We start from the raw sequence: 142,097 nt of genomic DNA on the forward strand, positions 1-142,097 counted from the left end.
TAATACAAAACCTTGTGAATATAAATTGGAAGTGCTACATGTAAAGGTAGACATGTTCATAGGTACAATATATAAGTAAACACGCAGTGCGGCATTTAGAAGTACCTTGCAAGTTACAGGTGACAAGATATAGATAAATATTTTGCATTTTCAGGAAAGTAAAATGTGTTGGTGTTTATGGCAGAATTATGGGGTGGTTTGGCTTCACCTGGCAGTGGTGAGGATAGGAGCTCATGTAATAATATATCCCCTTGCTGGCGGTGCAGTAGAGAGGTACAAGCAGCTTGGAGAGTGTTGTGCCTGGAATATGCCAAACGCATAGCAATGCATATTGATGGTGTCTTGGAGATAAGGAAAGAAGAGTTAGGCCTGGATTGGAAAGTAAATATGGGAGAGGACAAGGCTTTAAGATAGTTTCATTCCAATAATCGTAATGCCTTAAAAACATGATCTGTGCAGTACTTTTTTGATATGGAACAAGTATGTACCTGCAGAAACAGCCTCATATCGTACATTTTAATTCTGGTAGGGTGGAAATGCTGAGATGTAATAATGAAAGAAAAATTCTTAAAAAATTGGCCATTACCGCCATTTAAGACTACTTTCCGTTCCAACAGCATGTCAAAATACTGAGACAAAAGAACAGCCCCTTGAGTAGCTTGGTGCCTGGGCGCATGTCTGAATCACCATGTGTCTGCCAGCCTAGGCGTTGGTTTCTGTCAGTCTGGCCTGTTATCAGAACATTCTCATTAATAAAAATTAATATCCCTTAGATATTATGATTCTATAACTTGATTTTTAGGCTGGTGATGTAATGTTTGTTTTATCTAGGCTGGTTTTACGCCATCTGATTAATGGTTAATGAGGGCTGTTCCCTCTTTGAAATTGCACCTTAGAGGAAAACATTTGTTCCCACACATCCATCCCCCACCCCAAGGGGCTGTATGGAGTGTATGGGATTACAACTGATAAGATCTTAAATGTTATCTGTTTGTTCCTTCTCATATCTTTTAATAAAGATGGGAATTGACAGTTGACCATAAATCCATATAATTTTTTTCTTCATTAAGATTATAACATGGAATTTGTATTCATCTTCCTTTGGACAAGTGACTAATGCTGAGCAGGAATGGTTAATCCATTTTTTAGTTTCATGAAGTATATCTGCAGAAGAAGGTGGTAATTAATGGCATTCAATGTAAACAAAGATTTTAAAAAATAATTGTCTAACAACCTTTTTTGGACAGGTAAGTACCTGGCATAGCATTTGAAACTTCTTAGTAGCTGCTACTATAGTAGACTTAATACTCATTATTACGAAGCTCAAATGTTGTTTAGGTACCTTAACTGTGAATTTCAGAGCTTAATTTAAGCTTAGATTTTTTTTTCTAGGATTAAGGTTGCTGTCTAGAATCTTTCCACCATAGAATTTAACCCCTTAAACACGCAGAGTGGAAAATTTGGTTTATACTGTGGACTCTATCACAAAAGTACAGTATTGGGCTAATGAAAAGTTAAATAATGTACCACTATCCTATGAGTTAATAAGAGGAAAAAAAGCTGCTTATCAGTATGTTCTGTCTTAGCTTAACAAATGAAGAGACAGACTGAGTGACAGTTCACTTAACTAATTTTCTGTTAACTAAATTTTTAGCTGTCATCATCGGGAAGTCCCCATTCTCTCATATTCTGGCTGCTTGTGGTTTAGCCTAACAAACTGGAAGCAACCTTTATAAAGGAAAGTAAATGGTGTATCTAAATCTAGCTTTCATCATTAAAAAAACCAGAAAACACAGGAAATGGAAAAATTTAGTAAACAATTTATATTTTCCTGGATTTGTTTTACATAATGCTGATTAAAGACATTGAGTTGACCATGGTGTCCTCTATTTAAGACAGAGGCAGTACCAGACTTGCTACTGATTTGAAGAATCAGTCAGCAATACGCAGGCGAGCGGAGGTTATCTTTATTCGGCAGCGCTGGGTGCATGGGGGATCGCTCCGCCAAAGTCATGCACCCCGAGGTGACTTTTCAGTCCCCCCTTGATACAAGCTACTCAGACCTATTCATTAGTTTTCCAAGAAATTGTTTACATATTCATTCCAATTCTGGGAATTCATTTACGTATCTCGTGCCTGCAGAGTCTATTCCTCAGGGGCCATGTTTAAAGTCTTTGTCTTCGCCACGTTGCATGTACAACAGGAATCTAAGACAGAATGTCCCTTCTGAAGATAACCAACCCAAGGCCTTAGCAGTCTGTGCATCCGTCATGTGGCAGTAAGGGTCCTCGGACATCTCCCGACTTTTAACTAAACGTAGGTGCGTCATCCTTTAGATAAGTGGTACAGCATTCGCTATTCATTCCCCCCTTTTCTAACAACTTCTGCAAATTCTTTTGCAACTACAAAAATCATTATGCCTTATGATCATTCTTTGACAGCACCAAACAAAACATTGAAGTAATATACATATTATTCCTAAAACTATTACAATAAGTATTATAACAAAAGCATGCTTTAACCATTCCAAATTAGGTAACCACGAAGTCAGTTTGTTCCATATAGTTTCAAAACTCCATGAGAAATTGTCTTTAGTAATTTCATGCAGGATCTGCACCGTGTTCCATATCTTATGGATGTCTGTTTAATCATTCCATCCATCAGATTGGGAACAAGTATTTTGTCCTGGGTTTCCAGGACATGTTCCTCCTGTCTTGTTTTAGCTTTCTAATGACAGTTATTATCACTTTTCATAACTACTGTGGTGGTTAGGTTTAATATTTGTAAATCAAACCTGGGACCCAACTTATAAGTTTTATTATCAAATAGGTAATATCCTCCACCATAGGTTGGTTTTTTCCAAAAGTCTGGCCATGTAGGCCATTTGCCATCTAGATAATTCCAGTTTTGGGAGGCCACCCCATACAGGGGTGTTATCAGGCCTCCCTTAGGAAGAGAGGTACGTATCCAGCATTCCTTAGCTTTCGTGGCATTAACAATTCTTTGGAGTGTTGAAGACGGGTATTGTTTATCCATGTTTCAGTTTCTAACATCTCTACAGCTATTACAATTAAGATCAGAATAACTCTACACAAATATCCCTGATCCTTTTGACAGTCCATTGTGTTTCTAGAAGTTATTAAAATTAAAAAAATTATTACTATTACAATTATGATCTAATAAATCGTAGTTTCATGGGTCCTGCTGAGGTGACAGCCCATGATTTCTCAGAAGCCTTCTTTGTCCAAGAGTAGTGAATCCAGGCTGGTTGTTCTCTTATCCTGACGGCGGTGAAGGTTGTCAGCAGCACCTGATAGGGTCCTTCCCGCTTTTCTTCTAAAGGTTTCCCTGAAGAAGTCTTTATATACATATAGTCACCAGTTTTAAAGGAGTGGATTGGTTGATCTAACCCCCTGGCCCTTGCTCCCAATATCTGTTTATTTATAACCTTTAATTGTCCCTGGAGGGCCTTCACATATTCACACAAATATCCCTCTCCCAGCTGTCTCAGATCTTGTTCAGCAAATTGTAACTGATATGGTCTCCTGTATACTATTTCGAAAGGGCTTAAATTTTCCTTTGTCCTTGGCTTAGTTCGGATTCTTAATAATGCTAAAGGGAGAGATTGTAGCCAAGTTAGATTTGTTTCTTGCCTTATTTTTGCTATTTGTTTTTAATTAAACGGTTCATTTTTTCCACTTGTCCACTTGCTTGAGGCCTATAAGGAGTGTGTAATTGCCAATCTATTCCTAACACTGTACTCACTTGTATTGTTTTGTCACAAAAGTGTGAGCCTCTGTCAGAAGAGATTGTTGCCAGTACCCCAAAACGGGGAATAATCTCATTCAACAATCCCTTCATTACCTCTCTTGCTTTGTTTGACAAGGAAAAGCTTCTGGCCAACCTGAAAATGTATCAGTCATAACTAATAAATATTGGCACCCCCCTTTTTCTTGGGAGTTCAGAAAAATCAACTTGCCACTGTTATCCTGGATAATTTCGTCTACTAATGTTCACTAGTTTTATTCTATTTGTTACATTGGGATTATTATGTAAACACACTTCGCATTGCTGAGTCACCTGCTTTATTGTACGGTATAAGTTTTGCCCTATCAATTTTTGATTTAGCCTTTTATATAAAGTATCGGCTGCCCAATGAGTCTTATTATATTCTGTTAGGGCTGTGGTCCATATTAAATTGGATGGTACCACTATACGGCCATCTGCCAAATAAGCCCACTTATTTAATTTTATTTTACGATTCATGTCCTGAATTAGCTTTAGGTCTTCTTTAGAATAGTTTGGTTCCTGATCTGCACTTACAGTTTGGATTTTACCGTCTGGCATTAAGGATAATTCCTCTTTTCCTACTTTCTCTGCTGCTCGTCTGGCCTCGTGGTCAGCCAGGCAGTTTCCAATCTCCAAATCAGTGCCTCAATGGGTCATCTTACGTTCTTCCTTCCTGGATGACCCTCTTATAACAGCGGGGGCCATTCCTCACATCAGGGTCTGGCATGGCACGTGTTCCCACCGCTCAACGCCTACTGGGTTGCAGCCAACAGCGGAGCTCAAGATTCTTCTTGGTGGCAAACACAGAGGCCAACCCAGTCTTGCCCTTGACTATGGTAGGAGGCACCTGACCAACCTCATTCCTTGTACTTCGTTGTCAATGCAGTTTCATCTGCACATCCCATAACAAGTCACTGTCATGGCAAAACACACAGATTTACATTAGTAGAACTACTACAGAGTGTATTTTATTTCAGTTTTCATGCCAATATCCCCTACAGCCCCGCTGACCAAGGGATATTGTTTTACCTGAGCTAGACAGGCCTTCCCCTTATCATTTTTACTGTAGCAGGTAAAGCATTTTTTTTGCCTTACCTGGAATTTATTTCCAGATATACCTGGTTATAGATTTCTTTTACTTCAGGGAGGTCTTCTTTTCCACTTTTCTGTTGAATTAAAGATAAGCTCAAGATTTCAATTAATTGATTATTTTTAGCCTTTAGTTTCATTTCTCCTTCTTTAAACGTCCAGATCTTCTAATAAATCTCATCCCAACAAAGATTTTGGTGAATTTAGCATTCTTATTGTTTTCTTAGTTTGTATTTTAAAGGTTTCAGAATGTTTTCCTGGTGGCCAGCAGCTCCCCCACAACTGTAACAAATTCTTTTCACTGAAGTTTAACATCAAATAAGTTGGTTTTGCATTCACTAAAAATTCCACCTCATTTTTCCTAGTCCCTAGTTCACCAGAACCCCTTGCTGGTTCTTTAGCTCAGGGCAATCTCGCTTCCAGTGTCCACTTTCCCTACAATATGCACAGTGATCCGATCCCATAGGAGAGGGATTCACTCTTTCACTTCTGCCCAGCTCTTCTTCTCTTACCTTCTATACGTGTTCCCTGTTCCTTCTACCAACTTTTCTACATCACGATTACCTTAGTAAAAATCAACTCAAACCTCTATCCAGGCCTATTCACAACCAACTTTCCAACATCTAAATTTCCCCATCCATCCGAGATTCACCTTCACTCTCCTCAGACCCGCTGCCTGCCCTAGAGGGGCCGTTACCGGTCCTGTTGTGCTGCAAATGCTGCAGCAATCGGGGTGACATTGTCAGGTCCTTCTGCTCAATTGTCAGCAAGAGCAACCCCCTCCTCCCCACCAGCAGAAGGGTTCGGGGCAGGAGATGCTCTTCCTGCTCTGCAGGTTACACAAGCCTGCCTCTGCAGCAGCACTTCTGTTTTAACTCTTTCTGACCCTGAATGCAAATCTGCTCCTTGTTGCTTTAAGTCTGCGTTCTTACATACCATGCCTTCGCAGGCAAACAGCAAACACCCTGCCATGCGTCCCGCAGGGCTCAGCCGCACCTTCGAGGGGCGACGGGGCTTTGTACAAACTCACCCCGATACTTTAACACTTTCACAGGGTCTAGATAGCGGCGGGAGGGGAGGGAGGGAGGTGGTAAGGGCTGCTGCGGGGGGGGGGGGGGGGGGGGGGCGGTGGAGGTATATACGCAGGGGGAGAGGTAGGGATCTCATCCTCACTTCTATTCTTCTTCTTTTCCCCCCTTTGTTTTCTTTTAACGGGAACAAAAGGGCCCTAGTTTCAGACCCTACCCATAAGGAAGCATACTCACTTTCCTCCGGGCTAGAGGGGTCTTTTGAATTCACATATCTATTCAAAGCCCGGCATATCCAGTCTTCAGGTGCCCCGAAGACTGGTCGGTAGAGGTGGTCGCCCCTGATTTGTTTCCCACCCCAAACTTCCATACAGTAGTGTATCAATCTTACTTTACTCTTACCCTGCCTAGAAGGGTACGCATCCCAAAATTTTACCATGAGTCCTAGCGGACTCTCCGGTGGTATCTGTGGGAGCCTAATCTGGACCCCAGAACCACCCATGGGATCAGAGGGCTTGCTTTTCTCTGTCCCGTCTTCCGAGGCGCCTTCTTTCACTCACGCACTCGCTTCCCCTGGTTCGTGGCGCAGCCCCTCGCGGGGTCTGGAAACCGCACTACTGAGGGTCCGCACTCACTTCGCCCTCCCTGGGCGTCGCACACAAGCACGCTTCAGGATACCCAGCCCCAACCGAACGGTGAACCGGCCTATACTCACGCGTCCTGCGTCTTCATTCGGGCTTTGTGCACAAAGGTTATGGGGTAACCGGTTTTATTTGCTTACTGTCACATTTGAGGTTCGTCGGTAAAGGATTTGGCGTAGAAGCACCCTGACAAGGGCCGCTTATCCAGCGGGGCGCCTCCCCTGCCACGGACCTCAGGCCAGATTGCCCTTATCCGAGTCACGGCACCAAAATTGTTAGAGTTCACCTGTCCAATGAAATGACAGAGACTGGCCAATTAGAAAATGTGATTTATGAAAGCAAGCGACAAGTAAGCAAAACAGCGCTGGGCGGCCGGGGAGTCTCCTGCTCCACCAGCGGCGCGCAAACTCAAGCAAGCTGAGCAGCTCTTTTTGTCTTCCCCGAGGTCGCTTCTGACACCTTCAGTAGCCCCTCTGCTGCTTCTGTTATCCTGGTTTCTCGTCAGACAGGACGTTCCCATGCTTGGTGCAGCAAGATAACATGGTGGAAACGTCTCTTCTTGTTAAACAGGACGTTCTTAAGGCCACCACGATGGGTTCCTTCCTCTTGCTTACCTTGGTCGGTCAGCAAATTCCCTTTAGTTACTTATTACAGTACCAGCCCAGGAGAGAGGGGAGGCTGCTGCAGCCCCCCCCGGCTCCGGCCAAGGAAGTGTGTTCCAGTGGGCACACGCGTGCCGAGCGGGCATGCCCGCCACACACACGTGTGCATGCAGGTAGGGTCAGCGCTGGGTTATGCGGTGTACACACCCGCACAGGCAGGCAGAGGCAGCCCCCAGCCCCTGGTGCCTGTAAGCCCGCCGCAGGGGGCTGCGCTTTTCCAGCGCCGGGTGGGCACCGGGGCCCGGGGGGGCAGCGATCTCGCTCGGGCTCTCGGCAGCGGAGCTCGGCAGCAGCCCGGGCTGCGAGAGGGGGGCGGCTCGGGGGGCGCGGGGCCACCCGGGGCGGGGGGACACCCCTCCCGGCCGGCGGGCGGTCCGGCACCGGTGCCGCGGGCTGGAGCGACCCCGCCCGCCCCTCCGTCGGGGCCAGCCGGCGGCTGGAAGCCGGTGGCCGCCCCCCGCCCCCCCGCGCCGCGGTGCGCTCGCTGCGGGGTGCGCCGGCGGGGCCGCTGTGCCCGGGCCGCAGAGCCCGCACGGCAGCCGGGGAGGGCTCCGCCGTCCCCCCCCGCCCTGCCCGGGGGCGGCTGCGGGAGCGGCGCGGGCGAGCCGGGGGAGCTGCGGGTGACGGGCGCCCCCCGAGCGGCTGCGGAGGACGGGCACGACCGCGGCAGAGGCCGCGAGTGCGGCGTGAAGGTGCCGGTCAGCCGGAGCCGCCTCCCGCGGGGGGCCCGGGCTCGCTGCCGGGTCTCCGCGCGGTCGGGGCTGTCGCTGCCGAGGTTCGAGACGTTTCGCCGCCGCCCCTCGGCCCGACACGCTCCTGCGACGGCGGCGCTGGCCGTGCCCGGCTCGGGGCAGGCGTTGGCCAGCCGGAGAGCGGACCCCTTCTCCGGGAGAGGCCGGAGCGAGGCGGCGAGCGCCGGGGAGCGCGCAGGGAAGGGAGCGGGCAGCCCTGCGCAGGGGGCGAACCCGGGGGCTGCGCCGCGGCTCCGCACTCGCGGCTCCGCCTCAGCCGCCGGCAGCCCCCGCAGAGCCGCCCCCGGCCCCGCACCGCGCCGCGCCGCAGGCAGCCCCCGGCGCCCCGGGAAGCGTTGCGGACCGACGGCTTGCACGTCGGTGGTCAGCAGAAGGCAGCTCTGCGCCTTAAGTGGCAGCGTAGAGGAAAGATGTGTCTGCAGCGAAGCAGCGGAGCGGGTCCGGAGGACAGGCGTGTCGCAGGCGCTTGGCAGCACACGGCCTCGGGAGGGGGAACAGACGCCATGGGGCAAGCTGGGGCACAAGGTAAGCTCAAGGAGAACCAGTTGGTTAATGGGACCAAACAGAAATTACTTGAACTGTGCATGAACACTTGAGTGAAAGTAAAGACCGCTGTGCCTTTAAATGGGGACGAGGCTCGTAAGACCCAGTGAGGATTAAGTGTGACTAAAGGTCATCGTAAACGGTTTTTCCAGGGGTATAAAGTATTTTCCTGTCGCGAAGAGCTGTGCTAGCTTTGTGGGTTTGCCCCCCAGCTCCCGTCCCCGCAGACACGCGTAGCTGGTCCCTCGGCCGTGCGGGTGCTCGATCCGTTGCGCGGCGGGCGATGGGATCCGGCCGTTGGACGGCAGCATCAGGTCCCGAGGAGACGGTCGCTGCCAGCCCCGGCCGGGCTCGGCGCTCGGAGGGGCTGCGCGACGTCCCGGTGCGGCAGCGGCCCTTCCCGGGGCTCGCCCCCCGTCTGGGTGCGAGGGGGGGTGGCGGCCCGGCGGGTGGCGGGCCTGCCGGGGTGGGAGATGCGGCTCCAGGTGCTTTGGCCGCCGGCCCGGACGGTGCTTTCGCCTCTCGTTACGCGTTCGGGGGAGGCAGGAGGGTCGCCGTTACCGTCAGCGAGCCCGTGCTGCCGCCGCTGCCCGGCGCCGGGGCTGTGTGGCATCCCGGGGTGGCGGGGAGCGGAGCGATGCGCCTCGTCCTTGCAGGGTGCTGAGCTGCCCTTCCCCGGGGCCAGGGCTCGCTGCCGCTTCCAGCTGCGCAGGATTTGGTCCCGCAGCCTCAGGGTGAGGGCTGGATTTTCGCGAAACGAGGAGGAGCTGCTGGCACCTTCTGTACTGACGGGCGGCTTGATTTCTTGCTGTGCTTTTCATAGATTTTTAATAGCCCGGTGGAGTACAAATTGTAAAGGAAACTTGATACGCAGAGTTTTAGAGTTTGAAGAGAGATTATTCACCCTCCAGCTGTCGTGAGGTTTCACCTCTCCTTCCTGGCAGGACTGATCTTCCAGTTAGAAGTGAAACAAGGTCAAACGGTTAAGAAAAAAGGTTTCCTTCTGTCAGGGCGAATCTAAATCAATCAAATTCCCGGGCACCAAAGTGTGTTGTGTAACAAATGTGAGTGCAAAGGTAAGCACGTAGCTACCGGTAGCAGAAGAGCATGTGCGAGAGAAGTTGTGGGTCTTCTCTCTAACACCTTGCTCTTTGCGCTGTTCTGCAACTTTGCCTGGATTTTAAGTATGGACAGAAGAGGGAGAGACCGAACATATGCATTTGATTTACTTAATAGAAACTATCTTGGCAGAAACACATGCTTGTGCTGTGTATTCTGTTTGGCTTTTTAAAATACTCATATGTTCTGTCTAATGAAAAGCTGGTAGTATCTCCCATTCACCTAAGAATATATGTTCAAACATAGCTTGAGGTATGCTGCTAATCACGTTAAGAAAAATGTATAGCTTAATATCAAACTAGCTGAAGTGCAGTCACTGGGGAATACCTCGGTGCTTGTAAACTTTAATTTAAAGAGTGCTATGAGGCTGGATTACCCGATAACCAGAACGATTGGAACAGCAGTATAAACCCTCTTTTTTGAAGGAAGACTGTAGGTCACTTTGAACAGCATAGAATCATAGAATCATTTAGGTTGGAAAAGTCCTGTAAGATCATTGAGTCCAGCCATTAACCCAACACTGCCAAGCCCATCACTAAACTGTGTCCCTGAGCACCACATCTACACATCTTTGAAATGCCTCCGGGGATGGTGAGGCCACCCCGAAACTTCCCGGGCAGCTGGTTCCAGTCCTTGACAATCCTTTCAGTGAAGAATTTTTTCCTAATGTCCAATCTAAACCTCCCCTGGGGCAGCCTGAGGCCGTTTCCTCTTGTCCTATCCCTTGTATCCTTGTTGGATCTGGTAGAAATGATCCCCAAATGGCAGTGTGTAAAGGATTAATTTAAATTCCAGATTCTGGTTGCCTGGCATTAGCAAAAATAAAGCTTTTGTGTTATTTCTCTTAACAGTTAAAAATTAGATGCAGGAAAAATAAAGAGAAACACTAAGTACTGCATTTCCACACCCCCCCCCCCCCCCATTTACCTTTTGGTAAGACAGAACTAATTTGCTCTCCTATCTGCTGTGCATCCTGGTGCTGAGCTAATCTTTTCTATGCCCTAGATTGTTATTAGCCTTGCTTGCTTATTACTGAAAGATTTACTTTCTAGGACTCCTTTTAATTCCATTTGGTCCTACACTGCCTTTTGTCTTAAATGTTATTTTTTTGTAGTGTCCTTTGAAAGATTCTTGGCCTTTTCTAACCTGGGACAAATTTATAGTAGCCGCGTCGAGTTTTCTAATCGTTAATGATCTTCCCAGCAGGATACGTTCTTGGTCTTCTTCCTAACTTGATTCAGGACACATTCTGTTTTGAAGTGCCCTTACCCTTGAGCCATTGTGCTGGGATTTAGTGGATTGACCCAAACTCTAGTAGATTTTTCTTGAGGCTTTTCTGTGTCGCTTTGCACAGCACTGGTAAGATACCTGCTGTCAAAGTGCCTGCATTTTAGTAATAACTCCTTGGCGTTGTTAAAGTAAGTATGTTTAAATTTTCCTTTGGCCGACTCATCTGTTTTAATTCCTTAAGTATTCAGATTTGTTCTGAGACAGGTCGAGGAAAGGAGCACTTGTTCTTTACAGAGGATGAAATAGCAGAAATAAATGTGTAAATAGGCATGACCATTAGGCCATCAGGGGTGTTTCTATGGGTGTGTCTGCTATGCCCAGAATGGTGTAAGAACAGTAATGCGCTTTGCAGATTTGGCTGTATGACCATATCACTATGTTTAGAGGTGCAGGCATCAATAGATGCAAGTGTTTTCACAGAATTAAGAAAACCATCTTGTCCATGCAGTCCAGCCATAAATGATGCCGAGAACAACAAATAATAGAAAAAAAAATGTCTTTTCAGAGGCATATGAGTAAATAGAGTATTCTGTGCTGTCCTGTACACGCATGTGTGTACATGCATTCGTAGCCAGTGAGTCGTGGCTCCTAAGCCTGATTTAAAAACTGAATGAGTTCATTATAATCCCCTCCTCCCCCGCCCTCCCCCCCCCCCCAAAAAAAAAATCTCTGAGGAATCAATCTAATCTGCTTTGCTAAATGAACATGTGAAAGTGCTTACCAGGGATAAACCTGGGGACTCTACATACTTCTCTCTTTTTCCTCCAACAGAATGAAAACACCTTTGAGACAATAAAGGAGTTGGAAGAGGAGCCAGTGTGTCCCATTCAGTATTCTCTGTGTATCTGCGTGCACCGCTTCCCCTGTTTGGTTTCTGATCGAGACGGGAAGGACAGGGAGGGTGTAAGGACATTGCAACTCTCAGAGAGAAGATAGGCTTTTGTGCTGGCTTCAGGCAGTTCTGAGCTCTTTGGGGCTTAAATCTCCCCAGGATGGGTGTGATGTTGAGTTCGTCTACTCCAGGGCACATGCAGAGGAGGAGGGGCGCCTGGAGGGAGGACCCAGGGCGCAGGGGACACCCTGAGCATCAGAAGTTGTTGGAACCAGTGATGACTAGAGCTGTGACCAGGGGGGACCTCTCAGATTTCTCTGCATCTGGTACCCCAGTTGCTGGGACATACATGAAGCAGAGGTTGTGCGGTGTGGCGGGAGGGTGACTTGGTTTGCAAAGGGGGAGCTCAGGCCAAGCCCCAGCAAGGCAGGTAGAACTGCAGATCCTCCCTGTGCTTCGTGTTCACCTTGCCTGTGACAACGTGCCGCAGAGAAGCTGAGCACAGCCCTTTGCTGACGCCCAGCAGCTTGTGCTCCCTGCTGTGCCCCTCTGAAATATTTTGGTTGATCGTCATTTCATGGAGAGCTCTATTGTCCCCACAGCCAGGGCTACTGCAGCAGTAGCAAACCAGGGCTTCTAGTTCCTCCCCGACGCCTGCCTTCCTCCCCCTCTGCATCTCCCCGGCTCTCACAGAGGAGGGGTTGCCAGTGGTGCCTTCTCCAGGCAGGGCACATCTGCAGCTTCCATTGAATACCCTCCTTCCCTTTGAAAGCCCTGCCTCTTTCTGGCGGGTGGGGTTTGCTCATTTCCGTGAGCGCTTTTGCAGGTGGTGGTGACACGGGAAGGAAAGGGACATACAGTGCTGGAGGTAAAGAGCCGCTGCGCGTCTGTTTACACCATGTTTGTACAGCTGAGGTGGGTACAAATCGGGGGTGGCTTTGCTGGAGAACTTTGCCAGGGCTATAACTGACCGCCTGTTTGGGAGTCCCAGAGCAGCACGTTCAGTAACAGGAGATCGCTGCGCTGCCTGCCCTTGCCGTTGCTGTTGCGCATGCGGCAGTAAACACCTCCTCTGCACAAAACTGAGTCCGGGTAGAGTCCACGGAGACAGTTTTGGTAAGAATCCCAGGTGCTGCAGAAAAGCAGTCTGAGGTCTCAGCTGAGCTGTACTGCTTCAGAAGGGAGATTAGCCATAGATAGGTACGTGCTTTCTTTCTCAGAGAGGGGGAGGATGGTGTGGGATAGTCCTTTGCTCGGTGGTCCTGTGGGCATGTGCACTGGAGAGGAGCCATCACAGGCCACCTCTTCCTGAGCAAGCCACCACTGTGGGAGGCACCGAGATGCTCAGCAGAGGCAGTTTAGGAGCGACAGGGGTGATCTGTCCCGCTGCTTGGAGGTAATCCCCTCCATACAACCCTGAGATGCAACGTACCCAGCTAGAGGGAATCCCAGTAGAGGTGGACAAAAAGATGAACACGTGCAGGTATTGCTCCCCAGCAACATGCGGAAAAATTAATCAGCCGTACATATCCTGGCATGTAGCCGTTCATATGGAAGGTGAAGATTTATGGTTTTTAGTGTAAGTCACAAGTTGTTGGACAGTCTGTTTTGCCTTGGAACGAAACCATACAATTAAATTTCGTGAAGCAACCCGTGTTTCACATCCGTGGACAAGGTGAAATGCCATGTGCATGAGAGCGTTTCTCATCAGCGCGGATCTTTGCTGTCTCTAAAGCAGTGCAGGCTGGGGCTGTGGGTGCTACTGGAGATATGCAGCCCACCTGCACTGCAGGAAGGCCATTCTGGTCTGACTGTCAGATGGAGCTGTATGTTGTACAATATTGTACGTGTTGTGCCAAGCTTTCTGCAGGTAAAGAAAGCAGCTGTCATGTATTTGACAACAGCAATCATAGGTGATGCTGTGAAGAAATTCAGGGAAAATCTGCGGCGCATGTGATTTTGACTACAACCGAGCTGTAGTTCTGACTTGTCTTGGTCACTTTAATTAGTAATGTGTCATTAATTTAAAAATAACCGGTGCAGTTAAAGAGCATGGGTGTTGGTCAGAAAGGCCTGGTTTCTCATGTGTAAATTCACCAAGTCAGAGGCACTGATGCAAGTGCCTGGATGAATCGGTAAAACAGGGCTGGGCTAGCCAGGGCTGGCACGGGCAGCGTGTGCAGCATGTAGTGGTTTAGGCAATAGCTCTAACTCAGAGTTATGGTGGAGGTGCTGGATGTGCTTGGGTTTGAAAGCACACGGTCTTCGTTAGCTTCAACGGAAACTGCAGGATTCTGCTGTGCAAATCAATGAAACTGTGAGATACAGTCCGCTGTTCAGGAAAGTCAGAACATGTTTTTAAGGAAGTCTCTGTTGGGAGGTAAAACCGCTGCTGAAGCGATAGCAGCGATGGAGCGTGTGTAAAAGAGCCTGGGGAGACCCGCAGCCTTCTGGAGCCAGGCAGAGTATTTCCTGTTCACTTGAGCTATTGGTCACGACGGGAAGATGCTTCCTACAAACTGGGGTTTGTTCTAATGGAAATAGGTGACTGGTGAATAAAGAGGGCAGTGGAGAGTTGTCTTTTTTCCCCATTTTTGGAAAACGGAATGCACTATTGTTCCAGTTTAACAGCAGGTGGCACTTGGTTCCAGTGCAAGTAGTTATCTCTTCATTGCCATAAAAAGAAATCCATACAATTATATCAGTTCTGATTCTCAATCAAAGAATGAAAATAGCTTCTAAACAGGGTCTTGACTACTAATTCATGTGCTGTGATATCTGCATGGTGTGTCTTCATTGCCTTTCACTAAAATTCCTCTTTCCTGTGAAACCAGTTGTGTTTGTGGGTTTGGGATCTTTTTTTCTTTCCTCTCCTTGTTCGCAGATCCACTTGATTTTTTTCTGGTGGTGTTACAACGAACATTGTGCAGTCCTCCTAACGCTTTGTCCATCAGTAATGTTTTCACTTTTTTCTTGTTCCTGTTTTAAGAGACACTATTGTTTTCTTTCTAAGGGCCGTATTTTTGTTATGTCTTGCATGATGAGTGAATTCAAAGTACTTTCAATGGCATAATACACTTTGTAGTGTAATTTTGTGAAAATGCTTCTGTATGAATTAAAAAAAATAATTTTATATTATTTCAGGGGTAAACCCTGAATTAATCAATCTTGGATGTGGTGTTTCTGTCTTCTAGAAATACGTGAAGCTTAACTTTGTTTTTATAGGTTAAGAAGGAAAAAAGCAAACAAAGATGTTCAAAAGTGCAGGCGGTGGCAAAACAGGAATGTGTGGATAAATTAAATAACATCACTGATCGGCAAATGAAACAAAAGATTACTGTAAGGAAGAATGACTGTTTGAAAATGGAGAATGAAAACACAATAGAAGAAAAAGACAAAAAGTTTTTCATCTGGGGAGAGCTCAAAATTGATTAAAGTGCCAATGAAAGGGTAAGTTAAGGAAATAATCTCTAATTCTTATTTGTAGTGCTATGTAAGTGTCTTAGGTTTTCTGATACTGTGGTAGTTGAAGTAGTTTCCTCAGTGGTGAAAGCCATAGTGAGTAGTCCACTGCTTCTCAAAAAATGAAGAAAAATTCTTTTTTGACAAAATGAAGCGCACGATGGAGGTTCAAATTTATTGCCTGCTCTAAAAAAAGAAAAGGGGAAACCAAAAGAAAACCCCCACCTAAATTCCTGTGATTTCCATGTCAACACTGAGGTAAAATGCATCTTCAAAACCAGAACTGAAGACTGGAAAAAGCAGTTATTTTTGTAGGAAAAGGCCACCTAGAAAAGAAAAGTAGGAACTTGGGGTTTGCTACTGCTCCCTTTTCTAGGTGATTTTAGTGATCTCCGTGCAGTTGGTGTTTTCCTTTTCATTAAGTTAATATGCCCTTTGTCAGGAGAGGGGAAAAGATGATATTACCAAACCAATCTCAAAAGTCTAAAGAAGGCACACGTATTTTTATGCAGACCTAAGCAGGAGCTTTTTCTGTCTGTCCTTCAAAGGAATCTCTGCTCTAGGTGCTTTCTGTACCGTGGCTATTGGATATAGTCCAGCTTAACCTGGATCTAGCTCAGATTCCACGTGTCCCCCTCACTCCTAGGGGAAGGGTTTTAAATACTTGGGCATATTCCACGATCTTTACAGTCAAGTCTGTGATTTTATCATAGATATTTTTTGTCTCGGTTGTTTCTGGACATCATCTTAAGTATGTCTGTTTCACAGAAATATTTTTTATAAACCTATTCACTTGGTGATTTTTTTTCTTTCTTTCTGTGTAATGCAGTAAAATTGCCCTGAATGCCAAAGGTGCAAAGAAAAGTAAAAGACAGCCTTCAAAGCAGAAGGCTCATCAGCAGATGAGCTCTTCCAGTGGCAATCATGGTCAAGTACCGGATGAGAGCACTTCCAGTGAAACATCTGAGGATGAAGGAAGGTATGCATATAAGGAATGTTGAAAATAAAACTTACTTAATGATAAAAATTGGCCTGAGAGCTAGAGGCTAGTTTGGGTTTTTGTTGTGTGTTTAGGTTTTTTGTAAACCTGACGCCTATGAAGATTCTTGTTCTTTCATGTGACCACCTGATGTTCTTTCTTGTTCTTTCTTGTTCTTTCCTGTGACTACCTGATGCGCTTTGTGTTGACAAACACTTCACTTTTGTTTAGAGTGCTTTTGAACATGCTGGCCAAGTCAACAACGAGGTCACGTGCACAAATTCTGATTAATTACATGAGTGTGTGCACAGGCATAGAAGTATTTCATGTGTTTAAAACGGGTGAGGTATCTCAGTTTTTTTCACTGCAGGTACTCAGGATTTTTTGCCCTGCTCCCCGCTCCACCTTTTCTCTTGCAGCTGTTCCCTCCTGACTTCTTGCCCACCCTGAACTTACTTGTGTGGGTTGTGGCAAAGTGCGAAAGAGAAGTTGTTGACGCTGTTCAGCCCTAGCTAAAAATCTGGTGTGTTAGCAACACTGTTTTGGTCAGAAATCTAACGCACAGCCCTGTGTGGGCTGCTGTGAAGAAAACAAACTGCATCCCAGCCAGACGCAGGACACCAGAGAATCCAAAATTACAGTTCTTTGACCTGTAGGAGAAGGATTCTCATTACTGAAGGGAGCTGAACCCCTGGTATTAAAGAGGGAATGCACGTAACCGTATAGCTCCATGTCTGTAGCTGTAAGATTTCTGTCACTTTGCGTGAAGTTTAGGGAACAGTTATTTCAACTATTTGCTTAATATCTTGCGGAAAAATTAGCCTTCCAGTAGACATTAATAGCACACAATAATTGTTTCAGTCTTGAACTATATCTAGCAAAGTTACTATGCCAGATTTTAGTTCAATTCAGTTCTGCAATTAAGTTTTCAAAGCTACGGTAGGTATTATTCATAATGCAAAGTAAGCATTTCAGTACTGAAATATATTTCTGTTTTCTAGACCTGCAGCAACAACCAGGAGTGAAAGGAACGAGGTACTGTAAAACTAGTTTCTTGGTAAACAGTCTCTATCAGCTTTTAATCACTTCGATGGGAGCAGTGTTTATGTAGTGATCAACCAGATGTACAAATTGCTGCTGGTACGCAGCTTTATTGTATTTGAGACAAATCTGTGGGCTGTGAAGGAGAGAATGAATCATTCCTGCATTTGTAATGGTCTGTACTACTAGACAGTGGAATTACAGAAAGTACTGTATTTTTTGTAGGTCAGCAGACAAATGGAAGTAACTGATGGCCCTGGTTTAACTCACTCATCTGACCCAACTTCAGAGGATGTCCGGTTAGAAGCTTCAGCCTACAAGGAGACTATGCTGCTGTTGGAAGAGCTTAGCGTGGTTCATACGGGTATGTTTTCAAGTCTCTGTCTTCAGCTGTTACAAGTTCCCCTTAAAACATGATTTCTTTGTAGGCACTCCTAAGTATTTTAATTTCATATTTTGATATAGTATCTCTTTGTGACTAGAGATCCCCCTCAAAAGCTGTGAAACTGACACCTAACCTGAGATGTTGCCTGCATTACCAGCCGATGTGCCTTACGTTATCATTGGTTCTCTGTCTAGTCAGAGCTGGAGAAGCAGTTTCTTGCAAAGTACAGTTCAGCTCCTTCTAATGCGGTCATCAAAAGTCAGCAAGAGCTTTTTCTTCTTTATATCCCCTTGATGTGGTTTAAGCCCAGCCACACCTAAACACGTAAGCACCACACAGCCACTCACTTGTTCCACCCCAGTGGGGTGGGGGAGAGCATCGGAAAGGGAAAAGTGAGAAAACTCATGGGTCGGCATGAAAACAGTTTAATAGCAAAAGCCACGCACGCAAGCAAAGCAAAGCAAGGAATTCATCCAGCACGTCCCATGGGCAGGCGGGTGTTCAGCCATCTCCAGGACAGCAGGGCTCCGTCACGCATAACAAATACCTGGGAAGACAAAGTGCCATCACTCTGGATGTCCCTCCCTTCCTTCGTCCTCCCCCAGCTTTATATGCTGAGCATGATGCCGCGTGGCATGGCACATCCCTTGGGTCAGCTGGGGTCAGCTGTCCCAGCCGTGTCCCGGCCCGGCTCCTTGCGTACCCCCAGCCTGCTCGCTGGTGGGGTGGGGTGAGGAGCAGGAAAGGCCTTGGCTCTGTGTGGGCGCTGCTGGGCCATAAGGAACACATCCCCGTGCTACCAACCCTGTTTGCGGCACAACTGTAAAACATGGCCCCGTACCAGCGACTGCGAAGAAAATTAACACTATCCCAGCCACAACCAGCACCCCCCTCAACAGCTAATGACAAAGAGTACAGCAAAATAATGGCTTTGCTTAAAAATAGTAAGTACATATATATAACAAATTTCAACTGTCATAAGATGCTTGCGTATATGCACAAGGCATTATATAAACATAAGCATCACTTACTAGGGCTCTTAAACTATGCTAAAATTTCATTAGGCAAGTGTTAACCTTGGCCGAAGGCCAAACTCCCCCCCCAGTGCTGCCACTGCCCCTCCTTGACAAAACGGGGCGAAAAAGCTGGTGGGTCAGTGTGAAGGCAGGGCTGTCACTTCCCAGTGACTGTCACTGGCAAAACAGACTCCACCGATTAAAATACATTTGGATAGTGAGAAACAAAGACCCCAAACCTGAGAAGGACACGTCGGCACCCCCCCTGCTCAAGCTCTGCTGCGCTCCTTCCCTGCCACCTCCCCAGGCAGCGCGGGGAGGCTGCGGTCGGCAGTCGGGACGTAGCAGTTTCTCTGCTGCTCCTTCCTCGTCCCTTTTCCCTGCTCCAGTGTGAGTCCTCCCCCAGGCTGCAGTCCTTTGGGGAAAATCTCCTCCAGCCTGGGCCCTCCATGGGTCGCAGGTCCTTCGGGAAGGATCCGCCTGCTCTGGCACGGGGTCCTCCGCAGCACTGCGCTGTGGGTATCTGCTCCAGCATGGTTCTCTCCGGGGCTGCAGGGGAATCTCTGCTCTGGCACCTGGAGCAGCACCTCTCCCTCCTCCTTCGCTGACCTGGGTGTTCGTTTGCGGGGCTGGTTTTCACATGCTTTTCCCCTTCTCTGCCCGTGTGGTGGTTTCGCCCTTTCCTACATTTGTTTTTCCTGAGGAGCTGCCAGCACGGCTGAGAGGCTCAGCTGTGCCCTGCGGTGGGTCCATTGAAACCGTCCATGTCCAGCACGGGGCGACCCCTGGCTTCTTCTCACAGGGACCTTCCCACTAACCTGCCACCTGCACCTAATACAGCAAAGCATTGAACAGCTTATACATTGGGCAGTATTTGTGCAGCTTTGTGTCTTTTCTGTCTCAAAACAGGTTCTGCTACTTTGTTGAAAATGCAAAACATACTTCTTGAATATGAACGGAGAATAGAACGTCAGAAAAATCGGTATAAAGCTCTCTCAAGAGAAGTAAGGAAATTGGAAGATGAAAGGGAGGAGTCACAGTTCAGAGCGGAGAAGACTCAAGATTTGAAATCCGTGTCGGCTCACCAAGAAGCGGAATGGAAAAGGGGTATCCAAAGCCTTAGGTATGTAAATTGTGGTCTGATAATGTATTATCTTGTCAGTGGTTTTGTTCCGAAAGACACTGATGGTGCAGGCAACAGGATGAGAAGTTCCCAGTCTTTTGGGTTTGGGTTTTTTGAATCCCGTGGGCCAGTTATGCTATGAAGTACATAATGTGAGAGGGGAAAAACGTCCGGATACCAGCTCCATGTACAGTCTTCTGGATGTTGTTCTAACTTTGTTTTCTAGCAAGAAAAGAGCAAGAGAGTGTGTACGGGGAAATCAGATTTATAAGAGAGATTTGCGAGGTGGTTGGGTGTGGGTTTTTTTTTCATTTTGTCCTCGCAGCTTCAGTTGGCCTATAATACTAGGATTTCTGGTAACTCCACCCAGTGCAAGTCAAAGCAGAGCTTAGAGCATTTGTTTGCTTACCTGTTTGTTTGTTGGAAAGGTCAAGTTTGGGATTGCCCCTTTCCCCACACTCCTGAGCTAGACCCGGAGGCGTGAGGTTTCTCATCGCTGTTGACATCACGTCCGACAGGGGTGGCCAGCAGGCACCGTAGGCAGTTGAGCAAGGACAACTGCAGAGCCCTGGCCTGGGAGGGGAGATCTCCTCGTGGTGATCCCCGGTGGGATGGCGTGGCTGGGGAGCTGGCCCAGCAGGGCCAGGCGGCCCAGGCAGAGCGCGAGCTCAGCAGGAGCCACCGTGAGCTGGCAGCTGGGGCGGCCCGCAGCGGCCTGGGCTGTCTGGGGGGCAGCAGTGCCAGGGCACTGGGGGCAGGGAGTGCCCACCCCTCCTCAGGGCTTGCTGAGCTGTGTCTCGAGCCCGGGGTCCGGTTTTTGGCCGCCCAGCCCAGGAGATCTTGCCCAGCCCGTGTGAGGTCGGCAGGGAGATGCCGGGCTGGCGCGGGGGCAGGAGCACCAGCCCTGTGAGGGGAGGCTGCGGGAGCTGGGCCTGGGGGAGTTGGGCCTCCCAGCGCGGGGGAGGGGAGTACGAGGAAGACGAGGCCGGTCCCAGCTTGGCCTGGGTTTGACTTCAGCAGGTGTTCAAAATCCTCAAGCATCTGTCAAGTATAAAGAAGTAGTATTTTCATTCTAAGTGAATTCTCCAAGCAGCGTTAAATTTATACTTTAAAAGTTACACTTTTTGCGAAATTACCCTAGAAATTACATGTAAAGCTTTTTCCTTGCAATATACGCCATTCAAATACAAATGTTTCTGTCAGTCTTTCAAGTAATTTTAGTGGTGGTTGATTCTTGTTTTGCAGAATTTCTAAAGCAGGCTTTCAATTGGCAGTTCTTCCCTTACGCTGACACTTGATTTTTTTTTTTTTTTTCTTGTTGACTGTTGCGAGTATATGGGAAAAAATAGTCAAAATAATGATCAAACACAAAGCTGCTTGCTTGTTTGGGTACCGTGGGCACACCATGGACCGTTTTTTACCATGTCAGTGCTTATTGCTGATTGTTTCAGTTGGTAAAGAAGCTGACCTTCCATAAGGCTTTCCTTGTAAGTCAGCTTCAAAATGAAATTGCTGTAGTTTTTCCCAGAGGTAGATCCGACTGGGGTTTAAAACTGTTTTTAATCGTATTCAGCTTAAACCCCATGCATTTCTGAATCTGGTTTTGAACACTGACATCCTTCTGGAGTAAACGGAAGCTGCTTGTCCTGCCTGTGGTCAGCAGTTGTTTTAGACTTACAGAAGGCTTGCTGAATAATTGTTGGGTCTGCCATAGGTAAGTGGCGTGCTGATTCACCAGTATTGCTTCTGGTCACTGAATCCGTAATGTGTAGGCACTGCTCAGTATACTAAGAAAATGTATACTAACCATAGTAAAAGTTTACGATGCTTTGATCTGATGAGACAACAAACTCCTTTTTCAGCAAAATGGCTGTAATATGAAGATGGATTTTTTTAATTTTATTATAGAAGTGTGCACACTGGTGTGTGTTTCCCTATACAAATTTAAAAATAACTGATACATCACTCAACGTTTTTTTTCTGTATCTTGTACAACTGATACCATGCACAATGGAATGAAGTTAGAATTCTTTAAAAAGTTGAAAAGTACAGTAAAAATATGAACTCTGAAAACGTTTAACATTTTTTATGGTTTGAGTTGTCTCTGCAAGTTCATCATGTGGAATATCTACTTTTATATCAGTGCTTTTGTTTCTCAAATACTCCGTTAAATCCCAGATCTTCTTTGAAACAAGAAGAAGAAAAGAGGCTCAGAGTAGAAGTGCTGTGTGAGAAAAGGAGAGAAGACCTCCGAAGGAAAGAAGATCAATGTTGTAAAGAGATGGAGGAGAAACAGAAACTTGAGTTACAGTCTAGGAATTTAGAAATGGAGTTAAGAACACTGAGAAAGCTCTTGAAACAGGTATATTAAATAATAAATTAAACTCTTTGTCTTATTTTCTGCTTCTTTTCAATTGTATTCCAGTATGCCTAGAGAAGGAGGCGCTTTGTTCACGGAAGAGGCGTTGGATAACAGTTGTCAAATTTTGAGGACAGTAGAGTACAGTTGGTTCACAATTGGGCTGTTCTTTTTTTTTTTTTTTTTGCTTTGCAGTTTATTATTCCTTTTTTCCTTTTTCAAAATTTAGGTTTCATTTGTATTTCAGGCAAAGCCTGACCTTTTTTTGAATTACTACAAAACATCCTGTATTTCGCCTTCTTAAATTTTCATAAGAAAATTTAAATTTATTTATTTATAGGTGGATTATCATAACGGTGGGGAATCAAAAATGTTTTCAAGTATGCAAGGGAGAATGGGAAGATGTATTGCTAGCTCTGTTTTTTCTTAAGATGCAAGCAGTTTTATTGTATTACTGTAGGTTGAAGAGGAACGTGATGAAACACAGAGACAGCGCTCTCAGGAAAAGAGGGCCAGAGCCCTTCAAGAAGGAATTTTGAACAACCACCTTGGGAGACAAAAGGAACTAGAAGAAGAGACAAGAAGATCTATCGGAAAAAATTCAGAGGTAAGCAGATTTTTTTTCTAATAAATTACATTTCACCATGTTTGTTTTAAAGTCATAATAAATCTTACATAACTTTTTCTGTTTCCTGATGTTTATTTACTGTTTACCAGTGTAACTTATCTGGGTAAATTCCTTTCTTGTTTTCTCTTATGTCTAAAAGTTCTGGAAAGCAGCATCACTCCTGTATGTACCTGAATTACTTGTGCAAGTCGGAAGCTAATAGAAGACACTATTTACACCGTTTCTTAACCTATCTGTTATTTTCCATTTCATAGACATTTTGTCATCGCTTTTTAGGCTTTCTAGCAGTGAAACACCTAGCTACCTATGGCAAGGTTGACCAGGAAGAAAGTTGTTTGACAGTGTTTGTGTTTCCATTGCTTTTATTTTTTAATTAGTTATTCCCTTATTGAACTTACTTCAAGTATGCCTTTCTTTGCCACCTCCACATAACTAAAATTTTATGATCGACTATCAGCAATGAATTCAACTCTCTGTAAGAGTTAGAGTAACTGGAGGAGAAAAAGCAATCATAAACACTGTATTAAAAAAGATCTTGAAAAGAGTTTACTGAATTTCCTAAAGAATGTGCAGTGCCTTGAAGCCTTTTTGTTCTTGGCTGTGCTGCCCAATAAATGTAGGGTGAATGTGTTTAAGTGGGAAAAAGTTATACATACAATAAAGAGGAAATATACAGGACTATTGCATTCCGGGGGTGATTGAGTCTTATAGCTAACTTTCAGTAATACAAAAGGATAAGTGTTCAGAAGACATTTGAGAAGGAAAATACCCTTTCTGGCCTTGTTTTTACCAGAGCTGTAGCACAACTAATTCAACCTTAAAGGCAGTATTATAAAGGCATGCACATACAAGAAAGCGCTGTCATTTTAAAAGCTTTGGTTGCTGGTTTAAGGGGGGAAAAAACCGTAACTGTATATTTGGGATGTTCATTTAGGTTTTAAGGCTATGTCGCACTTCCGTTGGGTACGTACGTTGTACATGTGCATGGGTTCACAGAGTAGCTTATTGCCTGAAACTTCATCTTCGAAGTCATGCTTCGGTACTAGAAATGTTAAAATGCAGTTTATTGCTGCAGGTTTTTTGTAGATTCATTTCCCAATTGGCTCTTTATTCATTTTCCCTGTCATTCAGGAATCCCGCACTGATAGAGAAGAGGATCTGTTGTACAAGAATCAGTTACTACAAGATGAGATTGCTATGCTAAGGCTAGAACTCACTCAAGTAAGACTTAGGCACCAGGAGGAACAAGGAAAATATTTAAAGGAAAATGAGACCTTGAAAGAAAAAAATGAAGCTCTCAAAAAGGAACTTAAACTGCACAAGGAAGCATTAAGACAAATGTTTTTTCAGTTCAACGCGGAGCTGGACTTAGTAAAGAGAGAATCTGCAGTGCTGACTTCCAAACTTGAGCAGACAAACAAAAGCAAAGACAGACTAGAGACAGAAATTGAGTCATTGCGTTCCTCCCTGAACGCTGCAGTTCAAGAACTTGAACTTCATTTGTCATCAAAAAGCAATGCTGAACGAAGATTTCCCAGAGAACGTGATGAATGCCTTTGCTTGCAAGTCGAGCTCCATCGTGACCTCTCTGACGTGCAAGAAACCAACAAGAGCTTGTCTCTGCAGCTGTGTAAAGCTAAAAGCAAAGCTAATAGGCTGGAAAATGAGCTTCACCAGTTGAAGCAAATGCTCGGAGAAAAAGCTTTGCTTTTAGAAATGACAAAAAAGAATTAAGTCAAGGCCAGTGTTGGGCAAAGGAATGTGATCGTGCTCGACAACTTGAGAAAGATCCAGTAAGCAAACTTGTAATAAAACAGGAGTCCCTGCAGGAGCGATTGGCCCAGCTCCAGAGTGAAAACCTTTTTACTCCATCAGCAATGGGAAGAGATGCAGAACAAGAGGATCATGAAAGAAAAAATAGCGGATTATGGGCAGGAGCGTTTTAAAGACATTTTCAACAAACTTAGAGCTGATACAGAAAAGCAAGTTTATCTAATAGAAGAGCGAAACAAGGATTTAAATGCCAAGCGTACTGATTTAAGGGAACAAGTCTTTAAATACGAGACTGACGTAGTAGAAAGACAGGTAAAGTATATGCGTAGAAAGAACAATTTAAAGTTTGTCCGTTCTTGAAATTAGTTTGTTCCTCCAATGTATCCGGTGTAAGTTACATGCATGGGGCCAAAGAATACTCATTTGTTCTGGTTTGTTATGTTTCCCTCGGAATTGCGGAAAGTTTTGGCAATGGGGATATTAGTCCTCAGATCTAAGCAGAGAACAGAAAAAAGGTACCCAAGTCTAAGCTTTGATCAAGAAAGGTGATTCTTCTCTAGAACTTTTTTCCATCTATTTTCCTTAGTCCATGTTATGCCCTATAGAATAGTCTAAAGTATTTGATGGTTTTGATGTAAGTATTGCACTGATGACATGAATGAGAGTGGTATAAAAGGAGGAACCATCCAATACACGAGGGCTGAGAAATGAAGATGCAGAGAAGTGAAGTGGTTGGGGACAGATTTATATGAAGCTTCTATAGAGGGGAAAAAAGAGGTTCTCTGTAAGCTGCTATCAAGATTGAAGAGTATTAGTAATGTCCAGCTGTTGATTTCTGTATGTGTTTTGAGGGTTCTGAGGGGCCTGCGTGTTCCTCAAAGTTCATGTCAGACGGTGACCTTAAGCTTTCTCTTCTGTGATGTGTAGCCACACTCCAGCAGTACTGTCAATCATTGTGAACTGTGACTTGCTTTGTATTCTTACTACCAAAATAATGGGTTCCTTTTGAAGATCATGTGAGAGAGTGTGTGTGTGTATATGTATATAGCTATATATATATATGAGCTATCCAGATTTTTGTAAACCTAATCTATCAGTATTTCTAAAACGAGCTGAGTAAGAAGACTACAAGAGGATGTGATTCAACATACCCTTAAAGTGTATCTCAAAGGAGCTTTCAGATATTTGTATTCATTTAATTGTATTTGTATAGTGAAGAAACAGAAGAAAGAACAATCTAACACAAAGTCCTGCCTTCAGTCACCAGAGTAATATTTGCAGTCAAACTGTGGCTCTTAGATCACAACAGATTTCTTTGGGTTTTGTTAGAAAAAAATACCCGATTGCAGTGTGTTCCTGTGTATTGTTCAAGGAAGAACAATACCTGAGCCTTTTTTATGTGTTAGGAAACAGGAATCCTCATGAACAGCTGCTGATAGTCAAAGGTGCTCAGCTGAGAAAGATGACGAGAGGTCATCATCTGTGCAGATGCCTGCTGGTGGCAGGCAAAATTTCATACTTTTGGGTTCAGTCTAGACAGGTCTAACCGTATAACAAAATAAGTTAAAGGCGTATTTCGTGTTCTTAGAACTTTCTTCATGCTAATTTAACTGTTTCGTTAGGGCATGTTTGGACAACTGCAGCAGGAGCTTGCTGCTGCACTTAAAAAGCAATCTATGCCAGAAGCTTCACTTGAAGTTACTACGCGCTACCACAGTGACCTGGAGAGAGACAAGCTGCGCTTGCAAAAGGAGTTGGAAAAAACGGTGAAAACTAAGGTAGTTAATGTCTGTAACTATATGAATAAATCTGAGTGTAGCTGTTGAAAGCAGGAGCGAATGTTGTCCTTTTGCACCACCTTATGCAGTGTTCTTACGAAAACTGAAGTATAGAGGGAACCAGAGGAGCTTTGCAGGAAAGCTGTAGGGTGATTCTGTGTGTGTGTGCATGTCATCTTATCCCCCAAAGTTGTAACCTCATCCTGTCGCTTCTAGAGTATTCCTTCTTCCCACCAGCTCCAGCTGCTGTTCTTGGTTATGGTTCCTAAGGTGTGTTTTACACTCCACGCCAACCTTGGCCATAGGTCTTGGATGGGTGGAGGAGAGCTTAGGCCTGTTTCTGTGTAAGTTACTGCATTCTCCTGCGCTCTTGTCTTTTCCGGCCACCTTACTTTTTCTTCTGCCACTGTTGCTTTCACAGACGCAGAAGCAGAACATGCTGGCTCTGACATCCAAGGACTTGCACAGCACGTGGGAGGAGCACTTGAAGTCAAGATCCCACCTTGAAGAGCGCGTTGCTCAGCTGGACGAGGAGAAGGCTGAACTGTTGCAACAGGTGAGCCCAGAAAATTCTCCAGGCACCGAGCCAATACCCAGGAGAACCACATGCACCTTCTGGTCAGGTTCTTACGTATCATTGTTTTCTGTTATCCCTGCCATTCAGGCTGCGAGTACCTTATCGTTTGGGGGTCATGGAGGAAGCAAATAAAAGCTAGATGGGTATCCTTGTGTAAGTTCTGGAGTGGCTCTGTTGGGAAGAGTTCCCGGTGTGGTTTGCTATCAGTTGAGCACATCGAGCAAGGCCACAGTTCCCAATTCTTCCTTGGATTTTGTGTGGTCATCTTCTGACCCCTTGGTTTCTGGGCAGGTTTAAAATGCTTGATGTTTCCAGTGCGTGTGTGGAGGAGCTGCTGTATGTTTTCAGCGTAGCGGGAGCTTAAAAGCCTTGCCGAAAAACATACTGAAGGAATGCTGGGTAAATGAACGAGTGCTTGGGAAACAAGCAGCGCCTGCCAGTTGCCAAGGGACAGCCTTCCCCTTTTCTCCTTTTCTGTAGAGGGAAAATGGAAGTACAAAGTCAAAACAGCTGCCAGCTCTCCTCTGGTGTGGCTGAGAAAACACCAAGAGGAGGAAAACCAGCATGTGGCTAAGTAAATGGCCACACAGAAGAGGTGGAGGTAATGGCTGAGGGGAATAAAATGTTGAAGAACTCCAAAAGATCAGATTCCTCCACAAGCCCCTGCCTGCTGGTTGCTGGAAGATCCCATGAAAGCTTTGGATGGATCCATGTTCTCCCATGAAGTGCATACCTACGTAATCCCTACTATGAGCAGAGGCACTGCCAAAAGTGTTCTCCAGCATCTTTTCCACCTGTTATGTCTAGAAGAGGATGGCCTTTGCTTCAGCGAGGGCATCTGTTTCTGTAGTTACGTATTGGTCTGTTTGATGTGAAACCTGAAGGGATGGAATATCCTCAGGAATTCCGTCCCGTGGCATTCTGTGGAACGTGGCTAACGGATAGAGACGTCCGGCAGCTTCTCTGTGGAGAGCGCTAGATGCACAGACTGTACGTAGGTATTTTTCCTGTGCTCTGTTTGTGTGATACACTTTCAAAAGAGAAAAGAAAGATGTGAGAGTGAAAGAAAGGAAGTGAAGAAGCTGGTAGAGTTGAAACGCCCAGCTGAACTACGTCTGGCCCAAGAAATGAAAAGAAACCTCGATCTGCAGAAAGACTGTAAGAGGGACGGCTTTTTAGCATGGTGAAGAGGTATCCCTGCGTAGAAGTCATGTTTTATTAAACTTTAGTGTAAAAATAGGTGTACCTAACTGTGAGCAGATGCCGGCCTCGTGTTAGTTCTTGCAAGGTACTTCTGTACACCAGCCCCTAGTTTTCACTAGCTGCCAAAACAACTGCAGGTGCAGGTTGCCCTGCAGTTCTCCTGGGAAAAAGGGAGTCTTTCATTCCTCTTTTCAGGTGAAATCTGGACTCTCCAAGTGTATGTGGCGCAGGAATACTGGTTTTTCCTGGTAATTCCTAGTGTGTCAAGCACGTTAAAGATGAAGCAAGCTGTGTCTGTGCTGTTTACATGAGAGTATGTGAAAAAGTCCAGTTTTGTTCCTTTGCTTCATTGTTTTCATGACTAGTTTGCTGTGCAGGTTGAAGAGGCTGCTGAGCAGAGCTACGAAGGAACTAAGGGTGTATGAGGAGAGAGGGGGACTGTCCCAGCTTAATTTGCAGGGAGAAGTGAAGAACAGGTATTCTGAAGTGGTCAATGAAATTGGCAGATTAAGAACAAAGGTGAGCTTTGCTTTGTTTGGGTTATTGTGGTGTTTTTTCTTGTGAAACCTTTGTTCTTTCTTTATACTTCTTTTCATATTGTTGACTTTTTTTCTTGGCTGTATTTCTGAAATTATTTGGCTGTTTTTTGATGTTCCTTCTATGGTCACAGTAGTAGGCGACTGTAATACTGATGTAGCTCTTAGGGGTAAAGACGGAAGTGTTACGTACACAGCAGTATCTGCGAGGGCACATCAGGGGTAGGCTGTCCTGCAGAGGAAGGGCAAAGCAAGAGCCACAGCAAGGCTGGCAGGGTCTGTGACCACACAGGCCAGGGATCAGCCCCACAGGCCCTCACCAAGAAGAGCAGAAGAGTTCTGGGGACAGTTCTGGGGACAGTAAGCAGAGTGCGCCAAGAGTGCAGATCACCAGGCCGGTCCATAGGGATGGGCAGGTCTGCAGTCCTACTGGGCCGTCACGTCCATGGGTGAGGGTCAGGGCTGAGAGCAGTGAAGGCCCAGCACAGGCCTGGCTGCAGCTTGAGGCCGTGGCAGCATCGTCGGGCTCCGACGGATGCATTCCCTCTCGGAAGAGAGGGGAGTAACGCCACCATCACTCGGAACAGCTCTGTGCAGTTGGCCTTGCCCAAGGTCACCCCCTGAAGCCTGTCTCGGGCACGAGTTGAGCAGGAGGCAGGTGGGGGTTTGCTTTTCGGAATGGTGTCTTTGCTTCCCAGGGCACAATGCAGTGTGAGGTGGTGCGGAAAAAAACCTGTAACTTGTTGCTTACTAGTAGCTGACTCAGTCCGTCTTTCCCTTGTCATGGAGGCCCAGAAGTAGAGTTCCCAGAAGTGCTTCTGAGGTTGCTCTGGGTGATAGATTCTAGTTTTTAATTTTGCATCCTTTCTGTCTAATAATAAACAAACAGTTCCTGTTGTGCCCTTAACACTATATCCACAGGACCCATCAGCACTCCCTTATCTTCCAAGCCTGAAACTGAATTTCAGCCCAGGCAGCTACCAAAGTCCCTACCAACTAAAACTGGGTAATCACGGGGGGGTTTAATACCATTCTGAAACATTTGACATTGCACAGGAACTGTAGGGTCTCCTGGTCTTGGCTGGGGAATGACCTGTAAAAAACCCAAGTTTTTGTGGCTGAGCATGCGTGCACTTGAAAAAGGACTAGAGAAGAAATACTTCCTCCTGGAAAGAGCACAGAGATGGATTGTGTTTACTCTGTATTGCCACCTTGTAAATAAATTCCTGCCTTTCTTCTAATGTTTGGAAGAAAACAAATACACCCAATTAAAAAATGCATTTTGCTCTCCATTCCCCCATTAAATGGTCAGACTGATTACAGAGGTGCTCTTGAAATGGCTGCTGCTCATAGCCATTTCCCAAAACTCATAGAATTCGGGTTTTGCAACCTGAATTTACTTGGCTGTGTTTTCAACAAAAGTCTTTTTTCTGTCTTTTTAAAATTATTATTTATTATAGCTTTTCCTTCTAGGGATCACGTCTACAATAACAGAACGCTGCTAATACACTGAGGATCAGCTAAGGAAAGTGACTGTACATCAGCCACTTTGGTCGGCGAGAACACTGCCAGAGCGAACAGGCTTGATAAAGCTGTGAAGGCTCATTCCAGAAAGCAAAATGAAGGTTTTAGGAGCTGTACCATTATTAGCGATGAAGAAAAAGAAGGTATTTCACAGGGCTGAATCTTCTCCCTAAAAAGTGGTACCAGATTCCTGTCCTGTTGTCATCAATATCTTCACTGCTAATCACAGTGAAGTGTGTCCCTCTCTCTGATTGAGGATTTCTTTCCCATCTCTCCGTTTTTCACAAACTCATTGGCAAGAGACAGTTTCTAAGAGGAAGAAGTGTGCTGCCAAGGTGTTCCATGAGTCACACCATCTAGGGTATACTGGACTGTGACATCACCCCAAAACCTTACGGTACTTATAATAAGGTTTCACCACGCTGAACTACCTAGCGGCATCACCGCAGCAGTAGAATAGGAGGATGGTTCCCAACTTATCTACACCAAAGGCGTGACCTGTCTTTTGATTTCTGGACCACGTTTCCATACCCTCAGTGCGCGTTTGTGTTCTTTTGTGGCAGTGCCAGCTCGGCCACATTTACTGGAAAGTAACTTTCTGACCCTGTCATGGCAAGGCAGGTAACTAGATGGTGCCTACAGCCCCCCCCAGCCCCCCTCCCGCTGTATTAACCCTTGCTGTTTGATCCTTTGGCATCCATTTGCCCAGGGCTAACGATGGCACACAAGCAGGACTGCTCAACAAGCTAGGAGGCAAATTGCTCGCAGAGCTGTTTTGGCCGTAACTCCCTGACGAGATGCCCTTGCCCTGAACGACAAGCGCTTCCAAGTTTGAGCCATTTGCTTTTAAAACCGACTCGCCCGAGCCCCCCAGCGTGCTCGCAGCGCGGGCCCCGCCGGGGCCAGCGGGGAGCTGCTGCTGCCCGGTACGCCGGCACCCCCCGGGCTTCCCGGCAGCGGCCCGAGTGCTCTGCGGGGGGCGCAGCGCCGCCGCCACCCGCCGCGCCTCTCGCTGCCCCCGGCCCCGCTCGGCAGCGCCGCGGCCGGGCACCGCGCAGGAGCCGCCGGGCACCGCGGGGCAGGAAGTGACGTCACTCGCGCGGGACACGCGCCGGAGCAGACCCCGCCCCCGCCAGCAGAGCCCGCCGGCCGTTTAACCGCCGCGCTCGCCGCTGAGGGAGGCGCTGCCCGCCGCTGCCGCGCTGAGGAGCAGCCTGTGCGCTCGGCTTCCCGCCCTCTGGTGGTTCGCTCCGTAGACAGCCGTACCGGGCCGCTGCCCGGGGCCCCGACCCCCCGATCCCCCTGCCCCGGGGGCCCCCCCGATCCCCCGATCCCCCGTCCCTGCCCCGGGGCCCCCCCCCGATCCCCCGTCCCTGCCCCGGGGCCCCCCCCCGATCCCCCGTCCCTGCCCCGGGGGCCCCCCCCGATCCCCCGTCCCTGCCCCGGGGGCCCCCCCCGATCCCCCGTCCCTGCCCCGGGGGCCCCCCCCGATCCCCCGTCCCTGCCCCGGGGGCCCCCCCCCGATCCCCCTGCCCCGGGGGCCCCCCCGATCCCCCGATCCCCCTGCCCCGGGGGCCCCCCCGATCCCCCGATCCCCCTGCCCCGGGGGCCCCCCCGATCCCCCGATCCCCCTGCCCCGGGGGCCCCCCCCGATCCCCCGTCCCTGCCCCGGCCCACCGGCTGCCTCCCGCCGTCCCCTCCCTGAGGCGGGACCGTGCCCGCGCCCCTGCCGCGGGATGAAGAGGTTTTTCGGGTTCTGGAGGAAGAAGAAGGGGCAGCCGGCAGCGTCCGGCAGCGCCGCCAAGCCCTTCCCCACCGGTGCCTACGAGCTCCGGCTGCAGGAGCTGGGCAAGCTGCACCGTGCGGCCGCCCGTGGCGACCTGGGTCAGGTGCGGCAGAGACTGAAGAAATGCGGCATCGACGAGCGGGACACGGCGGAGCGGTAAGCGGCGGGGGGCAGCAGCGCCGGGCGGTGCTGGGGCGGGGTGCGGGGGGGTTGCGGGCAGCGCCGGGACCCGCAGGTGCAGCTGCAGCCGCCGGCAGCTCAAGGGCGCTGGGAGCGAACGGCAGCATCGCTGCGGGGAGCCTCAGCCTGGGCGGGGAGCCAGGCCTGTGCTGCCAGGAGCCCTTGGAGTCGGCCGAGCATCCCCCGTCTTGCCCCGGCCCCCTCCGTGCCCTCGTTCCCGGGGGTGCTGCCTTGCCTGGGGGCGCAGGAGCGGCAGGGGGCCGGCAGCAGCCTGGCCGGGGGGGTTGCAGAAGGAGCCTCAGGGCCATTCTCCAGGCTCGCTTGGAAGGCAGAGTGCATGCACCTCGGAGGCCTCGGCATGCGGGGTTAGTAGTTGAGCTGAGCAAGCTGCACTGCCTCAGCTGGAGTAAAAGAGGGTAAGCGCTGCGTTTAGGAAAGGGTAAATGTGCTGTGTATTGGTGCTGTGTGGACGGTTGCCTGATGTGCCTTTTGTGACTGTGATGTTGCAGCCAAAGCAACATCAGTCTGATTTTAGGTGGCAGTTACTTTGCTGTTTGCTCTGTGGCCTTGGTACAGCTAATTAGTGCCTTGGTTTGGAAGATCTGGGCAGTGCCATGCAGAGGGAGCTGCTGCTTCTGGCAGGTGTTATGATGTGTGCTTTTGAGTCAAGCACAGCAAGTACTTGGCAGTTATATCTTAGGGAGAAGCCCTGGGCTGCAGCATAGCTCCTCATGATCCACCGTAAGCATAAGGGAATCAGCTGAAGTTTTTGGGTCTTGGATGTGTCGAGCTGTTAATGCCTTTTCTGAAAAGACTCTGAGTCAAAACATCCATGACATTCAGAGGAGATGCTGGTTTAATCGGAGTACTTCAGCATCCTGGGCTGTCTTTTTCTGAAGACTGGACTTTTGCCAGCCAGCTAGCTTATTGCCCTGAAAACACCTGAAACTGTCTAGATTTGTAGGAAGGCGATGAAGAGTGCAGTCAGCACGTGGGCTGTGTGCCTGAGTGTTGCCAGCCAGTATTTGTTTATGCAGCTGCAGGTGGGGGATGCCATTTAAGGTGGCTTGAGTGCACTTTTGTGCATAATTCAGCTGCCAGAGTCAAGGTGCCCGATGGCATTTATGGAAATAGTTCGGAAAGTTTCTCTCTTTTTCTTCTTACTGCTTCCTGATTCAGTCAGCAGTCAGTCACCAGCTCTTAGCAGACCCTGGTACGAAATTTCGCTAGTTTTTGCGTTTCAAGTTCATCTTGTCTAGAAAGCTTCTTTTCCTCTGAAGGGTTTCCTTCTGTGTGCCAGGCAATTATCAGTGTTATAAGAGGACAAATAAAGTCACAAACTGTAAAAAACCAAGCCGGGGGCGGGGGGGGGAGAGGGAGGGAAGAAAGAAAAGGCAGCATACTATGATGAGCACGGTGGTGGTTTTGCCGTGATAATGCCCAGTGCTGAAAAGCGAGGCTGAGAGCAATTTGGTGGCCAGAGCCTGCCTACTTGCTGCAGCCACTGCCCTCTGTACCAGCCATGAGGGTTGCAAGGCCACCTGTGCCCTCTTAGTGCTTGTGGGTGTGATGTGTGTTGTGAGTGACCACCAGATGCAGGTGCGTTTCAGGGCTTCGTGTTGGAAGACTTGGTATCATTGGAAATAGAGGTGAAGAGTAGGAAATAATGCAAAGTAACGGCAACAATGTGTGCGTTGGTTGTATGAATATCTCAGGTTTGCTGCTCAGGATTTCCAAAAGCAAAATCCTGCACCAGGAACATGGCAAGGATCACACCAACAGGTTCCTTCCATAAAGTGGGTCCTGTAGCCCATAAGACCTCCCAAAAGTACGCTTGATACAGCATCAGTTAGGAGCAGGCAGCTTTCAGAGGTGGTCTAGCAAAACCTTCAGCCTCACTGACAGAGACGGGCAAAAGTCAGCACAGAGTTGGAAGCACTGCGGGCACAATGCCAGCTAGTCATGGATCCTGGGTCAGAGCTCATCGCTAAGGGAGATTGACCCTGTCAGCTGCCTGTCAGACTGAACTCCAGCGCTTTCATTGCTTGGCTTGTAGCTGCTGGGTTGTCGGCTCAAGGGCCATTCAAAGTGCGTACTGCCAGCCTGCTGTTTCCCAGTGGGGTTGTTTCGTGGCTGCTCAGGCATCAGCAGTTCTCTTCTACTCTGTAGGTGATCAGCGTAGCAGCAGCAGGAGCAGGAACAGAATCTGGGCAGTGTCCCCAGGGCTGGGTGGCAGAAGAACTTCGGTGTTACTGGAGGCCTCTTGCAGGGACAGGCAACCCTGAGCCCTGGTGTTCTCTGCCAGCCTGTTCCCTGAAGTGGATCTTCTGTGGAGCACAGCAGGCCTCGCTCCAAGCAGAGCTGTCTCCTGTTGACAAACTGAGAGGCTTGGTTGAGGAGGACAGCAACAAGTCCAAGTTTTCTGAAGGCTTTTCTGTTTGCAGAGCTGATAGTGACTACTTGACGTCTGTCATGCTTCCTAGTGGTTGGTAGTAGCAGCTTTCAGATGATTGTGGACTCCTTCATAACCAGTTCTGGTTAGCTTTCAGATAATCTCAGTCAGTCGTTTCTTCAGAGATGAAGAATCCCGCATGTTTCCATGGGAATTTCTCAAAAAGTGGTGGTAGTTGCTCTTGAGCTACTCCTCTGTCAGTGCTCCAGTCTGTTCCCTGTCTGTAGCAAGACATTACAAATTCTTTGAAGTTTTCTGTATTTCTCTCATCCTCATCTTTGTTGCAGTGGAGGAGGATGTCAGCTGCCCTGTAGCAAGTATCTGTGTTACAGATTACTGTGTTTCTGCATCACCTGCCACTGCATTTGTGTACCTCTCCCTTTCCATTCCCCCTTAGCCAGGGAGCTGTTGTGCTCCTGTCTCAGCAAGGTACCCAAACAATTGCAAGGCTAGTTGAGCTTTCCTAAATACAGAGAAGGACCTGCCTGCAGCGATGTGGTTCAGAACCAGTGCTGGTGTTCCCCTCAGTTCTTGAGGAACTGTGGGATTGTTACTGCATCACCTTCAAGGGAGGAAGGTCCCAGCTGTTTTCTAGCTTGTCTTCTGCTCTGTTGGGACAGGCGTCCTACAGAGCAGGAGGTGCTTTGCTTTTGCACAGAGTGAAGCTTGTGCTGATTTGTGCCTCTGATTTAGGGGGAAACACATGCAAGGACTTTCTGGGCAATTTCTTTCAGTATAAGTAGGCTGGTTAATTGACATCAGACCTAAGATGTTCTGTGGTTTGAAGGAGGGGTTTTTTGTTTGTTTTTTTTTCCTCTGGCAAGGCTTTAACTTGAAGAAAAGAGTTTCATTTTCTTATGCTGGTCATGTATTATGGAAACACAGTATTCCCTCCCCGGAGAGGACTTCCTCTGTAGTAGGCTTATTATGACTATCGTAGTTACACGTATCTGAAGGGTCGGGTATTACTTTCCTGTACTCAGGATTACAGTGTTCTGCTGTCTGGTTTGCTGCATGTAATGGGGGGCACTTTGGTGCAAGTGAGTACTTGGTTTTGTTGCAGTAGTAAGCAAGCTAGAGAAAAAGCAGAAATCCTCGAAGTGCAGGGAAACGCTGATACTCTTTATATAAAGCCCATCTACATCTCTGAGACACTTCTGGCACGTGAATAATCCTAGAACTTAGAGGGTTGCTTGCCATAGTTCTCAGATTCCCAAGCTTTGGTCTTTTTTGCTGTGCCACAGGTGTAGTCCTGCTGGAGGCAGTGACCACCACCTGGGCACAGGAATCTGTGCAGATTAAGTTCTAGAGTGAAGGAAATGGCAGCTTACTAAGCAGATGCTGCGGAGGGGTTTTGCTGGCCAGTCTCGGGTGTTTGGTGCGCAACTGCTGTTACTGGTAACAGAATGAGAAATCGTTTCTTAAGCTTGCTTTGTGCAAAGTGAAACTTGTGGTCATAACAATTTACCACAGCCTGAAATTATTTCTCTAGTTGTCTGTTTGTGCTAATTTAATATGTTTAACTTTTAGGACACCTCTGCATCTCGCTTCTGCGAATGGCCATGTGAATGTTGTTACATATCTCGTAGAAAACAAGTGTAAACTAAATCTTACTGACAGTGACAACAGATCACCACTGATGAAGGTATGTGGAATATGTTATGCTCTTTCAAGTGGGGCTTGTCAACTGTGCATTAAATGAGAGGTGGCTGGAAGGATTCTGTACACAGCTCTGTGTAGAAGCATGCATGTTGTAATCAGCGTGGAATAGGCATATGTTAGCTCAGCTTTGAAGGTGCTCTTATTTTCCAGCATTGGGAAGCTGGGGCAATTGTAACAGAGTGCTGGCAGTTCTTCCTTTTTTGCGTGTTGTTCCCAGGCTGTACAGTGCCAGCAAGAAGAATGTGTAGCTATTCTGCTAGAGCACGGTGCCAACCCCCATCTGGCGGATGCTGACGGCAACACTGCCCTTCACCTTGCTGTCCGATCTCCTAATACAACCGTAGCGGGGCTGTTACTTGAGCATAATGCCAATATTGATGCTCGGAATAAGGTAAATTTTTGTATTTGTTGAAGAAGTTCTTTCAAAAAGTTGTACTAGTATTTCTCTTGTAGGGTTTTTTTTCTTTTATTTTTAAATGTATTTATCTGTCCTTTCAGGAGGGAAACACTCCGCTTATTCTTGCTATCTCTGAACGTCATGAAGATATAGCAGAGTTTCTTCTGCAGAGAGGAGCTGATGTGCATGCTCGAGATCACTGTGAAAGGTGAGTGGTTTGTCAAAACTCTGCATGGGTCTCTTTAGTATTCTTTAGGTTGGATTAATCAGAGGCATGAGAGTGAGCTCTGAAAAAACCCGGGGAGCCACATAGCAGCTATTTCTGTGTGACTTGTGAAAGCACATCTGCGCTTGGCTGTTGTCATACCTCAGTGGGTGCTTTCCTCGTTGAGGGTTACAAGAAGGCATTGTCTGTGGTGGCCCTTCTGGCAGGAAACATGCTGTTAGCTCAGCAGCACTGCCTCGATTTGAAAAAACATCTCCTGCATAGTGGCGTAGTTTGTACGTGAGTGTTGTCTGTGTGGAAGCTTTGTCTGAAGATCGAATGTTTGCTTGTTTTGACTCCCTCTTGCATTTTATGGTTGCTCTTAATATTTAATGAAAACTGCTTTTTCTTTTGCTCATTCAGTAATGACGAAAGTAGTTTTTGAGAGCAAACAGGAATAAAAATAATTACAGTGTCTGTGTCAAATGATCTACTTCATAACATATTTTTGGTGTTTCAGAACCCCACTTATGACTGCAGCATCTGGTGGACAGCTTAATTTAATAAAAGTTCTTCTTCGATATGGTGCTGATCTTTTCCATAAAGACAGTAACGGATGGACAGCTGAGGATTATGCTGTTACTCATGGATATTCTAGGTAAATTTTTGACTTTATTGTTAGAATAGGTTGTCAGTTGTCAGTGTGGCTTTTGAATGTTTTTGGTAATAGCAGCAAGGTTTAATGGTGTGTTGAAAGCTTCAGGACAGACAGTGCTCGGTGACGTCTTCTGATACGTATTGTTCCCTGTGTCTACTATTAATCTGGATGTTGAAGAAAATTTCCGCCCCAAATTGTCTGTTAGATTTCAAGTTTTGATGCTAAACTTGCACCTGCCCAATACAAACTCTAAAACACGTCTGTATCCTACAGTTACCCAGAGGTAGAACGTGGCAAACTGAAATGCATGTCAGTCCTCTCCTCAGACCAGCACCATTGTCCTTACTGACTTCCACTACAATGAGCAGGAACTACCAGCCTTTTCTTTCAGAGATCTAACATATCCCTTTTGTTAAAATCTTAAGCAGTTTCACCCCTCTTATGGATAGCTTTGTACCTGTGCGTATCCCTTCTCTAAGGTGGTTATGTGTGCTTAACAGCTAGGCTGAAAATACTGTGCCGAGCTGGAGCTAATGGCTTCATAGGTGTGGATATGCACCTCTAGAGTGAACATGACTGTAGTGAATATTGAAGTAGGTAGTAGCCGTGCAGTAAGTTCTGTGTGTATTACTCTCAGTGAATGCATACAAGTATATGAATTCCTACGGCTATGAATACGTGTAGGGTGGATAAGTGGCTGTTAACTGTGCTATTAAACTGTATAAGCAAGTGTGTGGTTGTTTTTACCAAATACGTTTCTTCTCTTTCCCTATATAGCCTTTGTACACAACTGGTGGCATACGCATTCCGGGGAGACAGAGACGAAGGTGGTGCACAAGGCGGCACAGTACCTGGCATTCCTCACCGGGCCGGAGCTGCTGGCTTGACGTTGGGTGCACCTGCTGTGGACAGAGGAGGTAGGATCTTGAATCACGCAGGAGCTCACGAGGAAAATCACTGTGGCCTTTTCTTTAGGGGGTTTGTGTTGTCAGCGCCCGCTGTGTTTGCCGTTGACTTTAGGGGAGGCAGCAGGTGGAGTAGCACAAGAAGCTTTGTGAATATGCTGACTTGTTGCTGGTTGGAGGTGCTTCTTGTCAGGGGTGAGGACAGCTGCGGTTTGTGTGCTACGGGCCCACGTACCGGGTTGTTGCCTTCTGCCTGCCAGATTGCCCATCTGTCTAGGTTTTCATACCGAGAGAGAAGGGGGACAGGGAAGGAACTAGGTGAGTGGTTTTGGGTTTGGGGTGTGTACTTGTACCTGTAGATGGCCATTCAGATTGTGAAAACAAATTGCAAAAGGTTCATCCTGAGTAGCTGTTCATCTTCCTGGGGTTGGGAAGCAACAGATGAGTTAGCAGGACTGTACATGTCTTGTTGATTTCCACTGAGTTTGTGCAGTGGTGTTTTAATATTAATAGTTTCACCTGCACTAAGCTGCTTTTAGTGAGTTGTCTTATTTCTCAGCATCAGTTACGGTTGTTTCTGTGTAGGTGCTGTAGAGACATACTTAGGAAAAATCGTCTTGGAAAAGTCACTTGGTTAGAAACAATAATGCAGCTTCTGTGTGTACTGTATCTTCATGGACATAGTTTGATTCCAGTAAAAATAAATAACACTTCTACTTCCAGTAATTTTATGAAATAAACGTTAAAAAGTCCATATTAACTTGTGATCCAGAAAAAAAATTGAATTGCCTTGTTATCAAAAAATTAGCACCTTCAGTGAGTTCATTTTAAATTAAAAAAACCAAACAAACAACTCCTTAATGTTTAAGATCCAGTCTATGCTTATGAGCTCATATAGCCCTAGAGGAATCTTAGAAAACCAATCTTTTAATATAGATCAAACTTCTTGTACTTTACATCTCAGGCCCTACAGTGGGAAGTTCTATCCTTTCTGGTTTTTTTAAGGGTGTTACATCAGAACTTTGTGGCAAATGGGCAGCAGACAGTGTTCAAACACAGTTTATTACTCCTTTTTAAAATATGTCGTGAAATATGAGCAAAACATGGGATATTTTTCCGAGTTCACTTTTCCCAGATAGGGAAATTTAATTTAGAGCCAAACTTTGTTCCTTTGACTTAGGACTAGTTATTTTGATCTAGTCAGCGATGTGTAAAGTTTCTTGATAGACTGAAGGAAGTTGCGGAGGTTTTTATATTTTATTTTATTTTTGGAAAGGGCTTGGTACAGGTAGTTTAGTCAACAAAATGTTGCTTTTACCCAAACAGCACTCTGTGGCTGCCTCCTGTGCACATAGATAATTGCTGTGGTACCACATTGTGATGACTGACAGGCCCGGGTTATTTTAAAATATGTGGCTTGAAGAATAATACTGTTGTGTGATTCCAAAATTGATATGCCCTCAGGGAAATAGGGGTTCTTGAACCAAGTGATTTGCTCGGTTCCTTGAAGACAGTAATACTACTAGCATAAGTCCACAATGTTATGGGAAATCCTCACTTGAAGAGGCCTAGTAAGTGTGAAGAGAATATTTATGTGGGTTAAGGACTTGGGAGGAGAAAGTGTGCTGTGGTCTCAAACTGTTCATAGTAGGGCTTGTTTTTCTTGAGTAGTATGAATCTTTTTCTTCTTATGCTCAGTCTCCTAGAAAATGACCCCGGCCTGTTGAGTGAGAGGGATTAGTAGCATGCAGGGAACACTTGGTGGCATTGATTCTGCGGTCTCTTGCTTGCACCCACAAAGCACAGGTCCTGCATCCTGAGTCCCTTTGACAGGCTGCAGTAAAAGCTTTGAAGCCCCTGTTAGAGGAGAAGCTAGCCTGATCTTGAGACAACGGAGGAATACCCACTTTGAATTCTTTGTTTTAATCTTGCTCTTCATTCCTATTTTTCTGGGATCTTCAATGTAGTCCTTCCTCCTTTTGCTACTTTTGCACTTGTTGAACATTGTTCAAAATACTCGCCTCTAGTGAGCAAGTCGGTATATTTAAGAAGTTGGCTCATGCTTATTTGAGTGTACACTTTTTGTCAGAACACGAACCTTTTTGTTGATTACAGACAGACTTGCAAAAACCTCCAAATGAATGGCTTCCACCTCTAGCATATCGAATGACAGACTTTTCAGATTTGAAGTTGAAATTTCTTTGGCAAAAAGTAATTATGCATTTTTTCTAAAAGCGAGGGTTCAGATTTCTAGTAGGTCTTCAGTGGCAGCTTTTTTTAGCTGCTGCACTGCGTATTGGTGTATTGTTCCTACAGAAACCATTGGTTTTTCGTCATAGAGCTCTTGGAAAAGAAACGAGTGCTTCAGTGTGCTTTATATCTGCTGTATCACCTTTTAAGAAAATTGAGAAATCGAGAAGGAATGAGAAACAATCTTGAGGTCCTTTTTTTCACTCTTACGTGTGTGTTTTTGATAGGAGTCCTCTTGCCACGTCCATTCCATGTATTTGTGGTAACATCAATATAAGCAGGACTCCCTGTTGCTCTGAGGCAAATGTTACGGCCTTGTCACACAGACATTTGGTGTTGGGTAGCTGCAATAACAGAACCACACCATTCTTACTAAGTAGGATGGGTAGAGCAGGCAGATGGTGATTTATATTCTAAAGCTTCTGTTCCACAGCACATAGACACGCGTACACACACAAGCACACATGCATGACACTCACAGCAGTCAGTGCACCCGTTCTGGTCCAGTTGTGGCCTGCCCTATAGCCCTGGGGGAACAGGGTATTCACTCTGACTGCTTGTCATGCCTGCGTTCTGGCTGGTGGCGTAGCTTCTCTCTGTGAACAGTTCAGCATGGTCGAATCAATATATGCAGGGCTTTTACCTCAAACTGAGGTAGGAGGGGGCTGTGTCTGCATCAGGCGCCATCTGACACAACCGGCTAGCATATCTCCAAAGTTTGTTGGCACCTACAGATTTTTGGGATGCTTAGACGGAGGGATTTTAAGTGCGCTGTATGTATAAAACACTCTACAAATACGAAGGAATTGCATTGGCAGTCAGTGCTGGGCAAGGACTAGTCAAGCTGAGAGAAATGCAAAGTTGGCAGGACAGTAAACTGCCACGAATCTGTTTCAGTGTTTCAAAATATTGGAATGTATGTATTCTACAATGGAGCAAGTAAATGAAGTTACACTGTTTGACGCTGTCCCTTAAGAGTAGAGTTCTGTAGGTTGTGATAGGTTTGGCTTCTACTTCTTGTAACTGTAGAGTAGGCTGATGGTCACAGTACATTCTCCCATTGCTACAGCTTTGTTAATGTACTGGTTAGGTTTTCTGAATTTCCGGGAATTCACATTTATTCTGGTGTCCTTGTTTGGTCTGTCCTTGACATGGCTTTCCCTAAATGGATATAGGAATGCCACAATCTCCTAGCCAGACATCAAGAACAGGAAAACCAAAGAAAGGTATTCTATACAGTAGCATTTCAACTGTGAAACATGTTGCGTGATGCACAAATACTAACACACCTGTGATGTTTATTATCTTGGAGGTCTCTATTCTGATGGTTTTGGTTTTATAAATTAGGTTTGAGAGCAGGCTTGGGGTGCTTTTTGTTGGCATGTTTTGCACAGGTCCTTTATTACTGAATTGAGTGATTGCTTTGTGTCATTAGTGATAGTAAATAATATTATTTAAAAAAAAAAAAAAGCTCTTCTGTTACTCCAAAATGAAAATGGACTTCAATTAAAGTAGAAACAAGTGATCCCTAGATACTACTTTTCTAGATCCCACGTCTACGGTAGGGCATCAAGATCTGTCTGAAAACTATCTCATAAACTTTCTCTCTTGCTTTTTAAAGGAGAATGGGAACTGGTTTTGATCCTTGCTTAAAGTTACTATCCATGGAAAGCAAAAGTTCAGATAACTTACTCAACATGATATGCCCTTTGTTTTCTTTTCCTTTTAATGATTTTGTCTAAGACCTCGGTTTGGCTCTCATCATACAACTTTATAGAAGGCTACCAATCTCCTATTTATAAGCAACTTCATTTTGTGATGATAGTTAACGAGAACTAATTGTTGAGGACTTGAGGAGTGCTGAAATAGGTACGATGTGGAGGCTCTATTTGTTTTTTTCCTTTCTGTCCTGGGAATTGAAGAGGCCTTTTATTTCATCTTAGGTGTTGATAATTGAGAGGTTTTCGCACTCTTCAGGCTGGATTCCTAGAGTTCAGGTTTCTTTAGTACATCGGTGGTGTGCTAGAGTGCGCTATGGTTGAGTTTGCAACATGTGCATCTGGGCCACGCTGCCGTTCAGAGGGATCTTGACAAGCTGGGTAAATGGGCTGTCAGGCCTGTCTTAACAGAATTCAGCAAGGGCAGATGCCAAGTCCTGCACATGGAAAGGAACAACCATTTGCTACAGCACGTGCTGGAGCTGCCTGGCTGGAGAGCTGCTTTGCTGGGAATAGCCAGAGGGTCTTGGCAGACAGTGAGCTGAGAATGAGCCAGCAGGGTGCCCTGCCGGCTGAGAGGGTTAACGGTGTCCTGGGCGGTATGAAGAGCAGCGTAGCCAGGAGACTGAGGGAGGGGATTGTACGCTGCTACCTGGCCGTCCCTGGCTTGTGTCCAGCTCCCTGGGTATAATTTTGAGCCCCCAGTGCAAGAGAGAGTGGTCTTTCATCCGTGAGCGAGTTCAGTGGAGGGCCATCAGACTTTGCCAGGAGCAGGACTACTTGCCTTTTGGGGAGAGACTGGGGGAACCGGGCTTGTTCAGTGTAGAGAGGAGATGACTTTGAAGGGGACCCAGCAGCAGCTTGCAGCACGTGTAAGGAGAAGCCGGAGACAGGTGCCTCCCAGTGGTGCGTGACAGGAAGCAAAGGTACAAGAGGCATAAATGGAAACAAGAGAATTTCTAATGGAATGTGGGCAGCTTCACCATGGTGAGAACAGTAAAACAGAGAGGTTGTGCAGTCTCCCTCCTTGAATGGTTCAAGATCAGACTGGAAAATTCCTGTGAGCCTAGTCTGACCTCAGAGCTGAGTCCGCTTTGAGGAGGCGGTTGGCTGAGAGACTTGCCGAGGTCCCTTGTGACCTGATTTATCCTGTGGTCCTGTGTGCCAGTTGCTTTCTTAATTGATGAAAGCTTGGAGCGTAGTATAGAGTGCCCTGGTTACGCCTGTCTTGCCTGTTGACTATCCTTTTTGGTGCAGCATAGAGACCTGCTGGGGATTTTTCTACCTGAGGATAGGCATTAGATCTTGGTTATGCTTTTTGATGTTTTTTACCTTTTCAGGATAACCTGTAAGTGGGTAGAGCACCAGCTAGTAGAGTATATAAACCAGTAAAATCTCTGTCAACAGTGTGTGCTTGTGTGTGCAGTATGAGTACTTCAGCAGTTCATTTATTTACTGTCTTGCTAAAGCACCAGTATTTTGTTAACTGTTTATTAACGTAGCCTATTCATGCTATGCTGGGCTTTTTTTAGTTTAGAGGTAGTTCTTAAACTTTTATACCTAAAAGTTCAAAGGAGATATAACTCTAGTCTTTTTTGTTTTGTCAATTCAGTGTGACTTGAAAAAGCAGTTGTTTGGAAATGCATGCATTCATTCATGCTGTCTTACGTAAAGTTGACTCCCCAAAGTTTCATTCTGCTATGACATGTAGAGTTGTCCAGGTTAAATGTTTGTATGTGCTGGTTGGTTTTTAGCATGCCAAATCTAATTTCAACATGTCAATTAATGTTTGAACAGCAACAGACGACTTGTCGCAAGGAGACTCAATCGGGTAAGACTTTAAACATACCCAGCGCATACCTGAGGAATGATTGGAGAGACACGGTACTCATTTTGCTTTACTTTTTAAGAAGCTTGGAGAAAGAGGGGAGCGATGTCAGTTGGCGTGCTTCTGAGGAAGAGCTCGATTTTTCTCCCAAGGTATGGTGTATTTACAGTAAATGTCCTGTAAAAATAAGTGATCTGAAGGCAAGTTTTCTGGGGGATTGAAAGAAACTACAGTTCTAGCCAATATTGTTTTCTCCTTAGAAGCACTCTCTGACCTGCCAGCCTTTTTTCTGCTGTGAGTTTTTCCTAAAAGACCTGTAGCTGTGGCAGAGCATGCAGCAGATTTGTGGTTTGAGGCAAAAGAGCCATAGGCGACGAGATAAACCCCCACAGTTTTGTTTGTTCTTGGTCATTTGAGTCAGATTTTAAGTTTGTAAGTTACTAATATAACCTGCTCTGTTCTTCCTCAAACACTGTTAATGTTTCCTGTAGATTTCGTGATAGAATCCTAACTGATAAAGGGCACTTTTTAATGAAGATGTACTGAAATCCTTCATCACCTAGTTCTCCTCTCCTCCTCCTCAGGTTACTCAAGAGTGCTCAGCGGATGAGTTACTCAAACGGGTCATCTTTTTTTCTTCTATTGAGATGGCATTCTGTGCTTGCATGTAATCTCACACTGCATGTTTTCCCTCTTTTTTTTTTTTTTTTTTTTTTTTTTTTTTTTGAATATGCTTAGGCAGTATTCTTTTTGTCAGCTACAAGCTCTCAGGCCTATTTTTTTTTTTGCTAGTGTTCTGAAGAATTATTAACTTCTGCAGTGATGTCTGGAGCATCAGTTCTGTTGCTCTGGGATTCTGCAGCGATGAGGAACCGGTGTTCTAATTCAACCTACTCTGCAATACTGGAGATGCAAGCATGTTTAGTTTTAACATGATTTCATTTTCTTGCACTGATTTAAATATAAATTATGCATTTTTTGGGCATGTTTTTGAAATTTCAGGATATTCTGGTGAGTGTACTTGCAGGGACTAATTAACGCAGTAAGTCTAGGGTTCTTAACAGTTACTTCCCTTGTGCACACTTGCAAGTAAGCATCCAGAAGCTGCGATCTTAAATATAACTGAATTTTACTGAAGTACTACAAATATTAAACCCAGATTTTTTAGAACTGCTATGCATGTAACCATAGTTTTGGGCACAATTTTCAGAAGGGTGCCTGCACGGTATTTTGGGGGGTGAAATACGCACTGAATTGCATACGTGAGGAGTGTTTTTGTACTTAGAAGTACAGGATGGAGCCAGCACCTGACCATTATCAAAAGGACAGCCTGATGACATTTAGTGTTCAAGATTTGATGTGAACAAAAGATTTGTTGTTGTCGTTAGTGGTTTTTTTTAAAAAAATAATTGTTTTTTGGCTTCTTTATTTACAGAAGCTGCAGAAGCCAAACTTGACATTCTTAATGAATGTTTCCCAGCAGTTCAGGAAAAACAGTAAGCTATTTGGAAAAGATTGCATAGTATGCTAATATATAAAAGTAGATTTGCTAAGTCGTTTTTTAAACATTTCTTTTCCTATGGTAAATGAGAAAAGTAGCGTTTTGAAAACACAGCACTTAGTCACTTCAGAAAACATAAGTCATGTTGTTAAAATGAAGCTATTAATCCCCTCCTAAGCCTTTGTCCCTGGCCAAGTCCTTCCTCCATCCTGCCCATCCTTGACTTGGTTCCTCTTCCAGACACTCCCAGATTACTCCATTAATCTGGTAACATGCCTGTTGCCATTTCCATAACTCCTTTTGTTGTTTTGACATAACTGCCATGTCTCCAAAGACGGTGAATAATGAAGTATCTTGCAAGTCGGTACCAAAGCAAACTGTCTTTCAAAATCTAAATAATCTGCAAGATAAACAAGAAAGTTGGAACAAGAAAAGCATGATTCGGGTGAAGTTTCACAGAAATGATGACTCTGAGATGACAAACTGGAAAAAAGAGACACCTCAGCTTCTCTCAGATAGTTGTGGTCTTAAGGAGAAAAAGTCAAGCTTCAGTAATGGCTTTGAAAGTGATAATAGTTCTTTGTCAGCAGGAAAAAAACCAATGCTTGAAAGTCAAAGACCAAACTCTGTCTTTCTTGAACATGTGGATGATGAAGATACAGAAGAAGAGCAATGTGAAGTAGATAATAAAGTGTGTGAAGCGCTGAAACAAGGAAGTGAACACTTGTGCTTGAATAGGCATGAAGAAAACGTAAGAGCAGCATTTCACTCGAGCACCAAAGTAAGTTATATAAGGATGATTCAATCACAAAGGTATTTTCTAAGGGTAATAAAGGTAAGAACCAAAAGGTAAACTGGATTTCTGTTAATACTTCACGTATATCCATCTTTTGATCTTCCTTTTTTTATATTAGAAAATGCCTTTACTCCTAGCCAAAGCAGTTTCTTAGGTATAAGAACAGTGTTGGGCAGTATTTTCAATATTTTTTTAATTGGTTGCAGTGGTTTTGCAGGAAAACAAATAGGCAGTATAATTTTTCTGAAATAAATTCAGTTTTTCTCAGCTGTATGTACAGTTTTTTATCTGTCAAGATTTATTGCCATTTAGTAAAATACCTGGTGTGATGGCTGAAAGTGAGGAACCAAAAAGTTTGAGTAAGATTGAGAGCAGGAAGTTAGTGATTTTCCTGGAGCAAAGTAGAGGAAAAGGAGCGTGTTCCAAAACAATGTAACTGAAATGAAAGCTAGAGTTAGGCTGACAGGAAGAATTGCTTCTCAGGAGCTTTGCAGAGCCAGGGCTAATGACTTAGGGCTAATGTCATTGCTGTCTCCTCAGAGATTCCCATGGAAAAACTGAAGGTGTTGTAAAACAAAGCTCGACAAAGTTTCCCTGTTGTCTTACACAGGAAAAGCATTTTTAAAGTTGTCGATGGGTGGCTAAGAAGGTGCTTGTTTCTGCTATTTCCAGCTGTTTGGTCAATCTCTTCTAGGAAAAATCACCTGAACGGGAAGAAGAGGAGAAGGAGCAGGAAAAGGAAAACACTGGTGAAGAGCTACGAACTGCCGTTGTTGAGGGTGTGAAAAATTCTATTTGTAATGATAGCCATCAAGTCCACAGTGCTTCCAAAGACGACACTGGTGAGAGAAGTGAGTTAGTAAATACTGATCCCAGTTCTTCCTCTATAAATATTAATGCACAGTAAATGAACTGAAATGGTGCTTGACTTCTGAAACAGTAAGTTTTTCCCTTGCCTGTGAACCCTAGTGGGCATTGGCAAGGAGGAAAGTAGCTTTTGTTCCTTTTCGTTCGTTCCTGAAGAACAAATTGTGGCCTTGGATTCCAAACGATGCTAAATGGAGCAGGTGTCATTCTTGGTTTTGTTGCTGTGTTCTCCCTGAAGCGATCAGAACAAAACGCACGGTTGAAAAAGAGGAGGATTGAGAGTCTTGGTGTGACAGTAGTATTGCCCTTTCTGGCCCGTGCTGTCAGACTGAAAAGTTGTGATTGCTCTTGGCTGAAGCCTGGGAAAGATTTGAGTCAATCTGAGAGAGAGCTGTTCTGTTCCAGTGCCTCACCTTGTCCAGTTTTAAAACGTAGAAAGTCTCTCCAGTGCCACGCTTGTGTGTGCTCGAAAGCATTGCCCCGTCAGTCAGGGCTGAGCACTCCGGTACTCACCTCGGGTCTTGGAGAGGAGGAGAAGGCACACTTTGCATTGTCTGTCTCCAGAGAGTAGAGTGGTGTGGTAGATGTTACCAGAGCGTGTGTAGCTGCTGATCAAATGCTACAGAGCGGGCCTGGCAGAACCTGCTGTATTCCAGGTGTTGTGCCTATACGTGCTCTTCTGTCGGTGCATTTTACCATAAGCCTGCATTTGGCACAGTGTAAGTAGTCCTAGCTGAGGCTGGAACCAGCAGTTCCCCTCTGCTAGGACGGGTGCCCTCACTGGTCTCTAGCTCCTTTCCCGTTTTTGTGTGTGTGTCTCCACGAGAGCGAATCCTGAATCAGTTTTACCTAACGGACTAGCTTAAAACAGAGAAATGAAGATAGTTTAATCTGGCCAGGAACCTACTGAGACTGAGCCTTGCGTGTGCCTAGTAGAGAAGAGATTGGGATGTTGGCCCCTGAGATAGAGACAAGTTGTGTGTTTGGGGTGAGATTTTGGGCTGTGAGCCTCTCCTCTTTTTAAATGGCAATGCTTAGGTGTCTACCTTCTGGGAAGGTGCAGGGTAAAAACTGCTAGGCAAGGAAGATCTTTTCTGGTAGTGCTACAAAAGGAGCATTGTTTCTTGGTGATCTTAGCGTGAAGATGTGTCGGGTGGTGTTTCTATGGTACTTCTTGTACAGTGGATAGTGGTAGTCAGTGGAAAATTCTGGAGCTGTAGACTGGAGAGCAGGTGACCTAGAACACTATGCCACAGGGCTGCAGCGTGCTGGAGCCTCTTCCTGAGCGTGACACAAACCCGTGTTCAGTGCTGCTTGTAGCTGTGTCAGCTGTTGTGCATAGCCATCTCCTGCTGGAGAGGAGGCAAGAGAGGTGGCGATCCAAAGGAAATACCGTGGTATGTTGTGTGCTGGGTGTGAAGAAACCCTCGAATTCAACACTCGCTCCTTAGTTTGTCCTCGGCAACAGAACCGCTGTGCACCTTTTGGGCGCAGGGGTGATGGGGAAAAGCAGAGTGAAATAAAGGGCTCAGTGTCTCCCCTCTTCCTGCATTTGTAGGTGCCCTGACTGCAGTGGGAGCAGAGGAAGAGGAAGATGCTGAATCTCCCTGGGATTCTGAGGTATTCCCTGTGAAGGACACCGGGGTTCCCAGTGGGGCGGGGGTGGGGAGCGAGATCCAGAAGCACTCGGAGCTTGGGCCCTGCCGCGGCTGAGGCTTATTTCCCCTTCTCCTGGTTCTGCTGTATGTTTGTAACTGGGGGCCCTTGAAATACTTGTGCTGTGTGCTAGCTGCTCAGCGAGGCTTGGGGTGAAGGTAGGTCGAGCTAATGATTTGGGTCTCGTGGCAACTGGCCCTTGCAGTTGGGTTTCTAGTACAGTATTGCGGCAGTGAAGTTTCTTGCTGCTTAAAATAGCCTGAGCTTCTCAGCGGGGCTGGCGGGATTGTTGCTTTTTCACCACACAACTCTGTTCCGCTGACGTGTTCAGTGGTTGCCCTTAGGGTCTGCAGCCTAGACGATGAGCTGCTTTGGGAAAGAGCCTTTCTACCGTTTTGGCCCTTTTTGAGAGTAATGTTCAACAGAGATACCGCACGTGCTGGCTGTGTTGGCCCTTTTAGTTCTTCCTGTCTGTGGTAATGGGTTAGAAGAAAGCGAGCAGAGTCTGTAGCTTACGCCCTCTGACTTTTCTTGTGAGGAAGAAGGAACTCTTCCCCACCCGCTTCTTAAAGATACAAGGCTCAAATGCTGCTGGGTTGTTTTGGGGTTTGTTTTTTTTGTAGAGCCTTGGTTTCTGTAAGCTTTGTCTTGCTTGTCTTTGTTCAGCCCTTGCAACCGGGAGTAGCAATGTGTTCGCTCCCCACTGCAGGACGTGTGCCTGGGGAACATCAGCACAAATTTGAGTATCGGGTACGAGTTCAGTCGAAAGTTGGGCCCCCCCCAGACCTGCGGTTACGGGTTCGCAACCCACAGCTCGAGTTACCGTGTTAATTCTCTCTTGCGGCTGTGCAGTTTGCCAGCGTGACAGACTAGTTTAGATGAGTTGTGAGGTTTTTGCCCAAGATCTGAAAACACACAAGTCTGCTGTGATTTTCCAATAGACTGTGTCTTGACGTGCCCTTTCCAAGGGGCTGATCAAAGGCTTTTGTGATTCCATGCTGTGCAAGTTGGCTTAGCAGGAACATTTTGCGTAGAAATGAGTTGAGAATTTGTACCGCTGCTCACGCCCGTGTGTTATGCTCTACAGACGGATTCTGAAAGTCCGGAAGAAGGATCACCTGGTGTGTTGCTTCCAGCTGCAGACAGACACGGAGCACGCTCGCGGATTGTTTCAGGGGAGCGCCACACCGGTAACTTCGTGGTGGACTAAATGTTTGTCTGTAAACACGTATAGGCTGAAGTGAGCTGTTATCGATGTCTGCCTTAGGAATGCGCTTACGGTGTGGGTGCGCGCTATAGCAGTGAAGTGCTTAGTATTTGTTAATGAACACCAGCTCTCACGGCGCTTGCTGGCAAGTTGTAAGGGAAGTTACCTTGTTTGCGTTGCGTGTGTCCTTTGGATGTGTTTGTATGTCCTTGGGTTCGGGTTCTTGTGGCATAGTGCTGAAAGTGTATGTGGTTTAGGGCTGACCTGTCTGAACACCTGGACGTTCTTGGATGATAACGTAGCAGGAGAAAGCTATGATGTGGCCAAGCACTTTCCCCCCGTCTTAATTTTTGATACCTTGCTGTTATGCTTTGCCTAGGAGCTAAAATGTGACTGAAAGTTCAGGGTTTGTTGTGAAGGGCTTCTGCCTGTAGTTTGTGACGCTGTCTCTTGAGCATCTGGAGTGTAGAATGGCAGGGAAGTTTTGCTGTTGGCGTAGAACTCTCATCTGAAGGATTTCTCCTTTACTAAACGGTCAGTCCTGCTTGTAGTGTAAGTATGATAGAATAGCTGAAGAAGCGTATCCAGTTTTAGTTTAGTAAGCTGGAAGCAAAACTTTAAAAGCTCCTGGGAGCTTGTAAATCCCCTTGCTGAGTAGTTGTCATGCTTTGTATGATTCTACTAAGAGAAGTTTAAAGTCAGCGTAAAAAGGAGGTAAAAGGTGATTACGCTAATCTTTCTAAGGTTTTTCTGTACTGCTAGACCACCAAGTTTACTGAAATCAAATGCTGTTTGCTTTTTAACCGCTTTTGTAAACATGAAAATTTTGCTGTGGAGCCCTTCTTAGTAACATTTCGTGCACTTCTTTCATGAGAGGACTCAAACTGTAAGATGACTAAAGCAGAGGACTTGAGAAATATAGGTGGGCCAGTAGATTGTGTGGGTTTGTAAGTGATTTCCATGTTGGACAAAAAATTTTTAAAAAAATACATATTTGGAACTGTGCTATAAATGCAGATGACAACCAATTGTAAGGTGTTGGTTTTTTTCCTTTCCACACAAGCTAGACCCGAACAACCTGATAAGAACTAGTTTGCTTCTACCTCATTGAATGATGTGTATGAGGTGTCTGTGTCCGCACCCACGTTTCCTCTGTCCCATCAATGGAAAGGAAAATACTCCTCAACTTTAAACACTTGTAGGATAATCGCAGTCGTAGTGCTGCTGGCCTGTTTTATGGTAATTCGTTACAGCAGACCAGCTTTGGCTTTTGAAATAATCTTTGTAGAAGGCAGGATTCAGCTCCTCAAAATAAGTATTTTGATCTTGTTGTTGTGTTAACAAGCATGTCCTTCCTGCTTCCTATGGATTGTCCTAGTTCTGTGAGTAGTATTTCTTAAATCCAAGGCGCACGATGGGAAGCGTGCGTTGTCCATTTCTTGTATACCGATACAAATGCTGGATGTTGAAGTGGATTGAATGTTAAGTATCGCAGTCTCGATGGAATAAAGCTTGCGAGTAATACTTAGTTGTAGAAACTGCTGATGTTGAATGGAGTGAAAGGTACCTTCAATTAAATGAAGTAACACTTCCCAAAACATTTTTTTACCTCCAGGCATTTTGGAGAACCCCGACAATTCCCAGGTAAGTATTTGTTTGTGTCAGACCGACTACTTGTCCTGCTCGTTAAATATTATGTAGTTACTTTAAGTTTGATTTTTTTTTATTTTTTTTATTTTTTTTTTTTGTCGTCATTGGGTTGTCTTTCATAGCTGAAGACCCCTGCATCTGTTTTGGAAATGAATGAAACCTCTCCTAAAAAAATGCAGCAGAAATCAGGTAATGTTCACGGCATGTAGTTCTGGGTTTAGCTTCGTAATCTTTCTAGACGGGAGTATTTAATAAAGCGTCTGATTGATTTGTTTTGCGGATCTGTTGGAGGAATTTGGTTTAGGACACGCAGAAGATGTTGAAGGTGTTCATAACAATCTCTTCGTAGTGTTCTTTTATGAACAGAGCCATTGTACTTGCAATTTTCTTTCTAATACGAAATTAATGGCTCTAGCAAGGCATCCCGGGAGCAGGTGGTGTGCTGAAATATACCTCGGTGTATGCGTTTGCTCCCTCCTCTAGCCTGCTGTTCAGCACTGTCCATACCCTTCCATGATGTACGCTTCCTACACCGTACTTGCTGTCATCTCCCCTTTTCAGGCAGTCCTGAAAGTCTGCTTTTCTTTCAGGGGCTCAACACCCCCACCCCCCCCCCCGTTCCTGATTGTCTTGGTCCTTTGAGCATGTGCTGTGGCTGATTCCAGGCTAGGGGGCTGTAGGCTAGGCTGTCCAGGAGCTGCAGGTGAGCCACAAAGGGGAATTCTTGGGCTCGTGCCGTAGCTGTAGTTTGCAGGAATTATTACTTGCCTGGCTTTATCTCTACCTGCCTGGCAGTCGTTTTGAAACATGTACAAACACGTTCCTCTGAGGCTTCCCTCTCTTGTTTCATGGAAAATGACCAGCAGGCTCAGAGGCAGGGGAGGGAGGTGAGGAAGAGAGGCAAGATGGGAGGAAATGAGTGTCAGCGTGTTGTCAGGAATTCTTTTTTCTTTGGAAACAAGGCTAAAGTTGAGGCGGCTAGCTGGTCGGCTATGTATTGGGGAGAGGGTATGTAACCTTAATGGGGTTTTTTTGTTTCTTTGTTCTGAGGTTTATTGATTTGTATAGTTGATAATTTGTGTTGTATTTTGTATTAATCACGCTTGTTAATCGGATGAGAAACAATTTGCCATTCAGGTTTTAGAGTTTCTACAATTGGCTATTGACAATATAAACCAGAGAGAGGTGAACAGATATGCAGAAAAGTAAGCGGACTTGGAACTATTTGTATTCTCTACTTAGAAGTTACAAGTTCTTTGGCATCTGTGCTTTAGGCGAAGAAAAAAACCAGTATTGTTGTTCTTTTGACAATAATAGAGATGAAACTTCTCTCTAGGAGATGTATCTTCCTCCTTCTCCTCTCGCTCTTCTCCCTCTCCTGTATTTGCAATGGGTAAGCGACAGGTCCTCTCTTGCCCTTTATTTTGCAGTGACGGTGTTCTGGTAAGGCACACAAATACTTGTTAGAGGTTGTTCAGTTAAAACTTGAGTTTTGGTTATGCGTGTATTCCACAGTAATGTGAAGCGTAGCCCCACAACGGACAGGTATGTTACGATATTCCCGACACAGAAAGGTTGCCTTTTCGTGGCTCATTTCATGTCGGCTGTTCTTCCTGCGTGGCTTTATTCAGCTGCGTCATGCTGGTTTTTAGCCATATGTTACCTTGAAGGTCAGGTGCCAAGAAGTAGGTGTAGATGTAAAAATTTCTTTCTTTCAAACATTTTATGTTTGGATTTGGGTTTAAGGAATTTAGGTTGCTTCGGCAAAGCATCGTGATTCCTGCAGCACAAATATTTCTGACTCTAAAAGGGTTGAAATGCCATCCTTGACAACTTGATTTCATAAATCTGGAGAACAGGTACAGTATCTTTCACAATTAAATGTTCAGTGAGGGCTGGAATTTCCCATTCTATTTACTTTGTTACTGTCGCATAGTAATACATTCTTAAAATCTATTTTTGAGGCAAAGTAGTGGTGTTCTCGTGTTTTCTGTATAGAAGAGTAGCTGCTGTCCACTGCAATCTGCAAAAAGTCATTATGTAAGAGAGTTTATGAGGAGGGAAGCCTCAGAATAGAGTGGAGAGGTGAGGACTTATTGGAAAGAACTCAGATGACCAGAAGTCATTTTTCGATGCTAGCTAGAAGAGCAGACAGAGTAAAAGGTGGGGGATTCGCATCTTTTTGTGTGCGCTGCACTGCAGGCATCCGTTAATAAAAATGCATGGTAGCAATAGATGACAGGCAACAATACTGGAATCTGGTTTACCCTGTGAATTTTTTATATACGTTTTTTTGAATGGTGGTCTCTTCAGAAGCCTTGGAGTAGGGTTCTGCCAGTGTTTTGACTAAGAATTTCTCCCTGTGCTAAAAGTGAAGAACTCTTGACAGCGAGGAGTCATCCTCTTTCACAACGTTGACAGAAGCCAATAGAAGCCAGTGTTGGCAGAAAATAGACTCGTGAATTACTGCTCCAAGGAAAGAAGAAATTTTACTTGCAACAGCTAATGGGAGAAGTCCTTATCTTTTTAGTTGATGTTTTTGAGTTATTTTTCCAGTGGTTGGAGAAAATAATTACGGACTGGAGTTACTGACACGATGAGAACTGGAATTTTGCAGGTAGAAGAACACTGTAGCCTTTCACCTTTCCTGCTTCTTCCTTGTTCTGTACCCATCATACAGAAATGTCAAGATTGATTAAACCCTATGGAAAAGGGTTCTTAGGGGCTCCAACGTTGTTAAAATCTTACCTAAAAAGGGAGACTTCAGGCTCAGATAGCTGCTGCTGAAAACTTTCCCGTTGACCGTGATGGGCAAGGCTGAAGAGGAGTTAAGGCTTGCTTTTCATTCTAGCAGCATGGCGCCTGATTTTGAAGTGACTGCACTCTGAAACAGAATCCGAAAGACGAAGACACCTACGTACTCTGAACAGAGAATGTGACTTGCATCCTTAGAAGGCCCGTACGAAAGAAAACCCTGGGTGCTCGCAGGTCTGCTTTTATCCAGCTTTCAGGCAGATACAGTTGACCAGAAAAGCTGGTCATTCAGCCTGTGCTGTGCACAGGGGAGGTGTCACAGCTCTCCTGCATCCACAAAATACCTAAGTCTATCTTCTAAGCAAAATTGTGGTGCCTATGTTACATGATGGGAGTGATGGCGCATATCAAGTTGTATGGTAGGAAGCTGCCTGCATTTTTCTGTTTGTGACCTGAGTGAACACTGGTGAAGTGACAGAAGAAGTCTGGTAAGCGTACCTTCATGGAAGCAGAGTAGGAGCAGCCCCATCTGTCTGACCGACTGACCACCCGCTGCTGTACTTGGGTGGAGAGGCTTCTAGGAGTAGCACGTAGACAATGAAAGTTTGTGAAAGGAGTCACCTACAGGAGAAAATGCCAAAAGCGAGGTTGGCCCTGTGATTCATCAATAGTAGACCCTTTTGTATTTTTATGATCTTCTGGATTTTCTTCCTGTCTTGCTCGCTTTTCTTGTGCGAAGAATGTTGCGTCCCTCTCTAGCAGCAAAGCTTTGTGCATAGCCATCTCCTGCTGGAGAGGAGGCAAGAGAGGTGGCGATCCAAAGGAAATACCGTGGTATGTTGTGTGCTGGGTGTGAAGAAACCCTCGAATTCAACACTCGCTCCTTAGTTTGTCCTCGGCAACAGAACCGCTGTGCACCTTTTGGGCGCAGGGGTGATGGGGAAAAGCAGAGTGAAATAGAAGGGCTCAGTGTCTCCCCTCTTCCTGCATTTGTAGGTGCCCTGACTGCAGTGGGAGCAGAGGAAGAGGAAGATGCTGAATCTCCCTGGGATTCTGAGGTATTCCCTGTGAAGGACACCGGGGTTCCCAGTGGGGCGGGGGTGGGGAGCGAGATCCAGAAGCACTCGGAGCTTGGGCCCTGCCGCGGCTGAGGCTTATTTCCCCTTCTCCTGGTTCTGCTGTATGTTTGTAACTGGGGGCCCTTGAAATACTTGTGCTGTGTGCTAGCTGCTCAGCGAGGCTTGGGGTGAAGGTAGGTCGAGCTAATGATTTGGGTCTCGTGGCAACTGGCCCTTGCAGTTGGGTTTCTAGTACAGTATTGCGGCAGTGAAGTTTCTTGCTGCTTAAAATAGCCTGAGCTTCTCAGCGGGGCTGGCGGGATTGTTGCTTTTTCACCACACAACTCTGTTCCGCTGACGTGTTCAGTGGTTGCCCTTAGGGTCTGCAGCCTAGACGATGAGCTGCTTTGGGAAAGAGCCTTTCTACCTTTTTGGCCCTTTTTGAGAGTAATGTTCAACAGAGATACCGCACGTGCTGGCTGTGTTGGCCCTTTTAGTTCTTCCTGTCTGTGGTAATGGGTTAGAAGAAAGCGAGCAGAGTCTGTAGCTTACGCCCTCTGACTTTTCTTGTGAGGAAGAAGGAACTCTTCCCCACCCGCTTCTTAAAAATACAAGGCTCAAATGCTGCTGGGTTGTTTTGGGGTTTGTTTTTTTTGTAGAGCCTTGGTTTCTGTAAGCTTTGTCTTGCTTGTCTTTGTTCAGCCCTTGCAACCGGGAGTAGCAATGTGTTCGCTCCCCACTGCAGGACGTGTGCCTGGGGAACATCAGCACAAATTTGAGTATCGGGTACGAGTTCAGTCGAAAGTTGGGCCCCCCCCAGACCTGCGGTTACGGGTTCGCAACCCACAGCTCGAGTTACCGTGTTAATTCTCTCTTGCGGCTGTGCAGTTTGCCAGCGTGACAGACTAGTTTAGATGAGTTGTGAGGTTGTTGCCCAAGATCTGAAAACACACAAGTCTGCTGTGATTTTCCAATAGACTGTGTCTTGACGTGCCCTTTCCAAGGGGCTGATCAAAGGCTTTTGTGATTCCATGCTGTGCAAGTTGGCTTAGCAGGAACATTTTGCGTAGAAATGAGTTGAGAATTTGTACCGCTGCTCACGCCCGTGTGTTATGCTCTACAGACGGATTCTGAAAGTCCGGAAGAAGGATCACCTGGTGTGTTGCTTCCAGCTGCAGACAGACACGGAGCACGCTCGCGGATTGTTTCAGGGGAGCGCCACACCGGTAACTTCGTGGTGGACTAAATGTTTGTCTGTAAACACGTATAGGCTGAAGTGAGCTGTTATCGATGTCTGCCTTAGGAATGCGCTTACGGTGTGGGTGCGCGCTATAGCAGTGAAGTGCTTAGTATTTGTTAATGAACACCAGCTCTCACGGCGCTTGCTGGCAAGTTGTAAGGGAAGTTACCTTGTTTGCGTTGCGTGTGTCCTTTGGATGTGTTTGTATGTCCTTGGGTTCGGGTTCTTGTGGCATAGTGCTGAAAGTGTATGTGGTTTAGGGCTGACCTGTCTGAACACCTGGACGTTCTTGGATGATAACGTAGCAGGAGAAAGCTATGATCTGGCCAAGCACTTTCCCCCCGTCTTAATTTTTGATACCTTGCTGTTATGCTTTGCCTAGGAGCTAAAATGTGACTGAAAGTTCAGGGTTTGTTGTGAAGGGCTTCTGCCTGTAGTTTGTGACGCTGTCTCTTGAGCATCTGGAGTGTAGAGTGGCAGGGAAGTTTTGCTGTTGGCGTAGAACTCTCATCTGAAGGATTTCTCCTTTACTAAATGGTCAGTCCTGCATGTAGTTTTTTTCTTATTTTGTGTTAAGATTGTTGTCACAAGTAGGGTGATTCAAGATGCACTTTAGGTGTAAGTAAGTAATATGAAGTCATGCTGTTTATAAAAATGTGTGGTTTTTCACTGCAGGTGAGAACTCAGGATCTACCTTTCATATGTCATCATCAGGTGAAAAAGAAGACATGAAGGATGCCATTGAATATTATGGTGTGCGGGTATGTAAACCCAAGTATTTTGGATTGCAGTCTGATTCAGTAAGTTGTACTATACACTAAGGTAAAGAAAACTTACCAGTCAGTGAATAATGCTGAAGGGAGAGTCCTGTAGGTGAAGGCTGCGTTACAGTCTGAAGGAAAGCTGGATACAGTCTTCTTATGGTGGGGTAAAATCCTTGTCACTATGTCGGATGCTTGCTGTTACACTGATTTTTTTTCAGTTGGTTTGCTTAAATTTTGAGGGGTGTTTTTCCTCTTGTGCACTGCTGAGAAACAGTGCGGGCAAATGCGGGTTTTATTGCCTGCGCAAAATGCACGTTCAAGTGAAGAGGGAGATTTGTCTGTAATAGGCTGATCTGTTTGATGAAACATGCCGGTCTTCCTCTTTGTAAGGCAAGGATCAAAGAGAACACCTTGAGATGTGGTGACCTTTGTGAGGCTTCCCCAGCCTCTGCAAAATACGCTCTTGTTTGGCCACGCGAAGTGTTTGAAAAGGGTTTCTCAGAGGGTATCCTAGAGGGGAATAAGGCAGGCGTCCTGCTTGTGTTGGGCGTGCGGGGCAGGACTGCACAGCGGGGTCTGGCGTCCTCTGGAACACCCAAGGGACAGCGTAGCAAATGATTTCCACCCCACAGCCGGGCATCGCGAGAGAGGGACGTGCCTAATTCTAGCAGGCAAAGCGCAGGACTTAAGCCTGTTGCAAGGCGGTAGTAGTTGGCCAGTGAGCTTGGGAAGGGGGAGGGTGAGACAGGTGGTGTCTGGCTGAGGTGCTCCTTCCCTCTTGTGAGCGGAGGGGTCTTTGCCGCGGGGGAACAGGGCCTGGCTGACGAGAGGAGCGCGAGGAGCGTGAGGGTCTCAGCCCGCTGGGACACCAAGGCTGCAGGCCCTGTTCAGAAGGCACCACGAGCCGAGGAGGCGTGTGGGCAGGACTGTGACACGGGGCAGAAGCAGTCGGAGCTGTTGAGAAACAGAGCGTGGGGACAGGGGCTTGAGGGGGCTGGGTAGGGTTAAGGCGTGGTGCGGTTTTCCAGCGAGCTTGGGTTCCTGATTCCTGGGATGAGGGCAGGAGCAGGCAGGTTTCCCTAATAAATCCTTTCCTTTGCACCTTGGAGTGGAATTTATTATTTCGGAAGCTTGGGTGAAGAAATAATCCTCCCTTAGCCAGTTCTCTGTGTGGTGAACGGTAAGAAGCTTGTCATGTTCATTCCCCTTGGGTTAGCTTAGGTGGCCGGGGACTGTGCAATGCCAGACGGTAGAGCGCGATGGCGGGAGGAGGGTGGGTGAGGAAAATGTTGGCAGTTTAATGAAAAATGGTATTAAAGCAATAAACCGTGAAAAATAAACGTGCTCTGTGACAAATGCCGGCGGTTACAGAAAGCAAGCAGGCTAAAAGGTAAAAGCAACCCTAATGCCTAGGCAAACCTAACCCAAGAAACTGCTGTCTCTGAGTCCTTCTCTTGTTAAGAAGATGGTGTGCAGCGAACCTTTCATTTAGTGTCCCTTGATTTTTGTAGTGAAAATGGCTTTCAAAATGCCTTATTTCTATTATAGGATGAGTTTGCAACAGAAATTGCATAGATTAACTGTAATATTTTTTCTTGATAATCTTTCTGTCTGTAGCTGTTTACTTAAGGATAAATATATTTTAGAAACTACCAACTTGACAGAAAAAACCAGCACATGAAAATCACACTGATAAGGCAGAAATTTTACATCAGAAATTTCACAGCAGAAAATGAGGAATTGCACAGTGCTGACAAGCAGTTAAGTCCAAAACCTTGGGAAGAAAGATATGCAAGAATGTGAGTTGAAAATGAGAAAAGGGAATTGAAAACAAATTGTAAAAATGTTACAGCAGAGCTAAAGCAGCTGCCTGGTGCAATTCATGAAACTGGGAAAACTCCTTCCCTTGTGGAAGAAATGTCAGAAGATGGCTTCAGTGCTGAGCTGAAGAGTTCTCATGTTGTTTTGTCTCATGCAACAGAATCAAGTAACAACTTAGAAAGTAAAGGTGAATTTGGAGATACTAAACTTAGGCTAGGTGGAAAAGTACCCAAAATGGAAACTGTAATCCGAGTCTTGGTGTCCTTTCTGATCAAGATAACTGAAATGCAAACATGGAAGATACCTGGAGTACAGATGAAGAAGATTGCACAACCAATATCAGTGATACAAAGATGCCTCTAGCAAAAGGAGAGAGAGAAAAAAGCGCCTCCTATGGAAACGGAAGAGAATGAAAATGGAAGTAGTAGAAATGCAGTGGGAGGTCCTGAATACTCCCCGAGATACAGCTTTAAAACAAGTCTTTTGGATGACATTTCTAATATTATTCCTAAAATAAGACAGTTCCTACACGTGGTGAAAATGCACTTCTTGTAACAGAGAGGGAACTTGGAAAAGACTCTGGATTTAGTGATGATGTTCCCAGGGACTGCTTTATTGACAGCAAAATAGGAGAAACAGAAATGGAAAGTCTTTTTGCAAGTGCTCAGCAATCATGTGTCATGCTGAAAAGGAATCTTGATGAAGAACTAAACCAAGATACGGGAAGATTTAAGGGTAAGGTAGGAATGCTGCAAATAGTATTCCTGGCTTTGGAGAAAGAGAAGGTACAGCTGCCAGAAGAGGTGGTTCACCTGCTACTCTTTAATCTCGCTCCGGATCAACGGTGCTGCTCACTTTAGCTATTCGTCACGAAGGGGAGATGGTTCCTACAAACTTGGGGTTTGTTCTAATGGAAATAGGTGACTGGTGAATAAAGAGGGCAGTGGAGAGTTGTCTTTTCCCCCATTTTTGGGAAACAGAATGCATTATTGTTCCAGTTTAACAATAGGTGGCACTTGGTTCCAGTGCAAGTAGTTATCACTTCATTGCCATAAAAAGAAATCCATACAATTACATCAGTTCTGATTCTGAATCAAAGAATGAAAATAGCTTCTAAACAGGGTCTTGACTACTAATTCATGTGCTGTGCTATCTGCGTGGTGTGTCTTCATTGCCTTTCACTAAAATTCCTCTTTCCTGTGAAACCAGTTGTGTTTGTGGGTTTGGGATCTTTTTTTCTTTCCTCTCCTTGTTCGCAGATCCACTTGATTTTTTTCTGGTGGTGTTACAACGAACATTGTGCAGTCCTCCTAACGCTTTGTCCATCAGTAATGTTTTCACTTTTTTGTTGTTCCTGTTTTAAGAGACACTATTGTTTTCTTTCTAAGGGCTGTATTTTTGTTATGTCTTGCATGATGAGTGAATTCAAAGTACTTTCAATGGCATAATACACTTTGTAGTGTAATTTTGTGAAAATGCTTCTCTATGAATTAAAAAAAATCATTTTATATTATTTCAGGGGTAAACCCTGAATTAATCAATCTTGGATGTGGTGTTTCTGTCTTCTAGAAATACGTGAAGCTTAACTTTGTTTTTATAGGTTAAGAAGGAAAAAAGCAAACAAAGATGTTCAAAAGTGCAGGTGGTGGCAAAACAGGAATGTGTGGATAAATTAATTAACATCACTAATCAGCAAATGAAACAAAAGATTACTGTAAGGAAGAATGACTGTTTGAAAATGGAGAGTGAAAACACGATAGAAGAAAAAGACAAAAGGAGTTTTTCATCTGGGGAGAGCTCAAAATTGATTAAAGTGCCAATGAAAGGGTAAGCTAAGGAGATAATCTCTAGCTCTTATATGTAGTGCTATGTAAGTGTCTTAGGTTTTCTGATACTGTGGTAGTTGAAGTAGTTTCCTCAGTGGTGAAAGCCATAGTGAGTAGTCCACTGCTTCTCAAAAAAAGAAGAAAAATTCTTTTTTGACAAAATGAAGCGCACGATGGAGGTTCAAATTTATTGCCTGCTCTAAAAAAAGAAAAGGGGAAACCAAAAGAAAACCCCCACCTAAATTCCTGTGATTTCCATGTCAACACTGAGGTAAAATGCATCTTCAAAACCAGAACTGAAGACTGGAAAAAGCAGTTATTTTTGTAGGAAAAGGCCACCTAGAAAAGAAAAGTAGGAACTTGGGGTTTGCTACTGCTCCCTTTTCTAGGTGATTTTAGTGATCTCCGTGCAGTTGGTGTTTTCCTTTTCATTAAGTTAATATGCCCTCTGTCAGGAGAGGGGAAAAGATGATATTACCAAACCAATCTCAAAAGTCTAAAGAAGGCACACGTATTTTTATGCAGACCTAAGCAGGAGCTTTTTCTGTCTGTCCTTCAAAGGAATCTCTGCTCTAGGTGCTTTCTGTACCGTGGCTATTGGATATAGTCCAGCTTAACCTGGATCTAGCTCAGATTCCACGTGTCCCCCTCACTCCTAGGGGAAGGGTTTTAAATACTTGGGCATATTCCACGATCTTTACAGTCAAGTCTGTGATTTTATCATAGATATTTTTTGTCTCGGTTGTTTCTGGACATCATCTTAAGTATGTCTGTTTCACAGAAATATTTTTTATAAACCTATTCACTTGGTGATTTTCTTTCTTTCTTTCTGTGTAATGCAGTAAAGTTGCCCTGAATGCCAAAGGTGCAAAGAAAAGTAAAAGACAGCCTTCAAAGCAGAAGGCTCATCAGCAGATGAGCTCTTCCAGTGGCAATCATGGTCAAGTACCGGATGAGAGCACTTCCAGTGAAACATCTGAGGATGAAGGAAGGTATGCATATAAGGAATGTTGAAAATAAAACTTACTTAATGATAAAAATTGGCCTGAGAGCTAGAGGCTAATTTGGGTTTTTGTTGTGTGTTTAGGTTTTTTGTAAACCTGACGCCTATGAAGATTCTTGTTCTTTCATGTGACCACCTGATGTTCTTTCTTGTTCTTTCTTGTTCTTTCCTGTGACTACCTGATGCGCTTTGTGTTGACAAACACTTCACTTTTGTTTAGAGTGCTTTTGAACATGCTGGCCAAGTCAACAACGAGGTCACGTGCACAAATTCTGATTAATTACATGAGTGTGTGCACAGGCATAGAAGTATTTCATGTGTTTAAAACGGGTGAGGTATCTCAGTTTTTTTCACTGCAGGTACTCAGGATTTTTTGCCCTGCTCCCCACTCCACCTTTTCTCTTGCAGCTGTTCCCTCCTGACTTCTTGCCCACCCTGAACTTACTTGTGTGGGTTGTGGCAAAGTGCGAAAGAGAAGTTGTTGACGCTGTTCAGCCCTAGCTAAAAATCTGGTGTGTTAGCAACACTGTTTTGGTCAGAAATCTAACACGCAGCGCTGTGTGGGCTGCTGTGAAGAAAATAAACTGCATCCCAGCCAGACGCAGGACACCAGAGAATCCAAAATTACAGTTCTTTGACCTGCAGGAGAAGGATTCTCATTACTGAAGGGAGCTGAACCCCTGGTATTAAACAGGGAATGCACGTAACCGTATAGCTCCATGTCTGTAGCTGTAAGATTTCTGTCACTTTGCGTGAAGTTTAGGGAACAGTTATTTCAACTATTTGCTTAATATCTTGCGGAAAAATTAGCCTTCCAGTAGACATTAATAGCACACAATAATTGTTTCAGTCTTGAACTATATCTAGCAAAGTTACTATACCAGATTTTAGTTCAATTCAGTTCTGCAGTTAAGTTTTCAAAGCTACGGTAGGTATTATTCATAATGCAAAGTAAGCATTTCAGTACTGAAATATATTTCTGTTTTCTAGACCTGCAGCAACAACCAGGAGTGAAAGGAACGAGGTACTGTAAAACTAGTTTCTTGGTAAACAGTCTCTATCAGCTTTTAATCACTTCGATGGGAGCAGTGTTTATGTAGTGATCGACCAGATGTACAAATTGCTGCTGGTACGCAGCTTTATTGTATTTGAGACAAATCTGTGGGCTGTGAAGGAGAGAATGAATCATTCCTGCATTTGTAATGGTCTGTAATACTAGACAGTGGAATTACAGAAAGTACTGTATTTTTTGTAGGTCAGCATACCAATGGAAGTATCTGATGGCCCTGGTTTAACTCGCTCATCTGACCCAACTTCAGAGGATGTCCGGTTGGAAGCTTCAGCCTACAAGGAGACTATGCTGCTGTTGGAAGAGCTTAGCGTGGTTCATACGGGTATGTTTTCAAGTCTCTGTCTTCAGCTGTTACAAGTTCCCCTTAAAACATGATTTCTTTGTAGGCACTCCTAAGTATTTTAATTTCATATTTTGATATAGTATCTCTTTGTGACTAGAGATCCCCCTCAAAAGCTGTGAAACTGTCACCTAACCTGAGATGTTGCCTGCATTACCAGCCGATGTGCCTTACGTTATCATTGGTTCTCTGTCTAGTCAGAGCTGGAGAAGCAGTTTCTTGCAAAGTACAGTTCAGCTCCTTCTAATGCGGTCATCAAAAGTCAGCAAGAGCTTTTTCTTCTTTATATCCCCTTGATGTGGTTTAAGCCCAGCCACACCTAAACACCTAAGCACCACACAGCCACTCACTTGTTCCACCCCAGTGGGGTGGGGGAGAGCATCGGAAAGGGAAAAGTGAGAAAACTCATGGGTCGGCATGAAAACAGTTTAATAGCAAAAGCCACGCACGCACGCAAAGCAAAGCAAGGAATTCATCCAGCACGTCCCATGGGCAGGCGGGTGTTCAGCCATCTCCAGGACAGCAGGGCTCCGTCACGCATAACAAATACCTGGGAAGACAAAGTGCCATCACTCTGGATGTCCCTCCCTTCCTTCGTCCTCCCCCAGCTTTATATGCTGAGCATGATGCCGCGTGGCATGGCACATCCCTTGGGTCAGCTGGGGTCAGCTGTCCCAGCCGTGTCCCGGCCCGGCTCCTTGCGTACCCCCAGCCTGCTCGCTGGTGGGGTGGGGTGAGGAGCAGGAAAGGCCTTGGCTCTGTGTGGGCGCTGCTGGGCCATAAGGAACACATCCCCGTGCTACCAACCCTGTTTGCGGCACAACTGTAAAACATGGCCCCGTACCAGCGACTGCGAAGAAAATTAACACTATCCCAGCCACAACCAGCACCCCCCTCAACAGCTAATGACAAAGAGTACAGCAAAATAATGGCTTTGCTTAAAAATAGTAAGTACATATATATAACAAATTTCAACTGTCATAAGATGCTTGCGTATATGCACAAGGCATTATATAAACATAAGCATCACTTACTAGGGCTCTTAAACTATGCTAAAATTTCATTAGGCAAGTGTTAACCTTGGCCGAAGGCCAAACTCCCCCCCCAGTGCTGCCACTGCCCCTCCTTGACAAAACGGGGCGAAAAAGCTTGTGGGTCAGTGTGAAGGCAGGGCTGTCACTTCCCAGTGACTGTCACTGGCAAAACAGACTCCACCGATTAAAATACATTTGGATAGTGAGAAACAAAGACCCCAAACCTGAGAAGGACACGTCGGCACCCCCCCTGCTCAAGCTCTGCCGCGCTCCTTCCCTGCCACCTCCCCAGGCAGCGCGGGGAGGCTGCGGTCGGCAGTCGGGACGTAGCAGTTTCTCTGCTGCTCCTTCCTCGTCCCTTTTCCCTGCTCCAGTGTGAGTCCTCCCCCAGGCTGCAGTCCTTTGGGGAAAATCTCCTCCAGCCTGGGCCCTCCATGGGTCGCAGGTCCTTCGGGAAGGATCCGCCTGCTCTGGCACGGGGTCCTCCGCAGCACTGCGCTGTGGGTATCTGCTCCAGCATGGTTCTCTCCGGGGCTGCAGGGGAATCTCTGCTCTGGCACCTGGAGCAGCACCTCTCCCTCCTCCTTCGCTGACCTGGGTGTTCGTTTGCGGGGCTGGTTTTCACATGCTTTTCCCCTTCTCTGCCCGTGTGGTGGTTTCGCCCTTTCCTACATTTGTTTTTCCTGAGGAGCTGCCAGCACGGCTGAGAGGCTCAGCTGTGCCCTGCGGTGGGTCCATCGAAACCGTCCATGGCCAGCACGGGGCGACCCCTGGCTGCTTCTCACAGGGACCTTCCCACTAACCTGCCACCTGCACCTAATACAGCAAAGCACTGAACAGCTTATACATTGGGCAGTATTTGTGCAGCTTTGTGTCTTTTCTGTCTCAAAACAGGTTCTGCTACTTTGTTGAAAATGCAAAACATACTTCTTGAATATGAACGGAGAATAGAACGTCAGAAAAATCGGTATAAAGCGCTCTCAAGAGAAGTAAGGAAATTGGAAGATGAAAGGGAGGAGTCACAGTTCAGAGCGGAGAAGACTCAAGATTTGAAATCCGTGTCGGCTCACCAAGAAGCGGAATGGAAAAGGGGTATCCAAAGCCTTAGGTATGTAAATTGTGGTCTGATAATGTATTATCTTGTCAGTGGTTTTGTTCCGAAAGACACCGATGGTGCAGGCAACAGGATGAGAAGTTCCCAGTCTTTTGGGTTTGGGTTTTTTGAATCCCGTGGGCCAGTTATGCTATGAAGTACATAATGTGAGAGGGGAAAAACGTCCGGATACCAGCTCCATGTACAGTCTTCTGGATGTTGTTCTAACTTTGTTTTCTAGCAAGAAAAGAGCAAGAGAGTGTGTACGGGGAAATCAGATTTATAAGAGAGATTTGCGAGGTGGTTGGGTGTGGGTTTTTTTTTCATTTTGTCCTCGCAGCTTCAGTTGGCCTATAATACTAGGATTTCTGGTAACTCCACCCAGTGCAAGTCAAAGCAGAGCTTAGAGCATTTGTTTGCTTACCTGTTTGTTTGTTGGAAAGGTCAAGTTTGGGATTGCCCCTTTCCCCACACTCCTGAGCTAGACCCGGAGGCGTGAGGTTTCTCATCGCTGTTGACATCACGTCCGACAGGGGTGGCCAGCAGGCACCGTAGGCAGTTGAGCAAGGACAACTGCAGAGCCCTGGCCTGGGAGGGGAGATCTCCTCGTGGTGATCCCCGGTGGGATGGCGTGGCTGGGGAGCTGGCCCAGCAGGGCCAGGCGGCCCAGGCAGAGCGCGAGCTCAGCAGGAGCCACCGTGAGCTGGCAGCTGGGGCGGCCCGCAGCGGCCTGGGCTGTCTGGGGGGCAGCAGTGCCAGGGCACTGGGGGCAGGGAGTGCCCACCCCTCCTCAGGGCTTGCTGAGCTGTGTCTCGAGCCCGGGGTCTGGTTTTTGGCCGCCCAGCCCAGGAGATCTTGCCCAGCCCGTGTGAGGTCGGCAGGGAGATGCCAGGCTGGCGCGGGGGCAGGAGCACCAGCCCTGTGAGGGGAGGCTGCGGGAGCTGGGCCTGGGGGAGTTGGGCCTCCCAGCGCGGGGGAGGGGAGTACGAGGAAGACGAGGCCGGTCCCAGCTTGGCCTGGGTTTGACTTCAGCAGGTGTTCAAAATCCTCAAGCATCTGTCAAGTATAAAGAAGTAGTATTTTCATTCTAAGTGAATTCTCCAAGCAGCGTTAAATTTATACTTTAAAAGTTACACTTTTTGCGAAATTACCCTAGAAATTACCTGTAAAGCTTTTTCCTTGCAATATACGCCATTCAAATACAAACGTTTGTCAGTCTTTCAAGTAATTTTAGTGGTGGTTGATTCTTGTTTTGCAGAATTTCTAAAGCAGGCTTTCAATTGGCAGTTCTTCCCTTACGCTGACACTTGATTTTTATTTTTTTCTTGTTGACTGTTGCGAGTATATGGGAAAAAATAGTCAAAATAATGATCAAACACAAAGCTGCTTGCTTGTTTGGGTACCGTGGGCACACCATGGACCGTTTTTTACCATGTCAGTGCTTATTGCTGATTGTTTCAGTTGGTAAAGAAGCTGACCTTCCATAAGGCTTTCCTTGTAAGTCAGCTTCAAAATGAAATTGCTGTAGTTTCTCCCAGAGGTAGATCCGACTGGGGTTTAAAACTGTTTTTAATCGTATTCAGCTTAAACCCCATGCATTTCTGAATCTGGTTTTGAACACTGACATCCTTCTGGAGTAAACAGAAGCTGCTTGTCCTGCCTGTGGTCAGCAGTTGTTTTAGACTTACAGAAGGCTTGCTGAAAAATTGTTGGGTCTGCCATAGGTAAGTGGCGTGCTGATTCACCAGTATTGCTTCTGGTCACTGAATCCGTAATGTGTAGGCACTGCTCAGTATACTAAGAAAATGTATACTAACCATAGTAAAAGTTTACGATGCTTTGATCTGATGAGACAACAAACTCCTTTTTCAGCAAAATGGCTGTAATATGAAGATGGATTTTTTTAATTTTATTATAGAAGTGTGCACACTGGTGTGTGTTTCCCTATACAAATTTAAAAATAACTGATAAATCACTCAACGGTTTTTTTCTGTATCTTGTACAACTGATACCATGCACAATGGAATGAAGTTAGAATTCTTTAAAAAGTTGAAAAGTACAGTAAAAATATGAACTCTGAAAACATTTAACATTTTTTATGGTTTGAGTTGTCTCTGCAAGTTCATCATGTGGAATATCTACTTTTATATCAGTGCTTTTGTTTCTCAAATACTCCGTTAAATCCCAGATCTTCTTTGAAACAAGAAGAAGAAAAGAGGCTCAGAGTAGAAGTGCTGTGTGAGAAAAGGAGAGAAGACCTCCGAAGGAAAGAAGATCAATGTTGTAAAGAGATGGAGGAGAAACAGAAACTTGAGTTACAGTCTAGGAATTTAGAAATGGAGTTAAGAACACTGAGAAAGCTCTTGAAACAGGTCTATTAAATAATGAATTAAACTCTTTGTCTTATTTTCTGCTTCTTTTCAATTGTATTCCAGTATGCCTAGAGAAGGAGGCGCTTTGTTCACGGAAGAGGCGTTGGATAACAGTTGTCAAATTTTGAGGACAGTAGAGTACAGTTGGTTCACAATTGGGCTGTTCTTTTTTTTTTTTTTTTTTGCTTTGCAGTTTATTATTCCTTTTTTCCTTTTTCAAAATTTAGGTTTCATTTGTATTTCAGGCAAAGCCTGACCTTTTTTTGAATTACTACAAAACATCCTGTATTTCGCCTTCTTAAATTTTCATAAGAAAATTTAAATTTATTTATTTATAGGTGGATTATCATAACGGTGGGGAATCAAAAATGTTTTCAAGTATGCAAGGGAGAATGGGAAGATGTATTGCTAGCTCTGGTTTTTCTTAAGATGCAAGCAGTTTTATTGTATTACTGCAGGTTGAAGAGGAACGTGATGAAACACAGAGACAGCGCTCTCAGGAAAAGAGGGCCAGAGCCCTTCAAGAAGGAATTTTGAACAACCACCTTGGGAGACAAAAGGAACTAGAAGAAGAGACAAGAAGATCTATCGGAAAAAATTCAGAGGTAAGCAGATTTTTTTTCTAATAAATTACATTTCACCATGTTTGTTTTAAAGTCATAATAAATCTTACATAACTTTTTCTGTTTCCTGATGTTTATTTACTGTTTACCAGTGTAACTTATCTGGGTAAATACCTTTCTTGTTTTCTCTTATGTCTAAAAGTTCTGGAAAGCAGCATCACTCCTGTATGTACCTGAATTACTTGTGCAAGTCGGAAGCTAATAGAAGACACTATTTACCCCGTTTCTTAACCTATCTGTTATTTTCCATTTCATAGACATTTTGTCATCGCTTTTTAGGCTTTCTAGCAGTGAAACACCTAGCTCCCTATGGCAAGGTTGACCAGGAAGAAAGTTGTTTGACAGTGTTTGTGTTTCCATTGCTTTTATTTTTTAATTAGTTATTCCCTTATTGAACTTACTTCAAGTATGCCTTTCTTTGCCACCTCCACATAACTAAAATTTTATGATCGACTCTCAGCAATGAATTCAACTCTCTGTAAGAGTTAGAGTAACTGGAGGAGAAAAAGCAATCATAAACACTGTATTAAAAAAGATCTTGAAAAGAGTTTACTGAATTTCCTAAAGAATGTGCAGTGCCTTGAAGCCTTTTTGTTCTTGGCTGTGCTGCCCAATAAATGTAGGGTGAATGTGTTTAAGTGGGAAAAAGTTATACATACAATAAAGAGGAAATATACAGGACTATTGCATTCCGGGGGTGATTGAGTCTTATAGCTAACTTTCAGTAATACAAAAGGATAAGTGTTCAGAAGACATTTGAGAAGGAAAATACCCTTTCTGGCCTTGTTTTTACCAGAGCTGTAGCACAACTAATTCAACCTTAAAGGCAGTATTATAAAGGCATGCACATACAAGAAAGCGCTGTCATTTTAAAAGCTTTGGTTGCTGGTTTAAGGGGGGAAAAAACCGTAACTGTATATTTGGGATGTTCATTTAGGTTTTAAGGCTATGTTGCACTTCCGTTGGGTACGTACGTTGTACATGTGCATGGGTTCACAGAGTAGCTTATTGCCTGAAACTTCATCTTTGAAGTCATGCTTCGGTACTAGAAATGTTAAAATGCAGTTTATTGCTGCAGGTTTTTTGTAGATTCATTTCCCAATTGGCTCTTTATTCATTTTCCCTGTCATTCAGGAATCCCGCACTGATAGAGAAGAGGATCTGTTGTACAAGAATCAGTTACTACAAGATGAGATTGCTATGCTAAGGCTAGAACTCACTCAAGTAAGACTTAGGCACCAGGAGGAACAAGGAAAATATTTAAAGGAAAATGAGACCTTGAAAGAAAAAAATGAAGCTCTCAAAAAGGAACTTAAACTGCACAAGGAAGCATTAAGACAAATGTTTTTTCAGTTCAACGCGGAGCTGGACTTAGTAAAGAGAGAATCTGCAGTGCTGACTTCCAAACTTGAGCAGACAAACAAAAGCAAAGACAGACTAGAGACAGAAATTGAGTCATTGCGTTCCTCCCTGAACGCTGCAGTTCAAGAACTTGAACTTCATTTGTCATCAAAAAGCAATGCTGAACGAAGATTTCCCAGAGAACGTGATGAATGCCTTTGCTTGCAAGTCGAGCTCCATCGTGACCTCTCTGACGTGCAAGAAACCAACAAGAGCTTGTCTCTGCAGCTGTGTAAAGCTAAAAGCAAAGCTAATAGGCTGGAAAATGAGCTTCACCAGTTGAAGCAAATGCTCGGAGAAAAAGCTTTGCTTTTAGAAATGACAAAAAAGAATTAAGTCAAGGCCAGTGTCGGGCAAAGGAATGTGATCGTGCTCGACAACTTGAGAAAGATCCAGTAAGCAAACTTGTAATAAAACAGGAGTCCCTGCAGGAGCGATTGGCCCAGCTCCAGAGTGAAAACCTTTTTACTCCATCAGCAATGGGAAGAGATGCAGAACAAGAGGATCATGAAAGAAAAAATAGCGGATTATGGGCAGGAGCGTTTTAAAGACATTTTCAACAAACTTAGAGCTGATACAGAAAAGCAAGTTTATCTAATAGAAGAGCGAAACAAGGATTTAAATGCCAAGCGTACTGATTTAAGGGAACAAGTCTTTAAATACGAGACTGACGTAGTAGAAAGACAGGTAAAGTATATGCGTAGAAAGAACAATTTAAAGTTTGTCCGTTCTTGAAATTAGTTTGTTCCTCCAATGTATCCGGTGTAAGTTACATGCATGGGACCAAAGAATACTCATTTGTTCTGGTTTGTTATGTTTCCCTCGGAATTGCGGAAAGTTTTGGCAACGGGGATATTAGTCCTCAGATCTAAGCAGAGAACAGAAAAAAGGTACCCAAGTCTAAGCTTTGATCAAGAAAGGTGATTCTTCTCTAGAACTTTTTTCCATCTATTTTCCTTAGTCCATGTTATGCCCTATAGAATAGTCTAAAGTATTTGATGGTTTTGATGTAAGTATTGCACTGATGACATGAATGAGAGTGGTATAAAAGGAGGAACCATCCAATACACGAGGGCTGAGAAATGAAGATGCAGAGAAGTGAAGTGGTTGGGGACAGATTTATATGAAGCTTCTATAGAGGGGAAAAAAGAGGTTCTCTGTAAGCTGCTATCAAGATTAAAGAGTATTAGTAATGTCCAGCTGTTGATTTCTGTATGTGTTTTGAGGGTTCTGAGGGGCCTGCCTGTTCCTCAAAGTTCATGTCAGACGGTGACCTTAAGCTTTCTCTTCTGTGATGTGTAGCCACACTCCAGCAGTACTGTCAATCATTGTGAACTGTGACTTGCTTTGTATTCTTACTACCAAAATAATGGGTTCCTTTTGAAGATCATGTGAGAGAGTGTGTGTGTGTATATGTATATAGCTATATATATATATGAGCTATCCAGATTTTTGTAAACCTAATCTATCAGTATTTCTAAAACGAGCTGAGTAAGAAGACTACAAGAGGATGTGATTCAACATACCCTTAAAGTGTATCTCAAAGGAGCTTTCAGATATTTGTATTCATTTAATTGTATTTGTACAGTGAAGAAACAGAAGAAAGAACAATCTAACACAAAGTCCTGCCTTCAGTCACCGGAGTAATATTTGCAGTCAAACTGTGGCTCTTAGATCACAACAGATTTCTTTGGGTTTTGTTAGAAAAAAATACCCGATTGCAGTGTGTTCCTGTGTATTGTTCAAGGAAGAACAATACCTGAGCCTTTTTTATGTGTTAGGAAACAGGAATCCTCATGAACAGCTGCTGATAGTCAAAGGTGCTCAGCTGAGAAAGATGACGAGAGGTCATCATCTGTGCAGATGCCTGCTGGTGGCAGGCAAAATTTCATACTTTTGGGTTCAATCTAGACAGGTCTAACCGTATAACAAAATAAGTTAAAGGCGTATTTCGTGTTCTTAGAACTTTCTTCATGCTAATTTAACTGTTTCGTTAGGGCATGTTTGGACAACTGCAGCAGGAGCTTGCTGCTGCACTTAAAAAGCAATCTATGCCAGAAGCTTCACTTGAAGTTACTACGCGCTACCACAGTGACCTGGAGAGAGACAAGCTGCGCTTGCAAAAGGAGTTGGAAAAAACGGTGAAAACTAAGGTAGTTAATGTCTGTAACTATATGAATAAATCTGAGTGTAGCTGTTGAAAGCAGGAGCGAATGTTGTCCTTTTGCACCACCTTATGCAGTGTTCTTACGAAAACTGAAGTATAGAGGGAACCAGAGGAGCTTTGCAGGAAAGCTGTAGGGTGATTCTGTGTGTGTGTGCATGTCATCTTATCCCCCAAAGTTGTAACCTCATCCTGTCGCTTCTAGAGTATTCCTTCTTCCCACCAGCTCCAGCTGCTGTTCTTGGTTATGGTTCCTAAGGTGTGTTTTACACTCCACGCCAACCTTGGCCATAGGTCTTGGATGGGTGGAGGAGAGCTTAGGCCTGTTTCTGTGTAAGTTACTGCATTCTCCTGCGCTCTTGTCTTTTCCGGCCACCTTACTTTTTCTTCTGCCACTGTTGCTTTCACAGACGCAGAAGCAGAACATGCTGGCTCTGACATCCAAGGACTTGCACAGCACGTGGGAGGAGCACTTGAAGTCAAGATCCCACCTTGAAGAGCGCGTTGCTCAGCTGGACGAGGAGAAGGCTGAACTGTTGCAACAGGTGAGCCCAGAAAATTCTCCAGGCACCGAGCCAATACCCAGGAGAACCACATGCACCTTCTGGTCAGGTTCTTACGTATCATTGTTTTCTGTTATCCCTGCCATTCAGGCTGCGAGTACCTTATCGTTTGGGGGTCATGGAGGAAGCAAATAAAAGCTAGATGGGTATCCTTGTGTAAGTTCTGGAGTGGCTCTGTTGGGAAGAGTTCCCAGTGTGGTTTGCTATCAGTTGAGCACATCGAGCAAGGCCACAGTTCCCAGTTCTTCCTTGGATTTTGTGTGGTCATCTTCTGACCCCTTGGTTTCTGGGCAGGTTTAAAATGCGTGATGTTTCCAGTGCGTGTGTGGAGGAGCTGCTGTATGTTTTCAGCGTAGCGGGAGCTTAAAAGCCTTGCCGAAAAACATACTGAAGGAATGCTGGGTAAATGAACGAGTGCTTGGGAAACGAGCAGCGCCTGCCAGTTGCCAAGGGACAGCCTTCCCCTTTTCTCCTTTTCTGTAGAGGGAAAATGGAAGTACAAAGTCAAAACAGCTGCCAGCTCTCCTCTGGTGTGGCTGAGAAAACACCAAGAGGAGGAAAACCAGCATGTGGCTAAGTAAATGGCCACACAGAAGAGGTGGAGGTAATGGCCGAGGGGAATAAAATGTTGAAGAACTCCAAAAGATCAGATTCCTCCACAAGCCCCTGCCTGCTGGTTGCTGGAAGATCCCATGAAAGCTTTGGATGGATCCATGTTCTCCCATGAAGTGCATACCTACGTAATCCCTACTATGAGCAGAGGCACTGCCAAAAGTGTTCTCCAGCATCTTTTCCACCTGTTATGTCTAGAAGAGGATGGCCTTTGCTTCAGCGAGGGCATCTGTTTCTGTAGTTACGTATTGGTCTGTTTGATGTGAAACCTGAAGGGATGGAATATCCTCAGGAATTCCGTCCCGTGGCATTCTGTGGAACGTGGCTAACGGATAGAGACGTCCGGCAGCTTCTCTGTGGAGAGCGCTAGATGCACAGACTGTACGTAGGTATTTTTCCTGTGCTCTGTTTGTGTGATACACTTTCAAAAGAGAAAAGAAAGATGTGAGAGTGAAAGAAAGGAAGTGAAGAAGCTGGTAGAGTTGAAACGCCCAGCTGAACTACGTCTGGCCCAAGAAATGAAAAGAAACCTCGATCTGCAGAAAGACTGTAAGAGGGACGGCTTTTTAGCGTGGTGAAGAGGTATCCCTGCGTAGAAGTCATGTTTTATTAAACTTTAGTGTAAAAATAGGTGTACCTAACTGTGAGCAGATGCCGGCCTCGTGTTAGTTCTTGCAAGGTACTTCTGTACACCAGCCCCTAGTTTTCACTAGCTGCCAAAACAACTGCAGGTGCAGGTAGCCCTGCAGTTCTCCTGGGAAAAAGGGAGTCTTTCATTCCTCTTTTCAGGTGAAATCTGGACTCTCCAAGTGTATGTGGCGCAGGAATACTGGTTTTTCCTGGTAATTCCTGGTGTGTCAAGCACGTTAAAGATGAAGCAAGCTGTGTCTGTGCTGTTTACATGAGAGTATGTGAAAAAGTCCAGTTTTGTTCCTTTGCTTCATTGTTTTCATGACTAGTTTGCTGTGCAGGTTGAAGAGGCTGCTGAGCAGAGCTACGAAGGAACTAAGGGTGTATGAGGAGAGAGGGGGACTGTCCCAGCTTAATTTGCAGGGAGAAGTGAAGAGCAGGTATTCTGAAATGGTCAATGAAATTGGCAGATTAAGAACAAAGGTGAGCTTTGCTTTGTTTGGGTTATTGTGGTGTTTTTTCTTGTGAAACCTTTGTTCTTTCTTTATACTTCTTTTCATATTGTTGACTTTTTTTCTTGGCTGTATTTCTGAAATTATTTGGCTGTTTTTTGATGTTCCTTCTATGGTCACAGTAGTAGGCGACTGTAATACTGATGTAGCTCTTAGGGGTAAAGACGGAAGTGTTACGTACACAGCAGTATCTGCGAGGGCACATCAGGGGTAGGCTGTCCTGCAGAGGAAGGGCAAAGCAAGAGCCACAGCAAGGCTGGCAGGGTCTGTGACCACACAGGCCAGGGATCAGCCCCACAGGCCCTCACCAAGAAGAGCAGAAGAGTTCTGGGGACAGTTCTGGGGACAGTAAGCAGAGTGCTCCAAGAGTGCAGATCACCAGGCCGGTCCATAGGGATGGGCAGGTCTGCAGTCCTACTGGGCCGTCACGTCCATGGGTGAGGGTCAGGGCTGAGAGCAGTGAAGGCCCAGCACAGGCCTGGCTGCAGCTTGAGGCCGTGGCAGCATCGTCAGGCTCCGACGGATGCATTCCCTCTCGGAAGAGGGGAGTAACGCCACCATCACTCGGAACAGCTCTGTGCAGTTGGCCTTGCCCAAGGTCACCCCCTGAAGCCTGTCTCGGGCACGAGTTGAGCAGGAGGCAGGTGGGGGTTTGCTTTTCGGAATGGTGTCTTTGCTTCCCAGGGCACAATGCAGTGTGAGGTGGTGCGGAAGAAACCCTGTAACTTGTTGCTTACTAGTAGCTGACTCAGTCCGTCTTTCCTGGTCTTAGAGACCCACAAATGGTTTTGAGGTTGCTCTGCGGCGAATGAAGAGACGGGACGCAGCTTGATGCAAGCAAATGTCAATTTATTGTACAGAAGCACACGTTTTTATACACTTACAGAAGCTGCGCGTTTCAAACTAATTGGTTCTTGAAGCTAAGCCTTGCATCCTTGGCAATCCCTGATTGGTGGCTAACTGCCATCAATTAACAGCAAGCTGTTACCTTTCCCTGGCGCCATCCGTCTCCCACTCCCCTGTGCTCTGCAAACATGCCTCATCATGTTAATTGTTGTCTAGACAAGCTCGAGCACATTCCCCTCAGCTAACCGATTGCCACGCGTGGTCCTAGTTTCCAGCCCGCTCCTGCATTGCTCTGGCCGTTCGGTAGCATGTGACCTTTAGCTGCTTCTCCGCTCATTACTGAGATAGCTGTGTTTCAAAGTTATGCTCCTTTTTAGAAGATATTATTGTAGAACGAGTCAACTGCCTTGACAGTGGCTCATTTTTAGTTCACAGGTTAGCAGCATATTTGTGTTCCTGTTGGAAGAGTTATTTTGAATGACAGGGAATGGAATTACGTTTGGGCAATTTTAAATAAGTGTAAAGTTTCTACGTATTTTAGAGACTTTCAAGTGTTGACTCTGCTGGTTTCCCCCACTTTTTTAAAAATAAAAGATGATGGGATATCATGTTTTATGGTTAATAGGTATAGACGATGGATGTTTCTGGAGGGGGAAAGAAGGGGATAGAGCTGTAGTTGACCATTGGGACCTATGGGAAGTCTGATATTTCCTGGAAATCTTTTGAAAACAAACTGCAGCTTTGACCTAAAGAGACTGTCTTCTGCCACCACTGCTGCAAAAGCGGTGTTCTGAACCGCTACTTCCAGATCGTTTAGCGGAATGGAAGAGAAGGGTACCCGTTTCTTGCCTTGTCAGTTCTGTGACAAAGCTTTGACCGTGTGACAGCATGTGACAATTCCTCTGAAGCGTGACACATGGTTCTTTTTCTGATGAAACCAGAATGTGGCTGTGATGTAACTGGGTATGGGTGTGTTTGATTTCCTATGATCGTATGAACACCTCGCAGAAGAATAGCCCTGGTGCTTTTCAGCCTAGCCCTGCGGGTGTCATGCCGCTGGTTTGGTACCTCTCGGTCCGTGACCCACTGCAGAACTGAGGAAGGATGGGAACCTGAGGAATGCTGTCAGAAATTATGTGAAAGCTGTTCTTGTTTTAAAAGAAGAGCCTGGTTTCACTTTTGTTTTAACACTGAATCAGCAGATGGCAAATACAGTGTTGATGGCCAACTCCTTTACCAATTTTCACAGATTTGACTAATTTTAGATCCCTCTGAGTTCCCTGGTTTTTTCCCCTTTCCTGTCTACAGGTTGATGAACTTTCCCAGCAGCTGGAGATAAAGCCTAAAAAAGGCATGCAGCTAGAAGCACAAAATCATGATTTGCGAGAGGAGTTGTCCACCATGCGTGGGAACCATGAAGAACTGGAGAAGAGCAAAAGCCAGCTGAAAGAAGAGGTGGCTAATCTCAAACACCATATGGAGACTAACATGGTGGATCGCAGCCAAATAGAACAATCCAAAAGAGAGGTGGAAGAGTGAGCTGAACAAGAAATAAGACAAAAACTGCAAGAAGTCAACCTGATTTTGCAGGTAAGTTCATTTCTTATGTGTGTCTGTTATAGACTTCCGTTTTGGTTGTCATTTTTAGGGGCGGGGGGTGGTGCCTGATTCCATGTGTTACGCTGTACTTCTGTTTTTCCTGAAGGGCAGTGGGAGAAGGGAATATGGTTGGGCAAGATGCTTTCATGTGCGTGCAGTGTGCCTGCAGGCCCTGAATCAAAAACTTGCCAAGGTAGAATTTCATTTTGCAGTTCTTGGAGGGGTATCACTGTCCACTGGTCTTGTTCTCATTGTTTATCCTTGAATGGGTATTGCAACTTAGAGTTGTCACAGCCAGGCATACACATCTTCCTTAGTCATTGCACAAGGGGCAACGCTCAGAAAAGAAGTCACCAAAGCTGCAGGGTGGGGGCTGGGGGTGCGGCATCTCCATAATTTCTTTGAGGAATGCTATGCCCTGTCCTACAGAGATTGTGTTCTTCCATCAGTAGCTTTGATGAAGAATAGTGCTAAGATGGGGGTTCTTTCTGAATGAAAAGAATCATTTAGTGTGGTAGTTCCAGGGTTCTGCCCTGGTCGCTGATGGCAGTGAGGAGGCACAGTTGCCTCGCTGAATAGAGCTGGGCCCTTGAAACTGGGTACGTGCAATTGACTGGCGAGGGGAGTTCTCTTTTTCTTTGCGGTGGTTGAAAGTGTGTATCTACTTCAGATGCAGGCAGCCTCCCAGGACAGATTAGAACAAATCAGAGCCAGTCGTCATGCTTTGCTGACAAGCCAGCTAGAACACAGAATTGGAGACCTCGAACGTGAATTGGACAGGATAAAAAATACCCAACGAGACAGTATTTTTCAAAAAGAATCTGTACAGGCAGAAGCGGAAAAGTACAAAGACCTGTATCTGGAGGAAGTTAAAAATGGAAGGTGCCTAGGAAATAAACTGGAAGGGTAAGTCCATGCATTTTTGGCGTGATAATAAGATACTACTTTTTCCTCAAGCAGTTTTCTTCGTTAAATACCTTTTCTACATCTGGTCAGCATTATGCATAAGATAGCATATTTGTGATGAAAGTACCTTAAGGCTCCCCCCTGTTCATTGGAACTATCTTCGTTTCTCTTCAGTGTTCCAGCAGTAACACCACCGATCATGGGCATTAATAGGATATTTTTGAAGTTGAGTTTGTTTTAACAGGCAGCCTTTTTGCCAGTCTCTAATCTCCTCTTCTTATTCTAAGTACGGCAGAAAAGAGAATGTCATGTCCTTTACTGCTTGAATAAGGATAGGCCCTTCAGAGAACGGCATTTGGTGCTATGAAGAAGAACAACAAAAATCTTTTGGCTTCCATTTTAGCCGCATGTCATAGGTTTCAGCTTGCTTTGGGAAAGGAAGGGAAGCCCAGAGTTCTTACGCCGGTGATGTACCTTTCAGGAAGAGCTATGTAAACACACGGTGTGCACAGACTGCTTTGAGGCCTTAATGCTGAGAAGTCCAAAGAATTGGTTAACTCTTGCTGCTTCCTGCAGGTAGTGTGGCTACCTAGAAATAGGCTCTTCAAAAAACCTCAGATCAAATTATGGACATTTTTTTTGAACTCTCTTAATCCCTTCCACTTTCAGAAGTCAGATAATAGTCAAAGACCTGGAGGGTAACTTTGCGGAAGTGTTATTACCAAAGATAATTCTTTGTATGCTTCTGAATGTTTCAGAGCTAATGAGAGACGAGCAGAAGCCAACGCTAAGCTCCTTCAGGAGTGCCATGGAAGCAAACCTTTAATTGCAAGCAGCGCTGTCAGTGCTCCAGTTCTGTATTCAACTGAACTGGGACATATTAGCAACAATCTGGCACTGAATAGAAGTCTAAATCTAGGAGGAAGCTTCCTAACCCCGACCGGGAATACGTTACCATCAAGAAACAGAGTTGAAGCCTATGTGGCTAAGGTAAGCGTTTTTAAATACTGGTCTCAACTAGTGTTGAAGAGTATCTGTAAGCAAGGTTGTGCTTTTCAGTCTAAAGTTAGAATCCATTTCTAGTTCCAAACCATATGCTCTAATATGCTAAACCAAATTGCTCATCAAACCAGTATACAACTAGGTGGTAGAAATGAAGACTTCTGGACATTAGGGTTATAAAATTTCCAGAAGCGCTCAAAGACCAAAAAATACTGAGTTCTAAATGATGAACTGCGTAACAGGTTTTTTTTGCAAGTTCTCTTTTGCAAGAGAAACTGTGGTGAAGAATACTGTGGCATAGGAAGCTCCCAAATAAGCTCTTCAGTAAAATTTAATGCGGATGCCCCATCCCTGGCAGTGCTCAAGGCCAGGCTGGGTGGGGCTTGGAGCAACCCGGTCTAGCGGAAGGTGTCCCTGCCCATGGCAGGGGGGCTGGAACTGGATGATCTTTAAGGTCCCTTCCAACCCAAGCCATTCTGTGGATGACCTTTTTTAAAACAGCTATCTTTATGATGAGTGCAAAATCCCATCAGACTTCTTTGTTTGAGACACCTTTTCCCCCTTCACTGATGTTCATGCTAGCAGTTTCTTCACCGGAACTGGTTTTAGTACAATACCAACAAAGGGATGCTTCAAAACTAGGATGGTATGAACTGGGCACGTTACTTCTCACTTGAGTGCGGGACGAATGCTGTGCCTCGGAGGCATTTGATTTTGTGGGTCCTGCTATGTGGTGTTATATGTAACTGCTCCTCAGGAAGTCTACAGAGCTTTCTAATTTGGTAAAAAGCTGCAACCTCTGCAATACCTCTGGTCAAAATATGCCCTGTAATTAGCAGTCAGCATGATAGCACACCCCTCAGAATGGTAAACGTGGTATCATGAGACTTGGAAACAGATGTCAGTAGTTGTAATCGGTTTCCCACCTAGCATAGGACTGAGGCATGGGCAAGCTTGCCTGTTCAGTCAGTGTCTGTCCCTCGCACATTCTGTTGTTGAATGGATGTGAGAAGCATTTGGTCACCTTTAGGCCTTACCCTGGTTCAGTGGTCCCACCTACATTGGAAAGAATCCATTTAAAATAACGTGTCTACATACTGCACCTGGTTTAAGAAAAAGAAAAAAACCAAACCAAACAACAAAACAAAAATAGACAAAGCAGTGTGTAGGTAGTGCGTAGCAGCGGCAGTTAAGAGATGAACTTTTCTGTATCGTTGCGAATGTGGTGTTTGTGTCAGAGGGGTGGACATAACACTACCTAAAGAACGTGGGAGGCAATTAGTACTGTACCACCTGCAGGGATTATTCTGCACGCAAGCAGCAGAAAGGAGGCGAAATTCAGGGATCCACTGCAAAACTGAAGTAAGGAGAAAGCCAGGACAAGGGAACAAGAGGGACAGGGAGCAAGTGAGGGCAGGGAAAAAAGAGAGAGAGATGGGAGCGAGATGTTACAAGAAGAAAAAGGCAAAGGAGGAAACCATCCCACTTCTAGGAAAAAAGCTGTCCTAGTTTAAAAGAAAAGGGTTTAACAGTTGTGGATTCTTTTTTTGAAGAAGAAACAGGAAAAAAAGAATAACCTCCCTGTTACTAAATCCAGCTGCACATCTCTATGATATTTCTTCCTGTAATCACCAGTTAGGGAACGACTGAGACTAATTGTAGTGTCACTGCTTGTAGCCTCGAGTCACCTGACGTTCAGTGTATTCAGGGAAGTCTTAAAACCTGATCTTCTCTGGAGTCCTTCAGAAGAAAGGAACTGAGTTCTCAGAGGTGCAGTAGTCGCTAGAGGACTAGGCGAGTATTTCGCTTAGAACTGCGGGCTTAATTGTTCTCAGTCGGGTGCAGTATGTCTTGTGCATAACATGCATCTGAGAAAAGAGGATTGAATTGCAACATAAGACTTTGAAGTCAGGAAGTAACAAAAGGGAAAAACTGCATGTATCCCTCTGCACACAATAATGGGTGGCAAATCTCAATCAGTTTCCAAATGCAAAATCACCAGATGCACAGTCTGTGCTGTCATTTCCGCAGGAGTCCCGTGCCATTCAGGAGGCAAGTTGGAGCATGAGGGAAGAAATCAGAGATTATAGTGTTAGTCTCCTTTGAAATGCTTTGCTGGTTGTGCTGCCTGGTATTCTGTCTGTTCACCAGACTCTTTCAAAGCAGAAGAATTTCTCTGACTCTAAGCCTTTTCTTCACTTCACTGTTTACTTCAGTTATGCCTCAGCTTTGTTTTGCCACTAACCTGGTTCCCTTCTACAGAATTTGCCTTGCCTTTAAATTCAGGATGCGCAGTGCTGCCTTGGCTGGAGATGGCAAATGTTTCTGCCACTGAAGCTCTAAATGACAGGGAGTTAAGAAGCTGGAATTGCAGTGTGCCTCAGGCAGTCCTTTTGCACTACTTTTTTTAGTCAAAGCTCTCTGCAGATTTGGTGTTCCTTGTAGTAGCTTCCTCAAGGTGAGAAAGGCTATTGGAAGTAGGGAACATGCCAGCCATTCTGAAGAGGAAGATGTTTGTGTAAATTTCGTTTGTGCACAAGCTTTGAAATAGCTTCAGGGGCAAAGAGGTGAAAATAGTTCACACTGCTCTTATTCAAAATGATGGTAATCATTGGTCCTGCAGCTGTTGGGAAACACTGGTAAATGATGCTGACAAGAGGAAGGAGTGCTCCACTAGCAAGTGGACACAGTTTCTTCTTTAGACTTAACTAAGGAATTTGGTGTTTAAAGGCTTGAAAGATTGCACCGCTTTCCTAAACATGAGGCATGACTATCAGTGATTACACATAGAGCCGTACATGTTGAAGATGGTAATATCACATGTTCAGTAAAAAATGAGCGTGTTATTCTTAAAAGAGCATAAAGAAATGTGTTCCATTCCAGTATAGCCCCTTCCCCTTTATCAAATATATACGCTACAGAAATGAATAACCTTGAAGTGCAAAAGGATCTTTAAAAATAGAAAAAAGTTCATATTGGCACAAGCTTATTAACCAGTAGAATCCCAATCCCATGCAAATGTCTTCGGGGTTTTTTGGTGGTTTTTATTTGTATTAGAGCTTCAGTAATGTGGAATAAATTACAAGTACTTGACAAATTCTGTGCATGTCATTAGACAGTGACCGTAGCAACTAGCAATTCAGCATTTCAGACCTGCTCCCTTAGTCCGTAGACTAAGGCAAGGAATGTCTCCTGCAAGTGCTGCAAGGAGGTTTTGGGACTGGAGTCCTGCTGTTAGGTTTAACAAATGTCAAGCTTAAATCCTAACAGCTGTGCCAAAGGCTGGTGAAAATGAACGTGCGTGTCTTGACAGACAAGAACAGTGAACTCTGCAACCAGGGTGAATCAGTGGGTAAATGAAACCAGTTTAATGTGGGAAGGGAAATGTCTGCTTCCTCTTCATCTTTCAATTTCTGTTCCATTTCTGATTTGGCTTTCTGCACTCTTGTAGCAGTCTTTGTTGTTAGCTTTTTTACTTCCTTCATTTACATGTAGGCCACGTTCTTGTTTCTCACTGAAGACCTGTGAACATAAGGCCATTTTTCTTCCTTCTTCAGCTCCTTCATCAAAAATCTGTCCCTCTCTCTTCTCTGCAGCCAGATACATGGCAAGGTTTGCAGCCAGCATTGTTTAATGTTGGGATGGTATTTTATACTGGAAATGTTGTCTGTTTACGCTGTTAGGTTTTGATTAAAACTTACTGATGTATTCACATTTTCCTAACACTGCGCATATTTTGAACTTTAGTTTGTCCAAGTGAAAGAATGACTGCTGCAGGGGACTTCTCTGCTTTATGTATTTGTAGTGCAAGGGCTTCGGTGGTAGTTAACCGTCTGTGAGGTGTAGTGCAAGGGCTTCGGTGGTAGTTAACCGTCTGTGAGGTGTAGTGCAAGGGCTTCGGTGGTAGTTAACCGTCTGTGAGGTGTAGTGCAAGGGCTTCGGTGGTAGTTAACCGTCTGTGAGATGATAGTCTATGGATTTAATCTGTTATAATGGAACTTTGAGCTCTAGGAGTAGGCTGGTTTACCCTCCTTGCCACTTCTGATATACAAATAGTTCTTGGTGGTCGCAGCAGTTGTGTCTAGGAACTCAACTTCAGAACAGTACTGGTACTCCAGACTCGGAGCATCATTTCACGGAGTCTTACAGGATCCAGCTTACTCTGTGCTAAAGCAGCCTGTGTGGATAAGTAGTAAGTCAACACCACTTTCTGAAAAAGAACTGTTGAGAAGGTGCCTGCTGCAAATGAACACCTGGTGTGTTACCGCCTGAAGAGATGTGCAGTGAGGTGAGAAGTACCTGCTCAGGAGGTTTGGGACACTCAGCTGTGATGCCTTTCCCAGGGGTTTGGGGGGAAGGAGAAAAGTGGAGGCAAGTTAAGGTCCTCGGAGGTGTATTTTGCCTGGCTCTTCATTCATTCCCTTTTCAGAAATCAGTGTGTTGGCTTTATTTCCACCTATTTCTCTTCCCTCAGACATGGATGAGAATCACAAAGACGTTGATGGAATGAATAAGAGGAAAACAAGACCTTTTTCTTCTCTTGATTGATTTGTACATGTTGCGGAGGGTCCTGTGGACCTTCTAGTCATTGTGAAGACTCAGGAAACCAGGGAAAGTGGTTTCTTCTAACACCACTAAGTACTACGACTTTGCTTGGGCTTGGTCCTGGGTTTGGGCCGTATTTTGGTCTAGGCATTAGTTTTCCTGCTTTTCTCTGTTACCTGTGTCTCGTCTCAGGAGTTAGGGGGTCCTTTCTCCCCAGGATTTTGCTTCTGCTTGTACCTGCTTGAAAACAATTAGAGATTTGGGGGGTCCTTTTCCATTGTTCATGCAGCTCTGTTGGCACAGAGTATTTCAATGAAGTATCACGGAGGGGTGCTTCTCCTGCAGGATCCGGTGAATTTGGTCCCAGCTTTCCCTGTGTTCCTGGAGAGAGAGCACCCTTCCCTCCGCTTCGCTGGTTTACAGCCCCGCTCCTCTGACCCTTGCAGTTACTGCCTGTTCCTGCTGCTCTTGTGAGGGTAAGCAGAGTGGTTTCCTTCCTGAGGCTCTTGCTCTCTCTGTCCTGTCGAGTACCCTGTGCAGTGTTTCCGTTCTTGTTGTTGTTATGCTGCTAGGTGGGTCTGCTCATTTCATGAAATAAATGCTCCTTCCCCCAGGAATTCAGTACTAAAATCAAGAGAGTCACAGAAGGAGTGAGGGTGGAAAGGGGCCTCTAGAGATGATCTAGTCCGACCTCACCCCTGCTCAAAGCAGGGTCAGCCGTAGCAGGTTTCTCACTGTTCTGTCCAGCCAGGTGTTGTACATCTCCAAGGATGGACACTCCACAACCTTTTCTGAGCAACTTGTTCCAGTGGCTGTCCATGCTTACAATTTTTTAAAAAATAATAATTATAAAAATCCTTGTTAAAATTTCCTCTATCTGGATTTGTGCCTATTCCTCTTGTTCTTTTGCTTGGCACCGCTGAGAAGAGTCTGGCTCCATCTTCTGTACTCCCCCCACCAGGTACTTATACGCATAGATAAGGTCCCCCTGAGCTTTCCTGTTCTCCAGCAAAGAAACAGTTGCAGCTCTCAGCCTCTGCATATAGCTCACAAGGTCCAAGCCCTGCAGCATCTTCATGGCCATCGTAGCCCTGGAAGCTGTATGGTATCCGTTTGGAAATTCACTCCTGTGTGTCACAAATTTGATGGGAAAAATGTAGGAGTAGCAAGTACCATCAAACGTAAACAACAGCATATAGCGCTTGGACTGTGACTCTTAAATTAGGAGATGTGATTCCTTCTTGTGAAGGCTTCTGAAGGCAGAATCATAAGTGAGAATAACTTAATTGGTAACAATACCCACTTTCTAGGGGAGAAGAGGCGTAAGTGCTCCTTTGCAGTGATCCAGGCTGATTCCAGCTACATAATAAACCCCACAGCACTCGCTGCGTAGAAGCTGTAGCTGCGGTTGTTTTTCTTAGGACACAGTTTGCAAGAAAAAATTGTGTGTGCTTTTATATTTTTATAAATGTGTGTCGTGGTATTTGCAATAACAATAAAGAAGTTTTGGCGTCATCTGTAGGAGCTCTTTCAATTTCCCATCTTAAGGTGGAGAAAAGAAGAATATTGGCACACGCTTTTTTCTATACAAATGGTGTATGTCAATCCTGCAGCAGCTGCTGGTGCAGCTCTTCTCTCTGTGAAGTTGCAGAAGCCAGCCTCAACTGGCTGATTTGTCCCTGTGGGTGGCATTTGTACATATCTCGGCGTGTAGCTGGCATCCTGTTTGTGTGTTTGATGATAAACTTCAGCCGTACCTTCACTGCTATAACTGCGCTAGGCTTTCTTGCTTTCTTCCTGTGTATTTTGTTAAATGCCCAGTAATAATCCAGCTGGCGAGTTACAAATTGTTTTGTTAACGTTGCTGAGCAATGAGGCGGCTGCAGCCCGACTGACCAAAAGTTTCTCTTCAAGAAAAATCAAACCCCAAACCAAGGTGTGTCTACTTGGAATTATATTTTTAGGTTTTCTCTCATTATGTGTGGATTTTAAGAATGTTTTAGAAGTTTAATATTAGAAAAATGTGACTGTTAAAGTATTAACTATATTTTCTGTATAATTCTAGGTACGGCAGGAACTAGATGAAAGAATCGCTAAAGAACTTAAACAAGGTAATGTGTCACTGTTAGGGGCATTTTTAAGGAAAAAGAGGAGTGTTCCTAACTCCTGAATGTAATGGCTTGAAAGCTGTCAAGTTCCTGTGCTAAGCACAGGGAGGTTTTTCTGCTAGCTTTCCAGTTTAGACTTGAATGTGAAAATTTCCTGCTTACCAAAAGATTGTGTAGAATGTTATGCAGTTGCCTGAAAAAGACAAGTGCAGAGAAAACTAACCCGCTTCCTCTACACGGCTTAAGCTGAAGTCACGTTTTTCTAGAGTGAATCCTTGAGCACAAACATCAAACGTAAAAGAAGCCCTGAGAGAAGACGTTTATAGACTTCAGCCATCGCTGCTTCTTCCATGTGCGTCGGTTGCATTCCGCACTACATCATACCGCGCCCATTCTCTGCTGTTGGGTCTGGGGTTTTGCTGTTTCTTGTCCATTGCTTGTATTTGTAGCTTATATGTTGCAGTCTTTTTTGAATAAGCAAGAAAAATATAATCAGTGATGAAAGATACCCTTTCTTTGGGAAAAGATCATTTAGTAGCACTTAGGCAAACATCAGATGAGTTGAATGCTTTTAACACATAGCATGAAACATGCTCTATAATATGAGGCCAGGTGTCGAAAGAGGAATTCCACCTGTTTCAGGGTAGTCGTTCCTCCAGAGTCACTGCTTTGCTTTGCAGTGACTGGTGCTATTTCAAAGCAGGAAGCCCCTGCGAGAATTTCCTTCTGTTCCTGCATGCTTTTGGTAATACAGAGAGTGTTCAGCTGTAGCTTCACAGCTCGTTCCATGTGTCCGAATGGACACAAAGCCGTTGCATTTCATCCGTGTGCATTTTGAACCTGACTGTGCATCTGCTAGGTGTCATAGAGTGCGTTTGGTTTCAGGACCTTGTCGGAAAAATGTGGCTGGAGAAGAACAGGAAAGGTGGGCTTGCTTTCCTTGAGTATGTGTTTTTGTGGAGGAAAGAGGGTTTTGCCAGGGTGAGTTACAAAGACGCCCCTCAAAGAAAGTGCCAGGCTAGGAGACTTGTCCTGGCCTGACTGCATTGCAAAGGTGTTTGCGTTTTCACCGGCGGATTCTTTTTAAGTTTGTCACAGAGAAGGCAGAAGCTGGTTTTTAGGAGCAGAGTTCCAATAAATCACTGCTTTGAACATTCAAGGAAAACAGATACTGGAGGTTCGAGAGGTCTGCAGGGGGGCTCAGTTTAGCACTGGTGCAAGCAGGAGTCATTTGTGGGTTCCCTGAAGATGTTCAGTGTGTAGCCTATAGAATTTCTGTCACTGGCTTTAGAAATACTGTTGGCTGGTAGGCAAATGTGGAAAAAGATTGTTTCTCCCTTTGTGCCTAGCCCTTTGATTGTTATGTCCCCTTGGAAGTTTTTAAATCTCTTTCTGGACTGTAGTCTCTCCAGTTATCCATGATGTTTTCATAGTGACTGATTTGGCCCTGTCTAGGGTAAAAGCAACACCGGAATGTTGTTTCTCTTCTCCCTAGCCACTGCTGAACTTGAAGCTGGATCTGCTGGAGCTTCTCCCATGGTATCTTCTGACGGATCTTCAGAAAGTATCCACGTTGACAGGATCCCCTTTGCAGGGCAGTACAGGAGCACCGCGATGTTTTAACCAAAAATTACCTGATTTGAACAAAATGCTGGGAAAAAAGCTCCGGAAAGGATTTTGTTTACATAGTGCGTCTATAGTTTCTCATCCCACAGTTCAGATGGGAAAATGTGTTTATTGCAGTCCGAATGTGAATTCTATTAAATGGATGTCAAGCACATTGCACTTGCCTGTTGGTTTATTGATGCATAGGTGTTTTATTTTGCACTCGCCACGAGAAGCACACCTATTTTTGTCGGACTAGCAGAATGACTCACCTTGATTCTTGAGCGTGACAGAATTGTCAAAATGTTTCTTGTTAACGTAGAAGCATTATTTTTTCTCCACTGATGTTCTGTGTTTTAACAAAAGCATTCCCTTTGTTCTGCTTAATCCTTTCACCCTATGTGTTTTTAATGTTTCCAGTGTTACTTTAATGCTTAGGACATCATTTGATGTGATTTGAGCCTGCTGCTTCAGTCCAGATGCCGTGACTGCTTCTGCCGATAAAGTGAAATCTTTACCAGTGGTCATGCTGGAGGACGGGGCACTTCACGTTGCTGTCACCTTATGCGCCTTAGGTTTAACATTACTGTGAGTGTGTAGCAGTGCAGAGAGAGCTATGTGGTGGGTTTGGTATGTTTGTTTTGGATCACAGGACCACGGAACGGGTGAGGTTGGAAGGGACCTCTGGAGGTCATCCGTTCTAGCTCCCCCGCTCAGGGAAGGCCGCCCAGAGCTGGTTGCCCAGGACCATGCTGGCTTTTGAGTATCTCCCAGGATGGAGCCTCCATGGGCAGCCTGTGCCAGTGCCCAGTCACCCTGATCGGAAAGAGGCATTTCCTGACGTTCAGCCCCAGCCCTCTGTGTTTCCGTTTGTGCCCGTGGCCCCTCACGGTATTCATCTTGGGGTTTGTGTTAAAGGCCGCTGCAGCTGTAGACGTTCCCAGTTACTACATCGGCAGCTGCGCTGTACCTGAAACACTTCATGTGCGGGAAAAATGAACGTTAAAGTATTAACTTCCAGTCTCCTCAGCACTTTCCAAACCTTGTATGATAGGGCAGCCAATCTTTTTGTTGCTGCTAGCAGCTGACGGTACGGTGGCGGTAGCCCAGATGGTAGCCAGTGTTCTGGGACATTTGTGTCAATAAAAGAAGCAGGTTTACTTATTTCAGGGAGTTACCTGTTACTGAAGATCTGCGTTGTCATTTCCTGTGCACAGAAGTCAGTAGTGATCAGAAGATGACAGAACAAAGTCCCAGTTCTGGGAAAGGAAGAATGGTTGTCCCGAGATCAATTAAGACTGGAAAAATCTGGGGGGTTTACCCACTAATTCAAGGACCTGAGTTAACAGGCAGTGAGGAAAGCAATGAATGTTGCTGTGACGCTGTTCCTCTTTATATGAATACATATTTGTGAAGTTAATATACTGTATTTAATTCCAGGTATTCTGTTTCAGCTTGAAATTTAATAAACTTTGTCGTCTAATATATGTCTTTGTTTTATCGTTCCCCTTCTTGACATCGCTTTCTACCCCTTTCCCTAACCGTACAGCTCTCCAGAGCGCTCTGCTCCTTTCAGCTCTGTTCGCCGCTGCACCTTCAGCCTGTCCTGGAGGCCAGGCAAAAGGCCAGCATGTGTGTATGTCCTTTTCCACAACTGTGTTAAGGCCACAGGCTGGTGTTGGGGTACTCGTGATCAGTTCCCAGACTTTCCCTGTATTTTAGAGCAGTCCTCCTTGTGGTTTGGGCAGAAGGTAGCAGGTGAGCTTCTGGTGGCCGTGGAACGCTGGGAAATCGCACAGGTTTTGATCCCCTGCAAAGGAAAAAGGTGTAAAGAAACTTCTCCAGCCTGCACCAGAGTGGTCAAAGAGAAGTTCAGCTTTTGCTGCTTTCTAGTGTCTCTCCACAGAGGAAGCAGGGACAGAACATCTTGACATTCACGTTGTGTTGTCAGTCACTGTGATAAACTCAGACGTGGCCTGTGCTCAAGTTTCTTCACCGCTCTCTGCTGCCAGCTCTTAGTGAGAGGGGAGAGCTCTTGGCTGGTGGAGCAGCAGAGCAGAAATTCGGTGTTGGCGTCTGCCATAACCGGCATTGATGGCAGTTATGGTGAGGCGTGAGGGCGGTACAGAGAAGGCCAGGCAATTCCTGCGCTCGAAAGTCCGTCCCCGGTGTCACTGTGGGGACACTCCTGATGAAGCAGGAGAGGGCATGGCACTTAGGGGAGGCTCTGAGGCCTGGAAGACAGGGAATGTCTGTCCCGTCTTCAAGAAGGGCAAGCCCGAGGAGCTGGGAACTGCAGCCTCACCGTGCTGCCTGGGAAGGTGGCGGAGCACGTACTCTGGAAGCCGTTTCCAAAGACTGGGGACAAGAAGTTGGTAGGGAGGAGTCAGCATGGGTTTGCACAGGGTGAAATCATGCCGCACTAACCTGGTACCTTTCTAGCGATGTGTGAGTAACTGAGTGGACAGAGGAAGAGCAGTGCGTGCTGCTTACCTTGGCTTTAGCAAGGCTTTCTCTGGCTTGTGCCCCAACAGTCAAGTTCAGGTTCAGGAACTTCCTGATCTCTTTCCAAAGGAGAAAGCAAGCGTGTTTCTTGATTTCTTTGCTCAGGTACATTAGAAACCCTTTGGGGTCAGTAGCTCCAAGCAGGTTGCAGATCTTTGCAGTCAGTTGTATGGAATAAACAACTCTGTTTCAGAAAACCTTATTATGCCAGTTGCTTTTTCCTCATGAGCAAATGTGTCAGGAGTTTCCCAGGTTTTGCTGTCTTCAAAATACCACGTTGAATTGTGGCTACAAAACATGAGTTTTTCAGTTTCTCATTGGCAGAGCAGTGGTTGAGTAGTGCTGCTGCAGCACTAGTATGTCTACCCAGCAAGGCCTGACTCCTGAAACATCCAGGCATTTGCTTATGATTCACTGCTGATCGCTGCCACTCCGTTCCACTGATGCTCTGCAGAGGGAACAGTTTAGAAAAGCCTTGAAAACAATCCATTAATGCAATAAACATAAAGGACAAATCAGAGACAGGGCAGCTGTCTTCTCCTCTTTGATGTTCCAGCACAGGCACTAGAAATGGGTAAGCCCTTGCTGAATGAGGGATGGGTGAGCTGCAGCTGCTTGTATTGTCTGTGACAGCCATGAAACACTACATTCTTGAAATACAAACGTGAAAATCTGGTAACTCATTTCTTTTTTTCTCTATAAACCGACACCTTCCTGCTGAAGTTCATCATTTTCATATTGACCATCTCTGTGATAATAGAACCATGAACTTGACCTGTCTTTGCCATGTTTGATCACACAGTCTTATGATTGGATGCGAAGAAAAATCACGGTTACCTCAGTCATAACCAGTGGGGATTAATGAAAGGGGAAAAGATCAGGTTATTGTATTTTCTTGAAGAGAAACCTTGGGTCGTTCTCTGCTTTCTGTTGCAATACAAAGATTCCATGAAAAAAAAAATCTCGGGAGGGGTGGAGAGAGGAAAACTTTGAGCTCATGCAGCTGGTAGGACAGCTTGACCTACATACCACTGAATACTCCATTGGAAAACTCAGGAGAACCGTCTATTGCTAGAATTCTCAGTTATAGTAGCTGAAATACTTCTGTGACTTTGAAAATTATAAAATAATTCTTGAACATAAACCAGATTTTAGCTGAGAGAAGGAAAGATTTACACAGTTAATTTACTACTCCCGTTTATGATACCTGCTTGTGTATCTTTTAGCTACGTAAGGGTACCAGAATGGGTTTGACTTTTACATAGCAGCCGGGGGGGAGGCAGCGGTGTGTTTTGCCAGAACATATTTTTCATTGGTAAAGCTGCTCTGCTCAATGAGAGACTATCACCAGAGCTGTCCGTTGTGTTGGGTTTTTTAAAGTGATTTATTAATCAAAGATGTATTGTCTGGCAATTTTTTATAGTTATGTGTTGGCTGCAGCAAGTGCTTTTGGACAAAAAAGGAACAAGAATATTTTTTCATTCTCCATTTTATTTTCAAGACTAGAATTCTTCAAAGCTAATTTTGGTATTTTTAGTTTCAAATCAACATTTTCAGAGCAAATTAAGTTGTGTAAAATTAAGCAAACGGGAAAGCAAAACTGTTTGCAGTAGTTTGCTGCTTTTCTTGGTGTGGTTTTGGCTTTGGGCAGCCTCAAAACTGTTTGGGTTTGCTTTGTATTGTTCTCCACCTCTTACTTTCCCCCAGACATACTCATTGAGCTTGGACAATCAGTGACTCCTACTGCTCAAAGGCTGTTGTCTTACGCAAGCAGCTTCTTTCTTACAGACTTCCATGAAACTCAATTTTATCTTTTTTTCTTTGTCAGTACTCCAGATTAAAAGGTTAACAGGAACTGTAGAGTTACATATAGCTTTACAAGCAAGAACTTAAATAGTTAGGCATACTGACTGCAAGGGGGAAGTCAGGATAAAAAAAAATGTAAACCAAATAATACTGTGGCTAAGAGATGAAAAACATATTACTGTTACTGCATTTGCGAAAATGGTAGCAATTTTTATGGTAAGTAATATTTTTTTCTCAAAGTGACTACAGTTGAATGTGATTTACAGAAATGAGCTGTGGTGTTTTGTTGGGGTTTTTTCCCCTTTTCCCTGTTAGTGGGCAGGAAAGAATCAAAGTGCAGGGAGTTTTTTATTGCTGCACTTGAGTATGGTCTTTTTGAACAACCTGCCTGCCAAGTTTGTTAGGAATCTTACTTAGATGGCACTGTTTGTTACACTTGTTAGAATATTGCCAAATAGTAGCTTGAAATGTGTAGGTGAAGTTGCACTGATAGCTGAGCTGATTTAACAGCTCAACAGTGCCAAACAAAACTCTTCCTCTTTTCTGCCGGTGTGCCTTCCACCTCCCCTTGTATAAGTTTCATTCAGAATGCTCTGAGATGCTGCAGCTCACTAGGCTGTTGGACCAAAGAAAAGTTCTTTGCCAGATTGTGGAGCTGGATCAGCTTAGCGGAAGGGCTAAAGAGCACCAAAAATGGCTTAATGCGGAACTAAAAGTTGGTGCATGGGGACGAAGGAGGGGTTTAGGTTTTGAAGAGGATCTGATTCTTCATCCTTTAGTGGACCTGAGCTATTAAGTTGGCTCCAAGGTATGCAATGCTACCGTTTGAGAAGCTGAATTGTACAACATGTTTTTCAGGAAAAAATGTTGTGCCCAGAAGTTGTGGTAAATTCTTCTGAGTCCCTGTCATGTGTCCGCCTGCCCCCCCGTCAAAACTAAATGCATGATCTGAGTCGATCTGTCCTCTTTAAGACTATACGTATTTTCTTCTGATCTGTTTCTGTTATTTTTTAGAAAGTCTTGTCTTTTTTTGTTGTTGTTGTTTGAATTGCTGATGCAGTAGCTACCAGAAGGCGGAAGATGACCTCACCAAAGCCAAGAAAGGCACAGCATCCAGAAGGGGAGTCCAGAAGTAAATTATAGATGGAACAACAGATTAAGTTGCTCTTTGCCTTACCTCTGGGTTGTCTTTTTTTTTCAGTTACTGTAGCACTGGAATCTATTTCTTTCCTTTTAAAGTGATGAATCCTGAAATGTTGTTTGTACCTGTTTTGAAGAATACATGTTTTATTAAAATAGATGTTTATTAAATAGCTGTTTTATTAAAATATTTGCATGATTTATGAATACTTCAATACGAATGCAAAGTTTTGCCAACTTTGAAGTGAGGATGTGTTTTCTTTATATACACAAATTCATGTCTTAAAGGCAAACTAAAGTGCTTTTTTCTGCTTTATAATGTAGAAATAAAGCTTTATTTACTTTTGTTGTGGGTACTTTATAAAGAACAGTGGTGTTGCATCTGATTTCTTCTAATTTTGAGTAAGTCCTATTGAGGGCCACTTAGATGTACACCAAGAGGAAGTCTGAAATGGTAGAGACACCTTTTAAATATTTTTCAAGCGTTTGAATTAAAAAAAGAGAATGTAAGACAAAAGTCACGTCCTTGCATTCCAGTTTGTTACAAAATATGTTTAAACAATTATTTGGAGAACAGGTAGTGAATGTTAGTTATTTTTTTCATAGTATTTGTGTTTGTGTCACTTTTCTAATTACTCAGATTTTCTCTGGAAAGGAGGAGACCAGCATTTCAGACATAGGGCCCAGGGCAAAGAAAAGTACAAACCAAAACCCAAGGTCCATTCTCAACTGCCCCCTCAGGTTTTCTTTTTATGTTAGTGAAAAGCTGTAATTATTAATAATTTTGTAAAGTGTCTAGTTCCAGTGGAAGCTTGACTCACATGTGCTTCTCATAACAAAATAATGGTTTACCTTTTTTTCACAGTTGAGAAGCATGTAACCTTCCAAAAACTTTCTTAAAAGTACTTCCTTGCCTGGCTTTGAGTCGTTTTCAGAGTTGGAAGTAAAAAAATGCAGTGTTTAATTTTGGTGTGAAATATCACTACTTTACATTTAGATACTGCAAAAAAAAAAAAAAAAGTTAGGGCATGAACATTATCCTTATCAGGGAGAGTGCTTTATGAAGTTCGGCAAACCAAAATGAATGCATGTGAGCCAGTGGGTGGTGTATTTGTCTGGATGTCCAGTGCTCTGCTAGCTTGATTTTATGTCTGAATCGTTACTGAAATAAATATGTTGTAGCATAAAATGTTGAATGAATGCTGAGGTTGTGTTTTGAAAACAAGGGAATCCATTTTTTCTAAATAAAACTGGAATAACATATTTAAAAGTTCGTTTCTACTCTGACCGCTATACAGACTCAATCAGCAAAGTGTGGCTGGTGACTTTAAGCATAGCATTCTTTTCATTTCAGATGCAAAAACAGGACTGCTAAAGCCTCTCTCATATTTAAAACTCCTCAAACCAAACTATCATTTTAATGACTTCGTTTAATCATTTTGTTCAAAAAGTATGTTACACTCTTCCGAAGAACTGTTGTCAGGAAAGCATATGGTATTCTCTTGCTGTCTTGCATACTCAAAGTTAATGTCATCCTTTTGTACTTTAGTTGTTTGACATTTTAATTGTTTTAGTAACTTATTTACCAGTAAACTTTCTCTCTTTATTTTGAAGTTTACAAGGAGTGTGTTTTCTTTTGAGACTGCCAAAGCCAAATGCAGGAAGCACAGATATTTCCATATATTTGAAATGTATGTTCTGAGGTGCAGATTTCGTAAGCCATCCCTGCCTCTTCCCACCCCAAAAAAGTCCTGGAAAAAGTTTGTACTGGCAAGTGTTCTGCGAAGAAAAAGGGTGCTTTCCATCCGAGGTGAATGCTGTTTCAGGGCTTGCCGTTGCTCACAAGAGACTGCAAAACTACAGTCTTGGCAAGCAAGAACGCCTTTGGCTCACTGTGAACTGCAATGATGTTTTAAAGCGTGGGATGGTCAGGATAAGCGAAGCGGAAGGCTGTGATAATCCCTGCAGTGCTACTGTACATACCGCGTGCTGTATGTGCTTGCACACGTGTGTGTTGTTTTGCAGAACAGGGATAGGGAAGCAGTAGGATTTTGTTGCCATCCCTGTTTGAAAGTGAAGCCCCCAACACAAAAGAAGCAAGCTGCCTTTAGACTGCATCTGCTGCTCCTGATGGCTCCAGGTGTGTGTAAATATTAGAGAACAGCAGGGTCCTGCATTCCCAGAGCCACGTGAGCAGTGCCGTGAAGACAAGTGTCCTTGCTGGTATTGCAGTCATGCTCCCAAGCTCTCCTGCTGTTTCCAATCTGTGCGCGCAGCCGTGAAAAAACCGGACTGACATTTCCAGCACAGCAGGGAGACTCTTGAGTAGGGAATGTAAAAGACTCCGCTACCTATGTTTCAAAGTGGCCACTATACATGATAAATCTTCACAGGAGAGCTAGTCGGCACTTCAGCTGATGGTGTAATGAGGCTATTGATAATGAAGCACGGAATGCTTCTTTCAGTGCTTGAACGCTTTGCAGACATTGTTTCTATATTTTTTTTCCTTAATCTAAAATATCTGGCGAGAGAATCAAATTCAGGATGGGTATAAGATATTTTTTAGATGGTGCTGCTTTGCTAATTTTTACAGGAATATTTCCCAATAAGTTAATCTAAAATGATAATGTAATTCCCTATGTCTGTTACAGCTAGCATTAAGAAGGGGGTCAGTTGCTTTCCTGAGTAGTTTGACAGACTTTACTCACTGTTTTATCCTAGTGAGCTGCCAGATTTGGGATGCCATAATAACAGTAATGCAATTAGGTTTTCCGCACGTTGTCTGGTTGACTTCTTAGTTAAGAGTTTCTTTCCCTTTGGGAATAAGACTAGACAGACTGTCATTTGCTATTACTAATTCTGCTTAGCATTATCACTGGAGCTTTTTTTGCAATTAGCTGTCTTAGTTGGCTCTTAAATTTTAATAGCCAATTGAAGCTACATTTTAGCCAAGTTCCCTATCTAAATTGCATTCAGTCCATTAACAAAGTTGGTTAAAAGGCTCTTAAAACAAAAGCCAGTAGATGTGGTTAGCACTCCCATGTTTGCAGCAGTAGCAGTACCAGCCTCCAATGAACATTCTCAAGAAATGGCACTTCCTTCTAGCAAAGGAAGTGAACAAAGAATGACCAAAGTTTGTTTTGGGAACAAAGGCTGATTATACAGAATACTTGTAGAAAAAAAATAAAATTGAAGTGCGTCTTTTCTGGAAGAAGGTGGGGGAGATGCAGAAGGGGGAAATTAATGGTTCTGCTCAGACTTGACAGGTTCTGGAAAAGCCAAATAAATGAAGCTATGTTTTTCTCCATTTCAGCTGATCAAAATTATTAGCAAAACCATCTGAAGCACCTTGTGGTGGAATCGTCATCTTGCTGAGTTTAGTTTGTAAAACATCCTGCCAGACATTAAAAAAACCTGTAAGCATGCCAGCACATAGGCTCAGAGCACCGCTTCTCTAGTTGATAGACCCTATAATTTTCTTTTATACTGAAGACCATGGCTGGATACCTCAGCCTCCCAAATAATTTAACGTAACATCAGTCTGAATTTTTTATCCCTAATAACACTTGTTTAAATTAGATTTTTCTCCTCTTTTCTTTCTTTAAGGTGTAGACAGGAGATTAACAGCCTTTGGATCATCCCGTGACAAATAATGGCTTTCTCAGACTTTTCTGCTTTTAAAAAAATAAATAAATCTTTACTGCTGTGAAGACATCAAATATTAATACTGCTACAGTTTTAATACAGAGTCTACTAGTTGCTGATGAGTTGTTTCAAGGATGGTTTGGTTTGCAATGCCCTGTATGTGTGACGATAGGTAAGTATCAGTAGCTTCATTGCAGGAGGTGTGAGGCAAACCCCAGATTATGTCTGAATAATCAGTGTGTGTGTGTGTATATATATGTGTGTGTATATATATATAGATATATATATGCTTTTACCAGCATATATAGTGGGACATCTAAATTAGAGTTTCCAGAGTGCACCACTTCCATTGTTCAATAAGACGTAGAGCTGGAGCTCTTTGAACGTGAGTTGGATCCTGTTGCTTGTAGCTGACCTGCAGTATCAAACCGACTGGAGATGCTCTGTGGCAGTAAGTGCCGGTTCCTTCATCTCTCTTGCTGTTCTGGGGGTGCTGGGCTCTCTGTGGTGATGCAGTACTCAAAGGGAGAAGGAATCTCATCTGTCTGACGGTTGATTTTCATGATGTCCTTTCTCACAGGTAGGGAGAAAGCAGATGTGGTGGGATCAACTTCTCTGGAAATTCCTAGAGTCCTAGTTGATCTCATGGATAGCTTTATGCAACTGCATGCTAACTCACATGCATTTCAGTTTTCTTCCCCCATATTTTCAAGACTGAGCAGCTGAAGATTTAGAAAGGTGATTCTATGAATTCTTGCTTCATTTTAGGCCTTCTTTATCTCTGTAGATGATACCTCTATAGCAACAGTTTTGGGGGTTTGTGTGTCTTGTTGTCTGGGTTTTTTTTTTTTTCCTTTTCTCCTGAAGTGATACATAAAAAAGGGAATATACTATTTCTGTGAACTGTTTTGCCTGGATGCAGAGTAAGCCGGACAGCTTAGAAAAATGCAGCAGCTCTAATTGGATGCTACAGACTAGTTTTTCTCTGCACTGATGTGCCGTGTTTTTAAACGTGAAGTCAACCCGCTGTATTGCACTTGTACTTCTTTCTAGTTGTCTGTGTTTCATCTCATCTCAATCAAAACCTGTCTTCTTTCAGACTAGAGCATATCCTGCTCATATAGGCTTTCATGCCAGATTTTAATGCCCTTGCATCTAGGTCTACTGCATACAAATAACTGAAGCATTTTCAAATGGACCTCAAGTTCCACAACTGCCTAAGCTGCTGACAAGTGAATCCTGACAGCTTTTTCTCCATCACTGTGAATGCTGCAACAAGCCAAAATTGAGGCTTTGCATTTTCTCAGGGATATCCCAAACAGTAAAAGGGTTGTGGAGGAACTGTTATTTGATGGGAGAAAGATTGCCTCCCGTATTTCTGCCCCTTGTGTTGGCAGGTCAGCTTTCCAACCCTGCAGACCTTAGCTGCTGTGATGGGTTTTCATAAGTATACTCGAAAGAAAAGTGACAAGAGCACAGTGAGACAGCTGTGGAGTGTAGTAGAAGTGAAAAGAAAATAGACGTTTATGAACTTTCCGGAACTAATTCCTTTTGCCGAACCACTCCAGACAGGAAGAAGCTGGCACAGTGGTAATCTGCATCTGCAGCTCCTGAGAGAAGAAAAATGCTTCTTTGGCAAATGGAGCAAGAAACCTAGAAAATTAAGGATTAATATGTTCATTTATAGAGAAGCAGTGAGAACACAGTAACATGAAATACAACCAAGTAGGATGCATTTAGAAGACAAAAGAGCCCTGGAAGGGAAGGTACTTAGCTTTGTTAGAATGCAAAGTATAACACACAGTCCTTGGAACTGGTGAGTTGCACAGCTGAATGTTAAAAGAAATTAGTTCATACCACAAGAAATACACAATCTGTGCCTTGAAAACCTGAAGGTACTTTTCTTTTCTGCCAGGAGAGGAGTGGAACACTGGATCTACTTGAAAGTAAGTAACCCTCCAGCTAATTTTGTCTATCTGCTGCTAAACTTCAACAAAAATAGTCTTACTAATAAACTGAATTCCTTTCTGAAAACAGATATATCTATAAAAATGCCTTTATTCCTGCATTCTCACTAATCTGTCATTATGGAAATGTTTCCTTTGGAATGGTGAAGGTGGATCTGCACTAGCACATGTGCAGTCCCTGACTCACTTCTAATAACGCTTGGTGATAGCCATAGAGAAAGGTATAGAGTAAACGGCACCACATTCAGAAGACAATATGGTGCTGAAAATATCTGGACATGGTCTAACAGCTAGTTCCTTTTGTCACTGATGGAGCTGATGATCAGTAATTTGTAGGATTTGGGGCTTTTTTAATCAGTGTTGTCAAACCTGGGATGAGGTGGAATTTAGAACTCTCTCTTACCCAGACCAAATGTTATTTGATACACCACTTGAGAGACTGACGACATTTTTTGCCTCTGTTATCTTCATACATTAGCTGGTTCCATGTGTGGCAGTGAGTTACCTCACTGATTGCTTATTTCCTTTCCTCAAGTCCAAGCCCTCCTAAAAACAGCTTTGAAACTTGTCATCCATTTCTGGTGTAAGTGCAACACAAGGTTTTCTCTAAATCTGACCAGAATACTTTTTTCTCTGTGTGGAAACTATTCTGGTTTGGGGATGAATTCCATTGTTTCTATGGAAAGCTTGAGTTTTCTGAGGTGGTAGCGCCCAAGATATCATTTGAAGCCAGTAAGAGCTGCAGTTATCCGGTATCACTGAAAATCAGGTTTATGTTCCTCTAAAAATATACCCCTTGCCTGCAAGAAAGATGATGATATTTTTGGCTGTTTAGCACACTGCTGATGTATCTTTAAGAGCAGTGATAGAAGCAAAATTGCAAGAGAGGCCCTAACAAAGCATGAGCAATTTGTTAATGAAATTGCATGCTGCAAGACTGTAACTCTTAAGCTAACCCACAGAACTTGTGCTTGAACTTGACATTCCAAAATTCAAGGTACTGTGAGCAAGGCAATGAGGAACCACAGGCATGAGAAACAAATGTATTGAAATGTGTCATGTTTGTGCTGTGTTCTTCACAGTTTTTGCCTGTTGGCTTTGTTTTAAGCTCTTTCAAGAGGTGGTTGTCTTCTTACCCATGTGCATAGTACCTCGTGTACTAGAATGTGAGATGTTGAGTGCTGATGGTGAAGTGAATTTTCTTTTATCAGGTATTTTGCTTACTTCATGTCAATATACTTCTTCCTTCTGCCTTCCAAGAGAATTTTTTGGTTATTCCAACCAGTAGTTTAGCTTTATTAGACTAATTATTTAGCCTCATTAAGCTAATTATTAGCTTTATTGAAATTGGCATTGCCCTGAAGAGCACTGAAAATGAGAGGAGCCATAGCAGACCTGAGGCACTGGCAGGCATTGAAACAGGCCAGGGCACACCAGAGCGTTGTGCTTAGAGCTGAGGAAATGGAATTGCTTTCCTGGACAGGCTCTCTGATTCTTGCCTAGGGTTGAAGTTCCAAGGTGTGGGCCTTTCCCACAGCAATGGTTGCCTTGTTGCTTCCTCTTCACCACAAAACAAGACAGAGCCATCCACCTTGGGTCTTCCCTTCATCTCTGTCAGTTCTATTCAACCTCATTTCTTCCCCCTTTAAGTGCAGACAATGTTAACTGCTAGTTGAGGCACTTGTGATCATACAACTGATGTCTAATCAGAGCCGTGCTTGCAGTGTTCAGAGCCCTGGGACCAGAAGTAAGAGTCCTGCACAGGTACTGGGGAAAAAAGGTGGAGGAATTAAACTTCGATATGTCTTTGATCATTCAGACTCTGAAGAAACTCGGAACAAATCATCGCTGCATCTTTCTGTTTTCAGAACGAGGTTTTTGAGAGCAGTCAAATTCAACAATTACTGTTCTGGAAATTTAAACAGATCACTAAAATACATTAATATTTTTGCTTCCTCCTCATCAAAGTATTTGATTACCATTTGATGGTTGGAGGACTTCACAGTCAGAAACCTTTTGCCTCTCACTGTTTTATCGTTTGCAAAGAAAAAGTAGAGTTCAAGACCTGCCCCAGAATTCATGCCTACTTTCTAGCTCCTTTTGAGAGGTTGAGGGGTGTTAAGAGTAGCACATAGCCTACAGAGGGCATACACAGAAGTGATACCAAAAGGAATGTGAACTGTTTCTGAAATGTCTAAGAGCACCTCTGATGCGGAGCACAGTTCTGAGAATTAGGGCATGCTCTTCCTCTACAGTTCTTTGCTGTGGAAGAAATGGACAAGTCAGTGGATTAATTATGTAAAACTTGTATTTAGTTTTGCTTCCCATTAATGATGAGGATAGCATGCATGGGAATTTATTTTTACATTCAGGATGTCTTACAGTTAGCCGATTTTACCAAAGTTAAGATTCAGTCCATTCTCCATCTGACTTTTCTGTTCTTATCAGCAATCCTGACACTTTACTGATGAGATATAAATATGAAATGGAAGACTCTACAAGCTCAAATGCAGCAAAAGAGCTTTTTATAGGGCTCTTTTCCCCCTTAAGCTGCTCTGTTCTGCCTACCCTAAAAAACAAGCAAGCACCAGAAGAGAAGAATTAACAGCAAACAAAATGATATAAAGGGAGACATTTTTCACCTGTCCTTTTTAGAGGGGTAATTGAAAGAGACAGAAGTCAACTAAATTTAGTACACTAAACCAATGTACAGTGCTGTGAGTTCCTCAACCTAGTGGATCAAATACAGTTCTTTAAATCCTTCCCATTGCAAATGCAAGGAGAGAGAATAAAAAGAGGCTTTGTTTTCAGAGTTGTTATTCAGTTAACTGTAAAATAATTTCCAAAGATAAAAAGATGTCCTTAATGCTTTACACAGTGTGGACTCAGGTTGGAATCTTTTTGTTCTGCAAAAAGTTTCCATCACCAGAATCTCTTTTCTTCCTTGTTCAGGCATTTGAAACCCACATTCAGACCTGTCAAGTCTTACACTTGGAGAATGAGACTCATTCAGTTGATTCCTGTCTCACATGTTTCTATAGATAGCCTGGATACCAGTCAGAGAGCAGATTCGCTTTACAACAAAGTTAATCTAATGGGTTCATGGGGTCAGTAGCACAGTCCTGCTTCCTTCTGCTGCTCCCTAGTTACGTGTTCCTGCCCCCTTTACTGTGCCAGTGTTGCTCATTCGAGCCTGTGGTGAGCTGGCTAAACCTGCTGAGTGTACATCCCTTTTTTTAAACAGGGGTCAGGGTGGTGGTGGTCTTTGTTTTCAGAAGGAAATTTTAAAGGCCCTTTTTATCTAAGAAATAAGTATTTTTCCCTGGCCCGTAATACTTTAATGTCATCTGTTACTGGACTGGACGTGAACCATTCTGGTACTGGCCAAAAGTAGTTGTTGGGCAGCTCTGAATACATGTTCTGTCCTAAGAGCCCTACACTCTCTGAGAAATTCCCTTCTGCCTTCAGACAGTAGAGAATTAGCCAAATACCCGATCAAGCTGCATCATTGCCCCTCATCACTGGTATTTTCCTATTGAGAAATACACATCATAAGTTGCATGTGAAAGTCAATTATGGAAAGCAAACTTATGCAGGCCGAAAGAAGAAATGAAATCCCCTCAATTACCTCCATTTTCTGGCATTGCTTGTAGTACTGGAGCCTCAAGCATCACTAGGTGTTGTCACTCTCAGCATGGCACTCGCACCACACTTTGCTGCTCTTCTGCTAAGCAGGTCACAGGGTTAACTCCAGAATGTCCATTTCAAGCCATTAACTTTGTAATCAGAAGTGTTGGGGAATATGATGAACTGGTTTAGAAAAATTTCCAGGGCTGTCAAGATGCACTTGGCTTGCCCCATGACTCCTAGAGACATGCAGTGGAAGCTGAATGATTGGGAGGGACAAATTGGAACCAGTTTGCTTCCTGGCTACCCTGTATGGGTTCTTATATTATAATAAATGTATGCTTATACAGTGGGTGGATTTGATTTTTCATGAAATGGATTACCAGTAAGTCTATGAGGTGGTCATGACATTATCTTTTACAGTAACATTGAAAGGAAACAAAATACACATCCCTTCACAGAAAAGCAGTGGTCCCCAGGAAAGTCTTTTTGTGTTGGAAGGATAATGAGATCCTTCAGAATTTTAGGCCTTCACCTGAAATGTGCGTGACTGAAGCTTTGTGTGTTATAATTATGAAGGGAAGGCATTCTTCCCACAAGTGTACTACCTGTTGGAGAGAAAGAGAAATTACAAAGAATGTGGAGTGTAAAATCAGTCTTGATGTTTTAAATAGTATTGACCAGGGACTCTAAAGATTTCCATGGACTGCTTGATAGAGTAGAAAGAGACAATAGAGAATTTTCTGCATGCTGGCTTTGCAGAAACATGTTCTATATTTGAGTGTTTTATTGAGTGCAGCAACAGAGTATACAAAACATTTGGGATCAATAATGATTTCGTACACCTTTCTTCCAACGTTCCTAAGCTATTTTTCAAACATTGAGCCTTATGGCCTTAGGAGGAGGAATTCATATCTAGCTCCCAGGTACCCTCTTCCTTTTAAAGGCAGGGAAACGGGACCAGCAACACTGTTCATATTGCGCAGCACTACATGCTAAGTCAAGTGGTAAACTGCATATGAAATCCCCACCCAGCACATGCCACTTCATCTCCTGGTCCTTCATACAAGTCCTGAAAAGCATTTGTTCCTTGTTCACTGACCAGCTAAATTATTTAGGAGCAAAGTTAATGCCCTGTGGAGGCCTTGTGGAGTAAAACAGCCTCAGTCTGTTCAGTCAAAGCTAAGGAGCTATCTGTAGTGGAAGTTATACAGGTTCTTCTCTAAACTCCTTTATCTGCCACGAATGAAGAGCAGTGTGGGTATGTCCTGCATTATTTCTCTTGGTCAGTTGCTCTTAAATACCAGGGGTTGCATTGAACTCATCATGTGGCCTCCCCTGGGCTGGGAATTACATTAATCACCTTAAGATAGTAAATGCATGTGCTGCATCAACCAAGCATTCACGTGGCTGACAATTTCCCTTTACAAAAGCCCTTTAACAGTTAAAATATAATTACCTGGGCAGACATGAGATGATTGACTGACTAGGTTGTATCATCACCTTAACTGTAATTCTAGGACTCCGCTAGCGTTATGAAGGGCAGAAATTAGCACATTTCTGCCTCTTTATCTGAGGGAAACTTCCTAATGCTTACAGCAGGGTGCTGGGAGTCAGCATGGTGCTGGTTTCAGTGTCTGCCTCTGTTGCTGAGACTGGATTTGGTTTGGAGCTTTTCTCAACTCTCTTTAAGAAACAGGGAAAACTCAATAGTCTGTTTCCAATAACTTTGTACTTTATAGTGCAAAAGCAAATTCTGATTCTTTAATTATTTGCAACAATAAGTGCAATCTCTCTCATTACATTCTTGAAACCTTCCTCTTTGTATGAGCATGGACATTGAGCTGGTATATATTTTCTTGGCATTTTGAGGATCTAGTCTTTTCAAAATGATAGCTGTTATTTTATAGGAAGCTGCTAGTACATCATTAATAAAAGATCAGGTATGTTTACCTTTCGAAATATTTGTTTAAAATTTGTCAGTTTTCTAGTAATTCTATGATTGCAATCAGTTCATAAGTTTGTGGGAAGAATTCTAAATATATATTTATAGAGGATGTTTTCTCAAAAAGGGAAATAACAATGCTCAGCATAAGGTTAAAAAGCAATAAAGGTCTTCCGTTGTTTTTACAAGTCTGATTTAAATGAAAGGTGTTTTGTAATGCTAGTAAAAATAGCTTGAGATGTACGCAGTCTGAGCCTCCTTCTCCACAAGGAGCATTTACAAAAATGTAGCCGTGGGCCTTTGCCTGCATAAAGAAATTTCTGTCATTGCTGGACTACTCGCTGACCTTGTAGTCTTCTGTGCCACATTGCAGAAAAGCAGTGTGCTTATTTAATAAATCTTCACGTGTATTCAGGACTTAAAGCCAGGTCCCGCCAATAAACCACAGGCCTCGACTGACTCCAGTGGGGACCAGTGGTGTAGTGGAAAGACCTTTCAGTAAGCTGAGAAGAGCCCAGAGCGGGGGTCAGGGCCGAGTGGTTGTGCTGACGGGAGTCTACATAAAGCTGTAGAGATGTGCCACGAGTCGGGTCTGCAGAGAACTCCACTTGCAGCCAGTTTGTGGCAACGAAGAAGAGGAATTTTGCTAGCAAGTAGGTAAGAAAGGAGCTACAAACTGTTTTCAAAAGAAAAGCAAGCTTTAAGCAAGAGGTCTTAGTCTTCCGCCAGAAGGAAGAGGGCTCGGTACCGGGTTGGCCCGAGGCCTCAGGCCGGGCTGCGCCCCCCTGGCACGGCGCAGTAAGGGGGCACACAGCTGCAGTCAGGAGCTTCTCAGAGGCCTGGACCTGTCGTGGTTTGAAGGTGTGTTTTTGAAAGAATATTTGCGCTCGCAATTAACCTTCTCAGCTTCTTGCTTCTCTGTTGCGTTACCTCTGAAAGGGTTAACAGGGGAAGGAGCTACACAGCTGAGAGACTTCAGAGGGAAGGGGGCCCCAGGGCTGGGAAGGGCTGTGCCCCCCAGGAGGGCCTGGGCAGAGGTGGGGCTCTGCCAGCTGGGTCACTCATCTGGGAGTATGGTTCAGAGGCCCCAGGCCAGAACGAATAACCGACTGCTCGTCCCGTGCCCCCTCCTTTTGCCTTTTCAGTGGCGCTAGGGACCTGTTGAAGCCCTGGAGACTGAGGGGTGTCAGCGCAGAAGCCCGTGGGCTGAGCGACGCCATAGGCGGGCAGCATCAGAGGCCTTTCAGCCTTACCCCGCACACATCCATGGAAGAGCTCCTTCTCTGAGGCCCTCTGCACCCTCCCTGTGCCATGGGTCCCGCCACCCTGCCATCGGCCCTGGACACCGTGTGGGAGAGCCAGGCTCATGGGGGGACTGCTGCGCCCACAGCCCCTGCCAGCTGCTCACTGGTCCCTTGGCAAGCACTGCTGTTCTGGAGCTAGTTTGGGGGGTTTGGTTTTTTTTTTCTTTTGTCTTCAAATGCCTTCAAAAGATAATTACAAGGAGTTAAGGCCATTCGCTCAAGTTACTTTTAATCCTCACAGTGGTTATAATGAAGTGAGTACTGCACATCCATTTTACTAAAACAGGGTACGAGGACACACTTGACTTTCTCTCTGCAGACGAAAAAGGACAGATCGTTAAGAAAACAGATCTGCTTTGGAAGAGCTGCAGACTGAGTCTTTTAGATCAGCTGAGATCTTCGGTAAAGGGCTTTTGGATGCTTCCTTTCCCCCCGTTTGGTGCTGATCCCAGCGTCATTGCAGGTTTTATCTCAAAGCAGACGGGCTTACTTCCACAAGAACACCAGTAAAAGCGTGCTAGTGAATAGGAGAGATGTCCATAAGAGAAAAGGAGGTAGAAACATCCCTTACCATGAACAAACACTTTTCTGAAGATTTCCACTTTGTAATACTGGCAGGTGCCATTCCCTCATGGTTCAGGTGAGTGTTGGGGATTTGGGCGTTTAGGTGCTGGCTGGCTTGCCTCAAGCTGAGTGCCCAAGGTACTGGTAGAGGACAGATGTTTTCACATTCAGATCCTCCTTTCCCAGTTCTTGACTGCTCAGAAGTGGCAGCACACACGCAGATGCACACTCACTCACTATTTCCTGAAAAACTGGCTTCTCAGAGCTGCTCTTGAAGGAAGCGTTGTCGTGCAGTCTCTTACAGAGGAACCAACGACAGGGATTTAAATCAAGCCCTTCCTGTGTGTCGGAAGAGTACGTAACTCCCTATCCAGAGTGCATTTTGAAGCTGAGATTACATTGCAGCTTTCAAGCTAGATATGTTTTATATAAAATAATTATGCGGTCTTGTGTTTAAGATACTCACTCAAGTTTCAGCCTTTGGTCTAGGAAATGCTTATTTCCCAAAGTGGAACAATGTCCCTAGGAGAGATTCATACCTCAAATAGCCTTATTGCTTCAGGGCTGGGGTGCTGTCCTGGGAGACTGAAAACAGGGCTGTTCCATTCCAAGTGATCTACCCAAGCATTGCAATTTGTGAATAGAAGTCAGAGGTGACAATGGGGCAGGTTGGCATCAGCACTTTTGTAACAATTTAGACTTTCATTTTCTCTGCTTTTTTTTTTTTTTTTTTTTTTTTTTAGGGGGGTGGGAGGAAGTTACCAAAATGATTCATTTCAATCCAAACAAAATGCAGTGATTTTATCTTTGCTACAGAAAACACAAAAATATATTTGGTTCGGATGCATTTGATTTTTGTCTATTTATTCTTTTGTTTTGGTTCACCTGGTAAATAATATTCTCAAATATGATTAGAGGAGTTATGCAGAGATTCATTGAGCAGAAACTGGTTCATAATTTCATAAATCTTTGCTCAATTGACTTGGAATTGTCTGTCAAAGCTTTGATTGACATGACAACATTATGATGCATTTTTGTCCATGGTGACTCATCCAACGTCCTTTGCTAGGATGGAAGAGAATTACATTGCTTTTTCATATCTACTGAGGGGTACAAACACCAGGAAGGGATGGGGATAAATTACTAATATGCATGAATCTTTTGCTTTTGTGTCATCCTGCCATCCATCATGTCTTTCCCCAAGTTTCTTAATGTCAGGACTCACTAGGATGAAAGTATTAAGTTAAAGGTAACTGGGGATTGAAGCTCTTGCATCACCTTAACACAAAAGCACCATCGATAAGGTTTTGCTTCACTGTTCTGCAATTCAAGGGGACTTTGAAGTCCACATATGTAAATGACCTAAGTAAACTCTGAATGACCACTAAAAATAAACCTGTTTGCTATTTATTATTTTATAGCACTACTGAATATGTTTGTTACTTCAGAGATGTGAAAAGAGAAGACCTCATCCTTAGTTGTCTCTGCAGAGCATTTGCAGACAAAGAAGTCAGCATGCACTGGTATGATCCTTATTATAATCATACTACTACTCCACTACATTTTCAGAGTAATGAAAATATATTCTCCTTTTGGAATTACGGGATTCAATCCTTTGCCCTGTGTTAAACAGATAGTAGCTCAGACTAAGTGGTTTTAGTAATCCTTCATCCTTTGAAAAATGTTAACCAAATCTACTACTACGAGTTACAAAAAATGCCATGGCTGTATTAAGGTGTTTCACAAAAGAACTTTTGAACTCTGGATTATCATGAAAAGCTCATTCAGAAAAGAGCAAAATAGTCAATTTTGCAGTGAGAGTGAAACACGTTCTTTGAATTTCCCAAAGAAGGTTTTCCTGTGGTAAACTCAGCCAGGTGAGGTCTCAGGAGGAATAGTAACCAGAAAGTGATTCCGGTGATGTTTAGACTTGCAGTTTGCTGGTTTGAAATGTGCCACATAAACTGACTGACAAAATTGTTTATTTTCAATTAGGAGCATCTGTACTTCTTTGAGAGGGTGCAGTGCACTCCAGTCCTGCATTGTTATGTTCTGCCACCGTTAATTCAGAAGTCAGTGCTGATTTCTGCTTCACGTTCTCCTATGGCAGCCTATTTAAGGCTTTAATTTGCCATGACACAAGACAGGTATCAGTCTGTTTCCTTTCCTTTCTCACTGTATCCCAACTTGAACTGAGCTTTTGGTGGGCTCACCCCGTGCTTCCCTTATTATCACATTTAAGGCATCCAGGTGGGGAGACAGAATGGAATAAGACACCAGCCCTCCATCTGTTAAAAAACAAGAAAAAAAAGAGAAATGAAATACAAGGGTTTATTGTTCTTTAGGTAAGAACAGATACTGTCTGCATGTCAAGGCCAAACTATATGCTACTAAATCTATCCTTTGAAGTCTTCCATTGGGCTGACCAAGGATAGATGGCAAACTGTTATCATTTGATATGGGATTAGGTCAAGTCGAAGTTCAAGTTTGAAGGTAACAGTGAGAGTCTCAGCTCAGCTGTCAAATGTATTAGTTTATATAATGAATAGCACATAGTCAGCATCTTTGCTACTGTTCTGCTAGTGGGAGATTCATTTAGCCACAGATCTCCACACTCTTTAGAAGTCTAAAATGGCAACACGTATCTGTTCTAACTTAGTATCTGAATATCAATGCAATCTTTATTCTTTTGGAGAAGAAAAGAATTTAGGTCTAGGATGTACTGGCCTAAAATATAAGACAATTATTTTTTGATGCATTTTCATCAATTGCCTCTGTGTTTCTGTTTTCTTTGCCTATTTGCCAAACGCCTATCACGTGAATTTATCAGGACATTTAAGCTTTTGAAGATACTTCAAGGACAAAATGCTTAAAAGTTTTTATGATGGCTGGATGAAAAGTGGGATGATGCAAAAAACAAGGGTTCCTTTTGTCACTTTTCACTAAGCTTGTAGAATGTAAGTTATACAGAGATATTATAAAATGGCGCATATGCATAGCGTCTTAGCCATAATGGAAAATGTGTGTCAAGGTAACACAGTTGATTTGGTAACACATCTGTAGCAAGAACGATGTTGCTGTCTGCTGGGAGAGGGAGGGAGTAAGACATTCTGCCCCTCTACCCCTTGCCCTTAACATATTCTTATCATGTCTGAGACATGACCTCTCCAGAGGGATTCAGGTAAATCTTTGCATTTAATAGCTCAACAGGATTTCCTGTCCAGGCTTTTACACAGTGTCCTCTTGAGATCGTGTAAATGGCCATCATTCATAACATCCTACAGCAAGGCTTTCCACCAGTTTAAGTACATATTGTATAAAGATTCACCCTGTTTTGTTCAGTGTGAACTTGCCTCCTGCAAGCTTCATTGGCTGAACCCTAATTGTCCCACAGGGAAAGAAAATAAACGATAAGCTTCTCTGGCTATTTATGCTTTTATATGCCTCTGTCACATATTGGAGCTTTTCTGGGCTGAAGAGTCCTGGTCTGCACAGTCTTCCTTCACATGGAAGATACTCCATACCCGTGATCTTTGCTGTTCTCCTATGAGCTTTTTCCCACTCTGTCTTTATGAGATGAGGCAAATAAAGCAACACATTTAATAACTGGGTGCAAAATACATCTAAACAGTTTCTCAGTTTTGTTAGCAGCTTCTGCAGTTCTTGACAGTTGCTCCATCCTGAATAACTTCATATTATTTGTAAAGATTGATACCTCATCTGTCATTGATACCTACTCCTAAGATGCTCGTGAAGGCGAAAAACGGCATCCTAAACCTGAACGTTTACCCTTATCTTCTGTTCCCTGTCTTTTACCCAGTTATTTAACCATGCAACTGCCTTCCTCCTTGTAATGTCTGAATTTCCTTAAGAGCCTTTGGTGAAGGACCTTGCCAAAAGCCTTCTGGAAAACCAGCAGTCAAGCCCGTATCAATATGCTTGTCAACTCCTAGAACCTGCAGGTTGGTGAGACAGGACCGCTCATCACAAAAGCCACACGACTCTGGCTCAGTATCTGATATAATGGTCCAAATCTGCATTAGATACAAATTAAACTTCTAATATAAAACCAAAAAGTCCCAGACATTTGATGTGCGGAAGGAAGAAGACAAACAGGGCAGTCAGTAATCCTATTGGAGAAGAGTGCTTCAGCAGAGATGGTGAAAAATTATGGAGGATTAAGAAATATTTCAGAGGGAAATAGAAGTAGCAGTGATGAAATTTAACTTGGAGTAAGCAAACACACATTAGCCTAAAATAATCCCATACTTCAATTACTGAGCACAACTACTGTGCTCTGAGTAGGCAGAACCTTTCCATAGGAGCAACATAAATAGCAATATCAATTTCTGCCCAGCCTCCACCAGAAGTTAACAATACAGATAACGTATTTTTTAAATGAGCAGAGCAAAATCAAACATATGACATCTTTATATTCTTCAATGCTACTGTTGTATTTGAAATTATTTGCTAAAGCAAAGATTTTAAGACAAAGGGACTAGCTGAAATGGTAGCAGGAAAAATAAGCTTTAGAGGTCCTTTTACTGTAATATTTAGCAGTGTGAATGGAGGGAAAGAAAAGGAAAGATGCAGCGTGTTTTACAATTATTGGGAAATATATTTAACATGTGTAAGTAAACTGTGGGATTCACTGCTGCAGGAGGCAAAATGTCTGTGATGACCTTGAATGATTAAATGACACATCCCAAAATATTGTGAAGGAAATCATATGGGCAAGGCCACAAACAGGAGTCAGAAAAAATTATTCCACATTAATCTGTAATACTAGAGAACTGACTAACAACAATAGGAATTATTGGTCTTTGAAGAACTTTCCACTGGATGGATCAGAACATGGTGGGGGGGTATTGCAAAGTAATAAATATGAAATGTAAAAAAAGTTTCTATTTTTCAAATCCCCCCTAAATTATAGAAGCAGCTAAGCCAAGCAATGTGTGATCAGCCAGCTAGCTGTCTGCAATATTTATGGGTGTCATGGGAATAACAGTAAATGTCAGAACTGAATGTATGCTGTCATGGCCACTAATGCAAAGTCACAGCAACTTAAATTTTTCCGGTCTTCTTTTTAGTGATACAAGGCTTTAAATGGTTTTAAAAGCATTTAGAGAGTTCTTTGTTAAAAACCTTATAAATGTCCAAATTCTGGCATGTTTAAAAGATTTTGCATTAACGTATTATGCTAAACTGTCTGAGAACGGCTATGCATCATTGTAAGTATCAGCCTGGCTTATTCATCTCCCAGACACTGTGAATTTGGACAATGAAGCCAAATCCAGATTTCTCATTTTGTTGTACCTGCCCTGACTTCAGTGGAGGACCTTCTTGAGCATGATCACAGGATTAACTGAATACAGGAACTTAAGAGCACATTCTGCGCAACACACACACCCCACATCCCTCAAAATACAAAATCAGACAAAATCCCTGACAATGTGTGTAGAAGTCCAGCTTTGGTCATTCTACAACCCTGGTGAAGAGTGAGCTACCAACTCTTCCTTGAAGATGATCATACTCTGATCTTATAGTCATTGATACATGAGAGTTTCAAAGATGTGTAAAGAGAACAATGAATTTCACTGCAACAATGATGTAGCCAGGAGATAACTTTTAAGGACCAGATTATATGAGCATGTAACAAAGCCACTGACTTCCCTATTGTCATATTTTGTTTGTCATTTTACATATTGTCATATTACAAGAATGGTAATTTTTCATTTCTGTGATTGGTTTGTGAGGAACAAAACTTTGGGTTTATCTTGCCTGAGGTAGTTCAGATACTTACCCACCTGGATCTGAAATATCTATGCTCTTACGATCCAGCCACTTGTCCTACATCTTGGGAACACTTCAAAATTTTTCCGAAGTATGTCAAAAAAGATGATCTGTGTGAATGAATAATTACAAGAAACAGTCATGTAAGGCTTGTCCTACCCTTAAAACTTTTTGTATCAGAAGATGCTTATCTAGCCAAATTGCTTTGCAACTCTGGCTGACCAGAACACACCTGTGGCTACCGTAGCTCAGCTGACAGATAGTATCTTATTAAGCTGCATTAGCTTGGTGGATTAGGACAACTGACTAAATTCCTGCGCTCCGCACCCAAAAATCATGAGAGTAGTGCATGAATTTTCGGGAGCATGAATTTATAGAGCACTCGTCTTGATAAACATCAAAGTCATCAACCCTCTTTCCTCCACAGACAATGGAGCAGAGCCCTATGCTGGGAGCCCTCACCAGCATCTTCTGGTTCTCAAATGCTGACTTAGGGGGGCTGCCTGTCCTTGGAGTGAGTGTGCCCTGGGCTTGGGGGGTGTCACCTCGGTACCCTTCCTGCCCCCCACCCTGCCCCCGCAGACTGCTCACCCATCAGACCCCAATTCACAGCACAGAAGGGTGCTGTCTGCATCCTGCTGACCCCACACCAGGAACAGCAGGGAGTGAAATGAAACCAGTTTTATAGGGAGTGCAATTAAAGGAAGCAAGAAGTTCATCATCCCGCTTTAACAGGTGGTGAGTTTAGGTAAGCTGCTCTGATGACAGAACTGCTGTGCAGTTGGATAGCCACAGACTTCTGAACTTTGTGGAAGATAGGTCTTTGGTTTACATTTTGGTCACAAAGGATTTTTCTTCCCACTGAAAAAACACCTCAGTAACTTATAATAGTATTTAAATGCAGTCATTTTAGTACTGGTGAACACTCTGCAACAGACTGACAGCATGATAGTCTTAACAGGTCTATCTTGTAGAAATCTTTCTGATTTCTCAGAATATATTTTACAGTATTTCTTAGTGTAATAATATTATCTTCAACCTCAGCTTTTAAAAAGGTTTTGGGGAAAAAAAATCCTTCAACAAAATTAGAAAATTCTAACATGTTTTATGGCAACAGTTTTAAATTAAACTGTTTCAGCATTAAAATTCCATTAGCAGTGGGACAAAACCTCCCAGCATAAAGACAACTGTCTAGGGATTCAATTACTGAAACTGCTTGCAATCAACTTACTTCAGTGGAATATCCTTTTTTCAAGCTTACAAGAAAAAAAAATATTGAAATAAATCAGAGAAGTCAACACCAAAGTTTCTCTATGTCACAAAGCAATAAGGCAATTTAATATGGTATTAACACATGAAACAGAAGTTAACTATGCTTTTCAAAGATCACTTAGAACTGAGAAAAATGGGCTGATGATATGTTCTTAGGCTTCCGTTCTAAAACTGTCATGTTTCATAGTTTCAGATGAGTCAGCTGAGTAGGAAAGTTGGTTGTCTTGTACTATGCTCGTGCTTCCAGACCTAATCCCATCCGTAATTAAAAATAGAGATGATTTGTCAAAATTTGTCAAATCTGAAAACAGTTTTGAGTTTCGCCTTATCTGACTTATTAGCAAAGCATCTAGGTCCTTCTTTCCTTCCTAACTAAGATGACATGGATAGAAATACTCAACGTTTACTTATGTTGACTCAGAACAAATTAAAATGTAGTAGTATGAGACTCTGCCTTAGCTGTGTTACGGGAGGTCTGGAGCTCAAAGGTTTGTACTGCTATACATCAACAAGAAAATAATATCCATCCTACTGTACTAGCTGATTATTTTTTTAGCTAGGAAAAAAAATGTAAGAAAAATCACGTTTTCTTCCAAAATGTTAATTCTCTAGGGAATGTTTTTCAACGGTTCTTTGTTATCTTCCTAACAAAACTGAAAATAATTACAGCAACACTTCTTACCACTCACAAATCTAACACGCATATAATCATGGTAAGAGCAGTTATTTTCCAGCTTTATATTATATATGTGCATTCCTCTTATGCATTTAGAGGTGGACTTTTTCAGCCCAGGAAGGGTGACTGTACGTAGCGTGTCTGGCCTTCTTCAAATTACAGGCTTGATAATGTAAACTGGTCGCTTCCTCAACCAACTGGTAGCTGAACAAAAGCACACATTGATTTAAATTTTCCAGGTGATGAAAAATCCTCCACTTAACCTGGTAAGACCTTCCAGGGATTAAGTGCTGCCTTTACTAACAGTAGTATGTCCTTGGATGGTAGTCAGGGTCAGCACACCGCATGGAAATGCAGCCGTCCTTGCCCTGACATACAGTAGACAAGCTAACAATAACTTTTTTGTTCAGCTCTGCAGAATCAGTTTGCAAAATGTGTAATTTACATCGTTCAGTTGGTAGGGGTTTTTACTATATATATATATGTATAAGCAAGGGAAATGTAGAAAACTAGGAGGTTACTACAAAAGGTTGGAATGGAGGTTAGGCACTGGCAGAAGAGGATTATGAATTTCTGGCAAAGGCCCACCTTCTCGTCTGTACAATGGACACACCGCTGGTGTCCCGCAGCAGGGAAGGAGGAAGAAAGCTAGCTGCAGAGAAAGGCACAGCTGTGAGAGAGGCACACACCAGAGAGTAACTGCCATGGTACATGGCAAACAGGGGCGTGCGGGCTAACAGCAATTTGAGTTCACATGGGTGAAAAAGAAGGAAAGCACTGAGTTCATATGTCAATGACACAAATTAGTAATAAGCTACTCATTCTTGCAGCTCCCATCACCCTTGGCTAATAACAATCTTTGACAGCAAAGTAACGATTAAAGTCCTCAGGACCAAATTTAACCCACTGACCAAGAAGTGGCAAATGAATCCACTCTTGTGGCTGAAGTCAAGAATGGCCGGTGGTACCAAAGGGACCGAGGTTTCTGTGTGTTAGCTTTAGGGAATCATGCTCTGCATTTCAGTTATGGACTACGTATTGCTGGCTCTGCCCTGAGTTACGGATGATACACTAAAAACCTCACCTGTCCCACCATCAGGTAGTCATGGTCTTCTGGCACTCTCGCTGCACAGGGGGAGAGAAACCCAGATTCATTTCACTGAAGTAATGCAAAAGACAACCTCAGGAATGCCGAGAAGAATTTTTTGTGAAATGGACATTTTTCTGGATTTTTCAGATTTGCATTCAATATGCTTTACTTAAGTTTTAGCTGTTTACACTGAGCAACATAATTCTTAATAAATTATTACCGAGGGGAAAAAAATTGCAAAGCCTCTTGGGAAGATGACAGCATGAGCTTACTAGAATCGTAGGCCATTAATTCCTTGGGTAAAGCAGCATCCTTCTGTGGTGGTGGATTTTGGCTTTGATGACAACATTGACAAAATTTCTGCTTCTGGTTTAATTTGAAGTGTGAAACTCTGTTAAGCAACCCAACCCAAACATCATTTTCCTCACTTCAGCTATGCAGAAGAGCAGAGGGATTTTGCTTTCAGTTTAAAAATAGGAACAGTTTCCCATCAGTTTATTCAATTTTGCCCCCTTTCTGGAACTTACTGCGCTTTTACTTGCCTTGGTGGTTAGGGGCTATGCTGTAAACCAAAGCAATAAGGACGACTTTAGTTAAAGAAGAGGTTTGGTTTTGTACCTTCTTGCTAGAAATCTTACGACAACTCCAAGATAATGTATTTTGAGGTCACGAAACACACAGGTGCTCAGCCTTCTCACTACTGCCTTGCTTTGAGGGCAGCCAAGACAGAGGAATGTCGTTTTCTTCCGCCACTGCTGGTGAGCTGTGGGCAAGATGCAAGCAGAGAGAGAGATCACCGCACTCTTCCTTCCCCAGCTCCCTGCTCTTCTTTGCCTTTCGGTTCGTAGCAGATTCCTGTTCTGCAGCGGTAAGGATGGTTCTGCTGGTTCCTGCAGTCTGCCTGCAGTCACAGCTGACAGCACAAGGCTGAGGAGAGGGCAGATCTGCACCAGTGCAGCTCAGGCACCGCCTCAGAGCTGTGCCAGCGCACAGTGCAAGCACTCGCAGTGACAAAGGTGCCGCTTAAGAGTTCTAGTCTTTGTGAATATAGTTAATCTTGTTCTTTTTCTTTTTTCCTCTCTTATTTCTTCACACACACGCACCCTCCCCAACACCTTCCCTTAGCCAAGTAACATTGTGGTACCCAAAACATCCTGTGGCAATTAGTTTCCCTGGTCCCTGTGATTAAGTACCTGATTTGATTTCTCCTATTTGAAATCCTCCATTAGTCGTGCTTGCCTCCTTTACACTAACTACAACTTTACTACCTGTATTTTTATATAATAACCGCCCCTCTGAAGATTCCTTCTTCAGCATTTCCTTCCGCTGAAGCTAGTTCTTACCCTCGCTGCTGATTTTCTCTGCCCCATTTTAACTCCACCTGATCTGTTCTGGCGTGGGGATCAGAGCTGCACAGGTCTGCGGGTTTTTAGGGCAAATGTGACACAATTCCCGATTTGTTCCGTGTTCCTCTGCACTCCTTATAAATTTGCTTTTCCTTTTGTGAACTGCCAGTGGTTTTTAAGCCGACACTTTGCAACACCTGCTCTGCCGGCAGCATTCCTCCCGGCGGGGTACGCAGCAGCCCGGTGCACCCCCGGCACATGGAGCAGCTCCCCAGTCCCCGCCGCCCGCGCCCCGCTCTGTCCCCTCCGTCCCCGTCCCCTCCGTCCCCGCCGCCCGCACCCTGCGGCAGCCGCGGCGGCCCGGGCAGGTCCGGCTGCTCAGCAGAACCCGCCCCCGCCCCGCCCCTCCCTGGGATGCGATGTGTCACGTGGCCCTGCGGCCCCGCCCCCTTTCCCGCGCGCGGTCCCGGTGCGGCGGGCAGCCATGGCGGGGCGCGGGGCTGCGGAACGCGTGCTCCCCGCTCTGCCCCGCCTGCAGCCGCTTTCCACGGCCCGGCGCCCACCCGCGCCGTGGTTCGAGGACCTCCAGGCTGCCGCCGGGACGGCTCCGGGCTGGCGGCGGGGCCGCCCCGAGCTTCAGCCGCCCGGTCGCTCACGGAAACTACGGGGGATGCTGGTGGCAGCGGAGCTGAGGGGTCGGCGAGGTGAGGGGACCGGCGGGGCGGAGGGGGTGGCCGAGGGGACCGTTGGGGCGGAGGGGGTGGCCGAGGGGACCGGCGGGGAGACATGGCCCGGCTGAGGGGACCTGGGGAGCTGAATGGACGGGGGGAGCCGAGGGGGACGGCGGGGCTGAGGGGGGGCTGAGGGGACCGGGGAGCCGAGGGGGACGGCGGGGCTGCGCGGACCAGCGCCGCGGCGGGGCTGAGGGCCGGGGGCCGCGCGCGGCGGGCGGCGCCTCGCAGGCGGTGCACGTGCCGTTCGGCGCGTGGCGGGGGGAGCGGAGGCCGCGCGGGCGGCGGTTGAGCGCGGCGTTGGTGCCACCTACCGACACGGACGCGTCGCAGCAGCCCGGCCCCGTCAGTGCCGACACCTTCCCCGCCAGGCTGCGGCGGCTGGTCAGCAGCCCGCGCTGCCGCTCCGTTCGCTGGGGCGCCTCCGGCCGGGGGCTGGTCATCAACCAGCCGCGCTGTGAGTGCGAGCGGCTGGGCGCCGGCATGGGATTTGAAAATCAGCACTCCCCTGAGGGAGAAGGGTTACCTGTCCTTGCCGGTGGCATCTCAGTTCACCTGGTGTAGGGAAGCTGTTGTCGTTTATGCAGGTAGATCTGCTGCCAGTAAGCATGAGTAGCATGGTTCACGTGTATTTCAGGCTGCCTGTAGACTATAGTACAGTCTCCATTGCGTACTACACTAAGAACACCCTTGCCCGATCTCTGTGGAGCTGGCACAGCTCTACCAGGTGAACGTTACTGCTTCTTGCCCGTCGGTAAGGATGCCCATCAGTAGGGGTGCTTAATAAGCTGTCATTAAATGTGTGCGAGACAGTGAGTCATGTGAAGTGATAACTAGAGCATCCTGTTAGTTTTGTGCAAAGGAGGCAAGACCTGGTAGTAAGATTTTTGTCGGTTGTCTCCTGAAAAAGAATTCACAAGTTTTTAAAACGGATTGCAAGAGTAGGTGAGAGCTAATTAGAAAATAATACTGCTGAAAAGCCCTAGAGCATGTTTTCTTTCTTTCTAACCCTCTTTGAGAGGATCTGAGTTTTCCCAAGACAAGTCTGAGCCCTCAGGATTATTCCACACATTTTGTATCGGCCCGAAAGCTTTGTAGCTGGCGCTGTGTAAGGCAGATGTGAATATCTCGCTTTGCAGTGCTCTTGGGCTGCTCTAACTGTGGGCTGCTGCCAGAAGAGCACTCCGGCTTCCCATTCCCTTGGTGGCGTGTTAACTGTCATCTTCCTTGCAGCTGATACAGCAACATGTTGTTTCAGCGGAACGATCGGAGAAGACTTTAACAGCCTTTTTGTGGCTGGCTCTTGGACCCGGGTGATGCACCCCATGGGTGCAGAGCTGTAAGGTGCGGTGTAGGAGGAGCGGCAGGACTGTGCGACCAGGAGAAGGGGAGAAGCAGCTGACGGTACTGCTCTCTGCAGCACTGGCTGGCATTTAGAGCAGAGTAGGGTATCACCATGCTCTTGGTTACTGTGTCAGGGTAGGAACTTCATCTAATTCAAGTGGTGTTTTCCGTGATGTGTGTGGAACTGCACGTGCAATACCAAGACAACAAAATGAAGCATCGGAGAAGGGATGGAACTTATTTCGGTAGGGAGGCTAGGAAGCATTTAAATTAATGATTTGATGTGAACGTTGTTAACGCTAAGATGAGTCATTGCAGACTTCAATGACATGTGGTTTGTCTGATGTAATGCAGACCACTGGTAAAGGAAATTATGAGAAAGAGATGACCTGTTCATTTTTTGTCCTCTGTTTTGATGGCTGCAGTTTCAGAGTTTTTGCTCTAGGAGTCTCATTTTTCTAGAAAGACAGAACAAGGAAAACATTGGGGTTTCTATGCGGTCAAGTTCTGACAGGCTGACAATGCACTGTTGCGCTCTGTACTGACTATTTAGGGACACGTCTTTGCTGTAAATGTGAGGTGATTTGATAGATAAGAGATACTTGTGTTTGCAAAGCGTCAGTCTGTTCCCAGTGTCTTGCAGCATGTAACGCTGTGTTAAACATTCAGGAGCAATTCCTGTACAGCAACGGGAGGTTGGTAACTTGGCATCCTGTGGTGTCTTGTTTATGTGTTAGAACTAGATAGTCTTCATGTCCCTATCCAAAGGTAAAATATAAACAAAAGGATTTTCATACCCCTGTTCCTTCTCTGTTTATAAATGGTGAAAGTACTGAACAGGGAATAAACAGTCCTATACGTTAAGTCTTAGCAAATTTTCAGGGTCAGCTGGTATTTATTTAGTGATTCTTAATGGTTAAATGTGAACTTGCAGAATAATGACTGTATGTTACTGATTTCTTGAATTAGCTTTCATCAGAGGAGTGCCAGAGGTAAATGTGAGGCTATTTTTAAAAAAAGTCCTTTTGAGCGAGAATTGGAAACTACAGGTCTGAGAAAGCCTGGCTTCTAGATCAACCTTATTGACGTGAACCATCCTGAAACTTGTAATTCTCATGGCTAAATGCAATCCTGCAGGGGAGTCACAAATGCAGTAGTTCTTAGAGAAATCAATGAGCACAGGCGTTCGGGGTGTTACTGTCAGTGTTTCAAGAAAGCCACCAAAACAGAAATTGGGCTGGTCATGGTATAAAAGCAAATACCATTTCATGAAACAGTAACTGTCTGAGAGAGGAAACTGTAAAATAATAGAGAAGAATGAAAGGACTATCTAGGAAATAACAAAATGGCAAAGTCTGGGATATTTTAGTCTGCACTGAACTAGTTGAGCTGACTGAGGAAAAACTGGCTTTGAATTTTTTTTCTTGACCAAATAAATGACTTGTCATAAAGTACTTGCAAAGTCCTTTGGAGGATTTTGACATTGCCCTTCCCTTAGCTGTTTGTGAGCTGTCAGTAGTGGAGTTTGGTAAAATCTTGCTTTATGATGTCCCTTTTTAAAAATATATTGTCTGATTTAACTTTGTGTTGGCGCTTCGCTCGTGTGCCACACAGCAGTTACTGCATGCTCGGGTCTAAGAGTACAGTCTTTCTGGATTAAGTACGCTGGAGCAAAGGCAGTCTTCCCAAATCATGTTGTAGAGCCTTGGCTCCTCATATTGCCTTTCTTTGCCTGTGAAAACTCCTTCCCTTAACACTTGTTTCACTTTATTTTGTACCCACTGCAGGACTGCTGACTGTAGGACGGTTTCATCAACTTTACGGTCAAGGTGTTTTCCCTCCTTACTCCTACACGGCAACCTCGTGCCGAGCCCCCAGCACTTCACCGGCACAAAGATTAGATCCGACTCCAGTCCCTTCCACTTGGATCCAGCAGGGACCACTTGGGTTGCTGCCAGGGCAAGGGGCTTCCCCAGCTTTTCCAGATAAAGGGGCTGCCTTTCCGGTACTCCAGACGCTTCCAACGGGAGCCACGTACACACTCCAGCCTGCGGCTTCTCTTCCGCCACTTCAGCAAGGGACTCAAAGCGTTGCTGCATCCATTGCAAATTGTAGCAGGTCTGCATCTTGAGTGCCGTACTCACAAGCCTGCTATCCAACAGGTATGAAAAAAAAGTTCTGCATTTGCTTTTCAAAAAAGGATTTTAAAGTGAGACTTTCAAATATTTTTCTACAATACTCTGCCATGTGCATAAAGTGAGAATTAGAAAGTGTCCAGTCTAAAAGGAAGATGGACCTTTAAAGCAAAAGGAGTTTCTGTTTGGTATTCGTGTCCTTCCTCCAGATTTTGTGTGTCCCCTGGTGATTTTCTGGATAGCCTTTCTGTTGAGGTGAAAGGGCGAGGAGAAGAACATTTGTCCAAAACTGGTCGGTGTGAGGCTAACGTTAATTTTTGTTTTTTTTAATTAAGCAAAACTTGGACAATGATATTAAAGCACTGAGACTTTGTTAAGAAGTAGTATCCTAGGCCTTGGTCTCATGTTTTTCCAGGTTGAGGTTTTAAACTCAAAGATCAGTCAAAAGTATTGTGCAGAACAGGGGTCCTCAAACTTTCTAAACAGGGGGCCGGCGCGCGGATTAGGTGGCAGGCAGTCATCTGCGGCTGCTTGGTTTCCCCCTCCAACCCCCGGCAGGGTGGTGGTGGTGTGGGGGTTCTGTAAATACGGGGGGGGCGGATTGAGGACCCTGGGGGGCCATATCCGGCCTGTGGGCCGTAGTTTGAGGACTCCTGGTGTAGAATATTTCATTCTGCTCGTACTATTTTTGTATCTATTTTTTTTTTCTTGCTTAGCTTCTTTATGTTGTATTTTTTTATGCACTGAAGACTAGAAAGTACAAAAGTCTTGGCTCCTTTTTTTTTTCGAAATTATTTCTGCCGTAATTGTCAGTCTCACTTAATCACTTGATTACAAAATAAATCAGTCTCAGTTAAGTGTTTTTATTCTTCAGAAGAGGAGTCGAAGCAAATTACTGTTCTTTTCCTTGCCCTTACCTTGAATTGGAAAAATCACGTGATAGGGTATTTTCTGGGGAGTGGTGGTGTATTTGTTGTGGGTTTGTGGTGTTTTTGTTTAATTTCCGTAAAACTTCTGAAATTCAGAACAGTGACCCTTTCCTTGAACAAACTAAAGCTCAGTTATCATTCTTTCCTTCTGCCTGCTCCTCCTTTGGCAGCCGCACCTTCACAGAGACAGCTAGCTATCCCTGTTTAGAAATCCTACACAGTGAAATCATTACATCTTTTGTGCATCTCTTCTGAGACCTCTGCTGAGAACATTTCAGACAATAATCAACAGTTTCCATAACGTCATTTTTCTCAAGGAAGGGTTCTGAGGAGCTGGGCATTTCTTGTAGACACACTTAAATGTTTGAGACAGGCAACTTCTGCTACGTGCTCCTTATGCAAAGATTACTGTGGTGGCCAGAGTGTGGAGCCTGCCTCACCAGCTGCTAACTATTAAGTCTTCTCCCAGGAGCAGGTGTCCTGAGAGTCATAGAATGGTTTGGGTTGGAAGGGACCTTAAAGATCAGCAAGTTCCGCCCCCCCTGCCGTGGGCAGGGACACCTTCTATTAGTCCAGGTTGCTCCAAGCCTCATCCAGAATACTTGCTTCATTAAGGTGGGAGGTGGTCCCCGCTTTGCGTTTCTATTGGTTACAGAGCATAGGCTGAAACTCATCATGATGAATTGTAGTTGTCTCTGTCTCAGCTAAGGCCCCAGCCCTCTTCCGTAGTCAGGGGAAGGAAAGGGGCGTCTCGGGCGCGATTCACGTTGCTCGGTTTAGAGTTTGTCTTGGGGTAAGATTACTGGTGTCCTGGAAGTGCCTGTTTTGAAGTACTGCCTGTAGGGGAGCTGAGGGAGACCAGCGTAGATTTAGACATGAATATGGAGATCTCTCTCACTGGATGACGCTCGTTGCTTTAAGTTTAAAGGATAACTTGGCTATGTTGCTCAGGTAGAATCTTCTGAGGTGTGAGGTGGGTGTGAGAACGTGGTGAAAACATACCAAATTTTGCAAGCTGTAATCAAAACTAAAATACAGAAACTTAGGGAATCTGAGGCGTTCGAAAACTCCAGTGAATTAATTAGCGTTTCTGAGAGTGTAAGTGACATTTCACTGGAGTATGATAAATCTTTTAATTTTCACTGTCACTCTAGGACTGTCTCAGTGGTTTTACTTCCGTGCCTGTGTATCTCTTAATCTCTCCACTATCCTTTCTTCTGTATATTATAACATACAGCATGCTGAAAGCGTGTTTCTTCAGATGTCCACATGAAAAAGTCTGGTTTCCTTCATCATGAGAGCACAGCAGTAAGATTAGTTTGTTTGGAAAGTGATAGTTAATTTTAAGATATGTATTTAATAAGTGAGAGAACTGAAGAATGTATGTTCAATCTTATTCTTGACTCTTTTCATTTCACTTTTGAAGTCCCATTAAATAAAATCAAAGTAGAACTTTGTCAAAAGATTTCTTTTTGTGTGTATTCAAACTTGTTTGTTAACTTCCATGACAAAAAGATTTTCCTGGTTTTTCATTATGATTCTTATTGAAAAGTCAGTACAATAAAATATGCTCATCTAAGTTTTTCCCCACTAGCCTTAGACCATAATTAGTTTAAGGATTTAGTTCTGTTTACTTTCAACTGTCTGCAAAACCTTTGACAGCAGTAGAATCGCATCAAAGAAATGCGTTGAAGCTTCATTATCTGAGAGTGTCTAATAATGAAAAATCAGTCATGGAGACCATGTGAGAAATATTAGTTATTGGTGCCACCTGACAGTGCAAGTCCAGTCGCGCCTTTTGAATGCATCTGTGCCTGTAGGGTTCATTTACATATGAAGACCTTTCTGGTGAGTGGTAGTTTAGGAGTAGTCATGATATTCTTCGGAATGATACACTCTTGGTTAAGATAATTCATTTTCTTTGTAAGTCTTAAAATTCACATGGTCACAAGTGTGTATGAGCACCTAGGCTCAGCTATGTGAATACGCTTTCTGTGGTGTATTGTGACAAGAAACTCAAGCAGCCAAATCAGAGAGGTGATACTAAGACACAAAAGACTCTGATTATGAAGTTTCTGCATGTATGTGTGTGTGTTACCAGTTTTACAATATATATTTTTAATATATCTATACATATCTTAAATATTTTTAAGGTTAAGAAATTGGTCTTAAAATGACTTGGGAGGTAACAATAAATTTCTGGAATGTTGTTTACTGTGTGATTATTGAAATGTTTAATCGAAGTAAGCAATAGAACTCTGCACAGCAGACACAGGTTCCGGCAGTCTGATAGCTGTGTTTGAATTCTTGCAGCCACACCACAGAGCTGTTCAGCAGCAGCCCACACAGATCCTCTGGCTGGCTGTGCTGGTCCTGCTGCTTCAGCGTGCACCCACGACAGCTTTGTCCAGGTGAGCGTAGCCTACTGAAAGGAGGTGAAAGCGAAGGAGACCGTATGAATGAACTGCAGGTTTGTACGCTTGTGAAATTAAGGATATAAATTTGAAAATTGATCCGCTTGATAAAGTGAAAGTGATGTGGTTTACAAATACCTATTTCAAAGAACCACTGAATGTTAAACGGGTAGTTTTGTAATTCAGGTTAGGTTTCAGGGTAGCAGCATAGTGGGTGTCCTCATCAGTGGAGTGGTTTTGCTTGACTTCACCAGAATCACTTTTAGTTAATGAGCCTGCATTTGTATTTGAAGAATGTTCTTGCCTGGACAAAAAGAGATTCTTTAATATTATGAAAATACTGAGAAGCAGCTCCACTTCTTTGTCTCAGATTCCTGCAGTCCTGAGTTTCATTTGATGAACGAGAAAAACTAAGGTGACTTTGTGGAATGGGCCCCACCTCGGAGATCTCTTATTAAAGATAACTCCAGTACTTCCTGTAAATGCGTTATGTAATTCTAGTGGAAACTGCACCTTATTTGGAGGGCCTGGCTTATCAGATATCAGAAGATCTGAAGTAAAAATGCAAGAGCTTCCTTTTTTATTACAGCATAACGCATATACTTTTTTCCCCCTCACAGAGGACAAGCGAAGCAAGTTATGCATGTTGAAAAAGGGTTGACCTACCCAAGCTTGATCATCCAGTTTCCTGTCTTGCAAATATCAACCTTTCTCTTTTATTCATGACTTCTTTTAAAAAATAAGCTTATCCAAGATGGGCAGGTTATGGCCTGGATAACACGTTAGTGTAAGGCTATAAATAGCCAACAGCCAGTCATGCTGTCGATATTGTAGTATTTATTTTTCGCACAGTGCATCTTTGTCCTCTCACTTTCATTGTGAGCTGCTTTTTTCATCCAGGACATGAGGATCCATCTGAGCGATGGGCAGTCACAATTAAATAGCTTATCTCGGAAGGCCGAGATCCATGGGATAGTAAATCATTCCAAAGGAGTTGTCAAAGGTGGTGTTGTGGCTAGATTGAAGGATAATATACAGTGTCCAAAGGGTCTAGTAAAAATCAGTTGTTTGGAGAAGCAAGTCCGTGGGCAGTGTGTGGAGTCAGAAGAGCTTTAGGCCACTTGCTAGTGGTTGCTTTGTTTCCTGGAAACCCCCAGCAAAAAGCTGCCGAGCATCTGGGCAGACTGCGGGAAGGCGATCCTCTGCGTGAGAAGGCCAAAGGCGAGCAGTGCCCTGTATCAGTTCCACCAGGTCAGTAACCGGCTGTCTCTGAGCAGGGTAACGCAGCTATCGTACCGCGTGGATCAACGGGACTTCTAGAGATTTCTGAGTCTTAGCATAGCATAGGTCATTTCTCCTGGAACGTGGTGACAGGCTGTGCAGGTGGTACAGAAGACAGCAGTTTGCCTGCGGTTCTTGCTGAGCTGTGGGGAATAATCAGTTTGCCTTTTGTGTGTTCTGGGGCATATACTTCCCCAAACGTCTGCTGGGGGATGTGGCAAGCTGCAGTATTGAGCATCCTGCCCGGCTGGTGTATTGATCATCCATCAGTAAACACTTGCACAAATCCTCAAAAGCAGTAAAATTCATCAGCCCTGGCTGACTAAGCATTTTTATTGTTCTTCACAAAAAATAGAACTATTGCATGGTGTATTTCCTATCGTTCCACTCAATAACTTCCACCAGTCGCAGGAATTCAGTGCGATGCTGTTGAAGCGTGGTTTGCGGGGCGTTTTAGGCTGTTTGGTCCCGCTGTGTGCTGCTAGATAGGAGTGGCAGAGCCTATACGAAACTGCTGGACCAGTCCCGAAGACAGCGAACCGTATCGGCGCACTAGCAGTCAGCAAGCTGGTTACCAGCCCCGTTTCTGTTGGATCCAGACGGTGCTTTGTGGTCTCAGAAGGAAAAGCGGGCACTCTTGGACAAGGAAGCCTAAACCTTGTGCTGTTCCTTACTGGGTCTTGCAGAGAGCATCACTTTTAAGTTGAGGAGAGATTAAGACAGGCGGAGTTTCTGGGTCTTGGAGGCCAGCTGCTGGGCTTGTACAGTACGCACCTGAGCTGCTGAAAGTGTTAGGTGACCCTGCCTGGAACACGGGCAGACCAGGCCGGTAACTAACTGGTTGGTTGGCTGCAGTTTGCTCTCCAGGAAAAGCTGCAGAGAATTACTGCGTGGAATGGCAAGGGGGCATAGGTGGTTATACCCAGACACGGTGGCTGATGATGGTGTATCTCACCAGGTTTCTGAAATCGGGGTTTCAGAGGTTTGCATTACACTCTCATCACGGTTGGTTACAAAACAGGGAGCTCAGGTACAACTTCTTACCCATTTTTCATTTGGGTTCTCTTAAGTGGGGTTTGGATTAGTGTGATGAATCAGTATCCTTGGGTAGGAATGAGTCTTTTGAGAGACCTCCTGCTATCTTCTGCAACAGCAGTGCTGGCAGCTCACAACCATTAGCTCAGTACTTCCCCGCTGCTTTATCATAGATGTGAACTGAGGCTACATATTGGATTTCAGCGATTTTTAAAAATTTTTTTTTCCTGCCCCCACCTCGTTTTGTTTTTTTTTAATAGCAGCCCTGCCGTTTGATTATTGCTATTACCGTGGTTATTAAGCTGTCGGTATTTCCTTGTGGAACTGAAGCAAGAGGTAACGGGAAATGGAAGAAATAGACATGCAAGAAAAAAGAAGAACAACTTTCTGACCTTAAAAGCAGTCCTAAGTAGTTTGCTTTTATTTGTAATAAGGAATGATAATCAGCCATGTTATTTCAAAAAGAAATCAAGTCTGAACTAATTCCGATTGCCCAAGCACTCGAGCCAGATTTGTGTAGTCCTAGCGGTCCCTGAAAAGGTGTGGTTGTGCTTTAATTCCTGCACACGCTACACTAATCTTATAAGTGAAATGCCGATCTTCTCTTTCACCACTTCTGCTAAGTCAGACCATTTTTCCTCTTGAGCTTGCATGACCAGCAAGCTATTAGTCTTCCAGGCCCTGACTTCTCAATCTTTTATCGGTTTTCCTTGTTTCGTTGCTGCCTCCCCCCCATCCTTCTCCAGGTGAACTAAAAGGATTTAAATTGTACCTTTGCGTGGCCCCTTTCTCCTGTTGGAAATACATACGAGATCCTGTAGTGCATCCAAGAGGACAATATGTGCTGTAACAGCTTCAAGCTGAGGTCCCCTAAGAAGAGGCAGAAAAAGCTTCAGTATGGGTGGGTTGGTTGGTCGGTTTTTGGCAGGGATGATCTTATTCCTGGACGGTTTGGTAACCCAGATCTTACTTAGAATCCTGACTACTTATGACAGTAAACAAGCAATGCAACAGAAATGAAACACCTTGTTAACATTTTAAAAAAATAGAACTGAAAAAAAAATCAAATGAGAGGAATAATGTTTGAACCTATCTCATAAAAACATAAAGGTGGCTTAGCCTTTAATGAAAAGATTTTGCTTAACTTAACCTAAATTTCTCAAATTCCAGGTTTTGTTTTCCCCTCCGTTTCCCCCCACCCTCCACAGTTTGTGGCTATCTGCAAACTGGCACATCTACACGAATCCACGCCAGGACTTGCCTTCACACACCCAGGAGACAGGATCTCATCTCTTTGTGGTATCTCCATCAGGGAGAGGCCACGTCCTTCACTGGCATTTGATCTGATACGGCTTTCCTAGTAGGTGATCCTGCAGCTTCCTGTTCTCTAATTTACTCGTCTCTGGAAGTAGCTTTTCATTAACTATGACCTCAGCTAGAAGGTCTAAGGATAGTCAGGCACTAAGGACTAATCCTTCACACTGGATCTCTTCCAAAAGAAGGCTGTATTTTAAATAGACCTGAGTTTCTGTTCAGCATCATTGTATGACTTGTATTTGTCAGAAGAAATGACCCTTCTAGTGTCCTTTGACTGAGTCACCTCCAGAAGAAGTAGCAGTACAGACACTGGCTGTTAAAATGCCATCTATCATTTCACTTGGGCAGGACTTGCTGCTTTGGAAAAACTCTTTCATTGTCTTCATTCTGTTTTAAAGGTTATTCGATATATAGGAATGCTACTAAAAAAATCATCACTGGATTGCTGATTGTGTCCTGTCATCCTGTGATGTCATTACAGTGAAAAATTGTAGTAGTGTTCAGACCTGATCTGTGATGGCAAAGGCAGTCTCTGTAGGTTCTACAAGAAGGGTTTCTGACCTGAAATTCTGTCGGGTTTTTATGCAGATTGATGCAGACTTTGAGTTGTGCCTTTGTGGGACCCTGTCATGACAGGAGAGTCCAGATGTGAGGCTGTGACAGGCAGGGCAGTTTTACAGTATTTGCTGTCACCGGTATTTGAACTCCCACTCCTCCTGGGACTGGGGCGTCCCTGGGGGGCACCCCTTGTGTAGATGTGCCTATGGACAATCACTTGAGGAGGAAAATGGTATTATTGGTTAAGAAGCGGTGAGTTCCTCAAGTTGTGTTGTCCATATGCACATTTACAGCACGTGGACCTTTTTCTTTTGCTTAAAAATGTTGTGGTTTATACTGATTTATTTATACTACAACAACAGGAATGCTTGAGTTTCAGAAGGAACTGAAGGCAGGTGGGTTTTCTCTCTCATTTTCTATTACGTATGTGGCACGTGAAGAGGGTGGTTCTAATGTACCCCCACAGGTCCTACTAAGACCAGAAGTCTCTGATTTGAATGCTTGGGTATATTTAACACCTGCGGTGCAAAGGGTGTGCAGACAATGCATCTGCAGGCATACACCAGCTCCTGGTAAGTAACCTTCTCTCCAGGATAGACCATGAATAGAAGAAAGGAAGCGTGCCAAGAGTAAGGTGGTTAATGAAAACCAAGACAAAGTAGCAGTTGTTTTTTTTTTCTTCTGGTTAAACTTGCTATTTTAACTGAGAATAACAGACAATCTTTCAAGCTTTTGGATAAATGGATAAACAGAATCAATACACATCCTGTCATGGTAATTTTTTATACAAAAGTTCACTGTATTTGTTTTTTCCAGAATCCTCCAATGCAGTCATCTTATGAAGCTGAACTGATGCCGTCTGACTGGCTATGTAATACATCTGAAGAAAACAAGAAGGCAGAAGTCAGTCTTGAAGCCACGTTTCAGGTTGCCGCTGAGGTGCATTCATCATGCAAAGCTGAAAAGGTGGGAGTGGCACCTGTAGAGAGCCAGAGTTCAATCCTGGAGCTTAATGGAAATCAGGCACCGCCTGTTAATAGTTACACACCTTCTTCAACTGAGGAAAGCCAGCTGGAATGTCTCGCTCCTGTAACTTCAGACACGTCATTTCTGGTGGCAGCAGATGGAGCACTGGATTTGTCTCCATTACAGCCTTCTGGCATTCTTTGTGCTGCCGATACCACTCTGTCTATAGAAACTGCTGCTGCTGCTAAAATACTACAAGAACTTCTGACCACACAGGAAGCAGATGAAGAACGGAGCAAAGAACCAGATCACCGCCCAGCTGAGTTCTCCCTCATGTTTTTTCAGGAAGAATTGTCCAGTCCAGAGCAGGTAAGGGGTAAAGGGAGGTAAACCAACATCTTTCTTGAGCTAACTATATTTGATAGTAATGCTAGGGTCTGGACCGATAGCTTTTCAATATTCTTGCCTGCTTAAGAACTGAAGGCTTTTAATGGACAGTGAAGGGTTTGCTTGGTAAAGCAAGATATAAAAAAGAAGACGGAATGAATTAGTATCCCATGTTTCCCATGTTAATGAGCATGACATGTGTCAGCCTGTTGGCCAAGTTAGGGTGTTCATTTGCATGGGAAACATGCGTAGTGCAGGTGTATTCGTGGTGATGAAGTGGATGCTTTTTTAGGTTGTAACATACCATCTTTAATCTCCAACAAAGAAGAGTATTTTGAGAATTGCCACTGGAGGCAGATTTTTGCTTAAATTTAGATAAACGGTTAGATTGTTTCTGATAAATAGTTGTAAGTTCTGTTTTCTGTGGAAAGTATAGTTTATTGACATTTGACTGGTATAAAGCATCTTCATTGGTTTATACTTTGTGGTGTACAACAAGTTGTAATTGTACTTCGGTCTACCTGTACCTGGTCTTCCCGGTATGTAAAATTGTAAGTCTCATGAGGGGTGAGGGGCATTCTAGATGTTACTCTGTTAAGGCAGCAAATGTGTGCTCTGCTTTTTTTGTGTGTTTTGTTTTGAAAACAAGGTAAGCGCAGGAGATTGACTGCATCTGTTTCTGCTGCATGAGACCTACCTTGCATGTAGGCACTCAATCTCATTTTTGTGTGTGCATTGAAGCTACTGTTTTATTGTTCTGTCGGTAGCTTGACGCCTTCACTGAAGTTTCTAGATCGGAAGTCATCAGCTGGCGCAAACCTCCCATTGTTGCTTTCAGCGTTATAAAGATTAGTCATCTTCCTCTTGGGTATCTTTCTAGAAAGGGGTGTGTATTCTGATCAAGCCTCTGCATAGCTCAAGCCTAGACTAGACTGTTCTGCTCCGTACTGTGTAGGGAAGAGCACATCCCTGTGCTAGTGCATAGAGTCGGCAGCACTCCTTAATTGGTGCCCACTCAATATATTAAGCGTTGTCCGCACTTTAAATGTTGTCAGTTTTGAGAATTTTGGAACTGCATTTTTCGAATGATAGGTTGTCCCTTGTTGAAGGCCTTTGGAGTCCGTGACCCGAACCTCCTTGTCAAGAACTGGGGGAATTAAGCACACGAACCACGTAGTTGTTTGGGAGGGAGGTTTTGTATATTTGTGAGAATCCTGATGTTGGTCCTGGACTGTAACGGGTTAAATAACTGGCCTCATTTTTTGAGCAATTAAAAAGCAATTCAGGGACTGTTCAGCGTTTTGTTTGACAGATTCCCTCTTTCTGTTAGAACTACTCTTCAACTAGTCTCCTCCTCCCAAACTCGGGAGAGGGAAGGTTAACTTAACACCCTGCTTGTCCAGAGCCTGGGGTCATGGCAGGTGCAGAACTCTCCAGAGGAGGCTTTGGTGCCTGTACTCCTCACATCAGGCTCCAGCACAGTTTTCTTCCTCATCCCTGAATCTGGAAGCACTCAGGCTTTCAGTGGCTGTTGGTACCATGTGTTTTAGAGCAAGCTTGTGACAGAATAGTGGGCGTGCACAGAAGACCGCTCTGTTCCTCTCTATACAAGCAGAGGGGGAGCAAATTCCTCCAGTGTTCGTACAAGAGCATCAGAACAGCTCTGCTGGGTCAGATCAAAGGTTTGTCTTGCCCAGCGTCAAGTCTCAAAACAACCGCTGTAACCTGACGTGTAGGGAAGAGCAAGAACAAGGAGCGCAAACAGAGCAGGGCATTCCTGCTTATACTTTCCAGCTACTTTCAGCCCGAGGACTTGCGATGATACTGTGTACTTCATCTTGGGTTTCTGCTCTGTGGACTGAAGTCAGCCCTTGAAACCATCGGTTTTAGCATACGGGACCTTTTCACGAAGCTGGTACTGTTTTGTTTTCTGTTTCGTTCACAGTATTTCCCAGCATTTAATTACTCTTGTGACCAGCACTGAGCCTTGAACTGTCTTCCTCATAGAAGTAACAGTTTAGTAGAAACCTGCTTTATTCTGCTTTCCCGATTTCCTAAAAGACAGCAAATTAAAGAGCGGCTCTTTACATGAAAAGAGTTAGTACATTCAACAGTTCGGATCCAGCGTTGTCCTCTCAGCCTCAGTGAATTTCTGTCCTAGACTTTTACAGGCTTTGGCCTTCAATGGGCATCTCTTATTCCACTCCTACTCCTAAGAAATGTTTTATTTTCTTCTTAAAGTGGAAATAGAACATTTCTGTAATGCTTGATCAAGAGGAATTTGCCTCCGATTTCGTTCAGTCTCCTTGGCCGCATACCTATGTGAAGGCTGAAACGCTTGCTTTCTTTGGGGAAGGTGAATCCAGCAAACCCCGTTCATGCGAGTTGCTAATTTTAGTACCTCAGCTTCCTGTCATGGTTCCAGCTGCGTATAGGTATAGTCCAGTCAGTGTCTCGTAAGTCGTGTAAGTAGTGAGATGCAGCAGTTTTGGCATTTTTCAGTAACTGAAGTGAAAAGGCAAAACTTTCACGTCTGTCAGCTTTGGTAGCTTTGCTTGATTCTCCGCCAAACAATGTTTCGGACTCTGAAGCTGCAGAAGTATTAGACCTGAGTGGAGGGCCTGTCCACAGGTGCGGTGAATCCATGGTCAGAAACATGTTCGCTTAAAAGACCAAACAATAAAAAAAAGGGATAGCTTGGGAACCAGACTTGTGTGGGCTAGGCTGATGCTGTTAGGCTGAAAATGGTATTATTACCTATTACATTAGATTACTGAAGAGTTGGTGTGTAAGATTCTATAAACACAGTGATAAAAAGAAATCTGAAAGGGGTGCTGTGCAGTATGACAGCTCTTCAGTTTCCACACACGCAGCTGTAAGGGTTAAAATTGGACACAGCATTGGAAGTACAGGTTCACCAGTGAGGGGGAATGAAATTTCCCCAGTTTGCTGGCCACGCTCGTCCCGGTGTAGCCCAAGGTGTCGTTAGCCTTACTGGGCACTGCAGCATCCCCAGGTCCTTTGCAGAACTGCTAGTTAGAGTGTCTAGACTTCTTTCACCACGTAGGCTAGTAACAGTTTCTTAATAATGGTGATCCCAATATGCATGTTATTTGTTTTTTCTTTATCAAACACTGCAATTTGGTTTCTACATCCCCTGCCTGGTATTGCTCTTCATTAGTCTCTTCTTTTTAAATAATGAAGTTTGCAGAATTGTTTCTAGAGCAGTTGTCCGGTGGAATATCCGGTTTAGAATGCTTACCTGAGAAATCTTCCCTTCTCTCACTACTTGATGAAGGCTGCTCACTGATTTTTCTAGAACTTGTTATTATGGAAGTGTCACCAGGAATAGAGAAGTCATCATCACTCGTAAGACTTGGATTCTAGCTGGTGAAGGTAGTGACCTACAGCCTGCCTGCCGCCTTTGTTTTTGTGCCTGGGAAGGAGTTGTGGTTCAGACATCAGACAAAAGGCACTGCTAGCCACGTGTTTTTCACGTGGCCTTGTTAACAGTACTAAAGCAATACATCCAGACAGCACATTTCAAAGAGGAAAAAACGAGTCAAATGGGTATCCAGCAAGTGCAGGAGGTGTGTGGGAGGGAACTAGTTCTCCCTGGAGTACTGCATTACTGTATTTGCACAGGCCTTTTTGGATGTTATTATACAACTTTGTCAAGGAATGTATGTGTGTTTCTATTGATACGTATACACATAGCCTGTTATATACTCAACATTGAGTAATGACAGACTCAAGGTGGTGAGCGTGATTTTTTGAAAGACTGTCTTATTACCAAGTGTGACCTCTTGTCTTCTGTAAACTCACACATAATGGTTTTCAAAAGCTTTTTTTCCCCTTAATAGAAGGAAACATTGCAGACTCTGAGCAGTCATTCATCTTTAGGTTATTGATGGATAAGATATTTGCAGAAGAGATGACTATTCTAGAACAGGTGATACTGTGAAATTTTTTCTGTCTAAAGGTAGATTCCAGGTGCTTAACTTTGGGCCTGTACTGCCTCAGTGAAAATGAAACAGAACTTGGTTGTTCGGGCCTTTTTTTTTTTTCTTTTTTTTTAAGCTACAGGTTTTTGCCACATGATCATGGAAATGTACCAGTTTGCCAAATGGTTGCCTGCAAAATACATGTAGAGCAGCAGCAGAGGGCTCTAAAAAGCAAGCAACACGTTATAACTTAATGTCTTAACGACTGGATGGGGTGGGGTGAGATTCCCAACCAGAAATGTGTGGTTCATGTGTGGTTCTGCATCACACAGCTCTGCCAAGTTGTTTGAGCTAGATCTGTCGTTATTATTACATGTGCTGGTAAGAATGAGTGCACCTGTATTTCTTCTAGCTTATTTCTTCTAGCTAGTTTAATAACTGAGGGAAAAGTTCAGACTGTGGGGACATGTACCCTAACTTTGTGTATTCTAGTTTTCTGATCTCATATTTTGCTTAATATGATGTTTTGTAAGAGGTTGTTTCAATTTAGCAACCTTAATTCTGAGTTAAAAACACTATGTCAACTGTCTAGGCAGTGTTCACCACCTGTTAGGTGCCCTTTTGGAGTGGAGAAGAATAGCTTTTATTTTGTTTTATTGGTTTTATATTAGTTTTATTATAAGATAACATTGAGTGATCTTTGGTTTTATTTCTTTTGGTGTTGTGTTGTGTTTTTTTAAGGAGAATACTAGTGTTAAAAGTGAATCCAGGACAGCGGAGACAGAAGAGAGACAATTCACTTCAGGAGCTGAGCCTGTGAACGAATCTGTAGAACAGACAGATTCATCTGTAAAATCATTCTCCCAGAAAAGACACAGTTCATACACAGGCAGCTCTCTCGGTAAGAAAGATTCTACGTTTTCTCAGAGATTACGGCGACAGCTACTCTGAAACTAACTATTACAGAAAGGGGAGAGTAGAAGAATTTACTTGTTGTCTGCCGTGTGAGTACCTCATTGTTCCTTCAGTTAAAATACTAAACTTGTACAACCTCTTAGTGCACTTAGCAACACACTTCAACAGAGACACTTATGCTAATTACTCTGATGTGGGCAAGGGTATAAATTATGTAAGTAAATAAAACTTGAAGTTCTGGGAGTTGTGCCAGAAACCTGGATGTCACAATATTGAGATTAAGTCCATAGACGTGTTCGCTGGAGGGCGACAGTGCTGTGAAGGAAACACTGAGTAATGAGGTAACTATGGAAGTTCCAGGGGCAAAACCCACCAAACTGATGAAGCTAGTGTAGAAGTCTGAACTCTTTGTCTCAGATCACTGAACGCATTGTACCAGTCTGGTAGCGTCCTGAAGCACATGAGAAAAACAAGCCGCAGAGTATCTGAGGCTAAAAACTTCACAAATCTAGTAACTGAAGGGAAAACCGAAATGCCCACAGATTAGAGAGACATAAGAGGACACAAAAAGTACTTGGGATCCATTCTAGAGGGGAATTTGGTTCAGCCTGCAAGTCTCTAAGAAGCTGTTTCCCTCACAGCTGTTCATCAAAGAGCCGATGGTGGGGTTTGAAGAGCCGTTGCTCACTTCAAAGGGTGGTTTCTAGATACCAGATCATGATGCTAGTTAATAGTTCAGCTCATAATGCCCATCAGTTTGAAATATTTAAGTAAGGAATAAAGTCTTTCTGTCAGGAAGCTGAGAAAAAAAGGTGGGATGCCACCTTGAAAAAAGACAAGCTTTTGTTTAAAACACATAATCAGGAGTTCTTGTTCAATTACTTCCTGGTATCACAGATAACTAGCAAACTTCTCAGCTTTCATATCTGAAGCAAAACATTTGCTTAACGTGCCAGTTGTAAAGTTATGTACAGGAACATGTTGGAAAGCGTTCCCATGGGATTGTTCCACAGGGATGAAACACTGTTATGCTAACGCTAATTAGCAACGATTGGCATAGTCTGCTCTCTGGGAAATGTGACGGTCATCCAGGCCTGCATCTCCACTGTTGTACCTTTGGGGCTTGGTGTGCGTGTTAAGGGTAGAGATAGACAGCACACCTGAGCCCAACGTGATCAGGCTCAAGCTAGCCCAAAGTCAGTTGGGTGCGTGATAGAAGCCTCCAAGCTGGCATAGCCTGTCGGCTGCATGTCAGCTGTAAGCCTGAAGCAGGCAGGCTCAAGTGCGAGCTGACTTCTGCTGCTCTGACTACACCTTCGTCTGTCAGCACCTCCCGTCCTCTGTGAGACTTTGGAAACAACTTCTTTTTTAATCTCTCTGTGCTAAAATGCATCACGATGATTTCCAGGTGTTTCTTGGCAACTTGCCCTCTGAGTGTGATGGAGTCCTCTCTGTTTTCCTGTTTTCCTTTGGGCACTCCTTTGCAAGTTTTCTGAGCCTGCACTTTGATACATGCACCCTGCTGTGAAAAAGGCTCTTCTTCCATCTATTTCAGTAGGCTGGTTTTTTCTATGTTAATGTCACTTTTCTTTAACATCACTTTTCTTTGTTACGCGGTGACACCAAGTTCTAGATACCACACAGCGAGAGCCAATATAATGTGGTACATTTCAGTGACTGGGAGCAGCTCTGAGCCCAACCCGAGGTGTTAATCTGTAAAAATGCACCAAGAATCAAACCTGCCTTTGTGGAGAAGGCATTGCTTCCCTCCAAAGAGCTGGACTGGACTTCTTTGCATTTCACAGCTGTTCTGTAGCAAGAAAAGACGAGCGTCCTTTCCCTAAAACACCGTCCCCAGGGTTTCCCTCCACAGCTGCCAGCCCATCTCTGCAGCACCATAAATCACTGAGATGGGTTATCTGCTTCCTTCAAATGGAAAACCAATGTATTTAACCAGCCTTCTCAGCTAAATTCTAGTTTACCAGTTTTAAGAACGGTCTGCCCAGCAGAATCTAGATGAAAGGTGTCTCTAGTTCATTGTCCTGTCTCCAACAGTGTCTTTGGCATTTCTGTACCATTAAGCAGAAAAGGCCTCAGTAACCTTCAGTTGATTTTTAGAGTCCCTTTTTGAAGCTGTGCAAACATTTAGCATCCACTGTGGTTTTTGTAAGTTAATGTCATTAATGCAGATTAACTACACAGCGGGTGAAGAACCCTCCTCTTCAACTACTTCTGAGTCCTCCCGGGAGCCAGAGTCTGCTACAAAGGGTGCAGAACTTAACTCGGCGCTAAGATACATCATTGCAAGTGATTACGGGCTGTGTCATCTGTTCCCTTCCCACTCTTTTTCTTGAGAGGCGATGGGTATGGTGCTCTAGCTCCTGCTGTGTTTATCACACGGAGGTGCAAGGAATAAATAGTTCACCTTTCAGGGACTGCTTTTTTTCAGCCCCAAGCTCGTTCTTAGGACATAGATTTGAAGGTGCTGATGATGCATCTGCTTTTCCCACTACTTTCTAGCTGAGCTTGTCTGTTAAAATGGGAGTTTTGAAATAAATCTGTCTGCTTTTGTTGGCAGCACACACACTTGCAACAGGAGTCCTTTTGGACTTCACAAAGGATTGAGAGGAACTCTGTAAATACTTTGAGTCTCCTTCCCCATCTCCTCTGCATTGTGCTCCACAGGCACACTCAGCTAGTGAGCACAGCTCTACTGGACCTAATATCTGTGGCTTGTGCTTCCTCTTCTAAAAGAGCACGGGAGAAGGACCAGATTCTGATGGGAGGAATTTTTGTTTGCAGCCCATCTTTCTGGAAATAGGCATCTCAGAATGGAGCAGGGGGAATTTGTTACTTCTGGATTGAAGCATTTAAGCTGATGCTGAGACATTAAGCAAAAAAACTTTATTTCTCGATGGCTGACCATATATTTTCTGTGAGCCGTCTAGTCCTGCAAAATCTGAAGACTGTCTCTGACTTTTTTTCTTTTTTATGCTGCAAGGTGCCCTAGACATTTACCACCCACTCCCATGCCGCTGCAGTTGTGTCACTGTGTGTTCTTTCTCATTCCCTCCAAGGTAAATAGATTTCTGGGTGCAATTGCTAAGGGCAAATCTTCACTCAGGCAAGGTCTCCCATGCTGTCGTCTGTTCCCTTGAACTGTTTCCTGCACCTTCCAGCCAAAAATATTGTTAATGTTCATTTAGTTTTCCTATCCGGTCACAGTGAGATCTCTTCCTACAAAGGTGTTAAGAGTTAATGTGGGGACAGGCCTGGCCCTGAGCTCTTGAACATCTGTGTGAAGCCCAAAGTGAAGCTGCTCTCGGGAGTCCGAGCGGCAGCTGCTTGCTCCAGCTCAGTTGCCATTACCTTGACGTCATTATATATTCATTGAAGGCATTTCAAATTGCCTGTCCTGGCAGTCTGCTCTTTGGGATGAGTGGGTGTCATACCCTGTGTCTTAACTTGCCATAATTTAGAGGTGCATTGTTACAAGCCCCCTCATTTCTCCATCCCTATGCGTTTTCAAGATGTGTTCCCAACAGAGTCTGCTTTGGCAGGAGGCAGGTGTCAGAAAGTGCAAAAGTGGTGCCTATTGGGCAGGAACTTTGTAGTACAGAGAACGAACAGAGGCTGGAAGATGTGAATGTGTTTGTTTAGAGGTTAAATTTCTTGTGGGTGATGTTTGCAGTGGTAGCGCTGTTGTGACTTTATCAGGGTACTTGTTCGCTTTCTTGACCTGCAAGATCTGGCCATACGTGGGAAGTATCTCTGTTTTGCTGTGGATCGAGGTAACTGTCAAAAAAGGAGCCTCTTGTCTGTCCTCTCTGTGACGCCACGAGTTTTTTCTGGGATCCTGGCGCTGGCTGTGGTGTGCTTCGAGGCAATTGTGCCTTTTCTGGGTAAACAAAGGGATATGGCACAGGCAGGTCAGGCCTTTCTGTAGATACTGCCAGGGGCTTATAGTAATTAATGTTTGGCTTTTGGTATCCATGGAGGCAAAGGCATTTCTAAATAATACGCACTGAGGAATGGGAGCACTTTTCTTATAATCTGCTTTGGGTTTTTATATTTAAATTTTTGAAAAATTGGAAGAATTCCTGTTTCTTTAAACAGTAGGCCTCAGGTGATCTGACATTGAAAGCATATTTTATAGTACCTGATAGAAATGCAATTGCTCTGTATGCTGCCAAGGGAAACATATCCAAGCACTGATACGTACTCAGTGTTCCCTTTTCTTCCTAGATCTCCGTCTGCCGGTGGATGTACCTCGGAAGCGGGGGTGCTTTCTGGAGGACGAAATAAGAGAGTGAGAAGTGGGTGACGAATGTGCAGCAGCTGCCAGCTGGATTCCCCTGTCAGACTCCAGCAGCAGTGGAGCTTTGCCCACAACAGCCACTTTGGATCATTTCAGCTGTGTTTAAAAAAAAAAAAAAAAAACAAACCAAAAAACCTCCAACAAAACACCAAAGACCACACACACAAAAGCCCAAAACAAAACAACAAAAAACCAACAACAAAACCAGCCCCACACCACTCTTATTTTGTGCTTTCTTTTTAACTTGGTAGGGTGTTGTTTAGTAGGCCTCTTTCATTACATTTTCTACCTGTCAAGTTATAAAGCACCGAGTGGTCAGAGTAATTAATATGAAGTAATTCCTTAGCTGTTTGTATTCTTTAGATTTGGAAAGTCTGAACTTTACAGGAACCCTTAAACACTTTCTTGAGACATCCTTACTGGGAAGCAAATGGGTTTTAGTGCTCTGTTAGGAATCTGTTTCACTTATTTATTTATCTATTTAACGTTGTTGGGAGCTGCAGTATGCTCGGCATAGGTGGTGGTTGGTGCTCTCGCTGCCTTTGCTTGCAGTCGTACCGTGGCCCTTTACTGGGGATCGTGTATGAAACAAAAGCATTGGAAAGTCGCAAGATTCTGGGTCTGAATGGGTCTGAGATTTCAGGAGAGCAGCTAAAGGAAAGATGAGCTAATTTTCTAAGTGATTAACCAGGAAACCTTCTTCCTTCCTGAACCAGCTCTCTGTTCCACCAGCAAGTGTATGTATGTCACAGCTGCTGATCTTTTACGTTCCTGGGGAATTCTTCTGGTTTAATAATTTCCTTTTGATGCTAATGGTATCTATAATGATAAGTTATTTATTATTCTAGTACTCTGTTCTAATTATGTCTTGAAAATATTTTTTAAATTTTTAGAGGAAGATTGTACTTACGTTGATAGCAGATCTTAAGTTTTTAATAGCTATACATTTGTGTTCATGTTAAAATACTGTTTGAAGGATAAAGGGGGCACATCCTCTACTTGTGGTGTTCAGGAGATCCATGTGGAAGAGCACCTAAACCATCCATGTAATGGCTTCATGCGTGTTCATACGAGCCAGCCCTGAGCAAAACGCACGAGAAGGGAGCAGAGAAGCTGTCAGGACCGCCTCGGCTTGTGTAGCTCCCAGCTGTGGCCGGGATGTGCTAAGGGAGCACCGGGCAGTAAGATGAACTGAGGCGAAACCTTTCCTTACAGCTTCTGTAATAACATCTTTCTTAACCAGTAGTAACTTCTGTAATAAGGTGGTTTGTAACAAGATACTACTTTTTTAAAAATAACTTTTGTAATAAGATGTTTTGTAATAAGGTATTTTAAATAAGTAGCACCTTCTGTAATAAAGGTGTTTTTACCGATAGTCTTGTTACCGGGAGCAGGGTGGGATGTGGTTTCCCGTGTGTGCCCTGTTGTACCCCTGCCCAGGCAGGGTGGGCCTCAGGTGATCAGGTTCTAGTCTGCCGTTGGAAGCGTATGTTGTAGTGCCCGACAGAAATGCGGTTGCTCTGTACGCTGCCGAGGGAAACATACCCGGGCCCTGCTGTGTACTCAGCGTTCCCTTTTCTTCCTAGATCTCCGTCTGCTGGTGGACGCCCCTTGGAAGCGGGGGTGCTTTCTGGCGGTGACAGATGTGCAGCAGCTGCCAGCTGGCTTCCCTTGTCAGACGTGTAGCGGTGTTGCAAGAAATGGAGCTTTGGCACGGCAACGGGTGTCGCATCGGTGTTCTCTCCGTGTTCTCGATGACCAGGGGTGAGCGTGTCACAGCTGGAAGAAACAGCTGCTTCCTGTTCCAGCGGTTCTCGCTGACACGTGTATCACCCAGCGGCCGCTGCCCGGCAGAGCAGTTCCCAGGCCGGCGGCCGCTCTTCCTTTGCGCCATGTCCCGGTTCCTGCGGGGCGGCTGCAGGGGCGAGCCTGGCTGCACGGCAACGAGCCGCCCCGGCCCCTGGCCCCTCTTCGGGAGCTGTGGCAGCGGCGGCAGCTCCCAGCACCGTGCCGGCCCGTGCGCGCTTTCTGCGCGGCTGCGGAGGGTTTGCGGCCGTGGCAGCGAGGGGGGGGCGCCCCGCGGGGGGGCGGTGCGCGGGGCTCGGCTGCTGCGGACACTCCGCTCTGCTCGGCCGTGCTGCCTGCAGCGGCGGGTGCTGCCCTTGATGCTGCTGGGGGCTCTGGGCTCCGCTCGCACCTGCCTGCCTGCGCGCCGCGGGGACTGCCTGCTGGCTTTTGACCCTTTGTTATTAGAAATACCGACTGGGGGGGGTGTGGGTTTAAAAACAGCAACCAGACATCACCAGACCCACGCAGTTTTCTTAAGCTGCAGGAAATAACTCTGGCCCAGGATTTACAGCCCAGTTTCCACCTGCCCCGGCCCTGGGCTTCCCGGGCTGCAAGCACACGTTGCTGGGCCAAGTTGAGCTTCTCATCCACCAACACCCCACAGTCCTTCTCCTCAGGGCTGCTCTCCGTCCGTTCTCTGCCCAGCCTGTGCTTGTGCTTGGTGTTGCCCCAGCCCACATGCAGAACCTTGCACTTGGTGCTTCTTTCCTACTTTCCGTTAGATCTAAAGATGTGGGTGACCTCCCTTCTACGGAACATGCAGCAAGAGCACTATGTCAAATCAAGGTTCTCTCTCTTTGAGTTTCAGATTTTTTTCACAGATTGGTACTTGCGTAATGGCTGCGTAGAAAAGAAATCTTTGCCCAGAGGAGCCTGCTGTGTGGCCCAGCTCTCAACGAGGTGTTCAGGCCTGGACATAACTTTTAATACCAAAGTGCAAACCAGTTCTGTTTTGATGGAGTTCTGAGAGTTCTGACACAGTTTAGGTAACAGCATGAAATGTTGGCATGTGGCTGAACTCTGTTGATTCCATAGCTGGTAAATATTCCCTGGTCAGCCTTCCAAAAGTAATCTGCCCAGGGGGATGCAGGAGGCTCGGCAGCAAGTAAAGCAGGGCTTTGCAGGGTGGGGGGTGGTTTCTCATTAAACGTGTCCTCAGGGAGACTGACATGTTTGAAGCAAACGGGAGGCTGGTGGAATAGGTGCACACAGCCAGTGTGCGTGTTGTAAATAGATGTTATGATTGCTAGCCTTAGACTCTCTGTTAGCAATTACTATATACAAATATAAAAAAATTGGAAAATATCAGAGCTGCACAACAAAGGACAGCCCTGGGAAGCACAAAAGCCGGGAAACAAAACCAGTGCATTTACAGGTACCTTAACTCTGCGTCTTCGTGTTACATGGTTTGCTGTTAGATGCTGGCAAAACAGAGTGTATTACTTCTGGAAGAACTAAATTCTGCAGCAGAGTAATAATGGGTGCTGCTTATCGTATGGAGCCTTTCCCTCTTTGTAGACAAGTCAGCTAAGAAGTTAACTGTATTTGTGATTGCTTTTGCTAAAAATGGTCTGGCGCTGGAGGCTGTCCCAGTGTGCCTCCCCAGCCCAGGGCAGAGCCGTGTCTTTTTGCTACTCTAACGTTGTTCCTTGCTTGATAATACCGCTGTAAGGGTACCCAGTAATTCACAAGTGGAGCTGCAACCCTTTGCAGCCTGGGATCAGATGAGAGGATGCCAACAAGTGATGTTGCAAGGTGGGACAAGTGCTTGCCCCTGTGTCTCTCTCACTTTCATGCACTCTTCAGCCTTTGCCCTCAAGATCGAAGTCTTTTGGCCAAGAGGCTCTGTGAGGCCTTGGCTGCTTCTGGAGTGCCTCGTGCTGCGTGAAAGGGGAAGAGATGAGAAGCCCTACGCTCAGTTCCTCCTCCTCCTTGCTCATAGTTCAGGAGAGAGC

The 142,097-nt window shown here is 44.5% G+C and overlaps 2 protein-coding genes, 1 long non-coding RNA gene and 1 pseudogene across 4 annotated transcripts; all 4 read left to right on the plus strand.

Moving 5' to 3' along the window:
- Positions 1-15,148: 15,148 nt before the first annotated feature.
- LOC129783512 (ankyrin repeat domain-containing protein 26-like) lies at positions 15,149-27,467 on the plus strand. Its single transcript, XM_055793467.1, has 10 exons — positions 15,149-15,195; positions 16,037-16,186; positions 17,453-17,591; positions 19,538-19,751; positions 21,930-22,113; positions 22,571-22,717; positions 23,870-24,823; positions 26,134-26,289; positions 26,711-26,845; positions 27,347-27,467. The coding sequence occupies exons 7-10, from the start codon at positions 24,626-24,628 to the stop codon at positions 27,401-27,403; spliced, it is 546 nt and encodes a 181-aa protein (XP_055649442.1). The 5' UTR covers positions 15,149-15,195; positions 16,037-16,186; positions 17,453-17,591; positions 19,538-19,751; positions 21,930-22,113; positions 22,571-22,717; positions 23,870-24,625; the 3' UTR covers positions 27,404-27,467.
- Positions 27,468-31,784: 4,317 nt separating this feature from the next.
- Positions 31,785-87,520, plus strand: LOC129783465 (ankyrin repeat domain-containing protein 26-like; annotated as a pseudogene).
- Positions 61,255-63,338, plus strand: LOC129783496 (uncharacterized). Its single transcript, XR_008745316.1, has 3 exons — positions 61,255-61,311; positions 62,153-62,302; positions 63,304-63,338. It is a non-coding gene; the product is annotated as an uncharacterized LOC129783496 (long non-coding RNA).
- A 29,023-nt stretch (positions 87,521-116,543) lies between the features above and the next one.
- Positions 116,544-140,216, plus strand: LOC129783497 (heat shock factor protein 5-like). Of its 2 annotated transcripts, XR_008745317.1 has the most exons (7): positions 116,544-116,724; positions 119,883-120,257; positions 123,473-123,570; positions 128,581-129,099; positions 133,803-133,962; positions 138,222-139,031; positions 139,881-140,014. XR_008745317.1 is itself a non-coding variant. In XM_055793452.1 (6 exons), exons 4-6 carry the CDS (start codon positions 128,590-128,592, stop codon positions 140,060-140,062), a joined length of 852 nt encoding a protein of 283 aa, XP_055649427.1. In that variant the 5' UTR covers positions 116,544-116,724; positions 119,883-120,257; positions 123,473-123,570; positions 128,581-128,589; the 3' UTR covers positions 140,063-140,216. The 2 variants fall into 2 exon arrangements, 1 of the variants encoding a protein (XP_055649427.1); XM_055793452.1 differs by lacking the exon at positions 138,222-139,031 and having other exon boundaries at positions 139,881-140,216.
- Positions 140,217-142,097: the final 1,881 nt, after the last annotated feature.

This window comes from Falco peregrinus, unplaced genomic scaffold, assembly GCF_023634155.1.
Source record: "Falco peregrinus isolate bFalPer1 unplaced genomic scaffold, bFalPer1.pri scaffold_42, whole genome shotgun sequence".
NCBI classification, from domain to species: Eukaryota; Metazoa; Chordata; class Aves; order Falconiformes; family Falconidae; genus Falco; species Falco peregrinus.

Coding starts and splice junctions, on each gene's coding strand:
- LOC129783512 (XM_055793467.1), top strand. CDS start 24,626: ATGCAGAACAAGAGGATCATGAAAGAAAAAATAGCGGATTATGGGCAG. Junction 24,824..26,133: donor CTGACGTAGTAGAAAGACAG/GTAAAGTATATG, acceptor CTGTTTCGTTAG/GGCATGTTTGGACAACTGCA. Junction 26,290..26,710: donor AAAAAACGGTGAAAACTAAG/GTAGTTAATGTC, acceptor TTGCTTTCACAG/ACGCAGAAGCAGAACATGCT.
- LOC129783497 (XM_055793452.1), top strand. CDS start 128,590: ATGCAGTCATCTTATGAAGCTGAACTGATGCCGTCTGACTGGCTATGT. Junction 129,100..133,802: donor AATTGTCCAGTCCAGAGCAG/GTAAGGGGTAAA, acceptor TGTTTTTTTAAG/GAGAATACTAGTGTTAAAAG. Junction 133,963..139,880: donor ATACACAGGCAGCTCTCTCG/GTAAGAAAGATT, acceptor TTTTCTTCCTAG/ATCTCCGTCTGCTGGTGGAC.